This window comes from Chelonoidis abingdonii, chromosome 7 (assembly GCF_003597395.2).
Source record: "Chelonoidis abingdonii isolate Lonesome George chromosome 7, CheloAbing_2.0, whole genome shotgun sequence".
Classification (NCBI taxonomy): domain Eukaryota; kingdom Metazoa; phylum Chordata; order Testudines; family Testudinidae; genus Chelonoidis; species Chelonoidis abingdonii.
In genome coordinates, this window is record NC_133775.1 from 108644961 (window position 1) to 108788025 (window position 143065).

Sequence of the window (143065 nt, forward strand, 5' to 3'; positions counted from 1 at the left end):
CCAGCTGAATAAGTGGGGTGGCAGTGTCCTGGGGCAGGAGATCGGAGCAACCCGCTGAGTCACAGCTGTGAACGGTGAAAGTCAGTGTCCCCCCGACTCTTGCCATGGAGCTGCCAGAGCTCACATTATGTCCTTTGGTTCCCTCAGCACAAGGTGATACAAGACACCGTCTGGCCCTGCCTGCAAGATCCTGGGCTTTTTGTTCCTAATGACCGTGCTTTATACATACTGGGAAGAAGCAGAATTAAAGCAGAATGTATCTGTGACCAGCTTTGATGTTAAACTGGAGGCAACTCCCATGTTAAATGACATTTCAATAACATTTGTACTTAGAGGGAGAATAAAGGAGTTTTATACAAACGCTTGAGGGTTGAGCTGAAATCTTTCTGAGTGGTTCTTTGTTGCCAATTTATTGCTGTGCCGCATGTGGGTATACTGCCGGCATCTGCACCATAGCAAGAAATAGAACCGTGGCAAAGAGATTAGAGCAGCAGCTCCCTCTCCTGGTAAAGAAAAACTGTCCTTGCTGCTCTGCTTGCCATATAATTCCAGTTTCAGTTCACAGCCATGGCTTTGCTTTGTGGGTTGAATTTTGGAGAGACAAGGTGGGTGAGGGCAGGGCCGTCCTTAGGATTTATGGGGCCCTACGCAGTATTATTAAACTGGTGCCCCTATGCCGGATGGCAGCCCAAGCGCACAGCCTGGTGGGGGAGGGGGAGGAGGGACGAGACAGCAAAGGGTAATGAGACGCCCAGCCTGCCTCACTGTGGCGGAGAGTCACAGTTCCCCGCAGAGACCCCCAGACCCTCTCCCTCATGCAGAATGGACATGAAGAAAGTACCTAATGAAAAGCACTAAAACTTGGGAATAAAAAATGTCAGTCACAGGCTTTTTGATATGCCCTGAAGTTTGTCAGAGATTTAGGGTACGTCCAGACTACCCACCGTATCGGCGGTAGCGATCGATTTATCGGATCGATATATCGTATTCTATCTAGATGCGATATATCGATCCCTGAATGCGTCCCCGTTGACTCTGGAACTCCGCCGAGCGAGCAGCAGTAGTGGAGTTGATGGGGAGCCGCGGAGTCGCTCCCCGCCGTGAGGATGGGAGGTAAGTGGGAATAAGATACTTCGTAGCTGAAGTTGCGTATCTTACAGCGCCGCCCTAGTGTAGACCAGGCCTTATCTGCAAAAACTTCGTAGTAAGAGTGAGTCAGCTGTCCTGCGAATACAACATACATATAATGGAACACATGAGCACTCTTCTCTGTTTTACATTTTCTTAATCAGTATTTCTAAGATGAATTTATATTTAAATGTACTCTTAAACCTTAAACCAGCATTCCAATTACTACATTTAACTCACTGAAACAAAGACATTATTTTAAATTAATCAGAGAGGTTTAGTGTGTTCATAACAATGTTAATTGCTTTAGAAAAAGGGAACACATTTACTTTGTCTGTTTCCACAACATAGACATGTTTATGAAATTTCACCAACTTTAAAAAAATATGTTTCCAGATTTTAGAATAACAAGGATTTTATGTCTTACTAAGGTACTGATTTTGCTGGAGGGTTCTCTTAAAACTAGTTCATCAGATAGCCAGATTAAAGAAAGGGAAACTCCTTGTCCACGTATCTGGAAGGGAGGACTGTTGTCCTTAAGGGCTCTCGTCAGTCGGGATGGGGGACAGGCGGTGAAGGGATGGACAGAAAGGCCAGGAAGACTTGGAAGCATTTTTTTTTTAACTATAGTAATTAAAATGTGTATTTAAGATAAGGGAGGTCTCTGAGGATTTATGTTAAAAAACTATATATCTGAAGATCCAAACATTTAAGGCTAAAAATGATTGTGCATCTAATTAGCAAGCATTTTTAGAGATTGTTATAATCTTCACCAGCTCACTAAATGAGAAATATTTTTTAAAGCAAATTTAAACTAAGTCCCTGTAGACTGACATGTTTGTGTAAATAGTTACATTATGTTTTTGTCAGTAAATAGAAACTGACAGTCTAAAAAATTTATTTGGGGCATAAGCTTTCGTGGCATCTGGAAGTGGGTTACTGCATCAAAGCTTATGCCCAATAATTTTTGCTCTAAAGTGGTCACAAGGACGACTCCTTGTTTGCTGATAGCAGACTACAGGACTATACTCTGAAACTGTCAGTATATACCTGGGGGTTGGCAAATGCTGTTTAAACGGCTCATTACCTGAATGGCTCTTACAGTTTCAATGTTGTGCAATAGGTCCTGGCGTGAGGCTTTTTCACTTTTAACTACTAGATTCCCTCCCAAGGAAGACTCACCAGGCTGCAGCAGCCATCTATGGGAGCCTGCAGGAAGGGTCAGAACAGGGATAGGAAAACAAGGTGTGTGGACGCTAAGACCCAGTGGTGCCCCAAATTTTCAGGTGCCCTACGCAGCTGCCTATGTTGCCTATGCCTAAGGACGGCCCTGGGTGAGGGAGTATCTTTTGTTGGACTAACATCTGTTGGAGAAAGAGAGAGAAGCTTTCATGCTAGACAGGGTCTTTGCAGTGCCTGAACTTACCTAAACGTTTAGAAAGGGCCTTTTTCCTGGAATCGCATCACTTCTGAACAGGGCACGTCCCTATTTAAGAGCGTATCAGTCACCAGGCTGAGATAGCGCTGCCTGGCATTGACTCACTTAGCAACACTCCCATGCAACAGGTCAATGACAATTAACAAAAAATTTATTAAATAGAAACTAGGCAAAAGGCACAATGAATTGCATTATTCAAGTATTTGCATAGGTGCAGAGACAGCATTGTTGTAAACAATACATGGACAAAGAGAAAGTGACATGTAGTTTGAATATGTTCTCTCAATATTTTTTTTTTAATCACATTTTAATTTCTTCCCCACCTTCATTCACTCAGCTCACACACATGTGGAAGTGTTATGTGATTTACTGAGCAGTCCCTTTTGGAGGCTTTACAATATCCCAGAACTGCAGGGTTCCCTTCAGGCTTCAGGGCATGTCCAGTTGTTTTCTGAGTATTGTGTTCCCTGGCTCTATCCCCCACCCATTGAAATCAGTGGAAAATATCCTAAGGATTTCAATGGGCCTGGATCAGAATCAGAGGCTGTAGCTGAGGTGTCACTGTCTGAAGGAGTTAATAAGGGTGTGTGTGGTTTTAATATGATGTTGAGCTGTGTTGAAAATGTGCATCTTGTGCTGATAGGAACTGAGGCCTAACTGCATGATGCATCCTTTCCCCCAACCCTGTGTCCATCTAGTCTGTAAGCTCTTTGGGGCAGGGACTGTCTACCACTCCCTGCCCAGTGGGGGCTCACTCTGGGCTGGGGCCTTGGCATTGCTGTAATAAACACGATTTATAACAATAAACAGAGTGGTAAAAAGCCAGCTAAGGTGGCCGTCACAATCACTGGAAGATAAAAAAACCCTCTGAGAAATAACTGGCTGCTGGTGCGATGCCCTTCTTATCACCCTTCTTGCAGGGTCTTTGCAAGGAAACTATTCAATTAAAGAAGGGCCTACAAAAATACTTTGATTTTATCAAACTGCAAATGGCTGCTTTGCATGGAAGCACTGATGCCAGTGGACAGTAATCAGGAGGAGGTGTGGAGAAAAGCATGTCAAGGATAGCGAGAGTCTCTTACAGCCCCGTTTGGGGGGCATTGTTGGTTGGTTTTTAAGGAGTATGAAAACCCTCGACAGAGGGTCCAAACAACCGTTGCAGTGAATAGACGGCTGGATGGTAACAAAGTGTCTGTCTACTTATAGAAATGCTAATGTTGGAAAAAATGGCTCGGTCCATCTTTAGATGCCAGCCAAACCTAATGTGAATGTTCAGAGGTATTTCTTCATGGTCAGGTAGCAATAATGGAATCACAGCCCTAGAACAGGTTTTGCAGCAAATTCGTACGGTTTCTTACACGGTGCAGCCTGGACTATTCATAACAAGTTGGACATGACAGCTTCTGTGTTTCTAGCTCCGGAATTGCTGATGTTCACACATGAAGTAATTTCAAGCAAAACAGAAAATTGCTGGGGGAACAAAATGTTCCAAATCTAAAGTCTTGAGATAAAATGTGTGGAAACTCAAATCAGTTAAAAAAAACCCCCAACAAATTCACCATGTTAAGGCCCTAGGATTAGGACCTTCAGTTTAAAGTGCACATGGACAACTGCCTCCACCAGGTCCATTTAGAGGAGAGTTCGGCTTCAATCAGCTGTCCAACAAAAGCACCATATGTCATATAAATCTTCCATTGCTCTCCTAACTGGGGAGCTTTAAAGTTACGTTTCTTGTTAGTCTGGTGACCAGGTACCCAGTGTTGCTCTGTATTGCTCAACACAGAATGGAGGCTGATGGGCTACATACAGACAGTGTACTGGTCTGGTCAGCTGGGGTACCACATTATGGCAGGAAGGTGCCACCACCTGGCCTTCATTTTAACTTCATTTGACTGTTTTCCCTGTATTTTCTTTGAGAGTATTTCTGTAGTACCTAGTCTAAGTCCAGTGACACTGAGAAGGGCACATAAACCAAGCTGGAAATGCCACTAGATCTTACACTTACATCGATAAGACAAGACAGAGGAATACAACCAACTGGCCATGATGGAAAGGCTCTAGCTAAGGATGGTCTGGCTGGGAGGAAGTTCCAGCCCAAAATCATCAGCAAGCCCAGGTTACTTCAGCATGGCATATTTTCCACTGTTTCCTTCCCGCTGCTGGCCAGTCGGCCAATGCCCAGGGAAACAGAACGGACTGAAGACTTTGATAGCTATGTAGCAGTGACTCCCCTGCAGCTGTGGCTGCTCTGGACAGAGCGAGGGAAGCAGAGTGGCTTGATCCTTAGAGCACCGCCTCTCAAGTCCAGCAGCTGACAAATTCAGATCACTGAGCACCAGAGCACTAACTTACTGATGAAATATAGAGTGTAGGTAAAGCCATGTTCGGCCCAGGATATTAGAGACACAAGGTGGGTGAGGTCACATTTTTTAAAACGTGGAGCATTCTCTCTCCCCAGCCCCACCCTTCTGCATTATAAATTGCACAATAATATGTCACTGCCATTTTAATCAAGTAACTCTTGTATTGCAGGAAGCCAAAGGCACAGTGGGCCAAATTCAGCCTTGGCGTATACTGATGCAATTCCCATTGGTGTCACTAGGTGTTGCATCTGCCTACACTAGGACTGTGATTTAGTTGGGGATTGGTCCTGCTTTGAGCAGCGGATTGGACTAGATACCTCCTCAGGTCCCTTTCAACCCTGATATTCTATGATTCCATGATAGCGACATCCATTTGTGCAGGGCCGGATGTGGCCCAGTGAGCCAGGTGGGAAACATGGGGCCAGGGGAGAGGAGATCAAGCTCTGTACATGACCTGTGTATCTGCTTCCTGGTGACAAAGACATCCAGTTCCTTGTGAGATCCCAAGTCGATATGGAAAGCATCCCTGTTTGGTTGTATGACCCCAGCCCTGTGGCACAGAGTGCCTGGCCATCATTTTTTCAAGGCGTTCACTCCTCCGGCTAGCTTCACGGTTGAATTCTGGTGTGCAGAGTTACAATGGAAAAAAAAAAAAGACACTGAAATAAGTATTTGTGAAAAAGAAAAAGCTTCTCACTTGTTCCTATCCAGCTTATACCACAGAGTGGCAGGCCAGACTGTCTCAGTCCAGCTGACTGATGGAAGAAACGTATGGGAACCCTGGCAGCATCATGCCAGTTCAGACCTGTATCCCACCTCTGGCAGTGGCCCATATCAGACTTTTCACAGGAAGGCTCAAGAATCCCCATAATGGACACTTCTAGAGTAACCCACCCCTAGGGAAAGTTTCTTTCTATCCCCAGGCAGTTAGAGGCTGGGCTCAGACTTTATAGTAAAGTTCCATTTATAAGCTTGAGTCAATGATTAATAGACACTATAAGCACTTTACATAGATGAGTAATGTATTCTAAGCAAGAAACAAAGAATTTTGAATTCACGTTAAGAAAAGGCATCTATATGGACAAGCCTATAGGGTCCCAACCTCAGGGCATAATAAATGTTTGCAGCCAACTGCATATGACGTAAACCTTTCCTTGCAGTTTACATACATGAGTAATGCGTGTTACAGATGGTTATAAGTTAGTCACTGGACAGTGGTGTAGCTGGTTATAAGCCATGGTCTCAAACAATCTCAACAAATGGTTAATCAATTTTTAAACACCTATTAATCGTTTATCAACTCTTTATCAATGGAACCCTAATATAAAGAGTGACAAGATTGGAATTTTCTCCGAAGCAGGAAAGTTTATATCCCTTATCGTTCATTTTTGTTCAATCTAATATATTGGTGGATATTTTCAGTAGTCATATACATGTCTAATTCTTTAAGAATCCTGTGGCAATGAGTTCCACAGGCAATGTGTTGTGTTAAAGCAGGTTTACTCTGATCAGGTCCAAACTGGTTGCCTTTCAGTTTCATTGGATGGCCCCCTTGTTCTGAATTTATGCAAAAGGGTAAATAGGAGTGCCTGAATTACTTTTTCTATAGCCTTCATTATTTTGTACACACCTACGTCATGTCCTGTCTTATTCTTCTCCTTTCAGAATATCTCCTCAGAGGCCGTTCTGAATAATCTTTTACGTCACCCATCCCTGGACCCCAGAACGGAACCCAGGTTTCTGGATGAGGGCCTGCCATCAATTTATGGTTATACACTGCCATCGTAATATTGTCAGTATTTTTTCTAGCCCATTCCTAACATATCCAACATGGCTGCCGCTGTACAATGAGCAGAAGTTTACTCTGAGCTATCTACAGTGACAAATCAAGTCTTTTCCTTGAGCGATAAAGAGCTTATTTAAAAATCAACCTGATGTCTTAATAGCTAGAATTCTTCCTTCCTGTGTGTATTGTCTTGTATTTAGCAACCATTAATTTCATCTGCCATCATGCTGGCCAGTGAGTTGGCTTTGAAATTCCTCAGCACCTCACTAGTCTTGACCAACGTAAATAATTGTCTGTCATTGGCATCTTTTGCCACCTAGGTCGCTGCTCGTGCCCTTCTCTAGACCAATAATTAACATAGAGATTTAATCTCTGGAAAATGCTATGGGAACTAGAGAATTAAAAAGCAACTCAAATGCTGTGGACTATAATCCAGTCAGAGGATTGCCTATATTCAGCAATTCCCATGCCTGATTTTTTGTTTCTATTAAAGACTATTTTGAAACAGCCACTGTCCTCGGTATCCCTGGAGAATTGAATCCATTCAATCATTTAACCCAACAAATACGTAGTGAGAAATGAACTAAAATTAGTGCCACCAACCCTACAACAACAAACAGGTGCGTGCAGCCCAGCACTCATAAACAACCCAGCCACAATAAACCAGCGAAGGAAAATATCTTGGTGATAAAACCTTCTTGTTTCCTTTAACTGCCCTGCACTAGTGGTGTTTGTATTTTAATAGCCAGGTGATTTTATATCTCTGGAACAGCTGTGCTTTGTGGTGGCCAGAGCATGCTGCTGTCCTCTGCTGCATTCTGTAAGCAAGCCCTACCTCTGCCAGTGGTGGGTGTCGTCCTGGGTGCCTTCCAGTAGCAGGTGGCGGTAGCGTTGTGGTGTTAATCATTGGCACAGTCCTGGGTCCAGTAGGGACGGGGTTAGCCGGCAAAGCTTTCTGTGGTGGGCGGGGTCTGGCAGTATCCTAAGCAAGAAACAAAGAGCTTTGAATTCACATTCAGGAAGGGCGCCTCTATGGCCAAGCCTATGAGGTCCCCAACCTCACAGCATAAGAATGGTTTGGAGCCAATGGCTCATGACTTAATCTTTTCTGTGCCATTTCCATGGACGACTGCAGTTACTGAGAGCCTAGAATCCCATGTAGTGCATCAGCACAAGCCCACTGCCGGCCCTGACACTGACCTTTGGCACACATGGCAGCATCCTAGCTCTCTCAAGAGCAGGCATTTGCCGGCTGCAGATTAGGAGCTCTGCAAAGAGCACGGAAGGTGGTTTCGCCCACCCTGCCCTGCGCCCAATTTTTCTCCCTCCTCATTACAAAGCCCAGGAAGTCACTAGTTAAAAGGTCCTGAGCGTCTGCTCGATTTCCTGGCTTGTATTGATTGCCAGCGCTGTTACTGAAAGGCTTCCGAAGGGGCTTCCGAATCCGACATCCACCTGATGCCTCTTAGCCATAATGTATAACTGGCAACCAGTCCATGTCTGGGAGGTGTCTGCTTTAGCCCCCAAGGAGAATATCAAGCATTGCTTTGAAAAGGAAACAACTCCATGTGGGGGGCGAAGGCCAATGACAGAACTAACCTATCACCTCTGGAGACCTGTACTCAGATCTGCCTTAGATCACAACGGAGGGGGACTAGCTGGCTCAGGGCATGGGCAATGGAAGATGGAGCTGTCCATCTCTAGGTCACAGGCTTGGATCTGGTCCAGGTGGCTTCTGACGGTTGTTACAATGACGACTCTTTGGTGACAGGCATGAAATGGGCTGGTGGGCTCAGCTCAGCCCAATAACTATTGGACAGTGGTCCACCTCACAGCACGCCTCCCATGCTGGTGGTCTCAGCATAGAGGCTGAGGGCTGAATGGACATGGGGAGAGGAAGGCTGTCTCCCTCGGAATCAGAGAGGGAGCACAAGTGGCTGCTGCCCATGACTAGCGCACTTCTGCCTCCAGAGCTTTCAATTCGCATGATTTCCTGAGCTCTGATCTGGATTGGAAAGTCTCAGCCCAGTACTGAAACTCAGAGACTTTAAGGTCAGAAGGGAACATCATGACGATCTAGTCTGACCTCCTGCACATTGCCGGCCACCACCCCTCATCCACCTGCTCCTGTAACAGACCCATAACCCCTGGCTGAGTTGCTGACATCCTCGACTCATGGTTTAAAGACTAGAACTTACAGAGAATCCACCATTTATACTAGTTTAAACCTGCAAGTGACCCATGCCCCATGCCGCATACACACAATACACACAGTAATGCACGCACACACATATATAAAATATACATGCAAATGCTCACACACACACATACACACCAGCATCTGATTGCAACTAATTTTTTTAATACAAACAAACAGAATAATGACTCTTGTCTTGCAACAAACAGCTGCCTCTGGGATACTTTCAGCGTTATATTTTCTAGTCTCATAACCACATTCAGTGCAAAACAAATGACTCTTGGGAGCAGTCCACAGAGGACCTACTCACATGGCACTGCTCGGATGCTGTGTGTAGCCATTGTGCTGCAGGTGCTGATGTAATAAACAAGTCTGCCTTTATAGTTTGGAGGACACCCAATACCCCATGTTCATCTGAACCTCAATGGTTCCCATCAGCTAATGCTTGGGTATTTATCACCACTAACTCATGAGTCCTGCTCTTGTGTTCAGGTGGGAATTTCTAACTCCTTCAGTGCAGTCTATCAACAACTGTGTTCAGAGAGTCCTTGTAGGTACACAAGTGCTCACATGCTGTAGATCCTTAGGAAAGACACTGACACGGAGAAATACAGTGAAACCAGTCATTGTCCATCTATCTTCTAATCTCTGTGGCCCTCACCCAATCAAATGACAGGGGATCTTTCTTCCTGAAACCTCCGCAGAAGCGTTCCTCTGCTGTGGGTCTGACTGATACAACTTCAGCAGCATCGCACATCTGGGTGTCACAAAGAAGAAACATGTGTCTGGAGGAAACTTGTCAACAAGCAGCCATGAGGGATATTTTCTCATTATTGATCAGAGGCTGCTTCCTGCTTTTGTTTGCATTCTTTCCTGTGAATAGCCTAATTGCAGAATTGTCCATAGGAACAATGGAGCTAGAAACAAAGCCCATTTACTGAAATCCTGTGTTATTCGGTGTTTTGTTCTCGTTTCTCCTCTACACCCTTTGGAGACGCTATCTGAAGCCAAATTCCTGCTGCCTCCTGTGTTGCAGCTCTCTTACTGGCATGCATCTTTGGAAGGTTTTCCTGTGGTTCTGGCCCTAAGCTAGTAAAAGGGCTTTCAAGGAGTTGCGGGTGGTTTAAAGAGGGTTGTATGCTAACTCAAACGAAATTTAGCAATTTAGCAATTACACGCTGCATGAGGCCTGATAGACAGGGAACAACCTAATGTACAATCCAAGTTTGGCCAATCTGCAGCCACACAGTGCTACACTGCAGCCTGAGGATGTACCTCCAGGGAATGCTCCCAGAGGTGGCCAGATCGAGATGGACTATTGCATGATAGGGCATAGCATTGACTGCTAATTGCATGCTGGAGGTTGTCGTCTCCATAGGCTAAAACGCTATAAAAGTCAAGCGTGACTGCAATCTGCTTCTTTAATACAAAACGGGTGTGGCCCTTAGGCTCCTGGCAAATTGTCAGCAGGTACGTTTACACAGCAAAGACAAACCAGCAGCTGGCCCATGTCAGCTGATTTGGACTCATGGGACTCTGGCTGCAGAGCTGCTGTGTAGACCTCCGAGCTTGGGATGGAGCTTGGGCTCTGGGACCCTGCGAGGCGGAAGGGTCTCAGACCTCAGGCTGCAGCCTGAGCCCTGCGGCATGGACCAGCTGCAGGTGTCTAGTTGCGGCGTAGACATACCCAGTGTGACCTCAGTTACACAAAGACTTGATGCCCCTGCTGAAGGAAATGCTATTGCCTGACACTGGCTAACAGTCTCCTTTGCACGCAGCTGGACTGGCAGCAGAGGCATCAGGAGAACTGACAGAGCTGAATGAAGAATCATCATTGAAAAAGCACACCCAGGGGGGAACATTTCCAACTGCAGTATGAGGCAGCAGGAGCACATGTGCTAACCTCTCCACTGGGAACAAATAGAACTGTTCTGCAGGAAGAGGTAACGCAATGGAATTCATTCATCTGCATCTCATCTCAAGAGATGTGAGTGAAACCTAACGTAAAGCACAAAAGACCTGAGTCCCTGGTGGTTCCATACCACAAACTCCTGTGCCCAGTTCAGCACAGCTCTCAGTCTGTGCTCAGGAGAGGCCCACATCAGAGAGAGCACAGGTGGGGGAAATGCATCGTTTGAGCTGCATTAGGGAAGGTGAGCCACTGATCTCTGCCCCATGCCCAGTGCTAATGACCATCATAACTCTAATGTTGCCATGAGCAGTTAGATTCCAGTACGTTCGCTCAGAGCTGGTGGCATGTTCCGACCATAGTAAAGGACAAACAGATCTATGGCAAATTGTAATGTGATTCCTTTACCTGTGGGACTGAGAGTTTTGGAGCAGGGGGTGCTGGCCTGGTGGGAGGAATTCGTCTTGCAGTGTCCTTCAGAATCCCATCTACTCGATATACCGGACCAGGGGATTTCCTGGTGTCGTTGCTGTGGCCAGCTGGGAAAGCAGGTGGTTGCTGTATATTAATTTTGAGATCTGGGGCTGGTTTGGGGTGAAGCACAGCAGGTTTCGATGGGATTTCTGGGGTGCCGGTAGCCTGCATACAAGTCATACAAACACCAGGCATTATTTCCACATCAGACATGCTGCCTTCTCTACTCATTGTCGCACCTCTCTGCCTCTTCCATGGGCAACACATGCATTGTCGCACCCCCAGCAATACAGCAAAGAGTACTGACTACAGAGTCAAACTGACCAAGAGACTCTGTCTTCAGCCAAGTATATCTAGCAAATGTTGATCATTCTGGATCATTTTGCCTGTGACACAGTCTCCACCAGGAAGTTTACAAGTGTTAGCAACAGGTGCACTGAATAGTGTAGAAAACAATTTGGCTGTGATTTTCAAAGGAGCCCAGAGAAGTGAGTCTAGGGTTGCCAACTTTTTACTCACACAAAACTGAACACTCTTGCCCCGCCCCTCCTCTGAGGCTCCACCCCCTCTCCAAGGCCCAACCCCTGCTCACTTCACCCCCCACCACCATAACTTGCTCTCCTCACCTCATTCACTCGCTCATTTTCACTGGGCTGGCTCAGGGGGCTGGGGTGCAGGAGGAGGTGAGGGCTCCAGCTGGGGGTGTGGACTCTGAGGTGGGGCCAGGGATGAAGGGTTTGGGGTGCAGGAGGGGTCTCCGGGCTTGGGGCTGGAGCTGAGGGGTTTGGAGTATAGGAGGGGGCTCCCGGAGGAGGTACAGGCTCTAGGCTGGGGGTGTGGGTTCTGGGGTGGGCCAGGGATGAGGAGTTTGGGGTGCAGGAGGGGTCTCCGGGCTGGAGCTGAGGGGTTTGGAGTATAGGAGGGGGCTCAGGGATGAGGGAGGAGGTATGGGCTCTAGGCTGGGGGTGCAGGTTCTGGGGTGGGGCCAGAAATGAGGGATTCAGGGTGCATGAGAGGGCCCTGGGCTGGGGCAGAGGGTTGGAGTGCAGGGGGCTGGGGGCTCCAGCTGGAGGTGCAGGTTCTGATGTGGGGCCAGAGATGAGGGTTTGGGGTACAGTAGGATGCTCCGGGCTAGGACGAGGAGTTTGGAGTGCAGGAAGGGACTCTGGGCTGGGGCTGGGGTGCGGGAGGTGTGAGAGCTCTGGCTGGGGGTGCAGACTCTGGGGTGGGGAACCTTTTTTCTGTCACAGGCCATTGACCCACAGAAAAAAAATCAAACACGGGCCACTCAGCCACCTGTGGGGGCATGGAGACACAGGGCTTCCCCTGCAGTGGGAAGAGTTGGTGCTTGTGGCTCCAGCCCCAGGGCTGGGGGGGAGACCGTGCACAGTCTTCTCCCTGCAGCGGAACAAGCTGGCACAGCAACTCCTGCCCCATGGGGGGAGGGGGGGTGCCAAAGCCAGATGAAATTAACCACGGGGCTGGATCTGGCCCACGGACCCTAGGTTCCCCATCGCCGCCCTACCATAGGAGCCAGAGGGGGGGACATGCCGGCTGCTTTTCGGGAGCCATGTGGAGCGGAGGCTAGTGGGGAGCTTGCTGAGCCCCACTGCACCACCAACCGGACAGTCAATGGCCCGGTCTGCTGTGCTGACTGGAGCTGCCAGGATCCCTTTTCAACCAGGTGTTCTGGTCGAAAACCAGACACTTGGTCACCCTAAGTGAGTCATTCAAAATCATAGGACTGGAAGGGACCTCGAGAGGTCATCTAGTCCAGTCCTCTGCCCTCAAGGCAGGACTAAGTATTATCTAGACCATCCCTGACAGGGGTCTGTCCAACCCACTCTTTTAAAAATCTCCAATGGTGGAGATTCCACAACCTCCCTAGGCAATTTATTCCAGTGCTTAACCACCCTGACAGTTAGGAAGTTTTTCCTAATGTCCAACCTAAACCGCCCTTGCTGCAATTTAAGCCCATTGCTTCTTGTCCTACCCTCAGAGGTTAATCAGAACAAATTTTCTCCCTCTTCCTTGTAACAACTTTTTAGGTATTTGAAAACTGTTATCATGTCCCCTCTCGGTCTTCTCTTCTCCAGACTAAACAAACCCAATTTGTTCAATATTCCCTCACAGGTCATGCTCTCTAGATCTTTCATCATTTTTGTTGCTCTTCTCTGGACTCCCTCCAATTTGTCCACATCCTTCCTGAAATGTGGTGCCCAGAACTGGACACAATACTCCAGCTGAGGTCTAATCAGCCCAGTGTAGAGTGGAAAAATGACTCCCTGTGTCTTGCTTACAACACTCCTGCTATTATATCTCAGAATGATGTGGAGACAGAAGCAGACTCAGTTTAGCACTATGGCTGAACAATGCCTCTGAGTAGGTTTCTGGTGTCTTTGTCTCTACCTTTCTGTGTTCCTGTGGGGTTTTCAGCTTGAAGGCTGGATTTGCATGTCCGTTCACACCAGACTGATCTGGAGCAGAGGCGCTGCTGGCAATCAGAGAGAGAAAAGAGAAGAATGGTTAATGAATTTCCTCTCTCTTTTCTTTGCTTAAATTTCAACAAGAAGTTTCATCAAAATTTGAAAACAACATCCACCAGCCCAACCAGCATGTTTAACCATGTCGCCCTCTAGTGACTAAACTTTACTACACAAACTGCTATTGTGACATCCGCAAACATCTGTGTCATTCATTAGTGGCTGCTGGCCAACAGAATCGCCTATGGAGACATTTTCTTGTGCCTATTCTCTAAAGGGAAGTGTCTGAAAGTTCAGTCCATGGAGTGATCTGCATAACATGAACGTTCTTCAGTTCTTGACAGAGAGACGGATAATTAGATACAGGAGTTATCTGTGATTTCTCTTCTCTCGGACGCTGGAAAGGTTTGGGACAGAGGGAGGCAAAGAATAATCCTGAACATTCACCCAAAATGTTGGCTTCTTTTTGAAGGGATGATGGTCTCTTTTAGAGGCCTGAGTCTGTCCCTCCATTTATAGCAGCAAAACGCCACTGCTATTCCGATCAAAAGCAGGATGGAAACCAGGACTCCTGCTATCACTGGAACCAGGCCTGAGAGCAAGAAAACAGAATCAATCACTGTGTAAGGATCTTCCTTCCCCAATCCAATCCACTCCTTTACTAGTGACCAGGAAGATCAAATGAGTCACACCCACTTTCTTGGGGCAAGGGCCCGCTGTCCAGGCTGCCTCCGTTCCCAGGTTTGTTGCAGAACGGGGGCGCCCATCCGTTGTCGCAGTGGCAGTTCTTGTTGCTGTTGCACACCTGTTTCGGGAACAGTTAGGGACTTTATTGGCAGCTGCTCAGCTCTGCTATTATCCACACACAGCCACAAACCAAACACCACTCTCCAGCCCCTCACATGGCCCACATGGTAGAGTCAGTTTTCAAAGGCACAAATTGGGAGTTAGGCGCCCTGTCACTTGAATGGGATTAAGAAGCAGGAGACCAGAGGAGCTCATGTAAATGTGACACCAAACTGAGTTTTTAAGTATAAATAGCTCCGCAAAATACCATGCACAAATGTACAGTGGCTTGTCCCCACCCCAGCCTGAAATGGAGGCGAGACAGAAAGACACTCACTCCCCGCCCATGGCACTTCTTCTGACACCCTTCAGAGTCAAAGATGGATGTGTTCCTGCAGTGTCCCTCGAAGCAGACCTGTGGGAACAGGAACCAAACACCCTGTCAGCTTTCTGGGGGAGGGACTGTCTCATTGTTCCATGTTTGTATAGCACCTGGTACTGGGGCCGGAGGCTGGCTAGGACCCCTGGGGGCTACCAGAGTACAGATAATAATAAATAATAATGTCAGAACTGAAGCCATGGCCAGCAGTGAGGCTTGGCTGGTCTCCAAGCTACTGTCCATCCCCACCCTCGCCCCAGTGAATGGAACTTAAGACACGCGATGGAGAAACTGAGGCTAAGAGGCCAGTTGATTTGCCCAAAGCCACACAGCAGGCCTGTGGGAGAGCTGGTATTAGTTCTTGACTCCCAACCTGGCACTCGTCGCTCTAGACTGCACTGTCTCCGAGCACAAGACTCAGATCTAACATCGTCCCTCTCTTTCACATGGCAAAGATCTAAGGCGTAGCCTTTTGGTATTGGAGTAAAAAGGAGCCTTCTTTTGCTGCTCGAGAGGGGAACTATTAGAAACATAGGGCTGGGAGGGACCTCCTAGGTCATCGTGTCCAGCCCCTATTATAGCAGGTCACCTGCGGTAGGGATGCTGTGGTATCTCCCAACACGTACGCAGAAGCAGCTCATGTGACATATGTAACAATTCCCCAGAGAGGCAGGAAGCCTCAGGTGAGGATTGTTTAATAATTATGGAACATTTTCCAGCTGGCAAAGCCACACCCAGACTTATCCAACAACACCGTGGTACGCAGCTGTACCTACATGATTGTTCCCACACTTTGTTCCCGTCATCACCAGGCCAGGGTCTAGCATATCCCCTTCACTCTCTTCAGCACCATACACATGGGTCCCCCGACACTTGATCGGCCTTCCCTCCACCGTGATGGTTGTGTCTATTGAGACAGCTCTGGACTCCAGCGGCTTGGAAGCTGAGCTCTGGCACTGTATCTTCCCACATTTTGCATCTCTGTTTGAAACGTGGAGACAGGGTGAAGGATTGCATTGTGCCTTCTGGTTAATGTTTCCATTTTATTCCCACAGAATTAAGAAAACTCACATTAAAACCAACAGATAGGAGGGGGCGCTGACCAATTTCTGAATTTACGTCAAGTCGTTAACGTTCATTGGTTCAGTGGCAACAGAAATAATGAGCCATTGAAAGCCAGTTTAAGGAATAATCCTAAAGAGACAGGCTTTGTCACTATTTCACCTACGTACCTGGAGTAAGCCAAATCCAACAGACTCATAAACTGGACACAGACTGCAGGGCCCTTTGCCCCACCATATGTTAAGACTGTTCAGTCTGAGTGGATGGCCATGGAGATGGACATGAATGCGCCTTTTAGATATAAATATTGGGCCTGGCTGAATAACAGGGAACAACACCTAGCAAAACTTTTTCAAAAATTCCCTTCCCTGTTTACTGTTGGGTAGTCTCATCCTTTTTTCTTCAAAATTCAGGAGTTTTTTTGGTGAAATCTTTAAACCTGGAAAAATTTTGAGCAGCCCAAACAAGTATCAATGCTAGTATCATAAAGAACTGCACAGTTCTAATTGGGATAAGGGTGGTCTGATGGCAGGGCGAGGGCATTAATATGAATGGAGGGTAGCTTGCTTTAATCTGGTGGTCCTTATCTTAGGAGGGTATCATAGAATTGGAAGGGACCTCAGGAGGTCATCTAATCCAACCCCCTGGTCATGGCAGGACCAATCACCAGATTTTCACCCCAGTTCCCCAAATGCCCCCCTCAAGGATTGAACTCACAACCCTGGGTTTAGCAGGCCAATGCTCAAACCACTGAGCTATCTCCCACCTTCTCATCACGTCCCTACTAGCAGTTATGAGTGGCCATTCTGCATTCTACCTCATCTCACACTTCCTGTATGTGCCGTAGACTTCCTTCCCGCAGTTCCCATAGGTGTCACCGGCAGCGTTCACCTTCTCAAAGCACAGGTCAGGTGCAGGCCTTGCTCCTGTATGGAAGAGACTCATGTGACTGACTCTCAGGGAAGGTGGTGGCTTCCTAGGGTGACCAGATGTCCCGATTTTATGTGGACAGTCCCAATATTTGGGGGTTTGTCTTTTATAGGTACCTATTAGCCCCCACCACCGTCCCAATTTTTGACACTTGCTGTCTGGTCAAGCTACAGCTTCCTCAAACCCATCTCCCATCACGTGTTCATTCTTTTCCCTGACAAGCTGATGGATGACAACCTATTACTGCTTGCTCCCAGTGAGCAGTGCAGGAGAGGTTTTCCAGCCGAGTGTGGACAGCCTGGGACAAGTCCTCAGGAACACAACACTGCTGGGTGGTAGCCCTCTAGGGATGTAGCAAACAGGTGGAATGCTGGGCACCACTGGGGCTTTCTGGCTGGCTGTCATTGGTCTAATTTGTACAAGCACTTGGGTTTGCATTTGTGCTTCCTCCAACCCCAACTGGTTTCTTCTGGATCCCATGGTGAAGTCATAATTCCATGCTTATGAGGTCATAATCTGTCACCATGGAAATCTACAAGTCCTCTGTTTATCTGAAAACAGATACAACACGGGCAGAGGAAGTAGAAGCTTCTGCATGCTGCCTCTGCAATACACCTCAACCCTCCCTGGCCACTTCTGGAGACAGTTACGGGGAGACAGCATGCTATAGCATACAGAGCACTGGCCGACAAGTCAGGAGACCTAGGTCCAATTCCTGAGGTGGCCAATGACCTGCTGCGTGACCTTGGGCACATCATATTCCTTCTTTGTGCCTGTTTCCCCTCCCACCCTTTGTCCATCTGGTCTATTTGGATTGGAAGATCCTCCAGCTGGGGATTGTCTTTCATTATGTTTGTACCATGCCCAGCACAATGGGACTCGATCTCATTAAGGGGTCCTAGGTGCTACCATAATGAACAATAATAATAATAATCTAAAACAGATGATCAGTCTTGCAAAGACCGTCTCACCAGGGAGCCTATTTCTCTGCAAGACACTTCTCCTTACCAGGCCCCCAGAGCTCCAAGCACTGCTGCTCGTAGGTGAGACACATGCCAACGTAGCAATACGCCCTCCCTCCTGCACATGGCGTACCGTCCATTTGGTAGAAGTTGGCGGGGCAGAATGCTGACTTGCCAGTGCAGTGCTCTGGCAGGTCACAGGGTCTAGACGTCTCCCTGCAGAGAGTTCCTGGAGCCATCAGCTAAAGAGATGGAGGGGGGAGGGGAAATCAATGGGTACTTCTTGCCTGACTGCAATAGGATTTTTTTTCTCTACAGTTAGAAAAACCTACAAGCCGTCTGATCTAGCTGTCCCACAGCTTTTAGTCTTAGCCACCCTCAAACTGCTATCAATTGAACTTTCATTAACCAGCTAGACGTGTTTAAAAGCACGTTAAATCTGCTTAAGCCCTTTCCTGTCTCTGGTTAAAATGAGATGGGCGAAGTACAGTACCTTGACTCGGTGAGTATCTAGGATGGCTGGGAACCCAGACCTAGTCATTGAAACGCTGTTAGCATTTTGCAGCCCCGTGGAGGTGGACATGGGCACATTGTCACTATAAGACAACTACACACACACCTGTGTGAGGATTAATCGCCTAGCGAAACTGAGGGTCTTTGAACGTGGCACGTTGGGCTCCAAAACCAGACTTACGTTCCCGCAAGATCTAACACAACAGCAAAACTGTTTGACGCGAGCAAGGCAGTCAGATCACTCCAGTGGAGGGCCCTGTTTGACATATATTTACACACCGCTCATCACACCCACTGAGTTGGGCATAGTGACATCTGGTTGTAGAGTTTGCAACCACTGGGCCAGGCAGGCATATTGTTTGCAGAACTTAAGACTGCTACATCCAGGCTCGGAAGGAGTTAAAACAACCAGGCTATTTTGACCAGACTTTTCTAGGGAAGCGGAGATGTAAAGTGAGATCCAGACATTCACGGGACACACCCTGCTGCTGGAGTTTCTCTAGTTACCTGCTATGCTAGAGGAATTCAACTGTTCACTAGGAGGCTAAAGACAAAGCTAACATCCAGTCGCACCCCCACAAGGAAAACGCTCCTTCTCATGTGCAGGTTTCTCCTGGGACACAATTTCACTCTTTCACCGACCACTGGGGCAGAACACAAAAACAGTCAATAAACTGGTAACATAATCCAGCAGGGAACCTACACTCCTAGCCCTGCAGTGCAGTGCCAGTTGTCTTTTTGGAAACAGAAGCTTGTCCCTCGATGCAGTTTAACCCCTTGTAATCACAGCACGGCACCAGCGTAAGCCAAAACAGATGGCGCTGGTCTCCCCAGGAGATGGAAGGTGGAAGGGAAGGGGAGAAAACTGACTTCTACACTGTCTAGACTACCCACATTTTTTTAAATTGCAGAAGCCTGCAGAGTTCACGCCACTGATCACAGAAGAGGCTACAGGCAGTAACAAAGTGACAGGAACTGAATCCAACTGGCCACGTGTTTGAAACGACAGGGACTATGACCCACCACTCCTACACACAAGGACAGCATACGCTTCACGCAACACTCCAGTGGAGCAACGAATTAACCTACATTTATGTACTGAAATCTTATTCATATAAACGACAAAGACTTGGAAAAATTGCTAGAAATTTTAGCTGCCTCCGTTGTTGGGGACCTAACTTTAGGTACCTGAAGGGCTGTGCTTTGCAGAAAGTGTGGAGTATCCGTTCTCTGAAATTCTGGCATCTTTAATGGGTCTGAAGTTGGGCACCCAAAACCATGAGTCACTTTTGAAGATCTTGGCCTATACTGCTTCAAGCTGAGGATATCGGGATTCGGGACACAAGGGTCTTTTCTTCCTCCTTCTCTGCAGCATTTCTCTAAGCAATAAGGCCACAGCCTCAAAGGCAGCCTCCACCTTTGTGCCAGAAGCCGATGACGGGCAGCGAGCAAAGTGGGGACGAATGAAGATGTCTCACACCCTGAGTGGTGGATGTGACCAGGGGGCTAGATCTCTGCATTCTACCCTTTGCCCCACTGTTGACTTCAGGTCCAAAATCAGGGGGCTGGGACCTATCTGAAAAGGTCTCCCTGGAGCCTGGCCAGTGCTATGGGGCCTCAGTGAGCTAACAGCAGGAATCTATCGGCTGTAGGGGTCTGTGTTTTTTTTAATATGAAGATACACCTATCTCATAGAACTGGAAGGGACCTTAAAAGGTTGTTGAGTCCAGTCCCCTACCTTCACAGCAGGACCAAGTACCATCCCTGACAGATTTTTGCCACAAATGGCCCCCTTCAAGGATTGAGCTCACAATGCTGGGTATAGCAGGGCAATGTGCAAACCACTGAGCTATCCCTCTCCCTATAGGGTGGTATGTGCCTATCACCATGGTATCTGTTGCCTTTGGACAGAGAGGGAGATACTTGCATAGAAGACTGCAACTGTATTTAAAGGTGCATGTTGTATATGAGCTGTTTCTCAAAATATTTTATAGAGATAAATAATAGCAGAGGGGCAAAGAAACTAGAAGGCACAAGCAAGATACGGCTGCATGATTTGGGGAATCCAAACAGTTCCCAGGACTGTGTTCCATACGTCCTTTCAAATCATTGGCAGGAGGAGCCGTAAATTTGGGGCCACATGCTCCTCGCTCCGTCAGTTTCCCCTCAGCCACTCCCCTGTTCTGACAGCCCCCTGACCAACCTCTCTCTTCTTTGCTAGTAAAGGGAAGATGCAACGGGCCCCACCTTGCACTGGTGACAGCAGGTTCCGTGTGCACATTCGGCGCCAGGCTTCAGGGAGCAATCGATGGCATTGCAGCAGGGATTATTGCACTCCTGAGAGAGAGGAACAAGAGACATGCGGTGTTTATGAGGCAGATGTTCTGAGCCAGAAACACCCATGTGGCCAGTTGCCAGGACAGGGCTTATCCCATGCTTGTCGATGATGCACACAGTGTATCTGCCCTCCTTCCTCTCCCTGCATGTTCAGTGCAACTGGCCCTTCTAGAAAGCCCTGCACTTGTCTTCTAGCTGCAGCACTGCTGCTAAACTGTGTATGTGTCCTGGCAGTAGTATGCTGTTGACACCCTTTCTAATGAATGGAAGGTAAGCTCATGCTGTGTGCATTTCAACTGGTGGCTCCGGGCTGCTAGCCCCAGGAGGGGTCTGTCTCATCCTGCTTAATCACAGAGAGGATAACACAGGGAAGCACAGATTGAAAGAAAGGAGGCAACCTGACGTGTTCAGAGATGAAGCTGCACATAATTCCAGCGAGCCAGGCAAACTGCAGTGCAGATGAGGCTCGTACGGCTGTTGGAAAGGCCAGTGAGTCTTCCACTCACGTTTTTTCTGATTTAGCTCTGGGTCCAAATCGATTGCGGAATCTAGATCCCTGAACTTCAACTCTACTTCTGGCTTTGAATTTTGCAAATGACAACTCTTCTTTGCATCAGGTCAAACCAGAGTTCCCTGGACTGTCTGAAATCTAGAACTCACTGCAAATTTTGTGGTGTGCCCACTCTACCCACCTAGTTTAACTGTATTTTAGAGATGTGTGGTGGAGCGATTGCATTAAGATGGCAACTAGAATACTCATACTTCGCTCTTATGTAGCACTTCTCACTGGTAGATGTCAAGCACTTCACCCCCACTAACATTATCCCCATTTTACAGATTGGGAAACTGAGGCACAGAATGGAGCTGTGATTTGCACAAGGTTAGCCAGCAGGCCAGTGGCAGAGCCAGGAATAGCTAGTGCTCTAACCACTAAGCTAAAGGGCTTCTCTACACTGAACTCCCATCCTTCCGCTCACGCAAACGCTCTTCCCATTTATTGTCTGTTTCTTTTGACCCAGATTAACCCTTCCCTGTGGATTTTTCAAATACTTTCCGTGGTAAGTGCTTTAGCTTAGTATAGCTCCTAAAGCTACAAGCATCCAGCGTGCATGCTCTCTCTATACATGTCTCCTGCCAGCATGCATGCTGGATGTTCCCTGCACTTGCCTGCTGCCAAAAGCAGTGCTGAATTCGTAATCACTCTTGCAAGGGGCCATCAGCAGGGATTAATCCGAAAATCTTCAGCATCAAAAGCACAGACGTCTGTCACCTGAGCTAAAGGAGTCACTTCATTAGCGGATATCAGTAATAGGCTCTTGTCTTCTATGAGCATCAGCCACTAGAGAGGGACATGACCCATTTAGCTAGCAAGTTACAAACGCATGTTACCATTATTGTTTGTATTGTGGTAGCCCCCAGAGGCCCCAGGCAGGATTAGGGATGCATTGTGTTAGGTGCTGTACATACAGTTAGACAAGGTCTCAGCCTTAAAGAGCTTTACAATCTGCACCCATGTTAATTGTACTTTATGTACACGTGTCTCCTGCACCTATAAATGCTGTGCACATATCATGGGTTTGTGTGCCTGTCGGCTGCATCGCATTCGCATCACTTTCTCCCATCTCAGCCTCAAACAATTAGTTACCTCCACTTCTCCACAGTCACATTCCTCCCCATCTTCCAGGTAACCGTTTCCGCACCTTTTCCCTCCGTATAAAGTATTGGGGTCTGGCATGTTGGAGAGACATATCCCTCCGCCGGACTGCAGGTACCTGTCCAGCTCCTTCCTATTGCACGTGTTGAATACCCTGGGGAATGGGTGCCTGCACACAGATCAGGTCAGAAGAGCATCGCATGAGAGGAGGTTTAAGGCATAAAGCACCAGAGCAAATGCACACACAGGTAGACCCGCTCCTCCTCTGAAGGTTGGGCTCCCCCTGGCACTGCAGTGAAGATGCACAGAGGGTGAATTTGGCCTGTGTGTTCATGGGCAGGGTCAGATTCCATCTTGTATCCAGGTTACATCGGACAAGGAGTTTAGATTTCAGCTTTGATGCCTCCATTTCCCATGTGGGGGATTCAAGGTGGGAGAGTCAGGAAAAGGCATAGCTGTCACTCCATCCAAGAGGTTTTCTTAATATAAAGTATTAGACTAAAACCGAGGCTCCAGTAGGACGCCAGATAGCAAATGAGAAAAATCGGGATGGCGGTGGGGGGTAATAGGAGCCTATATAAGAAAAAGATCCAAAAATCGGGACTGTCCCTATAAAATCAGGACATGTGGTCACCCTAGGCTCCACATACACAGCCCCTAAGGAGATACATCCTTGGCCACTCAGTATGGCTTCTTCTGAGCTGTTAGAGTCACTTTTAGAACCTTACACTTGACACTGAATAATTGGTTGTGAATCTGACTGATAAAAAGATTTATTCCCCCCCACACACCTCCTACTCAAGTGGAATGGGTTTAAGTAGGTTTTCTGTTACATGGCTTTTTAATTTCCTCTTGGGGTGTATGTGTGTATATGTACATGTATGTTAGACAATGCACATGTGTGTTGCATTTGTGTGCATGTTGCGTGTGCGCACACATGCCAACGTACCGCCACTTTCCCTCTTGATATTTTTCTTTGTTTGTGAAAACTCAATGACTTCAAAACAAGGGGTTTAAAAGATGGGCTTGTGTTAAACAACTTCAGATGTTCTTGGTTAAAGGACGGGTTTGTTTCGTTTCACATAACAAGGGGATGAGAAGTGGGGGGTGGGTTAGGGTTTTTTTATTAGTACAAAGCCCAGCTCTAGAACTTCTAGAAACTCTTCTGGAGCCCTGAGGAGTGAATTTTTCAGCAATACGAGGGTGTGTGGCTTTAAGGGAGGAGGGCAGAGCTAGGGATTGTGTGTGTCTGAAGAAACACAGAACCCATGAAAAATTAACCCTGAATCCCCCTGGGTTTACACTCTAGCTCTTCCTCCCTCTTCCCCTCAGGACTTGTGGGCCCTTTTCTTGAAAATAAAGACTTGTAACCACTCACCTGAAATAGAAGCAGAAGAGCATGGGCCAAATCCATTTGCTGCACCACCACTCCCAGGGCAAAACTACGCTCTCACACCATTAACCTATTAATTACCCCCAGTTAATTGACATTAAGTGGAACTGAGTTCTCTTAACAGGAAGCTCATAACAGGCAGTGACAACCCCAGGTAACCGACTTAGAAACATGGCTCCGTAGCTGCGCCTTTTGATGGTCTCCCAGGTAATCGCTTTGCCCTTGGTTACACATGCCTGGGAGTACAAACCCTACTGTTATACAGGTAAAAGTCCCTAATACTCGTAGGGGTGTTTTACACACAGAGCACATGCAACTAAATCGCCTAAGCCCTCCAGCTGTAGGATGAACGCTGCACGAATACTTTGGCTGACCCCTTCATTCCACTGGGGTCAGTCATTTGGTAAGGGGCAGTTTAATTTAAACTGGGAATTAAACTAACTGCTCCTGTCGCGTGACCCAAGTTGCCACTGAAGAGGTGTCTCCGTAAACCTGTTACATACAACACCCAGCGCTGGACCCAGCTTCATGCTGCCTTCTCAATGATCCCTGTTCCCCTGGGTTCTCTGGGATGCAGCGGGTTTTGTTTTCCTTAGGGAAGACCACGGAAGAGCGACTCACCCCGTGGCGGCAGCCATGATGCAGCCTCCGTCCTCAGCGCGGGCGGCACAGCAGCCGGCCGAGTCGTGGCTCATGCCCAAGTTGTGGCCCATCTCATGGGCCACGGTGGCAGCGACGCCGATGGGGTTGTCGGAGTGATCCTGGTCAGAATCAAAGAGCAGCGTCAGTGTGTCACCGACACGTCGGCCGAGCGCTCGGGCCAAGAGGTGCATTTTCTGCTGCTGAAGATGGGCCTGCAGTCACGCTCTCAGCCAGAGCAGCCTGCTTGATGGGGCAGTTTGCATCCAGGTCTGGACGCAGCAGCTTGGGCCCATCTCTGTCTGTTTCAGATATCTGGTGCAAAGTGGCCTGCTAGCAACGAGCACCAATCTGTACTGCCTACGGCCTGTCTTGTCTGGGCCATAATGCTGTACAACAGGCCTTTTCGTTTGGTTGAATTGAATATTGCTGATCGTTAGACCCCAGTTGCCTTTTACATAATAGGAGTGGTGGCACCATGTGCTGGATTGCTGGCACCCGAGACTGAAGTCATGAAGTCTTGTTTTCTATGCACAAATGCTCCAGATTCAACTCCCACCTCAATCTTCTCCCCATCAATGTTTTGTCGGGACTGTGTGTGCCTGGGATTAATGAGGTATCCAGAGCCTTTCATGCATGCATGGAGAATTGTTACCTGGGGTTGTCTTTAACCTTTTATGAAAGGGAATGCTGGAGACCAACCTAAAAAAGCATTTTCCCTTTTGGTTTTCTGGGAGGCAGCTATCACACATATTTGCTATGCACAGGAAATGCCTGATTAGTTGTTAGCAATAACTTACCATGTTCACCCCTCCTGATTGGAAATCGGAGCACATGGCCATCAGCGGAGCTAAGCCGATTGTGGTGCCCTGGAACGACATCCCACTGAAAACAATCCGGAGAAATAATGAAATGGGACAAAGATGTAGTCTGAGGTCTTGTAGAAACCAGTGCTGTCTGTAGCGTTATGAACTTACATCAGACCATAAGGAAATGGTCTCTTCATTAATACCTTTCCTGCTATCTTCCCAGTTTAGCTTTTCAGCTCCATCATTCCTCTTCCAGAACTAACAGTTCACCTTACACCATGATCAAGCCATCTGGACTGTGCAGCCAATCTGACTGCTTGTAATGGCCTGGTGATGTTCCTAGCAGATAACTGACTTCCTGGACTTGGAAACAAACACACAAGAGACTGTCCACTGATAATCCACCCCAGGCTGTATCCTAAGCTCAGGGCATGCTGGGGCCTCATGCTGGGAATTTAATGAGTGCTGGGTGAATACCCAGGCAGTGCAGATCTATTCCAGGGCCTACTCTGCTAGCTCAGTGCATTGATTTAAGGAGTCCTCAATCACCTGGAATGCTACACTGCCCTTCTGAGATTTTAGAGTCTCATAAGAAAGCAGTGGCTTGGGGAATCGCATCCGACCAGACACCCAGAACAGTATGAAAAACAGAATGAATCTGTCTGTGACAAACTTCATGGAAAAGGTGTTGCATCTGTGCATTTTCTTTTCACCAGCTCCCACTCCACTTCCCACTACCTGCTAATGGGGAAATTCTCACTGGAGAAAGAGGCAGGACTAGGGAGCTGCTGCAGATTGTTCTTCTAACAGGCCCACCTTGCTGGCCCTGCATCCAGTGGCACTAATCAGATCAACAGGATGAGTCACTCTGATTAGCCAGCTAGCTCCCAGCCCATCCGCCAAGCATGTCAGAGTGCAGAATGATGCACTTGCTAATACTGGCCCCTGTCCCAGAACTGGCTGAGTGCCTCCTGCAACCTGCACCCACTGAAGACTGTACATCTTGCCTTATGGCCCAGATCTTCAGAAAAGTCTGTGCACAATTGTGCATGCAAAGATGCACAAGCATTTGCACATGTATTATGTATGCACAATAATGGGAACGGCAGTCCCCCACTTCAATGTACATGTACTGTGACTGCATACCACTGGAGGGTATGCACCTTTCTAAAGCTCCAGCCCCATGAATGTGTTCCAACTAGAACCTCATCCCTGCTGATTTCAAACCTTGTCCCCAGATCCTTTGGGCAGAGAGTTCATGTTATTCCAGGAAAAGCAACATACGTGATTAACTGGGCATTGTCGTGCTTCTTGCGGCCTAGCAGCTTGCGCCTCCAAGCCAGGAAGGACCAAAGGGTGGAATGTGAATTCTCGGATATATCGCACTTATTTTGGTCTGTCCAGACCTCCAGCCCCACCAGGGCAATCCGAATGTTGAGGGACTTGTAAAACTAGAAGATGCACAGAGAGAAAAGAAAAGAGCCGATCAACTGATTGCTGCTGATTTTTCTCCTCGTTTTAAACCGTGAATATAAACGATGCTAAATATGTGATTTTTGTAAAATGAGACAGAACCGTATGTTCAGGGAAAGTGGGTCTCCCTAGAAGTATGTTCTACCTTCAGCTCTGGGATGGGAAGAGCCCCATTAGCATCCATTACAAAACCCTTCCAAAGCACAGTCTGGGCTGGATGCCATATGTGGCGCTTTCATTGTGTGGCTAATGGCAGCAGGTTGTTGTAAGTGATGAAGGTCACCCACAATAGCACAGCTTTGAGAAGAAACAATTCAAAACACAGAGATTTTCTTGATAACACCCCTGAAAGAGAAGGGGATTCCCTCTCAGCTCCCCGTCTCCAACGCCTCTGCTCAGTGGAACTGTTCTGGGGGTGCCGTCCAGTCTCCACAACGCCAGTCATCGGGGAGAAGGAGCCAGTGGGGAATTCCCTTTGCCAAGAAGGATGCCTTCTTTCTGGCACAAGAAGTTCAGGTGATTGTGTTTCGCTGAGACTTCAGCTCTTTTCCCACCGGTTACACACCTGGCCTCACCTTATCTACGTAATTAGCAACCTCCACTAGTTTATTCTTCGTTAGCTGAAGGTCATAGTTATTCTTCTGAAACTGAATAAAACAAGCACAAATCAGCATGATCCTTTAAAAACAAGCAAGAGCGTAACACACAGTTAACCAGATCATGTTATTCTGAGAATATGGAGGTGACTGACCCAGTCAGTGGTGCCCAGGAGTCCTCCTTCGGTGTATATATCCTATTCGCAACAGGAAGAGCTACACATGTCTAGATCTTGTAACACTGATCTGGCGCTGAGCTGGCGGTATCATACCACTGTGATGCTAGCCATCGAACAGAGCAACACGTGTTTCTCCAAGGTGAGAATCGCCTGCCAGACATTTATGTAAAGAGCTGACTAATTTGCCTTGTTATGCACACAGTAATGTAATTTCATGCCTATAATTAGCACAACCACAGTACTTATCATAGAGGATTTGTTACACAACTTACTTACCGGATAAGAATGGTAGCTGCACTGCTTCATTTAACACACTTTTGGCCCATTGAAACGTGCTAAATAATGATTAAACTTGGCAAATAATGTAACTTGTTTTAAGTATGTGAATCAAACAAAAAGATCTTTTAAAAATCAGACTGGGTGTTCTCACTGGAAAAGCTGGGGTATTTTTTCTTTTAGGAGGGGGCAGTTTGCATTGATCACATCAAGGGTTTGACTAACGAAAGGGTGAAGAACATCTGGCAATCCCTGGATAGGCTGCATTTTCTCACAATCTCCTGGTGCCTAACAGAGGTGAAACACCCAGAATCTGCCTCTCTAGTGTCATTCAGAATAAGTTACAGCCAATAGCCCTGAAGGAGCTGTGCAATTTTAGTATCAGGTTGTAACTTTATGAATGAGGCTGACTTCCCTACGCCACTCTGTGCTGATAAATTAAATGATCAATTAAATGTTGTCAGGTTTGGGATGGTATTGAACTGCTTTGACACACAAAGTTTAGATTTGCAGCATCTGAAACCTCAGCAAGAGCTTTCTTTACGTCCACCACTAAATACCAACTGAGATAGTAGCTAATCACTTGGATTTCTTTAGCGAAGGGACAGAGAGTAGAATTAGGAGACCAGGTTATCCCTGAGAAACCCCACAACCCCAAATCTCAGTCTGTAGAGAGCTGTCTATTCCAGGAGCAACATCATTAAACATGGAGTTGTGTAACTGAATGAATGCTCCTGCAGGCTGACTGCTAATAAGATATGAAGCCTTTTCACATTAGGTCACTGGTTAGTGTTACCCAGGGTTTTCAGAACCCCAGCAGAGGTAACGTAATTGTTTCACTTCACAGGCGGTGCCAGGAATAAATCAATGGGAACACAGCAATTCGGTCTGATAAAAAGATTAATGCAAGTCAGCGTGCTTTACCTAAAACTGCGGTTTATTAGATTTAAGCACACACAGACATAAGCGATAGGTTTTGAACCTCCCAGATATTTACCTGTACTCTGGAACAGTATTGAGTAATTAACAGTGGGTTCGCAGCAGCCCACCCATCGGAGAGAAAAGATGTCAGAAAAAACCTTTTCTCAAGATGGCTTTAGAGGACTGTTCCAAAAGTTCACTCTGTTATCTAGACTTTTTACAACTAACTTCTACAAAACTCATAGGTCATAACGACCCTGCTGGATTATTATTTTTCCTAACTTTCAATAAACTTCTAATATCAGAGGCATCTAGACTTGAGGTTCCCATCCACATATCTTCTTTCTGTCTCAGTTATTTACTTTTCTTTCCCCTCCTCCCACTCTGACTAGCAGAAACTGCCAGCTAAATTTTGACCTTGCATCTAAAAACCGCTTTCCAATTAACTGTTAACTATGTGGGTTTTTTTTTCACTAATGCATGATGGCTGAATGCTTGTAATATGGTTGCAATTGGCTTGATCACATTCTGACGTACATACACCCCTCAAATCCATGGTAACTGTTAGTAGTCAGTGCAGACTGGTAGTGAGAGGCAATAGTTACATCTCTGATGGCTGTGCAGTGACCTACTTGAAATAAGTGGGTGGCCTCAGTCCTAGACACTTGTCCGTATCACAGTTTCCACCTCCTATTGGCAATACGTGGCATCTTTCCTGGGTATTCTTGGAGTGGTCAGGGACTGGGAGGGCAGGGAAGTGGAACCTCATTTTGTACACCCTGCCGGGATCCCTCCACATCAGGGATAACTGGGATGGCAGGGGAAAGCTGCCCCTGCCACTGGCTTCACTCCACCTGTTCCGCAGTGAGAGAGATTTGCCACGGACCCAGATCTCAGCCACTGTAAACATGGCATATTTCTCTTACCTCTGCATAATCAGCCACCAGCAGCAGCTCCACGTACTTTGTAGACTGCAAATCCTCCCGCTTCACCTGTGACAGAGCACCCCGGAGGTTAGTTGTCGTTAATCGTTTTTCTTGTCTGGCAATCACTGCCTTACTGACCATTCCTCTGCCCCTCATTACACACGGACACTTGTTTGCTTCCGTTACATCATTTGAGCGGCCACTAGTTCCTAATCACCATTGTCCTTTTGGAGGAACTGTATCCCCATGGTTTCATCTCCTCAGCCCTGCTCTCGGAGGATGGCAGGCTCACGCTGCTCAGAGGTGATGAGCCACACCCTGCCGCATGTTGCAATGAGTGCCCTCGCTTACGTGATACACACTCACCCTGTGATGATGTGCTGTGGCCCGGCCTCTCAATGTGTTGAGCAAGCGTGTGGTTGTGGGCTCTTCGTGCAGATCTCCGCAGGTCCCCTTGGGAAGCTTCAGATGTTCTGATCTGTAGATCAAGTGTTGATCCTGGCTATCAGGGACTGGCTCTAAGATGTAACTGAGGTTGCTGCTCAGTACTATAAGACCACTGTTGAAATAAGAAGCAGTGAGAGAAAGGACAGTTCAGTGGTTAGTCTAGGGTCCAGAAAACCAGCATTTAATTTTCTGCTCTGCCACTGACTTCCTGTGTGATCTTGGGGAAGTCAATTAGGCTCAATGCCACTAACTTTCACTGAAATCCTTTGACAATCTGGGCCTTAGCTTCTAGGTGTCTCTGTTCCCCATCTGTACTCTGGTGACAATAGGGGTGTTGTGAGGATAAACACATCAGTGACTGTGAGGTGCTCAGATACTGTGGGGAAGGGAGCTAAATAAATACTTCAGACAGGGAAATGATGTTACCAGTTAATAGAAGAGCTTGTTGAGCCTTTTTTGTCTAAAATATTGTGCATCAAGCAGCTTATCAACTGAATCACAAATTGGCCTTTTGACTAAACAAGAAAATGCTTTGTTTTTTTCAATCAATATTTTCCTCCGTTGCCTCATTTCCTCAAAATGGAAGAAAGGGAGGAAAAACCTCTCTCCCTGCCTGCTCCTTCCCCACTCCCCACCCCATTTTCCAGTGAGAAAAAAAGGAAGGGAACCCAAGCCAAAAGCCTGTGCACTTTGAACCAAAACAATGTTTTTCATTTTGTTTCCCTTCATGAAAAAAATTATGTGAAAATTTTCAACTACAAAGTCAATTTTTAAGGTTTTTTTCCCCCATTTCCCTCCTCACAGAAAATACTATTTTCCAACCCGATCTAATCAGTAAATACAGAACTACAGCCTCTCCGGGATGCAATCACATAGGAGCTGGGAATGTCACAGATGTCTGGGAGAAAAAGGCATCCAACTTCCATGGCCTTTCAATGAGAGTTGGGCTGTGGGCACCTAATTTCCTTAGGCTCCTCTGTAAATACCAGCCATGACCAATAATATGTTGTTTGTTATATACCCATGTGCCTTAGATAATCATTCTTGGGGCCTTCCCGGCCATGGGGAAGCGGGTAAGAATTTATTACTCCCTAATACAAATGGAGAAATTGAGGTTAAGGGATGCAGGTGAGGCAAGGGGAGGGCCTTTTGCTGTCCTTCGGCACAGGGATGAATTTCACCCAGGCTGCTTGAAATTATCTTGAAGATTGGAGAGAGACAAACCATAACACCACTGCTGGTATGTAACAAACAGTGTTCCAAGAAGGCTAAGAGCTCCTATTTTTATCTCCTTCATGCAGGTTTAATTTCATTTCAGCCTTTGAGACACTGCAGGGGTTTGCAGTGAGACAAATGGAAGCCAGGAAGCAACAGATCCTTAGCACATCCCATGCAGGAATTCCCTTCCCCTAACTGCCCAGGTCGGGACCCACCTCTGGCTGAGGCTTCTTCTGCCCAGCTCTTTTGTTCTGTGCTTCCGTGCATGGCACAGTGTGTGAAGGGAACTGTCACATCCTATTTAACAAAGTGAGTGGCTGATAGAAATGAGCTATCAAAGAACATAAATAATGTCTATGGCCAAGGAACGCTCTTTTGTTATCGTCTGGGGTCGTATTCAGGATGCTCTCCGGGAGCAGGGCACACGATCCAGATTTCATATATTAGAAGCCTGTTATTTTCATTTATAAGCTACTTGCTAAAGCAAGAGTTGACCCCTTTCAAGCAAACCAGGAAGTCAATGTGTGGCGCTTTGCTGGATTTCTCCTACAGCTCTCCTCCACAAGCCCACGCTGTGCAGTGACTCAGGCACTGCTCTGTATTTCCAGTACTAGCCAGGAGGCAGTGGTCCCTTCTGATAGAAGCTGCATCTTTCCCCAGGCCTCTGAAACATGCATTGCAGCCATAACAGACTTGGCGCAAGATCAAAGCTTTTCCCCAAGCCCTGCAGAAATAGGAATACCTGGACAAGCAGAGCAGGATTTCAAAAGCATTAGAGAAGCCCAGTCTCTCGTATTCCCAGTGCCAGAAACACACCTCATGGCCCAGCGTTATTTTAGGTGCTGCAGGGCAATGCCCAATAAAGCTCACCCGTAAAAAGGAAACGATCCAGGTTAAATTCTGCTCTCGTTTACACTGGTGTTAGCCCACTTTAATCAACAGGGGTTGCCCCTCCGAAAGCAGCATTTGACCCCATTGGCAGGTGCCCAGGAAGAATCCACTGGCGGGTCGCATAGCTGGGTTAAGGGGTCCCACTGAAAGCCTTGCTTCAAGCTTTTGCTTCTGCTGCTTCAATGCAGGCCCCGTCCTCTTCTTTAGTTCCTCAGACACGAGACCACTGACGCCCTGCTGGCACTCATGGCATTGGATCACACAGCGGTTTATTACCACAGAACTAATGAGCTCACTTCTGCATAAGCTTCTGTGGCCCTGGTCCTGCAAACACACCTGCATTGACTAGGGGCTAAAAGTTAAGCATATGCATGAGTATTTGAATGATCGGGGTCTATGTCTGTACAGCACCCAGCACCATGGAGCCCCAGTCCTGATCAGAGACTATTCATTTTCTAGCAGTAACATAGGTCAACAGGAAAACCTTACGGGACAACATCTGAGAATGCAGCAAACCTTACAAGCACCCGCATTTGCTAATCACAAACCCCACCTTTGCAGGGATAAGCAGGCATTCATGTTTGCAAATGGATAACTGCTCCTTTACACGCCCTATTTGCAGACCCCTGCCCCATCCCTCTCTCTCATACATCTCTAGAAATGCACATCCCTCGGAGCGTCCCCCTAGATCTTGAAGGAGCCTCCTTGCTGTCCGCACTGGGAAGCTGCTGAGTTTTGTGAATGAACCTGCAGTTTATCCAATTTGGAGAATCCATTTCAGTCGTTTGCTGTCCACTCAGGCTGGCAGGCTGAGGAGCTGTGCCTGCGACCAAGGCACAAGAGAATCCAAGGGTATCTTCATCCCTAGCTCTCTTTAGTACATGACCGTACTGCAGGGGCCTGTAACAAACTGTACAGAATTACCCTCAGGCCAGGTCGTGCTGTGTTGCTCCAGGGGTGCTTACAGCAGAGTGGGTGTGCAAAGAGGCTCCCCCGTCTTCCTGCACTCCATGCAGCGATGGGACATGATTGAAGGCCTTCCGTTCCACACAATGGGAGCTGTTCTCCCTGTGAATAGTCAGGGCACAGGACATCCCGGAGAAGGCAGGGTCACGCCCTTCCTTCACTCTATTCTTTAATATTTGTACTGCAGAAGCAGCTAGCAGCCCCAGTCACAGACTAAGACCCGATTGTGCTGGGTGCTGTGCAAACACCGAGAGAGAAGATAGTCCCTGCTCCTAAGAGCTTAGCCAATGGAACTGGCCAACTGCCGCATGCTGCACCCCATGAAGAGGAAAAGCAGCGAGGATGCTCACCCACTGGCAGCTTGGCATTACTGACTTCAGCTGGTAAAAGCTGTAATCAAGGGTCACAGGATGGGGCCCGTTCTATGGGCAGCCCTCACACATTTGTCATGCAATATCAAGTTGCTAAAATCACACTAAGACAGTTTCCTGGTGGAAAGTATAGCGACTTCTGGAGGTTTTCCTCTTGCAAGTGCATTTTTAACGATACTTCTAGGTGGCTACATTGCCGTTCTCCCCACATTGTAACAGAAACCTCATTTGTACTATTGTAAACAAGGGCTGATGGAAGTATGGTTCCCATGTGGGTCTGTTTTTCTCAACTGGCCTTTTTCCATGAGTCAGGTTTGGAAAGGCTCTGGGTTTAACGGGGTTCTTTGCCCAGTGGAAGACGTATGGATTTGGGGGAAGAATGGCTCTGCTTGAGAGCTCTGCAGGGAAAGTGAAAACAGATGTGTGTGCTCGGCTTCCATAGATGGTTATTTAGAACAGTGCAGCACAGTGGTTTGGGCACAGGGCAGCAGGACAGCACACGTTACCCGAACTAGAGCCGTTTCCTCTGACACTAAGAATAAAGCACCTGGAAGAATGTGGGATAAAACAGAAGTAGGGTGCACCTGTGATTTCTTCTGCTTTTTTATAGCGAGTGGATTATTTATTGCAAAACACAGGTGGCCACTTTGTCCTGTTTTTACCACCAAATATTTCATCTACATTAAAAGCACTTGAGATTGTTAAGGGTTTTTTTTGGCAAGACCTGTTTCCTGACAGGACTAAATCTCCCCAGCCCGGCTTCCAACCAGCTTTCAGCTGGAGTTGACTGCAAACAGTGTCTTGTTTATAAACAGATGTGAAGTATCTTAACTGAGAGCCTTCAAGTGCATGTGATATTTAGGGTTGCCAACTTTGTAATGTTTAAAAACCGGACACTCCAGCAGGAGAGCCGAAAACGCCCCTGCCCCACCTCCTCCCCCAAGACCCCACTCCTGCCCTGCCCCTTCCTCATGAGGCCCCACCCCCCATTTGCTCCTATTTCCTCATCCCTCCATCACTCACTGCTTTTCCCCTCTCCCCCTTCCTCCCTGCGTGGGTCGGGAGGGACTGTCCTGCAGAGTGGGGGCGGGGAGCTGCAGCCACCTGATGCAGGTAGGAGGTGACCCTGACTGAGTAGGGGCTGACACAGGTGATGTCTTGGCACCTCCCCACCTCCCCCACCCACAGTAACCAGACTTCAGGTGTCCAGTTAGTAGATCTGACCGGAAACCATCAGGTTCCCTTTTCAACTGGACAGCTGGCCACCCTCATTATAGGCCCAGATCCCCAGCTGCTGTAAGTGAATGTAGTTTTGTTGATTTCACTAGAGCTATGCTGAGGATCTGGTCTTTTTTCTGCCCAGGACTAAAACTTGTTGGAAATTTGTCAAACACTTTTTAAGTGTGTCAATTCCAACAAAAATTCCTGTGGATAAAATATTCAGAAGTTATTTATTTTTACTCAGTTTCCTACCAAAGTGTCAGTTCCGACTGGGAAAACAAGGTTTCATCGCGACAATTTCAAAACTTTTCAAAAGTTCAAGTCAAACCATTTGTTGAAGCCAACACTTTCCCACACAAAGCTTCGCTTTTGACCAATCCCACGTTTTCTGGCCAAAAACTTTTAGTTGAAAAATTCTAGACTAGCTCTAATGCTAACAACCTTGCTAGGAAGTCACATGAGAGGATGCCTGGAGGTTTTGGAAAGGACAAGGGGAGGCCAGATGCTTGTTTTGTCAGGGCTTGCTTGAATCTTACCGTAGCCCTTTGCATGAGCTGAGTGTGACGCTGGATTGTTCCAGGCCTCGCACAACACCATGGTAGAAGCAATGGTCCTGGAAAGGAGAAAGGAGATTGTCAAGAGAGGGAACAGTTGGTGAGTTCTTTTATTGTTGGAGGGTGGAACTAACTCCTGGGCAGAAAGGACCAGTACAGGACCTGGGTGCTGCTAAGTCCCACGTAAGCAATGAGAGAGCCTTTAATTCTCTCTAGTACTGTCCCTCCTGCCAGGTGAGACTTTAAGGCAACAACAACCACCACCACCACCAGTGGTCCCCTGATTCAAACCTAGCATCTTAGCTGTCATAACACGGCCTTGTGGATATGCATGAACATGCTCTTCATTGCTAACAAAATCTAAGGTGCTGTAACGTCCTGAGGAAGCTTCACAGAAAAGCAGACCGGGCTTGATCCAAAGCTTGTTGAAATCAACGGAAATCTGTCCAATGACTTCAGCTGGCTTTGGATCAGGCCCTGAAGAATATGCTGACCTCATCCTTTAGTTCTATAAAGGGTTATATGTTGTAGACCGGAAAGTCCATTTAGATGGGCTCATCTCAAGACAAAAGGCAGACTATGGTAGGAACAAGGAAGCTGCTAGGGCCAACATGCTGACAGCATTCCATCCCAGCCCAAACTCCTCACCCAGCTGTGCGCCTCTGGGGGGCGAGGGGGGAGCAAACAGTAGCAGGGGAAAATGATTTCATTGTCTTTATCTTTTAGTTTAAAATTCTAACCAATATATATCTTTGTGCAACTGCAGCCGAGAGTCCTTGTCCGAGATCGGTAATTCATGATGATTTTTCTGACCAGGAGCCAGCTGGCATGGGCTAGTCTTGCAAAAGGCTGGGAACACAGCAAGCATGGAGTTTGCACTTCGCAAAGAGCAGTGTCAATGAACAGCAGCATTGGAAGGCAATGGGGCTGAGTCCCCTAAGTCCTTTCAGTGCTTTGGAAAATTCTCTCTCTGCTCTGGTTTAAATTCATTGGGGTGAGCCCATATTGGGTATTTGGGATCTGGTGAAGACCTTGGCTTACAGAAGTAGAATACTGCCACTGGAATAGGATACTCAGCTGGCATTTTACTAGAGCGCTACAACTCCACTTGCGGGCAGAGGCAAACAATCAAATCTGCTCATACACAGGAGAGTTTTGTTCCTTGTAAAAGGAAAAAGCAGCATTTTCCGCAGGTCTTCGCTTTCAAGATCTCCAAAATTCTGCAGAGACTAAAAAGAAATGGCTAGAGGCAGGCACAGGAGGAGATTTCCCTGCAGATCTCTGCCACTGCCCCGCAGACCTAATCTGTAGCATCCGTCAGACTGTGCCCACCCAAGAACTCGTCTGAGACGGGACCATTGACTGGCCAAAGGTTTGAGGATGCAAACAGTTGCCCACTGGAGACTTCTACAGGCTGAGAATTCCAAACTCAATTCACATTCAACCCAGTCCAGTTGGGAACTCAAGTCTCCAGAAGACGAAGCCCCGTCTCCTCTCTGTATCCTCTCCTTGGATTCGCCTGCACGGTCTGCATACTTACTGTATGGTTGAAAGTGATGGTGTGGGGCATTCCAGTCTGGGTATAGTGGGTTTCAGTGTAGCCTGGTGCAAAGAGATGCCTATCAATAGCAAGGAAAAGACAAAAAAAAGACATTTCTTTAGACTTGGCACATTATTATTGAATCATCTCTGCTGGGATATCTGACAATCACAGTGCGAGAAGGGCCTGATCCAGCTCCCATTTAAATCAATGGAAACACTCTCATTAACTGCAGTGGGTGCTGTGTTGGGTCCTAAGGCATTTAGTGTGGGAGTTCTTTGTTATGAGTCTCATAGACTTCAACGCCAGAAGGGACCATTAGGATCATCTAGTCTGATCTCCTGCGTGTTGCAGGCCACAGAACATCACCCACTCACTGCTGTAATAGACCCCTGATCTCTGGCCGAGTTACTGACACCCTCAATTCATGATTTAAAGACTTCAAGTTACAGAGAATCCACCATTTACACTAAACCTGCAAGAGACCCATGCACCATGCTGCAGAGGAAGGCAAAATAACCCCAAAACCCAGGGTCTCTGCCAATCTGATTTGGGGGAAATTTCCTTCCCAGCCCCCAATATGGCAATCAGTTAAACCCTGAGCACGTGGGCAAGGCCCACCAGCCAGATCCTAGGGAAAGAATTCTTTATAGTAACTCAGAGCCCCCCAATCTCATGTCCCATCAGTGGCCATTGGGGATATTTGCTGCTAGCAGTCACAGATGGGCTACATGCCATTGTAGGCAGCCCAGCATTCCATCCCCTCCATAAACTTATCAGGCTCAGTCTTAAAGCCAATTACATTTTTCAACCCCCACTGCTCCCCTGGGGAGGCTGTTCCCGAATCTCACTCCTCTGCTGGTTAGAAACAGTCTAATTTCAAGCCTAAACTTGTTGATGATCAGTTTATCTCCATTTGTTCTTGTGCCCATATTGGCGATTAACTTAAATAACTCCTCTCCCTCCCTAGAGTTTATTCCTCTGATGTATTTATAGAGAGGAATCATCTCCCCTCAGCCTTGTTTGGTTAGGTTAAACAAGCTATAGCACACACAGAATAAAACTGAACGAAGTGAAAAAACCCATGGCCAATGGAAGATGAGCCTTTTGGGGGCAATCAGTACAGAACTTTTCTCTGGTACATATTCCACATTCTGCCATGTAACATTTACCTCTAACGCAGCACTTTCCATCTGCCAAGCCCTCCACTAACACACTTTCGGAAACAAGAGAGGGGCTAATGGCTTGCACACAACATCAATGCAATCAGAGCATCTGCGAGACCAATATTATATGTCCCCTTTCCCTATCCAGAGGGAACTTGAATGGGGAGAGGCGCGGAAGTTCAAAGGTTAATGGCCATTGACGCAACTGCATTCAGATCATTTTGTCTCCTGAAATACACTCATATGTGTAAGTGCTCAGCTAGTCATCTTCCTAAGTGCTCCTTCAGACCATTTATTAAATGAAATCAGAACAAAAGAAAGCATGCCTGTAAATCCCAAACTCGGCCACTGAATGGTTCCCCACTACGTAGCACTGTGCCCACACGGCCAGGTCCCCCACGGCCACCACTGTATTTTGGTTCATTCAGAAATCCTGCCTCCAGTTTCAACAAACTCGAATGGTAACATTTAAAAAAAAATGGAAATAAATAGATAAAATGGCAAAGAGTAAAAAAGCTGATGCACCAGCCAGGCTTCCATGGGACATGGAACAGCACTAATCATAATTTCCTGTACAATGATGATTTCCAGAGACTTGGGGATGCAATATGAAGAAAACCACAAGATTTCACTTGAGGTTTTTAGTCCCTCTAGAGGACAGGGGCTGCATGTTCTTATGTGTTTGAGCAGTGCCCAGACCAATGGGTTTGCTGATCCTCTGATACTATTGGCACATAGATTCAAAGATTTTTAGCCCAGAAGGGAATGTTTGATCATCTAATCTGACCTGGCCATAGAATTTAAGAACATAAAACCATAGGACTGGAAGGAACCTCCTGGTCTGAGTCCAGTCACAGGCTCCTCTGTTCGTGCAAGTAATTTCATCCAGTTACTCTCATACTGAGCCCAATAACTTGTGTTTGGCTAAAGAATCTCTCCAGAAATTCATCCAGTCTTCAGCCAACGACACCAAGAGATGGAAAACCAATCATCATCACTCCAATGAGAATGGGATTCATGTCCCTTGTGTTTTGACTCTAGGCCATAAAAGATGTGATCCAAATACATCTTAGTTGAAGCCTGGGCCTATTTGGATTCAGGGTTTGGGTTCAGTCCAACATGCATTCTGGGGGAAGCAGACCAGCTGTGAAGTCTGGATCCAGCTTGAGCTACAAATTTTCCCCAAGCTTGTGGGCTGTCCATGGCTGAGTGCTGTTATAAGCCCATCTCTGCTCCTGTTACAATGTAATGGCCCAAGAATAGATTCAGATGGTGCCATTTTACAGCTCGCAAAACCTTCTTTGTCATAGGAACAAGGCACAGTTTGGCACCTTATTTAGGACCTGACCCTGTGCTCCTTATACAGGCAAAACTCCCCCCGAGTTCAAGAAGGAGCCTGGGATCCTGGGAAAGGCAAAGCAAGCTGGATTGCTCTCAGCACTTCCCTAGTAAGCACTTGGATTGGGTGCTGGGGCAATGCTGCTGTGACACCGTCTCCTCCTCCACTTTCGCCCAGATGGCCGAGTTTGCAAAATTAGGAACTAAAGACTGGCTCATGAATGGCAAAACTGAGAAAGTCACAACCCATCTCTATCTCGGCAGCAACAAAACAGGGCAGATCCCGACAGAAAGCAGGCAGCCCATCTCTAAACGCCTGTAAAACCATCTTGTAAAGTGACGATCGCAGATATTTACAAAGCACCCCCTGCTGTGCTATTGACTGTCTAGGCATCACACTTGGCATCACGCGAAGATGCCGTACTTGGGGACTGTGATATTCAGCCTCTGTGCCAGCTGCTCCTCACAAGGGCTTGTTACATTCCAGGCAGTGGATTTCTTAAAGTGCAAAGTGGGGTGGGCAGAATGTGCTTGTGCTCTTTTTATGCTTTATAAAGAAGGCCTGATGGGTTGTGGGTTCCAACCCCCCCAAGTAACAAAATTCAAATGGTTATTTCTTTAAATGGCTTGTTTTTTGACAGGAGGCATACAGGTCTTGTTGCTCCTGCAAGACTCTACAGTTAGAGAATTAGCAGGTTTAGGACATCAGAGATACCAAGAAAGTTAAACCTGACTGAATAAAAATCCCTTCCCCTTTCAGAGCGTTTGAAATTCTCTCTCTTGCCCTATATTTAACTCAAATCCTTGTGAGAAAAGCTAAATCTGGCTTGGTTAAGGATTCAACCTCAAACCCCTTTCGTTAAGGGATGGAAAGACCCAATCCACCTCTCTGAGTCATCCAAGAAGTGCTCCAGAAAAACCAGGAAAGACCTGAATTCCCAATGTTGCTAAGGGGAAAAAGAAGCAAAATAAATAAACAAACTCCAAACTTTTCTAGGGGGAGAATAAACTTTTTACAAATCACAAAGAAGGGATTTTTTTATTCCCCCTTTGCAGGTTGCCTCTAGGCAAGGTGACCACTCTCTCCCCAGCACGCAGCACACTGAGACTTCCATGTAGGTTGCATTTGCCTGAGCTAAATGTAAACAGCACTCTCAACAATGACTTGCAAGTGTCCCATCTCCTGAGATGCCCTTTTCTCCCTCGTCAGGCTGCAGTGGAAAATGTTCTTTCATGCCACAGACAAGACTGCCGCTTGCCTCCATGCAGATGATGATTCTTTTCAAGACGGGGAGAAGTAGAAGTCATGTTTGGCAGCGTTCCGTCTGAGCCCAAATGATGTCTGGAATATGACTGCTTTTATCTCTGCTTTCAAACTTCATTGTGGCCCAGCAAAGCTCATGTGGCTTCTTTCTGATGTGCTAATGCTCATCACTGGATACCTCATTATTGGCCCAGCCTTCGGTTGTGTTGGTATCAGCTATTTCATATCTGTAAACAGCAGATAATCACAGAAACATCATGCTACGGAAAAACATCTCCTGACTATCCTAGCTTGCTCAGCGTGAATCTGCACGAAATGGATGTTTCATCACCAAATTGCATTAACTTCCAGGAAATTGCTTCGAGCAATGTGTTTATGAGAGGCTCTGGATTGTGTGAAAGTCTCTCCTGAGAACCTATGGGGCAGATCCTCAACTGGTGTAAATCGACGTTGCTCTGCTCAAGTCAGGAGGCAGGATCAGGCTCCTAGCCAGCAGATCTTACATCCGTGAGGCTCTGGCCTTCATTGCCCACTTTTCAAACATGCTTTCTCTGGCACTGTGCAGTTGCTTTGTGCCAAACTGCCAGCCCTAAAGCTGGCATCACTGTCCCAGAGGCAATCACCCCACTGCAAGGTGGAGTAAGCCCAGCCAGCACAAGCTCTGTCAAGCTTTCTCCCCCTCCGCTGATGGCATGTCAGGAAAAACAGGGCATGGGTGGAGGAAAGGGTCCATGGGGCTGGGGAGTAACCTTCTCCCATGCTGATTCCTGGCCATGGTTCCAGGTATTGGGGCAATCTGAGGCATGCCTAAGTTAGAGTAGTCCTCAGGCTGCTCTAACCAGCAGAGAGACTGGCTCTCAGCACCCACACTCATCCCTCCCGGACCTGCACACATCAGCGGCACCCCAGAGCATCCGACTTCCCTGTGCTGGAGCTGAGAGGCTGGCTGGAAATAGGCTGCTGCTGCCAGTTTTCATTGAACGGACATCCTGGGGAGCCGGGTCAGCTCTGAGCAAGGCAGCCAAATGAGTGAAGGCCTGGCCCGCTGCCACAATGTACAGATGTCTTAAAGATGCTGTTCTGCTGAAGACCGGCTTGGAGTGATCTTAGCCCAGTGCAGCTCTGTCAATGATGTCATTGTTTTAAACAAAGGGCCCATCTTAATGCCACTGAGCTGCTGCACGAACGGGCCTGCAGGGAAGGTCTGGTGTCCTAACGTAGGGGTGTCTTTGGTTTGCTGTCTCAGAAACAGCGACAGGGCAGGTCAAGTATTCAGTGAATGAGGGTGACAGCGTTTTGTGGGAGAAGGTAGCATTATGTAATGGAGATGGGGCATGGGATGCAGGGAGACCCTGCTGGGAGGCTGGTTCCTGGGATTCCCTGGAGAGTGCTGCCTGCAGCCCAGTCAGCTAAACAGAACAGGAAGGGAATCAGAGGAAAGACAGGGGATGAAAGACCCCTTTCCCTCTTCCTCTTCCTGTCAGATCTCCAAAGAACAGCAGAAAGCAAGATAAACGAATTGCAAATAGATGGCAGGGAAGGAAGCCCCGGGAAGCCCCTAACTGCCTCTGGAGTCAACACTTGGCAGCAATGGAGCTTAGATAAGACCAGGGCTCAATAAGGGCTGAATAAAACATATGGTGGGAGATTTTCCAAGTCACCTAGGAAGTTTAGAGGCACAGTCACATTAATTTACATGGGAATTGGGGTCCAATCCCTAAGTGGCTTTGGAAAAATTTCTGCCAGGGTTTCCACAATAAATTGGTCTTCTGGTGTCTTAGAGCCAGTAAAATATTTACAACAAGCATAATTGACTAGCACAGTCCTGTGCCGTGCTGGGAGCCTTCAGTGACCAATTATCTCAATGGGAGGTGCTCAGAAATGATATACTCAGAGGTCTTCGCTGAGTTTGGCTGGGCTCCAGTGGACGTCCATGATTGTACTTTGAGACGGGCGGGTTCTTCTAATGAACACAGTGGAGCTAACAGCTCGGTTGAGGATTGTGATACAATGCCATCAGTCTGGATGGGTAGATGCCATTTTTAAAATTAATACAAATATCTTGGATGCATGAACACAATTTTTCAAAAACCAAAAACCAACAGGCCACAGACCTCTTGTAGGAAACGTCAGCTGTTTTCATTTTGGTCTAGAGACCGACCCATAGGGAGTCTATAACCAGATTGAGACCTCTAAATTTTTTCCATCCCTCTCTCTTCGCAAATGATAATAAATCTGCCCAAACTGATTGCCAAGAACATTTTGGGGTGGGAGGGATTAATTTCCCTGTCAGGCTTTCTACATCAGATTTGTCTGCATTTGGGGGCTATTCCTCCTTTCACAGAGTGGAGCTACTCCACTGACTGCAGCAGAATCACACTGGTGTACCAGAGGAGACTCTTACCCCTCTTCTCTGGACACTTTGCTAAAATCCCCTGACAGAGTTTTTTGTGAGAAACTCAGCCAACCCTTCCCTCTAACATCCAGCCTGGTAATAATAATTGTCAGGGCTGCTTTTCAACATCCAACTGCAACTGGAGAGGAAAACAAGTAAGCCCTTATGTAAAACCTGACACATTTTCAAATAGAATCATAGAATACCAGGGTTAGAAGGGACCTTAGGAGGTCATCTAGTCCAACCCCCTGCTCAAAGCAGGACCAATCTCCAGCTAAATCATCGCAGCCAGGGCTTTGTCAAGCCTGACCTTAAAAACCTCTAAGGAAGGAGATTCCACCACCTCCCTAGGGAACCCATTCAACTGCTTCACCACCCTCCTAGTGAAGAAGTTTTTCCTAACATCCAACCTAAACCTCCCCCACTGCAACTTGAGATCATTGCTCCTTGTTCTGTCATCTGGTACCACTGAGAACAGTCTAGATCCATCCTCTTTGGAACCCCCTTTCAGGTAGTTGAAAGCAGCTATCAAATCCCCCCTCATTCTTCTCTTCTGCAGACTAAACAATCTCAGTTCCCTCAGCCTCTCCTCATAAGTCACGTGCCCCAACGCTCTAATCTTTTTTGTTGCCCTTCGCTGGACTCTTTCCAATTTGTCCACATCTGTAGGGGGGGGACCAAAACTGGACACGATACTTCAGATGTTCCCTCACCAATGCCGAACAGAGTGGAATAATCACTTCCCACGATCCGCTGGCAATGCTTCTACTAATACAGTCCAATATGCCGTTGGCCTTCTTGGCAACAAGGTCACACTGCTGACTCATATACAGCTTCTCCTCCACTGTAACCCCTAGGTCCTTTTCTGCAGAACTGCTGCTTAGCCACTCGGTTCCCAGCCTGCAGCAGTGTATGGGATTCTGCTGTCCTAAGCGCAGGACAAGTGTAGGACTCTGCACTTGTCCTTGTTGCACCTCATCAGATTTCTTTTGGCCCAATCCTCTAATTTGTCTAGGTCTTTCTGTATCCTATCCCTACCCTCCAGCGTATCTACCACTCCTCCCAGTTTAGTGTCATCTGCAAACTTGCTGAGAGTACAGTCCACGCCATCCTCCAGATCATTAATGAAGATATTGAACAAAATCGGCCCCAGGACCAACCCTTGGGGCACTCCGCTTGATAGCTGGAATCCAAGGCTCTTTGCTGGTGCTGGTGACTCAGATGCACATGAAGCCTGGAACCAGCACATCTCACTTTCTTAAGGCCCTTTCCTCGGGTAACGAGAACATGTTTATTGCTCTGGCAAAATAGGCTTGGAAGGGGAGGCGACTCTCCAGCGCTTAAGGTAAAATGCAGCTGCCTGTTTCAGAGTATTGAAAAGACTCCTCTCAGCCAGGTCAGTGACATTTGGGGTGTAAGAGCCATGCAATTAAGTCATGGCTGCAGCACAAAGTCAGCAACATGTCCTGCTGCACTTAGCAATGGATAATGCAAACATACAAAGAGGAAGAGGAAAGGAAATGGATTTCCTGGCTGGGAAGTCATGCAATCACTGCAGCCAGGGAACAGATAATTTAGAGGGGTATGTTTCTCTCTCTCCTCCCTTGCATTACAAAGAAATCACTAACCAGCCCAAACGAAAGAAGAGGAGGAAGAGCGGCTGCATGTCTCCAGGTGCCAACTCCATTTTCCTAAAGGTAAAAAAGCCCTTCATGAGCCCAGCCGAGCAGATCAAATGCTTCTGCCTCTTGCCTCCATCACATCGCCCCCTCCTATCCCTTCCCCCACTGCAGGAAGCCATTAGATACAGATAGTGTGTGGACACTGCGCGGAAGATCTGAAATATCCTTCCAGCTGGGAGGTGGACAAACCCCTTTTCGTCAGCAGTCACTGAAACAAGTACTGTAGCGGCAGGAAATGACAACCAACCAGTGACCCCCCGCTTCTTTATCTGACAGCTCAGAGCATCAGATACAGGGCTCCCTTGTTATTTCAGACACGGAAGTGGGACCGGTTAGAGGTGGAATGTTTTTGCTTCTGAGGTAAAAGAGTCTAAAATTAGATCTCTCCCTTGGGCTGGGAGCCTGTGAACTCTGTCTATGCTAGGAGAGTAACTGCTCTGAGCCAACCACTGTACATTTTAGCTTCCATGGCATGGAACTGGCCTTGCACATGGTTAAAAAATACCCTTTTGGGGCCTGATGCTGTTTCCCTCATTCAAACAAGATGCCTCCTGAGGTCAGTGGGAGCTTTGTCTGCATTAGGAATACGTGATCCAACCTGCTGTTCCCAGCATGATGCTATATCCGCAGTACAGTCAACCAAGGGGCAGGACAGGGGCAGCCGATCTGACAGAAAGCTACGAGGATAAAGCTACCAAGGGTCTGAAAAGCACTTCAGAGCTGCCATATGCTATTGTGACTGACTCTCTTCATGGCTCAGAGGGACTCAAGCATCCCTGGCTGGCCACTCTCCTGGCAGCTTCTCCCCAGCAGCTGCAGGCTGATGTGTGGTGAGGAAGGGCAGGACCCATCACTGATGGTCCTCAGCTTAGGTGGACATCTAGGCACCAATCAACCCCCTGCAGTGTCTGGAAACCCCTTCTCCTCCCTGTCCTTTCTGCCTGCTGGGTGCCCACTGTTGCAGTTTTCAGGTAACTATGGCTGTCCCAGATCCTCCCCCTTGCCTGGGAGACTGTCACAGGATGGCCTCTGGGTGCGACCCCACCAGTGCTCTGCCAGTCATTCTTTCCTGGTGGGAGAGGGCTTTGAATCTCACTGTTCATATCACATTACCCCATCATGGCAGCCCTCCTGTGGCCAAACTCAGCAGCACAGGCACAACCCAACTCAACTTTCCCTTCAAAGGAATATCATCTCTCCCTCAGGGACTAATTCCACCCCTGTGACTCATAGAAAGTATCACAGTCCACAGGTCTCTTAGGGTAAACACAGGTCCTCCCACAACCTCAGAGTCAGACCAGATGACAATGCAGAAGCTTGCTGATTCCATTCAAGGGTCACCTTTCCCAGTTTGCCCATCCAAGAGTCATTAACCAGTCCCAGGGCTCCATTCCCCAGGCTTTTATCGTTAGAGTTCCACGATCCACGTCTCTCCCTTGAGTCTTCTCCTGGAGCTCCCAGTCAGGTCCCCAGGGAGAGACCTTCTGTAGCGGGGTGGTTACCCCACTCCTGTCCTGAAGGGCTTAAAACAGCCCTGGGAGAGGGCGGTGGCAGGAGAAGAAGCCTGGGCTGATTGGGGAAAGTAGGCTCAGCTGTGGCCATGCCCCAATCAGGCCCAGCTGGCCCCTATAAGAGGCTATGAGCCAGAAGCCCAAACAGTCTCTCTCTGCATTCAGAGAGAGAAGGGCCTGGATGCAGGGAGGGTGACCAGGTATCTGGAGGAGATCAGGGCTGGGGAAAGGCCAAGGGAGCCGGGGAGCTCTGGGCTAGGAAAGCCCCAAGCTGCAGGCCTGGTAAGGCCTATTAGATACTGGGTTGCAGGGGCAGCCCTCATGTAGCCAGATGCAGCAGGTCCAAACCCCTTTGCCTGTGATGAATGGCTGATACTTCAGTCTGCCCCAGTGAGCAGGGGCTAGATGGAGACTGGGCAGTAGCCAAGACTGAGGCGAAGTGGGGATAGTGGGTGGGGGTTCCCCTAGGAGGGGGAGACCCAGAACTGTGGGGGTACTGCCAGGGGGCAGCACCCAGTTAAAGGGGCAGCAGGATCCTGGGGGGGACATAAGGGCCGGCAGTGGTAGCCGATCACCGGCCTGCAAAAGGCGCTCCTGGGTCGAAGAGCTAATTCCCGGAGACGACCAGCAGGAGGTGCCTCAGGGTGAGTCCTGCATCTTTACAGTTCCCCACAGTGCTTCACTCCCCCAGGCCCCTTTGCCCATCAGTCCTATCCCTGATCAGGGGACTCTTGCTCCAGGACAAACCCTTAGTTCCTGGGCTCCTTCCATAGCCTCCATTCAGGTTTTCTGCCAGAGGCTTTCTGCAGCATTCCACTTCCAACCCTCCCAGCCTGTATGTCCTACCCCTGCTCATCAAGGGTCCAGAGCCAACGCCTTGCTTCTCAGTCCAGCTTGCATTGACCAAGCTTGTTCCTCCCTTCATCCCTTGGGGCCTTTGCTCAAGCCTTTCTGCAACTGGGCAGGGGTCCCCAGCTCTAGCCAGTCTGTCTGTGTGTTTACCCCCCACCCCGCCAACAGCTTCCATGAGAACTTGTCAATAGAAGCTCATGGCTACTGCTCTCCTGCAGCTCTGTCCCGCAGGCTATTCTCTGCTCCTTCTGTCTCTCCTCTGTTCTCAGGCAGCTGTTACCTGCCTCTTCGTGCCCCTTCTGCTCAGGTGCCTCCTCTTAAGCCCAACGGGGAGGCAGGTGAACTATTAAAAGGGACAGTCACCCTGTGACAATTACTCTCTGGAAAAAGGACAGGGAGGAGGGTTTTTTTCCCCTACAGCTTTTCCTGTTGCCAGGTGGGAAAACAAATTTGTCTCAGATTTGTACAACAGAAGTATCAGCTCTTCTCCCTGATAGAGAGAAACCTCATGCGATGCAGACCCGCTACGTGACACATTCATAGGCTCCAAGGTCAGAAGAGACCATTGTGATCAACATTCATAGTTTCTCCACTGCACCTCCAGTACATCCCTCTCTTCAGCTCAAAGCTGGTTCTTATTAAACACAAATCCCTTTAAAAAAAACCTCTGTTTTCATCCAAGGTTTAGAATGCAGATTCTTCCATTCCTAAGCCACAGCCAAATGGATGATTAGTCTTATAGGCATCTCTCCATATATTTCTCTCTCCATGCAGTCTTGGACTTTCCAATCCTGCAGCTGCAGGACTTGAGCGTTTCAATGACTTATTAAAAAAAAAAAAAAAAAGAATTAAATGGCACTAGGGGATATTCTCCTGCTATTGCTCAGATTTTATATGCTATGACCTACCTTCCTCTGGAATGAAATCATGGTTCTGCCTTTTCCATACTACAACAACAACAAAATGGTGTTATTAGTTTCTAATGCATGAAGCCTATACTCAGGTGTATGGAGTCCGCAGTCAGATAGGTGCTGAGTTTATTACAAAGTAAATAATAATGCAGCATGTTAACAGGAACAGATGCACTATCCCCTGGTTTACATCTCCTGGGGATAAGCACAATATGCTCTTCATAAATGTGAAATCAAGGACATGGCTTGAACATTTCTGCCATGCAACACAACCATTGCATTCAAAACCAACAGCTCTGTCCTAGGCACACGCCAGGGACAAGAGGAGGCTTCATTCATTAATGCTTGCAAAGGGCTGGAGATTCTCAGATGGAAGGCGTCTTATTAGAGCATCCACAACATTCTTGGAGTCCCCACTTCTTCTGCCTCCATCATTCCTTCTTCGCTGCCCTTGAATTCCCCTATAACTCATTGAAATGACTTTGAAAGTGACATCCAAATAACAGCTCTGTTCTCGAACACTTCTCAGCTGCTCATTGAGCCAGTATCCCAACAGCTATCCCTTAAATGTATGGCTTGTTGCCTGTTCTCCTCTGGGTCTCGGCTTCTGTCTCTGACTATAAGCCTGAGCCTTCACTCCAGAGGAGTTTTTCCGGGGCACGAAGTCAGTGTTAAAGATGATTTCGTATCCTCAGTATTTTCTATGTATGAGTTTTTATAAGATCTGTTCCAATAGTAGGACTTCGTAATGCTGTCTGTGTTTATTAATCCTGGTAAGCCAGCATGCTCCCTGATGGAAGGGTATGTATGTGTATCTTGTTGAATGAAAGCCTTACCTCAGGAAGTAAACACAATAGCAAATGGTGTGTTATCCTCATTCTGTTTACTAACACATGCCGAGAGCCAGACCTCTGATGGAAATAGCACAGCACATTTCCCAGGATGCACCTGGAGGTTGTCATCAGATGCTGAATTAACCTGTTGCTTGGATTTCTGACAGGACTCTGCTTTTGCCAGCTCCTCCTGGACTGTGAATAAATTCACCTCTACAATACTGCCAAGCACAAATGCTGCAATAGGTTTAAGACCTGACAGTCAAAGGAAATAGACTCCAACGGTTCTGTCCTATCTACAATAGCAGTTAGATAACTTACAGCATTGCTTCAGAGATCTCTGTTGCTCACAACTGCCACACCGTTCATGTTGCTTCTGTAGACAGGACTTAGCTAGGAATGGCAGTAGCGTTTGGTCCTCTCTCTATGCTTTGGTACTTTCAAAGGCAGAATATTTATAACATTTTCTGTTAGCACAAGCGCAGAATTGGCTCTGCAGTGTCTTCAGTGCTTGAAGTCCCAGCAGCTCATCCTTCGGATATAACCTTTCACAGAAAACTCTTCCCAGAATCTACTTTCATCTGATTTCAGGTACTGCCTTACACCATACCAAGAGAAGCTGGGCTCCCCTCCAAACTATCCTGCAAATCAGTTATGTTTGTATGTCACCATAAACACTAATTACAGTTGTATATCCATATTGCAGCTTTCCTTGCACTCTTAGGGAAGGAGAAGAGTGATCCTAGGTTTGACTGGTCAAGGCTGTCTGCACCATATACTTAAATATGGTAAGTAGTATTATTCTAAGGTGTAAATACATTAGTGGGTACTAGGAGAAAACACTCGACTGGAACTCAATATATAAATCTGACAGCGAAAGAAATCCAACATCAATGGATTAAGATTGGCAAGGGCCAGCTATATAAGAAAAGTCTTGGGTGCTCTTCCACCACTAGAATCTAATCCACTTGCCATCAAAGGATCTGGTATAAAAAGTAGCAAAGAATCTACATCCAAACTCCAGTAGCAAAATCATCATGCCTATGTATATCCACTGGTAGCTTCATCTGGATACAGTATTCTTCTTTGCTTCCTATCCCAAACTATGTACGTACTGTTCCTGTGTGCTGCCAACCAGCTACTATGTTCTACCCCAGAGGTGGCTGAATTTCTGTAGTCAGTGCAATGAAAACATTTCTTTAGGATGAGCGGCATTAGAGAAATATAAGTTTCACTGTCATTCCTCCTGAGAGATCTGGAGTGGAATCCCTTATGAGTAACATAACATACAAAATCCACATTAGAGCTTTTTACTGATTAAAAAAAACATCGAGCCATTTGGTGAACAATCCAGCTCACTAACATCAGGCAAAGAGTAACAGGAAATCATTGTCTAGTTAACACAGGTACTAACTGTTACATGGCAAGGGGATGGTCAGTTGATATAGTTAATCCACAGCGAGGCTGAAGGAAGAATTTTTCCATGAATCTAACTGTGTCTACAGTGGGGACTTAGGTCGTCGCACAAGGCCTGACATTTTTCACAGCCCTGAGCAATGCTGCTAGGTCAGTCTAAGCTTTCGGTTTAGACCAGCCCTTAGGGTGTGATCCAAACTTCAGTGAAGCCAATAGAAAGAGCCCCACTGGGCTCTGGATCAGCTCCTTATTCATCACCTTTGGGAGCAGACTGCACAGGGCATACAATGGACAAGCACACTTACTCATTCTTCTCAACATCCAGGATGAGTTCTCTCCCCTCGACTGTCAGCTTGACTTCGGCTTTGAATGGGTGCTACATGCAACAGAGAAACTTCCCATTACACATACAGCGCGGTCATGGGGAATACCTAAGTGTTCATCAACACGGCAATTAGTTTGTTCGCAGGTGCAAACCTCCCCTTATCCCACCCTGCAGTGGTGAACACGTCTCCCACCCTAGCTGTGCTTAGTAATGCTCAAGAGGAATGATGTGTTGTTACTTCTTTGGAACTATGGACAGGTCCCAGGCCTCACTCAGAGTCCAGGGAATGTTTGGTCACTGGAAAAACATCCTAGCAGAGCTGTGTTTACACTATTTCTTAGCAGATGGCACTAAAACCAGATGGATATCTCCTACCTGACCCACTCAGACACACATTTATTTTAATGGTGAAATATAACCAGTATCCGTGGCGATCTATTTTCATAGCACCCTAGGAGAGTTTGGTCCCCAAATCCCACTGGCATTCACTGGGAGTATGATGGCTAATTCCCAGGCCTCTTTTGAAAAATCCCAGCCCTGCTTTGGATGGTAGCTCTAGTACTGGGCCCTGTCTACAATGAAATTTGAAACTGTGATAGCAACTTATTAGAGAACGCAAGGACTTTGTTTAATAACACTGTTTTGCAAGCCATTTCAGAATAGAGCCTGAAGCCGCTGTTCTCAAACTGAGGCCCATGGACTTCTTGTGGCTCACGGAGTCCTGCTTCACGGCCTGCAAAATTAAACCCAAGCAGTGGGGAATTGGGTTGCTGGGAGGCGGTGCTGGTCCAGGAAAGACGCTTTCTTCTACAAAGTGAAGTGTTGGAGAACCACTGGTTTATAGCATGCACAATTTGTATAAAGTCTCCTGCCCAGAAAAACTATTCAACATATTCTGAAACTGCAGCCCTGCTGGTCTACAATATATGCTAGACACTCTATAGTCTACCTTTCTAGCATGTACTCAGAGACATGGTTCTCTATGAAGGTCCTAATATCATTTCAAATATCAATATAGACAGGTCCAAAGATCTGGGGGTACATCTATATTTACAGTATATGGATATATAGCTGCATACTGGTAGGGCAAGTTATCTGTATCCCTAGCTTTAAATAAACGATAGGGCTGGAAGAAGACAAACTTGAGGTATGCATTGTACACAGGTGAGGCATATACACCTGCTAGACAGGATGCATTACCTAAAAAGTGTTCCCAGTAACCACTACATTATAATTATTTTCATTATTAGGCAGATACAATTAAAACATAAGGGTGGAGGGGGAGAGAGATCAAGGATATGAACTACAACCAAGCATCTCATTACTAGATGTGTCTGCTATTACTGACTTATTTTTTAGTACAGTATTTTATTTTTATACTAATTCACATAAAGAAACATGGGGCCGTTCAGCGCAGAAACAGAAACAAGTTTTAAATGATCACAGAGCTGATAAAAATTAGCTGCTTCTTAGCAGGAGTGGTTTGAAACGTAAAATGTAAGTTGACTCAGTACAACCGAGAATATTAAAACATTTTCTCAGTACAAATGAGGATATTACAAGATTTTCTATTAAGGGAAGTTGCCTCTTAAGGAGGCACGAAAGGCTGCTCTTACTCTATTAGAATTGTAAGATAAGGAATTATTAAGAAATAAGAGTGTTAGGTTATTTCCTCATCTGCCTTACTCAACGTGCAAGGGGATTTCACACCACAGAAATCAAGTGAAACCATAAGAGTATTCTAAAGACTTGCTTGGCTGAAACATTCTTCCAGCCAATGTGTGTGTTCAGATCCCTTTGTGTGAACCTCAACTGTAGTGTCAATTATAAAATTTTCCTTTCATATCCATGTGGTAGGTCTTCATTCTGCTTTCTGGTCTTCTGCTAATCCTGTGCTTATTGAAGTCAATGGAAGTCTTTCCTTGGCTTCCATGAATCAGGCCCATAGATATTATATGCAGCAGACAACATTGGTTTGTAATGGCAAAGGGCCAAATTCTGGTTTCACTGGATCTAAGCTGCAGGTAGGGTGACCAGATGTCCCAATTTTATCGGAACAGTCCTGATATTTGTTTTTTTTTATATATTGGTTCCTATTACCCCCCACCTCCACCCCGCTTTTCACACTTGCTGTCTGGTCACCCTAGGTGCAGGTGCTCAGCACTGGTCTACCACTGAGCTGCGACGTGAGACACAATACAAACACAGGAAGCTTTGACTGTAGCTCAGAGCCTTTCATGTCACTGAACCTCTCCATACAGTTGATGCTGACAAGATTTTCCCTGCCCCTCCCATCCCATTTTGTTTTTAGGGTCCTGTTAACAGTTGGACCTGAAATATACTAGCTGTAACTGCTCGTGCTTGCTTGTTGCTAGCAGGGTTCTTGACTCCAATGAGAATTTGCCTGAATAATCATTGATGAAGGACCTCAGGTTCTGACAGATTTGTCTAAGGGTAAGTGCTGGTCAGATGTCCGTGTGCTTTTTGTGGACAGGTCTGTGATCAAGAATAACCAAATACCTCCACAATACATTGAGAACATAAGAATGGCCAGAATGGGTCAGACCAATGATGCAAGTAGCCAAGCAGCTGGTCTTCCAACAATTCTGGGTGCTTCAGAGGTAATGAACAGAACAGGGCAACTTATTGAGTGATCTGTCCTCTGCCATCCAGTCCCTGCTTTCGGCAGTCAGAGGTTTAGAGACACCCAGAGGACAGGATAGTGTCCCTGATCATCTTGGCTAATAGCCATTGATGGATCTATCTTTCATCAATTTATCCAATTCTTTTTTGAACCCTGTTATAGTCTTGGCCTTTGCAACATCCTCTGGCAAAGAGTTTCACAGGTTGACTGTGCACTGTGTGAAGCAATACTTCCTTTTGTTTGTTTTAAACTTGCCGCCTATTCATTTCAGTGAGTGATCCCTGGTTCTTGTATCATTGCAATGATGTTATTGAGAGGGAGAATGTTCAGCCTGATCCTGAGAGCAAGTTACCTACCACAGCTCCTCTCCATCACATTACACTATAAAAGCTTCCCAGAAGTTCTCATAGTATTGAGTGATTCATACCCTGGATACGCCAAGGCTGTAACTACTTATATTGTTAAAAAGAGCCAAAGGATAGTGGTGAAGGTTCCTCTCCCTGGCTATTTCCCATTTGCATTTGACCTTGCGCTGTAGTTTTGGTTAGACTGGTTATTAAACTTCTCTTCATAGTAACCAGTGTGTGTGTGTGCTGAGAGAAAGAAGAATGGTTTTGTGGCTAATGCACAGTACTGGGAATCAGAAGATCATGTTCTACCACAGACTGCCTGTGTGACCTTGGTTAAGTCACTGAAACCTTACCTCATGGGGTTACTGGGAGGCACAACCCATCCTGAAAACCATCACTCATGTGAGCAGAATTTATTCTTGAGACGACTCCCAGTGATATCCATGGGACACTGACCTAGGGGTGCAGCATTCAGGCCCTGACTGGGAATGGACCATTCCCCCTAGATCTGAATATGCAGAGGACCATCCTTGTGGAGATGCAAAGTAAGCAGGTGAACCTCCCTCCATTATCCTCCTCTGCCTTGTACCTATGGAGACCTGTCTGAGGCTCTAGGAGAGGGCTCGGGCGTGTTTCTCATCCTTCCTGGCAACCAAGGGCAACTCCACTGAGGAGGCGACACAGCCCCAACCTGTATTACCCTTTTCATGGCCCTCACTCTTTGCAACAGGGTCCTCTTCATGGAACGTCCTGAGATTTGCTGCTGGCAAAATAACCCTGTTAGTGCAATTCTAATGGAGCTGCCCTTCCAGACACTGTGGGAGCCTGCAGAGAGCAGGGTGGAGGCACAGGGCCTTCATGGATGGATTCTAATGGATCCACAGGGATCCAACAGATCACTGGGTGTTGGAGCTGGATGCAGCTTCTTCCATGAGGGAAAACCTGCCTTCCCACACTTGACTAAGATTTGGAGCAAACTCCCAAGGAGACCGGCACTGAGTTATCCTGCCTCTGGGCCTCCCTCCTTAATGTTTTTGCCACTGGAGGCCACGGACAGCCTGTTATTTTTATCATTGATGGGTGTGTTAAATGGCTGCTGGGCTCTTCCCCTGAGGCAGCTGCATTTCAGTGGCGAGTAAGCAATCTTAATACATAGTCTAAAGGGATCCTTCATAATGGAAAGTGATATAGCAGCAAGAGTTATCTGTTATTATTGCTCTGCAAGCCAAAGTCAGGGTACGGACTAGGCTCTGTCTCCAAACCTGGAACACACATCCGCCACAAACGCAGAGCAAGTCTGCCTCCATATTCCGCCCAGCAGTGGCTCTCTGGAGGTCGGATTCCAGCTTGGAGCTGAGATACTGTGCACAGAGAGCAGTGCTTTATCGCATGCCATTGGGTCAGGGGATCTTACTGGCAGGTCATCCTTAGCCCCACTCTGTAGCGCTCCCCTATGGCACCATATGCCAAGCGGGTGCATTGCAGCCTATGAGTTTTGGGGAGAGTTCAGATCACGGCAAACAGCTCCCCTCTATGCTGATGAATATTTTGATATGCTCCTATAGCCTGCATGTGCCTCCAGTGACTGGGATTTGGCCTGAAGTATTTAAGAGACATCACCAGATCCAGTCAACCATTTGCATCTTGGGAGAATCGTTGAAAAAAAAAAAAAAAAAATGTAAGAGCACCTTTCCTGTCAACATGGTCATATGACATACCTTCATACTGATCGGGGGGCTTCCTGTGGCTTTCCAGTGCAGTGTGATTTCCTCCTGGTACAGCTGGGGGCCAACAGTGTTGTTTTCTCCTGGGGAGCACAGACAGTTGCTCAGAATCAAAACGCCACTGCATTTAGGATTTAATCCTGCCCCATCAGAGTCAACAGGAGTTTTGCCCTTGACTTAATGGAACAGGGTCAGATCCTTCAAAAGATAGCATATAAACAGCAAAAAGCAAGAACTGTTTGAATTATTTGACCACTAATGTCTCTACATACATTTAAGTACATTGTTTAATATTAGCAGCAGAAAAGATTTTCCTTATAATTTTTTACATCTACATTTCGGAAAGTGCAGACATATACAAGCGCCGGCATTGATCCAGCAAAGCACTTAAGCACGTGCTTAAATTTAAGCATATGAGCTATTTGATTGATTTAAATGAGGCAGCTCCTATGTTTAAAAACATGTGCTGTGCTGGATTGGGGGCCATGTGCTCAGCTCCTCGCTGGATCAGGCCTGTAGTAAATATACAAACCATGGATAAATTCAGCTGGACAGAGCAATAATTGTTGAAGAGGATTTTTAAATAGGAGTTTTAAAAGGCACATTAATTGCTGGAACAAAGATAGGGAAATTCCCTGAAGCACTTAAATAATTCTCTTAGTTTGAAACTAACAGGCATGGCCCAGGTGTCCAACAACAACATAGCAATGCCCAATGATGCTTTCCCCTCTAAAGCAGGTCTGTCTATTCTTTCCCCTGAGGTAATATCTTTCATTGAACCAATTTCTGTTGGTGAAAGAGACAAACTTTTGTGCTCCGCAGACCTCTTCTTCAGGTCTGGGAAAGAGAATGGGGAAAGAAGTTCTCATGACATCTAAACTCATCGAGTTCTGGAGGGAACCAGTTCTCTTTAGCTACTCTTCCAGACCCCTTCCAGCCGATTTGTATCATGGAATGCTGCCCCAAGCAGAGTGAGATGAAATACATAATTTGCCATCTCTGCCTTTCCTGCATTTGACTTGGGTGTAAAAGCCCCTGGTGTCAAAGCCTTCACAGGACACAGAGGGTAATCCACTGGGGACAGTGAGAGCAAGTGGAAGAGGGAAGAGAATCTTATTCTAATAGCCAGCTTGAAAACGGGCTGAATTCAGTCTGCCCCCAACCCACCAGTCCAAGATATAGGACCCTGTGATTAACTGCCAGTTAAAAATGCTCCTGGGTTTAATGAAACAAGGTGGGCAGGGACTATCTGTTACCGAAAGAAACACGCTTTGGAGCGGCACAGAGCTCTTCCTCCCGGCTAATGTCAATCCCAGCCTGCTGACCTGCAGTTAGGGCTGTCGCCCATCCAAGGCTATCACTGCTTTCCCGCTGAGCTGGGTTTTTGCAGCTGGGAGTGTGTTGCAGCCAGGGATAGGAACCTCTGCCATTCCATGCCGCTAGAAATCCCCAGGGCACATCCTGGGGATGGACCCTGGTCCCAGCAGCAGACAAGACATTGCTTATGGCCAGGTATACCCCAAACCCCACAAATAACAGGATTTGCTGAAGGTGCAGCCTGCAATGCGTATTCTCTGGGCGTTCTTGCTGATTTGCTAGGACGCTGGCTGCGCTCTCCATGCTGCTAAACCTTCTGTTCAGATGGCAGGCGTGGAAGACAGAACCAAAAAAAGGTGGGGGGAGGAGAGGTACAGCATCATGGCCAGGAGCCGGGGTTCGAATAAAGCCCCCCAAGATCACCCGACCCAGCCAGCCCCTGGCTCTGGGTTCCCACAGCTCGGATTGTCTCTTTGTCCTGGCATCGTCCCCCGCGGACTTACTTCTCCAGCCTGCTGGCTCTAGGGCGGGGAGCAGCAGCAGCAGCAGCAGCAAGGCAGCCGAGGAGCCCCAGGCTGGCCCCGCAGCCCCAAGCATGGCTCCGCGGAGCGGCTGGCACCACCGGGGGCCGGCAGAGGCTCCCCGCGAAGGCTCGCTCGGCGGCTCGCTGCAGCCTCGGATTCCGCCGGCGAACTGGCGGCCGCCCAGGCGTAGGCGCCTCTCCCCACGCACAGCCCGGAGCCAGCCCCCAAGTCCGCCCAGCGGGGGCGTCCCTCCGCGAGCCAGATGTGCCGGAGGTGTCAGGGTCAATCCGGCCAGCTGCGCACCCAGCCTCCGCACTGCCTGCACATTGCGAGCTCTTAGAGCGGCCCACAAAACCTCCCACAGGCGAAGGATGCGCGCAAAGGAAGCCAGGGCTGTCTTCCCGAGTCTGCAGGCAGCCTGAAACGCTGGCTGAGAGCTGCTAAGGATCTGGCACATCATCTCAGCTAAGCCTTAGCTCTGATGCCTAATGATAGCGATTTAAATGGCAACACCATGAACTCTTTCCTTTCAAGGAAACATTCTGCTAATGCATTTACCAGCAAGCCCCAAAGCCCCAGCTGTCCCCCACCTCCAGCCTCCTGCCCATCTGCTCCCCCATTGGACTTACAGGTTGGCAATCCAAAAATCTAGACCGCACTGAAAACTTAGGCACAGGGCAAACCAAATAGAATTTACTCTCCAGACAAACAGCAGGAGGGGGCCTGTACTGAGTGTTTCTAGCCATTTTCATAGTTGACCTCCTCAATCCCTCCATAGTTGAAGGTTTGTCTCCAAAGAGACTTTTTAAGTCTCTCACTTCCTGGTGAGTGCACTGCCATCAGAATGAGCGGAGCCAGGCAGAAGTTTAGAGAGAGAGAAACACTGAGGTAAGGAACAGGAAGGACACCTCTGAACTGCAGAACTTCTCTGCTGCCCCCTCTCTGTCCCTAGCACAGCTGGCACAGCTGGCGGGCAGCAGGGGCGGCTCTAGGCATTTCACCGCCCCAAGCACAGCAGGGAGGCTGCCTCCGATGGCTTGCCTGCGGAGGGTCCGCTGGTCCAGCAGCTTCAGAGGACCTCCCACTGCGAGAGGTCCAGAAGCCGCAGGACCAGCGGACCCTCTGCAGGCAAGCCGCCAAAAGCAGCCTGCTTGCCACCCCTGCGGCAACTGGCAGAGATCCCCCCGCGGTTTGCCGCCCCAAGCATGCACTTGGCGTGCTGGGGCCTGGAGCCACCCCTGGTGGGCAGTGAGCTATGGCTAGGACATCCCTAACTGCTGCAATGGCCCACTCAGGGGCATGACCAGGCAATGCAATCTGCAGCAGCCCTCTTCCACCTCTGCAGCAGCAAGTCCACCTTGGGATGGATCCCACAAGGGCTGCACTCCAGGTGCAGAGGTTCTTGGGCAGGGCCAGAGGGATGTATGCATTGTCTCTGTGTTTATCTGATTATCTCTGACATATGCATGACTATAACAGGGTCCAAAAAATAACTAGATAAATTCATGGAGGATAAGTCCATCAATGGCTATTAGCCTCCGTTTGCCAGAAGCTGGGAATGAGCAACAGGGGATGGATCGCTTGATGATTCCCTGTTCTGTTCATTCCCTCTGGGGAACCTGGCATTGGCCACTCTCAGAAGACAGGGTACGGGGATAGATGGATCACTGGTCTGACCCAGTATGGCCATTCTTATGTTTTTATCTCCCCACCAGCCCTGTGGATGTACCCCCAGGAAAATAAATACATCTCCAAGCCAATGGAATTGTGCTTCAGGGGAGTGCAATGGTTGGGGGCAGTGTCCTGGGGCATGGCCATCCCATAGCTCCCCCATCTGCTCAGACACAGCACTACCAGCACCTTCTGCATCAGTTTCCTCCCCCACAGTAGGTGTCCTCAGTTTGCCACACACAAATCAGTTTTGGAGATGTGGTTTGGCCCTCTGTCAAGTCACAAACAAACATAACCCCTTCTGGGGTAGCAAAAGTCCAAGTCAAGAGTCCCAACAAGTCTCAAGCCTTCAGACCACCCGAATCTCAGTCCCCTTTTTGGTTACCTTTGAGTCTTGCCCTCTGCTCTGGTGCAGAGCAGTCAGCCCCTCAGCTGGGTCCCCTAGAGAACCCTTCTTCTGCAGAGCCTGGCTCAGGGTCTTCAAAAGAAACCTACCCTCTCCCTGCGGTTGTACACCCTCAGACTGAACACTCTCAGCATTTTATGAGGCCCAGGTATCCATTAATCTATCATCTGCTGCCTCTTCGGCCCATTCCTTCAGCAAATTAATGATGGCACAGGTGTAATAGATTATACTAACTGGCTTTTAACCCATCCTAGTCAATGATGGAGTCTCACCCCATCACAGGCTGCTAGGGACATTGCTGGCGTAGAAGCACCAGGCTTCTGCATAGACAGACCTGGTGTCCCCCAGTGAAGTTACCCACCCAGTTTCCAGAGCTGAAAACACAATAGAGTTTGAGTTGCTCGAGCAAAGACTAGGCCTTCTAGGGCAAAGAGAAACATTTCCTCATAGTTCAATTCTCCACCAGAAGAAATGAGGACAAGTTATTGGGGTCTATGCAGGGATTACTGGTTACAATTCTGTGGCCTGTGTTTTGCAGGTCAGACTAGCTGATCGTAGAATCATAGACTTTAAGGTCAGAAGGGTCTAGTCCGACCTCCTGCACAATGCAGGCCACAGAATCTCACTCACCCTCTCCTGTAACAAACCCCTAATCTATGTCTGAGTCACTGAAGTCTTCAAATAATGGCTTAAAGACTTCAGGATGCCGAGAATCTGCAGCCCCACACTGCAGAGAAAGACAAAAAACACCCAGAGCCATAATGGTCCCTTCTGCCCTTTTCTACTCATTGATCCAAGGAAACACATCACATTATCTACTTTTGCTTATGTTTTCTAGAGACTCCCAGCATGAATGTCCACACTTTCCCCAAAGATGAGGATGATTAATCATGTTTATTAGGGCAGTGCCTAAGGGCCAACCAAAAATGGGTCTCTATTGTGCTAGGTGCTGTACAAAACTAGAAAGAGACAATCCCTGCCTCGAAGATCCAGCAGTCTAAATGGACAAGATAGACCCAGGTGGAGGAAAAGGTCAGACACACACGCTGTGTGAGCAGTGGGATGGCAGCAAACGTCACATTAGTTCCATAATTTTTTGCTTCCTTTTGGTGGGTTTACTTCGGAGGGGATTTGCTACATGGAAAGGGAAGGGAAGGGAGTTCAGGGGGACAGAGCAGGGTAAGAGGGGAAGCTATGGAGTGGAGCTGAGGTGAAGAGATCTACACCAGCTAAAACTTCATCCACCCCGCAAGATGTGCCCCCACAGATGTGGATTTCTTTATGAATTGTCCTCCAGTGATTCATGATAAATGTAGCTAGAGATCATGACCTGAAGATTTAGGCATGTAATTTTTATTGAGAGGGATCTCTGTTTAAAAATCAGAAGTAAGAATGTAAGAACATAAGAACAGACATACTGGGTCAGACCAAAGGTCCATCTAGCCAATGCCAGGTGCCCTAGAGGGAATGAACAGAACAGGTAATCATCACATGATCCATCCTCTATCTTCCATTCCCAGCTTCTGGCAAACAGAGACTAGGGACACCATCCCTGCCCATCCTGACTAATAGCCATTGATGGGCCTATCCTTCATGAATTTATCTAGTTCTTTTTTGAACCCTGTTATGGTCTTGGCCTTCACAACATCTTCTAGCAAGGAATTCCACAGGTTAATTGCGCATTGTGTGAAATACTTCATTTTGTTTGTTTTAAACCTGCTGCCTATTAATTTCATTTGGTGACTCCTAGTTCCTGTGTTATGAGAAGGAGTAAATAACCCTTCCTTATTTACTTTCTCTACACCAGTCGTGATTTTATAGACCTCTGTCATATCCCTCATTGGTAGTCTTTTTTCCCCAAGCTGAAAAGTCCCAGTCTTATTAATCTTTCCTCATATGGCAGATGTTCCATACCCCTAATCATTTTTGTTTCCCTTTTCTGAACCTTTTCCAATTCCAATATATCTTTTTTGAGATGCGGTGACCAAATCTGCATGCACTATTCCAGATGAGGGCGTACCATGGATTTATATAAAGGCAATACAATGTTTTATGTCTTATTATCTATCCCTTTCTTAATGATTCCCAACATTCTGTTCACTTTTTTGACTGTCGCTGCACATTGAGTGGATGTTTGCAGAGAACTATCCACAATGACTCCAAGATCTCTTTCTTGAGTGGTAACTCAAGTGTTAAACTGCACAGGCAGACAGAGATTGAAGGCATTTGGTTCTGGTGCGTTGAAAGTGATTTGATATTGTGGTGTCTCAGGAGGCCAAATAAACTCATTATTTGCTGTCCAAACTCTTCAGAAGATTATTGATCTGTATGATCCATAAAATCCTCTACTTTCACCTCTCCAGTAAAAATGACTGTAGGAGAGTGATCGGCAAACCCACTTAGAAAGGAGCAGTTTGCAGATGGTTTCTATACGCATGCTGGATCTGTGTTGTCTTCCTGAGTATACCAATAAATCATGATGATGGAAAATTAAGATTCCATTTGGAAGAAAGTTTCACTAGAGGCTGTAATGATTTTCTGTCTTGCCCTAATTCCAGGAGCTTTCCCTATGCTACTGAGATTGTTATAAATGTCTCTGTTAAAAGAACGTTCAGGCCCCTTAATGGTTATTGTCATGGGGGAAATGTCTGTATCGAACTGTGAACTCCGTTTTGTTTTGTAGCCAGTCTCCCATTTTATGTGCCAGCTGTCATTGTGTGTTCTGGGTTGAAAAACCAGCCTGTGCCTTGAGAAGGCAGGTCTATTCCAGACACTGCCCTGCCAGGCAGGGGCAGGGGCAGCTTGGAGGGGACTATCAAAGAGGCAGCCGTGGAGGGCCATCAGCTTTGTGTAAGGTGGATCTGAACGAGTTCACCCCGACATCTAGTGATGAGCTGGGGAGAAAAGACCATATTTACATGAACACACGTACTCTGCTTAGGTATTCAGCAGACAGAGCTGTGTTGCCAAAGCCTAAGGGCTGGTCTACACTGAGGGTGGGGAGAAGGTTTGAACTAAGATATGTAACTTCAGCTATGCTATTTGCGTAGTTGAAGTCAAAGCATCTTAGTTCGACTTAGCTGGCCATCCTCACAGCCGTGAGTCGACTGCTGCAGCTCCCTCATCGACTGCGCTTACTCCTCCTGCCAAGGTGGAGTATGGACATCGATTAGAGGATCAATTTATTGCGTCCAGATGAGTTGCGATAAATCAATCCCCGATACATCAAACACTACCCGCCAATCCAGCAGGTAGTATAGATGTACCCTGAGCCTTAGACATGCTGTGGGGAAAGAGGCTGCCTTGCCTGGACTAGCCATGAGCACTGAGAGCTGAGGTGAATGGCGGGTGTGACGTTGCTGTCTATATAATTTTATGAAAATATGCTAATGAGTGTGAATATAAAGTAACTGGAATATGCTTCATGCAAAAGATCTCTTGTAAGGTATCATTACAAAGCTTATAATCTACGGAGTGTGGTCATCCTATTTGTATAAATGTATCACTCTTGTATCTGAAACGAGAAATATGAAATGTAACTCTGAGGGCCTAAAGTAGTTACGCAAAGGGGCCATTAAGGGTGGTTTGGAATCTTGATGGCTCCCATCAGCCAGGACAATTGACTGTGGATGGCTCTGTTTGCAGGCAGCCTTCCTGTGAGTCCGGCTGGGAGGAATGAAGGCTCGGGGTCTTAGGTGATATGTGCTCATGCCACCTGAACCGGAATCCATCTTTAACCTGGTGCTTTTCCATTTAGAAGGAGGGGTGGGAAGTGGGAACCCAGAGAGGGACAAAGAATTCCTGTCTTGTGCAAAAGATATATAAGTGGGTGGAACAGAACAAAGCGGGAGGGCAATCGTGAGAAATCCCCTAGCTACCACCTAAGCTGGAACAAGGGCTGTACCAGCGGGAAAGGATTGTGCCGCAACTAGGTAGGCATCCAGTCTGTGATAGAAGTGTAATGAAATATCTCTGAGGGTGAGATTTTATCTGTATTCAGTTTTATTACTGTATTAGGTTTAGATTTGCGTGTTGTATTTTATTTTGCTTGGTAATTCACTTTGCTCTGTCTGTTATTACTTGGAATCACTTAAATCCTACTTTTTGTATTTAATAAAATTCACTTTTTACTTATTAATTAACCCAGAGTATGTATTAATACCTGGGGGCGGGGGAAAACAGCTGTGCACATCTCTCTATCAGTGTTATAGAGGGAGAACAATTTATGAGCTTACCCTGTATAAAGTTATACAGGGTATAAACTTTATACAGGGTAAAATGGATTTATTTAGGGTTTGTACCCCACTGGGAACTGGGCATCTGGGTGTTGGAGACAGGAACACTTCTTAAGCTGTTTTCAGTTAAGCCTGCAGCTTTCAAGGGACGTGGTTCAGACCTGGGTCTGGGTTTGTAGCAGGTTAGCTTGTCTGACATGAACCAGGTAGGGCACTGAACCCCCAAGCTGGCAGGGAAAACGAGCTCAGAGGTAGTCTCAGCATATCAGGTGGCAGTTCCCAAGGGGGTTTCTGGGATCCAACCCATCACAGCAGGACCTCGAGATGTGGCACTGCAGATGTTGCAGTAGAGAGGCAGGGGGCAGCACAGAAAGCACCAGTGCAACAGTCAACAGCAGCAGAGTGAACGGCAGTGCAGAGGCGGGCCCCAGGCAGCGACACCGAGCGAACTGTGGGCCAATTGCAGCAGCAATAGCAGCAGAAGCATCACTTGAACTCACACTGACGTACCCTCTGAGCTCTCCGCTGTGAGCGAGGTGCGCTGGAGGGAGAGGGCAGTGGGGTGCGAAAGGAACACTGGTCTGTTGGACTTTCACACCACAGGGTGAAGCGCTGAAGAAAAGGACGCTGCCCAGTGTACACTGGAGTGGGTGGTTTGTTTATGTTTCTGAATGGGGTGGTGGGGATTTCCAAAATCAATGCTTGGTTCCCTTTTCCCTAGTAATAAAACTTCTCATTTGTTTTACCCAGAAGTGGGGAAATATCGCCTCTCAGAAGCGCCCAGTGGTGGTGGTAAGTTTTCCCAGATTACTGTGGGGTAGGTGGCTTGAGCCAGTGCTGTTTTGTAGAGTTAAGACAAACCTCTAGCTAGTGAATCCAGCCCTTGTTGCTGCTAACTTCTCTTGGCAGAAGGGTTAACTGTGAATGACTCTCCGTGATGGGACCACCTCAAGGTATAATGGTTTTTCTTCACCTGGGACATGCATGGTGTCACAAGTAGATAGGTAAGGGTTAATTTTCTTTTACCTGTAAAGGGTGAACAAAGGGGGAACCAAACACCTGACCAGAGGACCAATCAGAGACCTGGATTTTTTTTAAGATCTGGGAGGGAACTTGAAACTCGGGGTTTTTTGGTTTCCTCGGCTGTGAAAACAAGCTTTTCTTCTAATCCATCTTCTTTCGAATTTCTACTAAAATCTGTGAGTAAAAGGAGACAAGAATAGGCTGTTATTTGCTTGTGTTGTATTTACATGTGTGTGATATTTTGCTGGACTACTTTATGGCTATGTTCTTATAAGGCAGAGCCTGTTATTGTCTCTTAATGCAGTATTATTCGTTCTGTATTTTCTTTCTTTTATTATAAGTTTCTCTTTTAAACTTGTGGAGTTTCTTTTCTAGTGAGTAAGGAGGGAGGAATTTCTGTGCCGGAGCTTGTATTTTTTTTTTTTTTTATATCTGTGACAGAGTTGCGGGGGGGGGAGGAAAGCCCAAGCCGTGGTGTCTTCTTTCTATTGTCCCAGGCGGGAAAGGCTACGAGACAAAGGAGGGTGAATCTTCTTGTGTGAGCTGACTGAGGTTTGAATGCTCGCCTCGGGGAAGCTAGATTGCCTCTCTGGTTGTATTCAAAGGGAAGAGGACAGCATCGCACCGGCTAACCCAGGAAAGGGGGGGAAGCTGGGGGATGAGATAGAGGAGACCCAGGGGCTCTGGGTCTTGGAGGGGTCCCCCAAGGAAAGGTTTGGGGAACCCGAGGGGGCTGAAACCCTGGAAAACTTCGGCTGGTGGCAGCGAGATAAGATCCAAGATGGGTATAAGCTTGGGGAGGTTCACAGTAAGCACCCAGATTTTGTACGCTAAAGTCCAGATTTGGGACAGAGTTTACCACACATGGGTGGGGGTTGGAATGCCCCATCTGGGCACAGGGCAAACAGGGTACAGACTGTATTTAAGGGGGGATGCTCTCTGAGAAAGGCAGTCGCCCACTGCCAGGCGCCACAAGATCGGGCTACTGAGCGAGAAAAGGCAGGAGAAATTTTGCCTAGCCTGAAATGCTGACCAGAGCTCAGGCTCACCGAAGGGGTGAGGGCACAGTGAGAGGATGTACAGCTCCAGAGGGCCGAGTCTTTGGTTCTGGTTCTGGGGTGGCCAGGCGGCAGAGCCCTACATCCCAAGGAGTAGGGGGCTGCACGCAGCAGCGGCTCCAGACACCAGCGCTCCAAAAGCGTGCCTGGGGCAGCAAGCCGCGGGGGGCGCCCTGCCAGTCCCTGCGAGGGCAGCAGTCAGGCAGCCTTCGGCGGCATGCCTGCAGGAGGTCTGCTGGTTCCGCAGATTCGGCAGCAATTTGGCGGCAGGTATGACACAGGTGCGGGACGGCGGATCTCCTGCAGACAAGCTGCCACAGGCAGCCTGACAGCCGTGCTTGGGGCAGCAAGAAAGCTACAGCCGCCCTTGGTTGCATGGTGGAGTGTGCCTTAGAGTACGTCTACACTGCAGTTAAAGAGCCGGGCCAGCGTCGGTCAGCTGATTTGAGTGCACAGGGCTTGGACTATGGGGCTATTTAATTGTGATGTCAATGTTCTGGCTCCAGCTGGAGTCTGGGACCCTATGAGGGGGAGGGAAGGTCCCAGAGCCTGGGCTCCAGCCCTGTCTGGAACATCTACACCTCAGTAAAACAGCCCATAGCCCAAACCCTGCGAGCCTGAGTGAGCTGCCACAGGCCAGTCACCAGTATTTAATTGCAGTAGAGATGAGGAGGTGTTAGTACCGTTGTATAAGGCGCTGGTGAGACCCCACCTGGAATATTGTGTGCAGATCTGGTCTCCCATGTCTAAGGATGAATTCAAACTGGGACAGGTTCAGAGACGGGCTACTAGGATGATCCGAGGAATGGAAAACCTGCCTTATGAAAGGAGACTCAAAGAGCTTGGCTTGTTTAGCCTGGCCAAAAGAAGCTGCGGGGGATATGCTTGCTCTTTATAAATATATCAGAGGGATTAATATTAGGGAGGGAGGAATTATTAAGCTAAGTACCAATGTAGACACAAAACTAATGGGTATAAACTGGACACTAGGAAGTTTAGACTTGAAATTAGACGAAGGTTTCTAACCATTAGAGCAGTGAAGTTCTGGAACAGCCTCCGAGGGAGTAGTGGGGGCAATAGACATATCTGGCTTTAAGACTAAGCTTAATAAGTTTATGGAAGGGATGGTATGATAGGATAGTTTAATTTTGGCAATTGATCTTGGATTATCAGTCTGCTCAATGGTCTGCGATGGGATGTTGGATGGGATGGGATCAGAGTTACTGCAGAGAATTCTTTCTTGACTGCTGGCTGGGGAGCCTTGCCCACATGCTCAGGCTTTAGCTGATCGCCATATTTGGGGTCGGGAAGGAACTTTCCTCCAGGGCAGATTGGCTGACGCACTGGAGGTTTTTCGCCTTCCCCTGCAGCGTGGGGCATGGGTCACTTGTTGGTGGATTCTCTGCTTGAGGTCTTCAAACCACAATTTTGAGGACTTCAATAACTCAGTCATGGGTTAGGGGTTGTTATAAAAGTGGATGGGTAGGGTTCTGTGGCCTGCTTTGTGCAGGAGGTCAGACTAGATGATCAGGTTGGTCCCTTCTGACCTATGAGTCTGAGTCTATACCCTTAGAACAGTGCCCTGGCTCTGGCTTAGGAGCAAAGGGGACCCAATGGACTGATGTCCTTCCAGAGAGCCATTGAGCCAGATGGTGACAGTTACCACTTCTGTTAGGAAATATTACAATAGCAGCTGGCCAGTGGTGGTTTTGTGTGTCCTGCCATCTTTCCACAAATCAGGGGGAGAGAGAGAGAGAGAGAGAGAGAACAAAGGTTTGCAGGGGCACACCTTTTCTTCTATGTTTGTGCAGCAGGTAGTATAATGCGGACCTGATCTATGACTGGGACTCCTCGATACTATCACAATAAATAAGACAGATCTTATTTGCCCTCAAAATGGCAGCTGACTTGGGGAAAAAGCAGAGAACAGCCGGTGTTGAGTAAGTTCTGCAGATCCTTGGTCCAAAGAAAGAAAAAGATAGAATTATGTGGCACAGTGTGGTAAACAAACTGTGTTTGAAGAACACCGCAGCTTCACAGGGGCTGGCGCCCAACTGTTTCAAGCACTCATTTAACTAGCTAGTATAGGACCCATCCCTACCTCCTTTACTGACGCAAGCAGTCCCATGATGTCAATGGGGCAAGTAGTCCTTATCTAAGTAGCATCAATATAGGGTCACAACTGGGCCTTCAAACACCCCAGTGGAGTAGAGGAATGTTACCTTTGACAGAATGGTAAACTGAGGCACAGGGCGGTTAAATGATTTTCCCTGCTTCATCCAATGAATGAGTCTCACAGCTCAGAGCAGAAACCAGGAAGCTGTATGTTCTAACCTCACAATGAATCAGTGTCACAGCTGGAACAGAAACTAGGACTCCTAATTTCCAGATCCCCATTCTAACCGCTGGCACGCACTCCCTCCAGTATGCAGTCATCCACACCACCACAGAAGTTGTGTCTGTATCACAGTCTGGAATGATACTCTTACAGAAGACAGTGTGTCAGACAGAGCACCATGGGGCTTTGTCTTCTCAGTACCTACACTGAACTACAAGGAATGCAAATCGAAAAGACACCTATGCAGTGGCTATGTAAATGCCTGGCATATCTTTGAAAACTTCCTGTAACGCAGCAAACCTTCTTCCAAAGTTCCTACATTTACTCTTCAATCAGAAGATCGAGCCAAAAATGTTGTAATCATTGTAGAGTTCAGTGAGGAGGTGTTTGTGATTTTTGGTAGCACTCAAGAATTATAAAAAAAAACATTTAATAATTACACATTATATGACAGTATTTTGATCATTGGATTTTGGATATATGACTTTGACCTCTTAATTTACAGTCATCAGAAACACCCTCTATAAAAATATAACCTCACAGTGTCCAGTTGTGCATTGGTTATTGTTCAGACCTGTTCACATGGAGCGGCCCAGAGTATTTTAGTGTGGTTGCACTGCTAACTGCCTCTGGCAAAGGAATTAGTCACATCCTGTCTAGCACTTCGGAAGCCTCTTCCTGTACCCCTTTCTTCAGAAAAGTCTTACTGAAGTCGAGGGGAATTTTGCTTGATTCACACTTGCACAGTTAGTTGTAGAATATTTAGTAACTTCGTTGATAGCCACACTGAGTTATTGGAACTCCTATGTGTGCTTCCCAGTTCTGCTCTCTAGCTAATGCTGATCTTGTGATTAAAGCACCAGATAGGGACCCAGGAAATCTGGATTCTGTTCCCAGCTCTACCATAGACTTCCCATGGGATGTAGGCAAATTTAGAAGTGTTCCTGCACAGTGACCATAAATGAGCACACAAATCAAGTATGGTTGCACACAAATGATTAGTTAGGTCTAAAAACAAGGACCTCCATCTCCCCTCCTGTAAAATGGGGACAATGACATTTGCCAATGTGATAGTGTTGCTGTGAAGCTAATATGAATTCACTGGTGTTTGTAAAGCACTTGTCCTTGGATCGAAGACACTATATAAGGACAAATAATTCTTCTTCTTCCTTCATCATGAATTAGGAGTCATTCAAACAAGGAAATAGAATTCTTGTTAAAGTAATAAACCTCTTCAGAGACTAGAACTCCAGGCTCTGGGTGTCCCTAAACCTCTGATTGCCAGAAGCTGGGACTGGACGACAGTGATGGATCACTCAATAGTTGCCTTGTTCAGTTCATCTGGCACCAGCTATCACTGGAAGACAGGAGGATACTGGACTAGATGGACCGTTGGCCATGCTTGGTCAGACCGTTCTTATGTTCTAATAGTTTGGATTTGCATCAGATTAAAAGAACCTCAGTGATATTTCAGGGAACTCTTTTCGGGAAAAGGAAAGGCTGCCTGAGGAATCACTGTTAAGAGACTGACTCTGGAGGAAGTATTACCAAAAAATGGTAGTCCCAGATAGAGAAGGGAACATTGCTTTACTGCTGTCAAACCTCAGCATTTGAGACACTTGCCTTGACCAGGGGAGCATCCACATTCTTGACAGACTTGAACAGAATATTAAATCCTTCCATATTAAAACATTTTGTCGCCCAATATTTTTGCCATTATCAAAGGGAGGAGACTGGGATTCAACAGAAGCAACTGACAATTTAACAGCTGACTTCACTATTTCAGGTGGTGACAGTTGGGAAGGGTTTCAGCTCGTCCCAAATCATCTGATTTAGCCTCCGTTTTCCCCTTCCATTCAGAATGGCAGGAAATATTTGCAGAGCCCAGAGCAGCTGTCCTTTCCAAAGCAGGGAGACACACCATACACTGATAGTATACTGGATGTGGGCTTGGTCCTAGTCTGTTTTTAATGGGACTAACACACACACACACACACAAATATCAAGCCACTATCTGTGCTTTTTAAAAGAGGGATCGGTGACATTAAAACAAAAGATGATTAATTATGCTGGATCTTTCTCCATTTACAACTGAATGACCTTGGCTGTGATGAAATTCATGGGTTAAAAACTGTAATGATTTAATTATACTTGTCTAGTTAAAAACGGTGCAATCCCCCCAGTGTGGAAACAGTTATTCTTGTACAAATATGTTTATCTGAATATAACTTATTTCCATAAGAGGAATAGCTATACTGACAAAAGGCACCCTCATATTGCTATGACAGCGTCTGCAAGAGTTATACAGTTATAATTATACTGGGGTGTGCGTGTGCGGGGAAATCACACCTGTGACCTAAGTTGTTATATTGTACCACAGCTGTAAATAGACCAGGTCTTGACTCATCGGGTTAGTGCATAGCGTAGTGGGCATTTCCTCTGATGTGTGTAGATGTCTATAATGCAAACAACAAACCTCCTTTTTAAATGACCCTTTTTAAGGGACCCTTGCCTATAGTGAGCGTATTGATTACAGAATTCTCCTGAAAATTAAAAGAGAATTGAGTGATCAAAATGCTGAGGTAACACTGAAAAACTTAGCCCACACGCTGACCTCTCTGGTTTAGCTAGAGAACCTTCTGAAGGAGCAGAGAATTCTTGGGATCATGACACAATAAGGGACAACAGACTGAAACATGAGGAATTCAAATGGCCAACATACACTGAGGAGAAAAATCTGTTTGTGAAAATCCACCACCACAACACAATCATTCATACTCAGCTTCAGCATCTTCTGCTAGTCCTAGTGCTCTTCAACTGTCCCAGTCTGCTCTTCACCAAACAGCCACTCCCAGTTCTTCCTAGCTGGAGCTCAGCCTTCTTCCACTCACTCACTCTCTGGCCTAGAGAGATTCACAGACAGCACCTCTTCCCCCTGCTGCTGTGTCCCCCTTTATAAGGCCTGGGTGCCTTCCCTTAAGCCCAGTTTGGCAACAGGTAATCAGTCACAGGTGTATTGGACCTCTCTTCCTCCCACACCTGCTCCCTCTTAAAGGGGCCACTCACCCGGTGTCAGTCCTATTGACCACAATTGTGTAGGCGCCGACCCTGAGCAGATGCTGGGTGCTCCCAATTTCCACAGAGGTTCATGGGCATGCATGCCAGATCAGGGCCCCAGTCAGAATGATAGCCAAAGGAGAGCTCATGGGGCAGTTCCCCCCGCAAAAGGCAAAGGACATTTGTTAGTTACCTCAACCTCCCAATAGAACACACAACATTCAGACTATTAATGGGAAGCAGCAGCTCCGGCTTCTGGCACCTTGTAATGGACCAGTCCAGTGTCTCCTTTCACCATCCCTGGAATCTATAAAAGGGAAAGTGGGGGGAGAGGGAGGTCAGATTCAGGGAGTAATCCTGCGAACAGCTGCTTTACACTTTGGAAACATGCTTGTGTGGGAAGTAGTGCATTTGCCCACATGCATTCTCCAGAGCCATTATCAGCTTTCAGTCAGAAGCCAATTTAGGAGCTAACAGGCATTTTCAGCTATTTATAAGACTTTTCTCTTGATGGCCCATCCACACTACAGATATAATAGAATCAGGGGACCTGGTTACAACATAGTCACAATGTGTAGTGTAAATGGAATCTAGCTCTATTCTTTAACTGGGTAAAGCTTTAGACACCTTAAAACCTGGGATATATTATCTATAGGAAATCCAACATGCATCTATGCTACTTACATTCAGAAAACCTGTCCAATGTTCTAGAACACACTATCCCTGGAGACTCCCATTTTAACTCTTCAAAAGTCCAACTGTAGTCAATGGAAAATTTTCCCCTCGATTTCAAATGGAGCAGAATCAGGCCCTCAGTTTGCAACAGGTCTGATTTTCCTAGCTGCTAAACAAGGAACATGGTTAGAATATCTGAGTTACGATCAAACAGGGGTCTGAGTGCAACAGGTCAGGCCCTTATCAGGTCCTCTTCATATACACCATAAAGTCTGTCATTACAACATACAGCACGAACAACATGCAGTTCATGTGACTTTATTTAAATAGAACAGAAGCAGAACAATGGGATTCCCAGTGAAAGAAATGGGAAGAAAGGAAAAAGAAAGAAAAAAATTTTTTAGTGACATGAATTACTAGTTTTGGCAATAAAATTCTGTATCTCATCTGCTCTTACAATTTAGTGGAGACATTTTTCCAACTAACAAATTTAAAATAGGTATTGTATAGATATTAATGTTAACTATACTCAAGGACCAAATCATAGTCCACCAGTATAAGTTATTTCACAGGGCTAGTCTCTATCACCCTGATTCCCACTGAATAGCATCTTACTCTCCAAATGGTCCCCATTTAAATCAATGGGACTCTTGCACAACAAGATACTATTTAATGTGAGCATGGGTGGTAGATTTGGACCCTAAATTTTCAATGTATTACACAACAATTTGTAGCACTAATATAGATTATATAGAAAAACAAACTAAATTATGTTAAATAAATATACCATGGTAGCCAAAGGGCAAATCTGAAAGCATGAGGGAATTATTCCTGACCACAATCCGTAGCCCCCAGTGCATTTTATTGCATCAAGAATTACATTTTATTCAAGAATCTGTGACATATAGACAGAATTATTTCACTTGCTAAAATTCCTAAAGTAAAACTGCCAAAATGAATGCAAGTCCTGGAACACAGAAAGCCAGAGTCCTGATTCAGGCCAGCACATAAGCACATTCTTAAGTCCATTTCCTATTCAGAAATGCACTTAAGCACAGGCCTAAAGCTAAGCACATGCTTAAATGCTTTCCTGAATAGGAATGCCTTCATGATTCTGGGCCCAAACGCAGGCCTAATGTGAGCAGGTGAAAACCCAGAGAAATCAGTGACAGCACCAGGTCTGTATCTGGCCTCCCAAAATGCTAAAGGATGATCAGATTTCTTAAAACAATTTGCACTTATTGCCGAGGTGATTCGGGTTTCTCCTTGAACACACTGACCAAAAAGATATTATAGGACTGAAATGTTTATTTAATATTTTAAAAGACTCCTGTGCATTGTTATCATTTGGTTTAAAAATTACAAATCTCTTAATACTTTCCCCTCCTCCTCCTCATCGCTGTCAGTCACATTGACTTGCTGGATGCTGGAGGGTGTGGACGGGGTTGCTGTGAAAACGTTCTCCAAGGCTCCAATATCCAGCTGTGGCATGGGGGTTAAATATTCCTCCTCGCTATGGCTATGGCTGTTGTAATAAGACACACCCTCTAGGCTCTCACAGCTGCGAGAATCTTCACTCTGTGTGCGCTCATCTGGGTACTCCCTGAAAGGATAGTCTCTGTTCAGAGCAGAAAACATAGCCTCGTGCTTTTGGTACTGGTCTTCGTAAAATCCAAGACATTCGGGCATTGAGCTGGGGAAATTCCCATAGCCAAATGGAGGGCGGCTGTACGGGCACGTGCTGCAGTGAAAGAGACCAAGAGACGATAAATCACGCTTTCTGCCATGGTGCTAAGTTGTACTGCAAAAGGACTACATAAGATTGGCTACATTTCTATTGAGGACTGAAGATGAAAGTTACCCTAATGATCTGCATTAGCCAATTCATACAGTACCTATTGGGTTCCGGGAACTGGGGGGGCGGAAGCCCGCCCATTGTTAACGGATCCCACCCCCAGCCTAAGGGGAGGATCTACAGGACCTCAGAACCCAGCTGATTCCAGGGGACAACTAATAAAAGAACAGGGACAGGAGTGCGGTCAAAGGGTCATAAGAAGGGAGCCTGACGGGGACACCGAGCAGAGAGCCCCGGACAGCGCCCACTGCTCCTCGAAGGCGTCAAGGGAGCCAGTGGATGCCGCCCAGAGGAACTCCGCCCGGACACGTGAACGGACCAAGGATCAGAAACAAGCCCCACAGTCACCAGAGTCTCCATCGGCCAACCTTCTCTCCCTGGTTGCATAGATGGCCATTTTAGCCACGGTGAGGAGGAGGTTGACCAGGAGGTCCTGCGACTTTGTCGGGTCATGGATAGGGAGTGTGTAGAGAAGGAGGTGAGGGGAAAAGTGCAGCCAGAAACGTAACAGGATATTGGTGAGGAGCCGGTATAGGGGCTGCAACCTGCCGCACTCTAAGTAAACGTGCGCCAGGGTCTCCCTCACGCCGCAGAAGGGGCGAGTGTCTGGGACTGGGATAAACCGCGCCAAATACACGCCTGTGCTCACGGCCCCATGAAGGAGCTGCCAACTGATATCCCCGGTGGGCCTCGGGACCAGGTTAGAGTAGAGGCTGGCCCACCGGGGCTCCTCACCCTCCAGAGGTGGCAGGAGGTCCTGCCACTTTGTGTTGGGGCATGACACAAGGGTGAGAAAGTGAAGAGTGTGGAGCACGAGCGTGTAGAGATGCTTCCTTGGCGTGGTTTGGAAGCAGACCGGCTGCAGGTCGTGCAGCCGGCTTGCGGAGAAGGGGCGGGGGGGGGGGGGGGGGGGGGGGGGGGGGGGGGGGGGGGGGGGGGGGGGGGGGGCAGTCGGGTCCACAGGGCAAGGGCCTGATGAAAAGGTCCGGAGGGCTCGGGGTGGTGGGTGCACGGGGCGTGCCCTCTCGCAGGACCCGGTCGAGGTAGGCCCGAGCAGCGGGTGGCAAAGCAGCCTCCACCTCCTGTAGTACACGCCGGGGAGTACAAAGTTTAGAGAGCCCCATACGCTGAGTGAGCGCCAGGGGATCCAGCCAGTCTCTCCGGTCATAGTCCAGGAGGGCTCCGACCCTGGTAGCTTCTGCCAGGACCAACCTCTGGCGCACCACAGGGGACTCCGCCACCTGCATACGGAGCTGGGGATTGTGTAACAGGGGCTCCGCAAGGAGATCTGCTCCCTCGGTGGCCGCCACGGACCTGGTCACAGAGAACAGCTTCCAGGTCTGGAGGAGGTCCTGGTAGAAGACCGGCAGCCCGGAGAGGTCTTGCGGAAGACCCCTCGGATTGAGATAAAGGAACTGCTGGTCGTATCGGAGCCCTCGGAAGCGGTGCAGGAAGGCGTGCGCCAGTACTCCCCATGCCAGACTACCTGCACCATAAAGAAGCCTCTGCAGTGCCTGGAGGTGGAAGACGTGGACCTGAGTGCGCAGGCACTTCAGGCCCTGCCCTCCCTCTTCCAGGAGCAGGTGGAGGACTGCTGCAGGGACCCTGTGCAGTCCCGGCCAAAAGAACTCCAGAACCACCCTCCAGAGGTTGGCCAGGAAGCCCGGGGCCGGGACCAGGGCGTTGAGCCGGTACCAGAGCATGGACAGGACTAGTTGATTGAGCACCAGTGCCCTCCCTCGAAGGGAAAGGCACCGGAGGAGTCCTGTCCGTTTCCAGAGCCGCTCTGCCACCTTGCCCTGCAAACCTTGCCAGTTCTCCGGCGGAGACAGATGCGTGGCCAACCTCTATAAACACTGCAGCCACTCTGTATACAAGGAGAGCCAAACCCCGGATCTATGACAGAGGCTACGTCTACACTACCCGCCGTATCGGCGGGTTACAATCGATTGATCGGGGATCGATATATCGTGTCTCATCTAGACGCAATATATCGATCCCCGAGCGCGCTTATATCGATTCTGGAACTCCAGCAACCCCAACGGAGTTCCGGAATCGACAGGGGAGCCGCGGACATCGATCCCACGTGGTGAGGACGGGTGAGTAATCTGATCTTAGATATTCGACTTCAGCTACGTTATTCACGTAGCTGAAGTTGCGTATCTAAGATCAATTTTTCCCCGTAGTGTAGACCAGCCCAGAGACACCAGCCTATATATGCAGATCTGTTGCTGCTGGATACACCCAAGAAGTTGCTTATTTTATTTATTAGTGTAAATACAACAGAGTCTCAGAGTTACAAATACCTTGGGAATGGAGGTTGTTCGTAACTCTGAAATGTTCGTAACTCTGAACAAAACGTTATGATTGTTCTTTCAAAAGTTTATAACTGAATATTGACTTAATACAGTTTTGAAACTTTACAATGCAGAAGAAAAATGCTGCTTTTACTCATCTTAATGTAAATGAAGAAAGCATAGAAACAGTTACCTTGTCAAATTGCTTTAAATTTTCCCATTTTTTAGTAGTTTATATTTAACACAATACTGTATCATATTTGCTTTGTGTATGTCTGCTGCTGCCTGACTGCGTACTTCCAGTTCTAAGTGAGGTTGATCGGTCAGTTTGTAATTCTGGTGTTCATAACTCTGAGGTTCTACTGTAATGTCACAAAACAGTGTCCTACACTCTATTAAGCATTTTATCAAACATACCCAAAGTAGTAAAACCAAGCATCCGAACCTCAAGGGCGCTATGATAGAGGTCTATAAAATCATGAATGATGTGGGAAAAAAAAGTGTTATTTACTCTGTCACATAACACAAGAGCCAGATATCAACCAATGAAATTAATAGCCAGCAGGTTTAAAACAAACAACAGGAACTATTTCTTCACACAATGCATAGTCAACCTGTGGAACTCGTTGCCAGGGGATGTTGTGAAGGCCAAATGTATAACTGGGTTCAAAAAAGAATGAGATAAATTCATGGAGGATAGATCCATCAATGGCTATTAGCCAAGATGGTCAGGGATGCAACTCCATGCTCTGGGTGTCCCCAGCCTCTGACTGCCAGATTCTGGGACTGGATGACAGGAGATGGATCATTTGATAACTGCCCTATTCTGTTCATTCCTTGTGAAGCACCTGGCATTGGCCACTGTCAGAAGACAGGCTACTGGGCTAGATGGACCATTGGTCTGACTCAATATGGCCGTTCTTATGCTCTAACCCAGTTTATGTGATCTCTGCAGGCCACCATTTATAGTAGCGTTGAAGAAGGCTACAAAATTTCTTTGACTTCTTTTTTAAATCATGTCTTGCAGCTGCTAGACTGTTAGTAAACAAGAAAGATGTCAGGGAATCCTGTCCCGCAGAGTATACTAGGTAAAGAGGACACATCAGTGGTTCACAACCCACAGGCTTCTTGCAGCCCAGTCAGCACACAGCGGTTGTCCATGTAACATCCTCAGGGCCATTCAGGTAGTATATATTGCGTGGCTATGGCCCATATAACACAGACAGCACTGCATATGCGGCCTACAATGGTAAATAGGTTGAGAACCCCACCAGGATACATGGCTGGGCATCATGCAATTGACAGCTGAAAGTGAGAAACTCCAGAAAAAGAATCATACAAGGTGATAAAAAATTGCTTCCCAAAATAACTAATTGATTTTTTATCCTGATTCAGGACCCAGAGGGCCAAAGTGTATAACAATTTATTCAGTAGTATAGACATATATAGATTACTGTAGAGTAACTAAAGTGTGTGAAACAAGTAATAGAGCCCTTCTCTAATGATATTATAGTTTAACGATATGTATCGGTACAATGCAGATCCAGGCTTCAATGGTACTATTCATATCTCTTAAGAGAGCACATGGAGAGGATCCCAAAAGCAGCTGTCAAGAGGTCTTTCCTTAAATTTCTTCAATCCAGCTGCTAATTTTTAGCACACAATTTTGCACACACGTTCATTTCCACAATCAGTGCTACACAAAAAAGATGAATTGTTTTAGAACACCAAACAGACTGTTATGGTCTGAGCAAAAAAACCAACACCCCAAGCTGCTCATGAGCTCTGCGTAACGACAGAGACCAAAGGCCAAAGCTCAGATCATCTTTAATGCCCAGTGTGAAGGCAGGCACCAATGCACCAGTGTGTTGTTCAAATGATGATAACCCTGCTCTATTATTCAAGATTCTTGAACTTAACACATGCCCACAGACGGACTTGTGTTGCAGATATGATCTGTCCATTAAGGTCTTTCAGTTTTCATGGGTCATCTTCTGCCCTGATTTACCGTCAAGGCAACCCCATTGACTTCATGCAGGCACGTTCTGCTGAGATCAATAGGAGAGTGCAGTGTGTAAGTCAAGGCAGAATGTGGCTCCAAATCTTTAAGCATCGCCTCCAGCTGGAGAGTGATCATTGTAATCATTTGTGAGGCTGAGTTCCCTCTAAAATCAAATATAGGAAAATTGGCTATTTATAAAAAAATAAGCTATGAAAATGAACACTGAGCTCACTCATTTTTCCATTCAGAGTGACCCAGAGTTGGTGCAGTGTGAATTCTTTTCATTGATCTCTATGCACTAGCTGGCTTGCAGGTCCGCTTGGGCCTGAACAGCACATTTGGCTGTTGCTCAACTGGCTGCTACAAGGCACTGGAGCCTGCAGGCGGTCGCTGTTGAACCAATAGCACGTAGTCAGTTTAGTCAACAGTGAAATACTGTAACAGGGGTGTACAAACCCAAGAGGGCTTGGTTCAAGTTGCTCTTCTCCAGCTGACTAACCCAAAGGTGCAAAGAATATACTATGGTTTATTTGCAATATCATCCCCAGGGCTCCTTCCATCTGGTAAGACCTCAGTACTATCCCTTTTCGTAGAGCCAACCCCACCAAGGTGCTTGGGGTACTGAGTAGCCAGTTCAAATGCTTGCCCAGTTTTAATTCTGATTTTTTTTATTTCCATAACTTTTACTCAATATATTTTTGTTGAATTCAACTGCAACGCTGGGACTTGGGTGGCACAGAGGGGCAGCAAGCACTTCTGTTAGCTGTTAGCTTGGAACACACAATGGCTTGGCACTATTGGTAGCTGGGTACAACTCAGAGCAGCCTCGGGCTGGCAGGTCCCACAACTGGGGAGCTGTTAAGGTGGCATTAATCCCACTTTCCCGCACAGCCTTGCATTCCTGCGCTGAGAGTCACTTGCCCATTCTGCTGTTCTTTGCACTCTTTCTATAAGAAGTAGGTTTCATTGACGTTTAATACATACAAGCTCTCGCTAAGAATTTAAATGAATGACTTAATTACCTTGATGGGAAGTAGTGGGGTCCAGGTAAGAAGTAAGGGTGATGAAACGAAAATCGAGGAGGAGCTCCAAAGAGAGTGGCTGGATGACCAATGGGAGGAGGTTGACAGAGATGTGAGTGAGGAATGGGGGCAGCCTGGGGAACTGGTGCACTTCTAGGACAAGTAGAAACACCTGAGTACTCCTTAGGGGGTTGACTATTAGAGACAGGAAATCTGGAGTGAGCGGTGCTGGTATTACTTGGGTTCCTGCTGGAACTCTCAATGCAAACTGGGATAGGTCTCTTTACAGAACAACTTGATCCGGAAGGTACATGATGAGCTTCTGTCTGTGCAGGTCCTGCAAAGCGCTGTGGTGGAATTACAGCGTGAAGGGGCAGATTTGGAGCTGGGACAGCCACTGGTGTGGTGCTTCCCACACTCGGCTGGAAAAGTGTAATTGGACCTGGATGTTGAATGGAAGGAGCTGGCAGCTGGATAGTAGAAGGGGCTTCACCTTTTGAAAACAGAAATGATTATTGATCAATCATGAATGGAAGGGTTCCAGTAAGAGCATTTTATAAGTACCACTTTAGCTAACTACACATAGAATAGAAAGAAGACAGACACACTAAGTTCCCAGGCGGAAGCTGTATTGCCCTCCTCCATCTCCGAAACCAAAAACAGAGACAGCTCAACGTTTCTTCTGTCCTTAGAAATCCCCTCCTCAGAAACCAAACACAATGTTCTCACCTCTATTGAGTAACACACCCATCTTTGTCACATTGATATCCAAATCTGAATGTAATTAAGTGTATTAGCAAATTTAAGAAAGATGATGTGATTAACTCCAAAGCTGCTTTATTGAAATGCTGCCATTACAGAGCTCTCTAACCGATCTCTCCAGAGCATCTTCAGCATAACACCCTTATAATTCACAATCATATGCCACTTAGCAAGCCAGTATGGACCTGCAATGTATACATAAAGAATATATGCATACATTTTCAGCTGATGTAAACCTGCTTAGTTCTACTGTGGCCCTAAGGAACAGAATCAAGTGGGAATACCAGATTGCCTCAAAATTGTTAGTTTTCATTTGTTTTGAAAAAGGATATACCCAGACAGTGTTTGTTCACTTTGTCATAATTTAGACATGTTTTGTATCATTTTTATGATAATAAAGTTATTGTTTACAGTGTACCTTTCCTACAGAACGATTCCAAAGCATTTTGGGGGACATTTTCAAAACTGCCTAAGTGACTTCAAAGCCTAAATCTCAAGTCAATGGAATGTAGACACTTTGGAAAATTTTGTCCTTCACAACAATATATTCAGGAATCACTTCAGCTACAACTAAAGTATAGCCACCTCTGGGGTGAAACAGAATAGGTATTCAAGGCAGCATATCAACACTATAGAATAGTTTAAATGTGGGCACAATTTTGCACATGCACTTTTTTGTGCACACTTCTCTCATAACCAGGTTTTAGTGTGCACAGAAACTTGGATTTGTGTACTCAAAACTGTATGTGTGCTTGCAAATTAGAGACAAAGCGAAGGAGGCAACTTTTTTATTGGACTAACTTCTGTCGGTGGGAGAGACAAGCTTTTGAGTTTATAAAGAGCTCTTGTTCAGGACATGAAGAAGAGCTCTGTGTAAGCTTGCAAGCTTGTCTCTCTCAGCAACAGATGTTGTTCCAATAAAAGCTATTATCTCACTCACTTTATGTCTCTGTCTCTAATATCCTGGGACCATCATGGCTACCACAGTTTGCAAATTAGCTAGTTAAATACATAATTATTCCAGTTCTGTATGCAAAGCTGAGTTGCTGTGCATGTAAAACTGTGGCTGTGAAAACACTATACATCTAGAAAAATGTGTGCAAAGTTGCACCTTCAAGTTTAGATGCAGCTTTTAAAAATGCAGCCCTCACACCATTAACATCTTTCCCTGCGACACTTTTTCTGACAAATTTTACCTTGTCCTTTAAAGCAGCTTCACCACTAGACTGTTGCTTTAAACACTCTTATGCTGGCTTATGCTTGACCTTATACAGGATACAATTTTCTTATTATTATTGAATGATTCACAAAACTAATTAAACCAACTCACAGACAGGATGTCCAATACTGTTCTGTACATTGGGAATGACAACGGAGTAAGTGGGTGATCGGAAAGGATAAATTGTGGTTGGGTTTGTAGTGATGATGTTCTGAGAGGTGCCGGAAAATACAGTGGAGACAGTCAATGGGAAGCGCTTTCTTTTGCCAGGTCGTGGTTGATAAACCCAGCCTGTGGGACAGTAAATGAGAAAGTTTAAGGCAGATTTCATAGATGTGTGGGCCAGTTTCTTGCACTGTAACAAGACATGAAAAAATACAACACCCACAATTCTGAACAGTCTGTATGGATCCACAACAAGGGTAAATCCTCTTCCAGTTGAAGTCAACAGCAAAACTCCTATTCACTTCTATAAACTGGCAGACTGAGCATCCTATCAGAGTATGATGAAACTGGTGCATTCTCTCATTCTTTTCATATGAACATGCATTATGATGTGTTTGGTGGAGGAGAGACAGGATCAGAAAACCAGAGGGGCCACTGCAGCACAGATTAACAACACATTATGAAGGGAAGGTACAGGAGAAAATGGCAATGCATCTTGGACTTTATTTTGAAAAAAATATGGTAATGTTAAAAATATGACTCCGGATTTATAATCTCACTGGCTCCCTAATCCTGAACTACACCTGTGCAAATTTCATTTACACCAGTGAGACTGTTGAGATGTAATAGTTAAGGAAGAATTTGTCCCAATGGGAGCTGTGCATGTATTACTGCAGGCAGAGCTACGTTTGCCTCTGATACATACATCAATCAAATAGTAAGAGACTTGTAAAGATGACAGTAGGTCATTTATACCAAATAGGTTTCATTAAGCATCTTAGATTTTTTGTCTCGTTATAATGTTTAAAGAAGGCCTGAATGTTTAGGGGTGTTTAATATTATGTTTTGTCTTCTGTTAGTTTTTGATATAAGAAATTCAGACCTTGTCTACTCTGGAATACTCTGTGGCAGCCTGGAGAACAAGTAGGATTATGACATCACAGATATAAAGGACATAGCACCTTATATTTTAGTGATTTTTATTCAGTTTAAAAACTCTGTTTTTTCCACCTGTTTAAATTACTCAGGAGAAAAATGTTTGTTAAGGATTCACTACCCTGCCCCCTTCAGTTAAAGGCTGAAAAAAGTCTCATTCCACATCTGAGATCTTCAACAAGTTCTCCAGCCAAAACACAGAAAACCAGATTTGAGTCTTAATTCACCTCTGGATTACTTAGAATAGGGTAATATAGACAGCCAAAATCTGGAGTAAGAGGTGAATGAGACACTTGGTATTCCTGCTCTTTCTAAGCCAATATTTCATGAGAGCTTTTCTGTTTCTATTAAAAATAAATGTGTTTTCGGTGAAAATGAGGATTTTTGTTCAGATGTAACATTTGTATTTGGCTATGACATTCCCTTACAGCTTTGCAGCCGAACATTTCCTACAGTTTTGCAGCATTATATTTGTGCATGGGAAACAAAGTGAAACTCACCAAAAATTGTTTATAAAGTGAAACGGACTAGTTTACTTTCTTTACCCAATCTGAGTGAAAATAAAAATATAAAGAAATAGAATAACCGGTGAAAAGTAAATTAGATTTGAAAATCTTTGAATTTTAATAATCTAACTTGTAATTAGGTATAGATTTCCTTATTTTTAATTATATGGGTATTGGACGCTATTATTATTTACATTATTTACATTATAGGCATTTCTATGTCCTTGTCACCATAATATCTGATGACATTAATTTTTAGGAAAATGCCTGAAATGAATATTACAATTTAAGGGACAAATAACTCTAGAAGCACAGGGAATTCAAAGTTCAGAATACTGTGCTCCAAGAACCAAACATTAGAAGTTGCGGACCCTTCTCTTTCCCACCTCCACAAAGGGTTTTCTTCTTCCCATTTAGCATACTGACCCTCATTCCTTATATGGCTTTTCCTTTCCGAATCCTACTGGACTAGATTCATTTGCCTATCACATAGCTCTCTGCCTGCCACTTCCCCAACCCTGGGCATCTGTATCAGTCCATGCAGAATACTGCACTAGGCCATGTGCATTTATAAAGTCAACATTTTTGGGTAACGCAAACTTTTGCAGCATGCAGGTGTAAGGAAGTATATGCATTTTTTACCAGGAAATTCCTCTCTGTGCTTTTCTTTAATCTTTTGAGCTTCATCATAATAGGGCTTCTTTTGCTCTTCAGTGAGTTTGTTCCACTCTAATCCAAGCTGGACACTGATTTCTGCATTATTGGCAGCTGGGTTAGCTTTGGCTAGTGCTGGTCGGTGAATTCTTGCCCACACCATAAATGCATTCATTGGACGTTTTACATGGCCATTTCTGTCTTTGCTAAATGGGGTATCTGGTATCCCTATGTAACAAAAATCAGAAAAGAATATCATTAGGTAGACAGCACATGCAATGTTGCCGTAGATCATATTTAAAGAAAGAATCCAGCTAAACTCAAACAAAAGAAACACACGGATTTTGGAATGCACAAGCCTCCATACATATTTGGATAATTGCCGTGGAAAAAAGGTTTAAATGTTGTCAGCTAAGAGAATACTGGAGTAACAACTAGCCACAAGTGAAATACTCTATAAAGACTAATTTAAATATTTGACATTACAGTATCTGCTATTGTGGCATAGTCTCTCTCTCTCTCTCTCATTTCATACAGATCACAGCTAATTTCACCATAATAAAAAAATGGTAGGGATCTTGTTTTCATTTGACTAATTATTGTGTCATGTAATATGTATGTTTATAAAGGCACCACAGTATCAGTGCAAGTTTATGCAAAGTGCAACAGTAATATACACCTAAACCCTGACCTTGCAGGGACCACATTCAGTGGTAATATGATAGTTCACTTCCACAGGTATTCAATTCTTGGCTTCTCTGCTAAGTCTCCTAGATGGTGCTAGTTTTTTTTGTGATGTGGACACCTTTGCTGGAAGGACTGATGAATCTACTAAATGCTTATCAGATGCAATCAACTTCCAATCACAACAAACAGGGCTGGATTTGAGCTGATGACCTAAAGGCGGAAGGTTTCCACTCCACTACTAATTCACTTAGCAAGCAGTCCCTCAATGAAAGGTATTTCCAAATGCACCCATCACCTAAATCCTGCATTATCAATGAAAGGAGAAGAGTCTATTAGCCATTAGGACACCTCTTAAAAGAAATTATTAATTTTAAAAGTCAAATTTGAGCTCCTGAATCCACTCTTAAAGATTAAGCCCTGCATTTTCAAAATCGGGCTAGTGCCTAAACAAGGACTTTAAAGACTGCTTTTAGGCTCCTATTCTTGAAAATCTTAGGCTTAATAGTTAAGAATCAGACACCTGCTACAGTGGGCTAAAGTCAGAACTGGAGTAAGCAGCTGCACAGAGGTCAACAGAGCTGAACCCTCTAAAACCGAGGTTGAATGTGACTGTACGTTTACACTCTCAGTGCAGGTGGAAATGATATGGATACAGTTTACATAGAAAGGCCAGTACTTCAATAGCATTTCCACTTGTGTTTCCTAACTGCTAAAATTCCAGCTATGGGGCAACATGTGTTGAAGCCTTGGCAATTCTGATGCCACAGAATAATACCTGCATCAGAAGGCAGCACTGTGAGGGGCACATCCTTAGTTTCAATTTTGACTGAAGGCTCCAGCAAGGATTGCATTTTAAGGGGCACTTGGGCCAGGGGCACTTTAGTCACTCGAATCAGCTCAGAAGGCGGAGGTCCCTGAAACTGGATCCTGGTCCCAGAGGGTACTGGATGGAGTGTCAATGGGATCTTCAGGTCTTGAGGATGCTGGGCTCCGAACCCACCAGGCGGCTGAGCCGCAGGGGCATCATTGCCGGCGTGAGCCGGGCTGCTGCGTGATCCAGCTGGTTTGGACGACACAGCTTCTTCCCTCCCCTTGCAGTCCTCACTGGCTACCTCTGCCTGCTCTGCCTTGATTGTTCCTTCTTTCTCAGGCCCCGAGGCCATGCCGTCCCCCCCAGTCTCTTTCACCATCACCTCTTTCTGGCTCTCCTCTGCGTCCCCCCTTTTTTGATCTCCTCCTCTCCTGACAGTGCCGCTGGCCACGAGCTGGGTCCCCTCTTTCCCTGCTCGTCGGGGTGCAGCGGCCTTGAGCTCACCCCTCTTTCTCTTGCTGCAGCCGCTGCACCCCAGCTGGCCCTCTTGCTCCTGCTCCTCTGCTTTTCCCTGCAGGGTCCGGGGGGGCTCACTCCCCCCCTCCTGCTCCCCAGGTCCCAGCGCAGCTGTGGGGGGCAGCAGCTGCTTGCTGGAGGAACTGTGCCCATTCAGGGGGTGCAGCTCCTTGCAGGGGGCACCCTGCCCAGGGAGGGGGGACAGGAGCTGAGGAAGGGGCCCCGGCCTAGGGGGAAGGAGCAGGAGGTACGGCTCCCTGCCCCCCTGCCTGGTGAGGGGGTGCAGGAGCAGGTGCTCCAAGCGGGGTGCCTCCTGCCCGCCCGGGGGGTGCGGTTGCCGGGGGGGCTCCTCCTGCGCCCCCCCCTCCATGGCGCAGGCGGGCCCCGGCGGGGGTCACGCCGTCGCACGGCAGGGAGGGGGGAACAGCGAGGACGTGAAGTGGAAAAAGGGGCCCGGCCGATTGTCTCAACTAGCTTCAGGGGGAAGGAGAATGGAGTAACACGGTCCTGCCCCCTGCCTGCGTGAGGGGGTGCAGGAAGCAGGTGCCTCCAATTGCGGGGTGCCCTCCTGCCCGCCCGGGGGGCTCGCGTTGCCGTCGGGGGCTGCCTCTGCGCCACCCCCCTCCAATGGCGCAGGGGGCCCGGGGGATGGATTGTCGCGGATTGTGGTCAGCGCCTCCACTCTGTCGTCTTAGTCAGCGGCTTTTGCTGTTTACTTTCTCGGTTTTTTCCTTCTAGCTAAAACGTTCAAAGCTGCCATATCAGTTCCGCCTCCTACACCCACTTCGAGCGAGGGCCTGCCCGAACTCTCGCGCACAACGTCTCTCTCTGCGCACGCACGATCTGCCTTCCGCGGCTCCGCGCCCCCCCGGGGCCGCCGCACAAGGGCACGGCAAGGTGGCTCACCGACACTGTGCTCCCGTGCCCCGTGATATGACGTCCATGGAGGATGTCGTCATTTCAAATAGGCCACAGTAGTTTTCCTCACGCGCCGCCCATGGGCAGACGCACGGAGCAACAAGAAGCTCTAAGCGCCCGGGGCCGCCGCAAAGGGCAACGGCAGGGGCGCCACGTGCCTCCCGGCGGTTGCCATGGAGACGCGCAACAATGGCGTTCCCACGGCGACCCCGGGAGGAACAAGGGGCAGCCCGGCGCCAGGCAGAGCGGGGCAGGGGCAGCCCCGCCACCGGTCGCTCGCGCCGCGCCGGCCCTGCACGATGAGAGGTTGCGCCGAGCCCTGGCGCGCCCTAGCCCCGCGTGGCATTTTAATTAACGAGCGTCTCCCCGCAGCGTTCGGCCCCCGCGTTTTGCAGCCAGGCCGGCTCTCTGCCGGGCCCGCTCTGAAATCCACGCGGGACCAGGACACGCGCCTGTTGCACGTGCTGCGGTTGCTAACTTATCCCCTGCCCGGCCAGTCCCGGCCCATTGGAGTCAGGGCTGCATCTGGCCCGATGGCTCTGCTCCTGGGGCGGCTAATCCACCCCCCGCGCGCAGAGCCCTGTGCCGGGGCCAGCACCAGAAGCGCCCCCTCCTCTATAGCTAGCAGCAGTCCTCCAAGGGAGCATCACACCATAGAGGTGGCCTATCCAGTGGCTAGAAGAGGTCGCATCCGGTGGGGGGCTGTTTCCGGTTCAGCGCATGCGGCTGCAGGAAGCTGCTCGGGCGGTTGCTGCTGCCGCGCTTGGGCCTGGGACGGGGGCGAGGCTGAGCGGCGGCCGGGCCCCCATGGCGAAGAGCAAGTTCGAGTACGTGCGGGACTTCGAGGTGGACGACACGTGCCTGCCCAACTGCTGGGTGGTCACCCGGCTGGACGGCCGCAACTTCCACCGGTGCGAGGGGCGGGGCACTTCCGGGAGGGCCCCCCCGGCAGGTGCGGCTGCTGAGGCGACGCTGTACCCAGGGGGAGTGAGGGATGGGGGCGGGGCCCGGAGCGCGCGAAGGGCTCGGGCCTCCGTTCTCCCGCGGGAAGTGGGAGTGGGGCGCCTGCAGCCCCGCGTTCCCATGGAGACAGCGGGTCCCGGCATGCACTGCTCCCGCTGAGGCCGGGGTGCGGGGCAGCCTTGTGGCCGTGTCTAGCCGCCCTGGGGCGCGGGCGGGGGCAGCTAACGGGGCAGCAGTGGGTCCCCGGAGGTGCTTCTGCGAGAGCGGGGGTCATCAGCGGGGTGCTGTCAAGGCCCGGCCGCCGGAGCAATGGCAGGGAGGAGAATACCTGCATCAGAAAGGTGCTGTGGTCCGTTCAGCGGCACCGGGCGGTCTGGCCTTGGCCCACGGACCGCTTATTGACTGCCCCTGCGTCGTGTCGTCATAGGCCTCAGGGCAGCTGCAGGGAAATGTCATGACTGTTACCTTGGGGGGAGGGAGGAGAGAGTGGGACTGGCACATAGGCAACATTTATCTCTGGGTTCAGCAGATGTTTTCCATTCTATAGAGATATCTGTACTGTGCTCATCACCATAGGATCTGGGGCCTGGTCTACAGCTAACACTTAGGTCGGCCTTGCTACATCGCTCAGGGCTGTGAACATTTCATGCCCTGAGCGCTATAGATAGGTTGACTGAAGGATTCTTCCATTGTTGTAGCTACTGTCTCTTAGAGAGATGGAGCGATGGAAGGCAGCACTGTGGTGCTGCAGCAGCACAGGTGCAGCACTTGTAGCTATTCTGCCCTAGTATCTGTAGTACAGATGTACCATGAATGCCTTCCCGTAGAGCATTAAGCAGCATGACTGTTGTTTGTTCTCTCTTCCTCTCCCCAAGGACAGAAGTGTGTGCAGTGGAATGACTTATTTTGGTAGTGTGTGGGTTTGGGAGAGTCTGACCGTCCTCTCCATAAGCGATAAGGCAATGGTTCTCAAACTTTTGTACTGGTGACCCCTTTCGCATGGCAAGCCTCTGAGTGTGACCCCCCCTTTTATAAATTAAAACACCTTTTAATATATTTAACACCATTATAAATGCTGGAGACAGTGGGATTTAGGATGGAGGCTGACAGCTCATGACTCCCCATATAATAACCTTGTGACCCCCAGTTTGAGAACCCCTGCAATAAGGGGACTGTAGTAGGCTGGGCTGTGGGTTGATTTGAAGGGCAGTTAAATAGTTGGTGTCTGATCTTGATGAGGGGAAGAGTGCAGTGTATGGCAGTCAGAAGCAGGAAGATTTTCTCGTAGTGTTTTTGACACCTGGAGGGAGTTCATTGACTTCCAAAAATTCTGTTTATGCCAACATGTTCTGAGGAAATAAATGTGATGAAAACAAGTATTTAGGTTCTTGAATCTCTTTTATAAGGTTCATTTCTGTTGAATCTCTATTCTCTTTGAAGCTTTGCTGAGCAGCATGGCTTCAGTAAGCCTAACGATGACCGTGCCCTCCATCTGATGACTAAGTGTGCCCAGACTGTGATGCAAGAGCTGGAGGATATTGTCATGGCTTATGGACAGAGTGATGAGTACAGCTTTGTTTTTAAAAAGAAAAGTAACTGGTTTAAAAGAAGAGCGAGGTAATTTTTCCTTTTGAGCTTACCAGTTTCCCCATGTTTAATAGTTCTCTCTGAGAACTGGCATGTGCATCTATTGTCCTTACACGTGTACGATGTGGATGGAAACTACATAATTCATTTGTTTGTGGGTGTGATTTTTATATATATATATGAGATTGTGATTAGCTATGGTGTATTTGATGTTATGTTTCTGTGTATGATGTTTTTGAAAAGTAAACTTAATAACTAAGTTAAAAACAAACAGCAAAAGGGTGAATAAAAACCATCTTCTACAAAAGAAGGTTTTTTCAGTAACCTATCTCCTCTTCCAACCTCCACTGCTTGGTTCTTAACATGTTTAATTCCAGCAACCACTCAAAAAGGTTCTACCTGCCATTGGTGGTCCATAGAGTCGCAGTATGAAAAGCACTGCTGTCCACCAGAAGCCTTACCACTGATACCCAAATAATTACAGATAGAAAGGTATAATTGTTTTAATATCTAATGTATTCTCTCTCTCCTCTCTCTGTGTCTGTTGGCTTTGTGTTTGCAAGTAAGTTCATGACTCACGTCGTCTCCCAGTTTGCCTCCAGTTATGTTTTCTACTGGAAGGATTATTTTAAGGACCAGCCACTCCTATATCCACCAGGATTTGATGGACGAGTTGTCTTGTATCCCAGTAACCAGAATTTAAAGGACTATCTCAGCTGGAGACAAGCAGATTGTAAGCATCTTTAGATATCAGGAAAACGAGAACAGTTGATTTTTAGCATAACAATTTATAACTGTTGGGTGTTCTTTTCCTCCTGGGATGAAAACCTTGCACCCCGTTATTGCCAGTGTGTATATGTGCACTCAGCGAAAAAGAAGCTGCTGCATGGCAGAGGGACTCTAGTTTACTTGGTTAAAAACACATCCTTGGAGCTGTTAAGCTGCAGAAGAGTTGGATAACATTCTTAGAAAGCAGATTATTTTACATTCTACAATAATTTTCCAAAAACACCCCAATTTGTATTTTATTCCCCTTTTAACTTCCATTGATCTTGTTTTAGAAAGAGCAATGTGTTATCTGTGATGTTACTTATTTTATGTGTTAATACTCACATTATTTTTACAGGCACACCCATTAATAACATGAGATCCGTAGCAGATACCGGATTGTCATCACTAAAATACTGAAAATGAGCTCAGTACCAGAAGTTTTAGAATCCTCACTTGAATGTTGTTTTTTTTAACTGAGAGGTATAAACATTCAGATTCAGCAATATTGTGTAGCAGAATTACAACAGTCAAATGACGAATATAGGATTTTCCATGCCAGATTAGGTCATTGTTGCAAAGCTAGTATCAAACCTGTGGCAGTGACTAACACCTGTTGTTTCAGAGGAAGGTGAACACCGTTTGCCATAATGCATCTTACTTAACAATTATGAAATACTTTATGTAGCTGTGAGGAATCAATCTTCTGACCATTCCAGAGATCCATTATGCCATAAAGCATGAGATTGAATTGCAATGATATTACATAACGACAATTATTACTAATGGTGTTTTAAAAATCTAGCTGCAGGAATTTGTGGGAATGGAAAACCATTCTCTGACTTGTCATCTAGACTTTGCAAATCGTCCATTTGTCCTTTGACACCATTTCCTATTTCTGCAGGCCACATTAATAACCTCTATAATACAGTGTTTTGGATGCTTGTGCAGCGAAGTGGCTTGACACCAATCCAAGCACAAGACAGATTACAGGTAGGAACCTCTTCTCAATTCATAGGTTATGTTAAAAGACAATGTACAGGGAACATCACAGAACCCAGTTGCCAAGTACTTCCAATTACCCAGCCCTATACAGACATGTCTTGCCCACATTAGGGAAGGCCAGCTGTCTTATATGTTCACCGTATACCAATTCATTTTTCCCAGTATGTGCTTGTTTTTCTCTGGAGATGATGTTGGTTTGGGATTTCTGTTTTGCTGTTGAGTTGAAAAGATCTTAACCTGACTGGCAAAGAATTTACTTTAAGTAGAATCAAACAGGATTTTAACTTCGTAATTAATGGATTCAGATGCCTAAAAATGTGTATATGAAATGTTACTGGCCTCAAAAGAGAGGTGGTATAGGTGTAAAACTGAGAGTCAGCAATTCTTGAAGTCTAGTCCTAGCTCTAACAATGATTCAGTATGTGGTCTTGGGCACGTCACTTTATCCATCTCGTTCTCCTCTTCTTGCCTTTACAGGATGGTGTTTCCCACCTTCTTTCATTGTGTACAAATATAAAAATTAGAGCTGTCAATTAATCATAGTTAACTCCTGTGATTAATTCACCAAAATTAATTACAATTAATAAAATTAATCACGTTTTTAATCGCACTGTTAAACAATAGAATACCAATTGAAATCTATTTAATATTTTGGATGTTTTTCTACATTTTCATATATATTGTATTCCGTGTTGTAAGTGAAATCAAAGTGTATATTACTTTTTATTAAAAATATTTGCACTGTAAAAATGATGAACAAAAGAAACAGTATTTTTAGTTCATATCATACAAGTACTGTAGTGCAATTTCTTTGTCCTGAAAGGGCAAATTACAAATGTAGATTGATTGTTACATAAGTGTTTTGGTTTTGAGTGCAGTGTAAAACTCCAGAGCCTACAAGTCCACTCGGTCCTACTTTTTATTCAGCCAATTGCTAAGACAAACAAGTTTGTTTACATTTAGAGGAGATAATGCTACCTCTTCTTGTTTACAATGTCACCAGAAAGTGAGAACAGGCATTTGCATGGCACTTTTGTAGCTGGCGTTGCAAGGTATTTACATGCCAGATATGCTAAATGTTCGTGAGTCCCTTCATGCTTTGGCCACCATTGCAGAGGACATGCTTCCATGCTGATGACACTTGTCAAAAAAAAATATGTTTATTAAATTAGTGACTGAACTCCTTGGGGGAGAATTGTATATCCCCTGCTCTGTTTTACTCACATTGTGCCATTTATTTCATGTTATAGCAGTATCAGATGGTGACTCAGCACATGTTGTTCTTTTTAAGAACACTTTCACTGCAGATTTGACAAAAAGCAAAGAAGGTACCAATGCGAGATTTCTAAAGATAGCTACAGCTCTTGACCCAAGTTTTAAGAATCTGAAGTGCCTTCCAAAATCTGAGAGGGACAAGATGCGGAGCATGCTTTCAGAAGTCTTAAAAGAGCAATCCTGATGCGGAAACTATAGAACCCAAACCATGAGAAAAGAAGATCAACCTTCTGCTGGCGGTATCTGACTCAGATAATGAAAATGAACTTGCGTCAGTCTGCACTGCTTTGGATTGTTATCGAGCAGAACTCGTCATCAGCATGGATGCATGTCCTCTGGAATGGTGGTTGAAGCATGAAGGGACACATGAATCTTTAGCACATCTGGCACGTAAATATCTTGCAATGGCAGCTACAACAGTGCCATGAGAACGCCTGTTCTCACTTTCAGGTGACATTGTAAAGAAAAAGTGGGCAGCATTATCTCCTGCAAATGTAAACAAACTTGTTTGTCTTAGCGATTGGCTGAATAAAAAGTAGGATTGAGGGGACTTGCAGGCCCTAAAATTTACATTTATTTTTGAATGCAGTTATTTTTATACATAATTCTACATTTGTAAGTTGAACTTTCACGATAAAGAGATCACACTATAGTATTTGTATTAGGTGAATTGAAAAATACTAATTCTTCTGAGTTTTTTTTATAGTGTAAATACTTGTAATAAAAAATAAATATAATGTGAGCACTGTATATTTGGTATTGGGTTGTAATTGAAATCAGTATATTTGAATGTAGATCCAAAAATATTTAAATAATCGCTATTAGTTTAATCTCTTGCGATTAATCACTTGACAGCCCTAATAAAAATCAAAAAGAACACACAGACCTTGCTCTGCTTATCTCTCCCCATTTTACCAAAGGAGATAACGCTTGTTTACTTATGGGGATGCTGTGAGGATAATGAATTAATAAAGTTGTTTGAAGATTAAAAAACCCCTGTATACATGTTGTTGTTGTTGTTGTTGTTATTAATTACTTACACTCAACATTTATCCCATTTGTTTCTGTGCTATAAAAAAGGACGTTTATAAATAAATTGAGGCTATAAGTTGCACTTTTTATTTTCTTTTTCTCAATTTCAGGGAACTTTGGCTGGGGACAAGAATGAGATTTTATTTTCTGAATTCAACATTAACTACAACAATGAGCCCTTGATGTATAGGAAAGGAACTGTACTAATATGGCAGAAGGTATACGCATCTTAACTGCATACCTAGCTCCCACACTGCTTACCATCTCTCATTCATTATAGACAGGTGGACTCCTGCCTCCAGTTGGCCTGTTACAGGGGTGGCCAATCTGAGCCTAAGCAGGAGCCAGAATTTACCAATGTACATTTCCAAAGAGCCACAGTAATACTTCAGCAGCCCCCTCCCCCAGTCAACTCCCCGCCCCACCTCCCAGTGCCTCCCGCCCACCAGCAGCCTTGCGGATCAGCACCTACTCCTCCCTACACCTCCTGATCAGCTGTTTCATGGTGTGCAAGAGGTGCGGGAGAGGAGTGAGGGCACGGCAGGCTAAGGGGAGGAGGCAGGAAGGAGTGGAGTGGGGGCAGAGCCTGTGGCAGAGCCAGGGGTTGATCAGTGAGCACCCCTCAGCACGTTGAAAAGTTGGCACCTTTAGCTCCAGCCCCGGAGTCGGTGCCTATACAGGAAGCCGCATATTAACTTCTGAAGAGCCGCATGTGGCTCCAGAGGCACAGGTTGGCCACCCCTGGCCTATAATGTCAGCTTCCATTGCTCATGTGTTAAATTTTCAAACAAGCATTTTTGTGCTCTCTCCTGCTTGGGAGGAGCCCCCATAAACATTTGTAAACTTACCTCATTCTCCTTCAGATCCCACCTTAAAACTCTACTTTGCTGTGGTGTCTACAAAAATATTGACAACAATTAGGCTGTTCATGAGCTGGTACCACTGCCTGCTATACTGACCAATATTGTCTCGTTGTTTCCTGTACTCTCCCATCTGTCTGTTTAAGCATCTGTTGTCTTTTGTCTTATTCTTAAATTGCAAACTCTTTGGGGGCAGGGGCCGTCTTTTCATTTGCTGTTTGTACAGCATCTAGCACAAGGTCCATGGCTAGTGCTCTTAGGTGTTACAACAATATAAATAACAACAACAAAAAAAAAATTATGTGCAGTTTACAAACCACAGTGTAACCCTGCCCCTGATGTTTCTTACGATTACCTCAGGTTCTGTGGCTATGACTGTCTATATATAGATATATTCTAGATACTAAGGAAATGGGGGTTTTGAACAAAGGGTGTTTTCATTTATTTTGATGAGGTGTTGCTGCATGATACACACACAAAATTAACTTTTGAGGGCGGAACTTAACTATAACTTGCAAATCTCTTCATTTCAGAGCTAGCCAGTAGCATTAGTTGCCCTGCCTCAACGCAAAGTTATGGGCTTGATGCAGGAATGAAATTCTGTGAAATTACGTAGGAGATCATATCAGATGATCATAAATGGTGTCTTCTGGTCTTAAAATTTATGAATTAGTATAGATGTGAAGTAGACGTGTGTGTGTTTCTTGTGATTAGGGCCTAGCTAATGTCAGTTGAGAGTCTGCCACAGTTATTTTCTCACTGTTCTTAACTTTTTGTTACATATAAAAAGAATGACGAATAGCTAACTCAGTTTTCTTTTGTGGCTGGTGATTTCTATGGCACTTTACCAAGAGGACTGATATATTATTAGGAGAGACTCCTTTGTTTGAGATAGTGTTCCACGTGTCTCCTTGTTTCTTGCACAACCCTTTCTTTGACAATATTAGTCCTTCTGGGGGGCTTTTATATCTACTTTTCTCATAAAAACGGATATATTCTTTCCCAGCTTTCCAAGTATTTGTAGGTGCTTTCTTCAGACCATGTGAGAATGACCAACTGTTTCATCTGTTTCTTTATCCAGTGGGTTAACATGCATGAATACCTATCTCTTGATTATATTAATTAATGCCTTTAATGAATGTCTGACCGTATAGTAATATATATACCTGGGGATGCTTGCCTTTATATTGGAACGTAATCTCAGTATTTGGCTTAGAGCGAACAGTTCACCTGCACCTTGCTATCTACCTTTTTTCCTTGCTGAAAGTACTCATGTGATAAGCTAAAGAACTTCAGGTGTAGATATTGAATGAAAAATGAATCCTGAAACAATTATTGTGAAAATCATCAGGATGGCATTAATTAGTGGCACTCTTGTAATCTGATCCATTCACGAGCAAAACTCTGTAAGTATATGACCTGCATGGAATGAGTTTTGACTGGAAAAACTGTTTCAATATGACTTATTTTTGGTACTTGAGTGACACCATATGCCTAGATTTGCAGGTTCTGGTATATGAGGCAGAGGGGTCAAAGTAGTGGCTTATTAATATGTAAACAAGGCAAAACCAACAATTTATGAAACCTTCAAAGTCCTTTTATAAATGCACTGGTGTCAACTATATTTGCAGGTTAACGAAGTCACTACAAAAAGAATAAAACTGCCAAAGGAAACTGAAGAGAAGGAAGTTGAAGTGACACGGACCAGGACTAAAGCTGTCCCACTGCACTGTGACATCATTGGGGACCAGTTCTGGGAGGAGTATCCAGAAATCCTAGCTGATAGCTGACCTTCCCAGTTTGAGTTCTTGTGCAAATAACAGGAAACAACTTATCTGCATGAGCTTCTGGGAAGTGAGGACTCTGGGGTGAGGCTCAGATTATTTAACTTTGTAATTCAGCATCCACATTTTGAGCGATACTGTCTTAGAAACATTGTCCTTGCCTTTCATGCAGATATGTCTGCCTGCAAAAGCTAAAATCATGTTACTTTCAAAGGGCAAGAATTTTTATATAAAATTACAAAATTAACTCTTGTAAATGCATATTTGCATTGATTTATAACAATATCATCATGCATTTATGTGGCATCTTTCACATTAGAGTCACAGGGTGCTTTATAGAGTTACTCACCTAAAGCGATCCACTCTTTGGAACAGTTAAAAGTAGCAGAAAGATTATTTCTGTAGCTTTGTTTTAAACTCTGAAACAGACTAAAGACTTGGACTAGTGCCTTGAATCAAGTTCTATAACCAGGGAGCTTAGTTACATAAACTCTCTAGCAGTCAACATCTCAGGCCCATATCGAGAATACACAAAATAGCCCACAATTTTCTGTAACTAATTTTAAAGGGTTTTTCTCATGTGTAAATTACTTTTGTATTTTTTAAAGATGCAGAAATGTAATTCTCCCCCTTCGACTCCCATGTTTACTCTTCAGACTCTATCGTCACTGTGGCTTTGCTAGTTATTAGTGAAGGTCTCAAATGGCCAAATGTAATAAAGTTCTCATACAGACTTCTATCACAGTAGGAGGTGTGTGTAGGTCATGCTCTCATTTTTCTGCTCACTGGGAAACTCTCTGGCTCCTACTGGCTAGGATTATGGAAAGTAGCGGAGAGGGAGAGGGAGAGAAGATCTTATTGCTTATAGTTGGAAAGGTCTTATGTTATTCTTGTGTTTGATCTATGAAGTGGTATTGATGACAATTCCTGCTACAAGAGGAGGCAGAGATGAATCATGATGGGATGGATGGGGAGAAACTACCTTAGGGAGTGTGTACCTGAAGGAATTTGGTTTTTGTGCTGATTTAACTATTTCGGTTAGAGGAATACTTGTTACAAAAGTACACCTCTACCTCGATATAACGTTGTTCTTGAGAGCCAAAAAAATCTTACTGTGTTATAGGTGAAACCGCATTATATCAAACTTGCTTTGATCCACCGAAGTGCGCAGCCCTCCCCCTGGCCCCAGCACTGCTTTACCGCATTATCTGAATTCATGTTATATCGGGGTAGAGGTGTAGTTAAATCAGTTCAGCCCCTAGTGTGGACACAGTTATACCAGTAGATTTAGGGGGATAAGCTATAAAGGAGCTTATACCGGTATACTGATATACAAGCATCCACACTAGGGACGGTACCATTTTACCTATACTGGTTTCAAAATGATATAGTTTAACCGTCAGATAAGGTGGCGAGGTAATATCTTTTATTGGACCAACTTCTGTTGGTGAAAGAGAAGCTTTTAAGCTTACACAGAACTCTTCTTTAGGTCTAGTTAAACTATGTTGATAAGTACTTGGTAAGGGATTGTTCATGCTTCGCAGGCTGGGCATAGACAATGAAAGCAAGGAGCAACTATGACTAAAGAAGGTTGACACTGGACTTCTGTCTCATTAATTAATTCCAGCCACTTCTCCTTCCTCCTCCCCCTCCGGAAGGGAGCTGATTTACAGCAATATGCATTTTTTTACTATTATTTATTCACAACTTGTTTGAAATGCTCTAATAAAAGTTTACGGAGTCAAGGTGTTTTATTACTGTGGCCATTTCCCTCTCCGCTCCTACTCCTGTTAATGTGATAGGCTGGGTATAAAGAAAATAATACATTCAAGCCAGCTGGATAATAAGCACTTAAATATAAGAGTGTATATAATCTCATTTTCTTAATGTGTAATATGGATATGGGATCATCAAGAAGCTAATAGGAAAAGGCAGACTTGGGGGATTGTGGGGTGGGCAGCACATTATTCATTCCAAATTAATCATGACACCAAAAAGTTATTTAGAGTCTTCCTAGTATCTGTGAGCCCTCTCTACTTTTTTTTGGTTTGAAATATAAACTCCATTGGACTCCAGAATGTCTCATGTCAGTATCCAGTAACTGACTTCTGAAAGTTTCTCTTCATATAATAAATTAATCTTCAACAAAAAGATAGTAAAATTTGGATTTTTCACTGTGGAATAAAGTGGAAAGAATTTTTGAGACCATGGTTCCAGCTGATAAGACTTTAACGGACAGGGGGTTTTATATCTTCAGACCATTTTACAAGCATTAACCAATCCTCAGAATAGTGTATAATAGGTAAATATTCCCCTTTCACAGATAGGTGGAAACTGCAGGCCATTGTTAAGGGTCATATTTTCAAAAACGGCCTTTAATTTTGGGTCACATCGTTTTGAGAGGTGCTGAAAAAATAACTCCAACTGAAGTAAATAGTGCTGAACACCTCCAACAATCAGGCCCTATCTATCTAAACTTTGCTATTCAAAACTAGAGGAAATTGAAACAATTGAAAATGGATCTGCCCAAGACAAAAGAGGAGCTGGATGAGTGTTGGACAAAATTAGAACCAGTGTGTGCCAGCGGCCCAATATTGTATTCACACGGTGCCTCTATAGAGCAGGTAAAATTTCACTGTGACCCACTTAAGAAATGGACACCTCCTTTTGAAGTTGTTCAGAGAACTTTTCTGAGTTATGTTTTACTGCCATAAAATGAAGCATCTGCCCTTTGGGAACTAGTTATGGAGTTTAATAGCAGGGAGTGCAGTCTTTTAACAGTGACTAGAATGGGCTCCAGGGACTGAAACTGTGTCACTTTCCTTCTGAGAAAACACTTCTGCAATATGTACTTTAAGGAAAAAATAACAAAAAGCTTTTCGTACTGATCTTTACCAAGCTCCCTTTCAGTTTGTGCAATGTAAGTGCTCACCTATATGAAAGAGCCAGTGCATGACCTGTGAAAGCTCCTTGGGGGAGGGACGAGATGTTTTACACAGGCAGAGCTGCTGTGATACACAGAGGGGTTTGGGTAGGAGAAATTAATTAAAGGTGCAGCAATTAGAGTAGCCATATTAAAACGAGAGCATCTTTATCTGAGTGCTGGTGAGCTTGATTACCAGTCAGGAGGGCTGGGGCTTGGGGCTGCTGGCCTGACTTCCAGCCAGATGAGGTGATAAGCACTGAGCAAAGCTCACCTGTATTGAAACCATCAGCGCAGTGGCTCTCAGCCTTTCCAGACTACTGTATCCTGTTCAGGAGTCAGATTTGTTTTGTGCACCCCCAAGTTTCACCTTGTTTAAAAACGACTTGCTTACAAAAATCAGACATAAAAATACAAAAAAGGGTCAAAGCCATACTTGTGCTGAACAATTGCTGACTTTCTCATCTTTACCAACAAACTATAAAATAAAATCATTGGACTATAAGTATTGTACATATAGTTCAGTGTACAGAGCAGTAGAAACAAGTCATCTGTATCAATTTTAGTCCATGGTGACCAGGAGCTGCGCCAGGGTTTTTGGCGCCCTAGGCACAGGGCCGGCTTTAGCCTTTTTGCTGCCCCAAGCACGGCAGCATGCTGTGGGGGGGCGCTCTGCTGCTCGCCGGTCCCGTGGCTCCGGTGGACCTGCCACAGGCGTGCCTGCTGATGCTTCACCACAGCCGCAGGACCAGCGGACCCTCCGTAGACATGCCTGCAGGAGGCCCACTGAAGCCACCTGCCACCCCCCCCCCGTGCTCCCGGTTGGAGCTGGCCCTGCCTAGGCGGGGGTCCTTCCCGCGCTCCCGGTCGGCAGCAATTCGGCGGCGGGGGGGAGGGTCCTTCCGCACTCCCGGTCTTTGGAGCACTTAAGCGGCGGGTCCCGGATCGAGTGAAGGACCCCCCGCAGAATTGCCGCCGAAGACCCAGAGCGTGGAAGGACCCCCTGCCACCGAATTGCCGCTGAGGGTGGCAAAAGGCCGCCCCTCCCCCCCGCCAAATCCTGGCACGCTAGGTGACCACCTAGGTCGCCTAAATGGAAGTGTCGGCCCTGGTGGTGACATAAGTCTAGTTCACGTAGCCTGCTGTAAAACTAGGCAAATCTCTAGAGGCGTATGCGCTAGAAGATCTTTGCTCGGTGTACCCCGGGGGTACCTCTGTCTCTGGCTAATAACCACAGCACTGAGGCACGAGCAGGCAACGTATTGCCAGCCGCCTGACTCCGGCCATGTGCGCTACGTGTCCTCCAGCTGGGGCGACCACACAGCAAAAACGGGGTGGGGGGTAACAGGCGCCTATATACGAATAAGGCTCAACTATCGGGACACGTGGTCACCCTCCTGCAGCCGGGCGCGCTCCGCTCCCATCCCATCCCATCCCAGCGCGGCGCGGTGCGGTGCGGTGCGGTGCGGCCGGACCCTGCTCAGCTCGGGGGCGGTGCCGGGCTGCGGGGCGGGGGCCCCTAGGGGGGGGGCTCACGGAGGGGCCGCGGGCGGCCCCCCGAGCCCGCCCCCCGGCCGGGCCCGCGGGCCCCCCGGGCCCCCCGGCCCGCGGGCCGCGGCGCGGCGGGCGCGGCGGCCCCGGGGCCCCGCCGCCCAGCCGGCGCGGCGGCGGGCCGCCCCCCCGGGCGGCCGGCCCGGCCCCCCCGGACCGCGCGCCCGCGCGGCGCGGCCGGGCCGCGCCGGGCGCGCCCCAGCGCGCGCGGGCCGCCGGGCGGACGGCGCGGCCCCGCCGCCGGGGCCCGGACCCGCTCGGCGGCGGCGCCGTACCCGGCCCCGCGCGCCGGCCGGAGCCGCTTGCCGCCGGCCCGCCCGCCCCCCCCGCCCGGGGCCGCGCCCGCCGGGGCTTCCAGCCGGGGCGGGGCCGCGGCGCCGCCGCCCCCGGCGGGGCGCCCGCGCCCGGGGGGAGGCGCGCGCCCCGCGCGCGGGCGGCGCGGGGCCACGCCCGCCTCATGGCCACCGGCCGGCGGCCCCCGGGGCGCCGGGCCGGGCCGGGCCCGCGGCGCCGCGGGCTGGGCCCCGCCGGGCCCTGCCGCACGTCCTCACTCAGATGCCGCGTAAGGGCGGGCTGGGCTGCTGTGACGATGGGTCTTGGGTGGAGGGTATTGGGGACTGGCTGTGGGGGGAGGGGAAGGGTTATTTGGGGTTGTTGGTTGTGGGGGGAGCCAGTGCTGGCTCTGAGGGGATGGGGAGCCAGGGGGGGCATGGGGGTGCTGGCTTGAGGGGATGGGGGAGCAGGGGGGAGGGATGGGGGTGCTGGCTCTGAGGGATGGGGGAGCAGTGGGGAAGGGATGGGGTGCTGGCTCTGAGGGATGGGGGAAGCCAGTGGGGTGGGGGGAAGGGATGGGGGTGCTGGCTCTGAGGGATGGGGAAGCAGTGGGGGGTGGGGGGAAAGGGATGGGTGGCTGGCTCTGGGAGGGGAAGCGGGAGCAGTGGGGTGGGGGGAAGGAGGATGGGGTGGCTGGTTCTGAGGGGTGGGGGAGCAGGGGGGGAAAGGGATGAGTGCTGGCTCTGAGGGGATGGGAGCAGTGGGGTGGGGAGCGGGATGGGGGTGCTTTGGCTCTGAAGGGGATTGGGGAGTAGGGGGGAAAGGGATGGGGGTGTGGCTCTGAGGGGATGGGGAACAGGGGGAAGGGATGGAGGTGCTGGCTCTGAGGGGATGGGGCAGTGGGGTGGGGGAAGGATGGGTGCTGGCTCTGAAGGGGATGGGGGAGCAGTGGGGTGGGGGAAGGGGATGGGGTGCCTGGCTCTGATGGGTGGGGGAGCATGGCGTGGGGGAAGGGATGGGGTGCTGGCTCCTGATGGGATGGGGAGCAGTGGGGGAAGGGATGGGTGCTGGCTCTGATGGGATGGGGGAGGACAGTGGGTGGGGAAGGGATGGGGGTGCTGGCTTCTGAGGGGATGGGGGAGCAAGTGGGAGGAAGGGATGGGGTGCTAGTCTGAGGGATGGGGAGCATGGGGGGAAGGGATGGGGGTGCTGGCTCTGAGGGGATGGGGGAGCAGTGGGGGAAGGGATGGGGTGCTGGCTCTGAAGGGATGGGGGAGCAGTGGGGTGGGGGAAGGGATGGGGAAGCAGTAGGGGAAGGGATGGGGGTGCTGGCTGTGGAGGGGGGTGAGGAGGAATTGTGAGGTATTGGATGGTGTGGAGGAAAGGTTTGTGGGTATTGGCTGGGATAAGGGCTGTGGGGATTGTAGCCTGGGAATGCTGGTGTGATTGGGTGGGGGGATGTGGATATTGCTTGGGGTAGCAGGACAGGGTAAGGCAGTGGGGTGGTGGTGAATGGGGTGTGGAGAGAAGGGACTGGGGGGGGATACTGGGTGGAGGGATGAGGGGAAGGCATATGCAGATAATGGTTGGGGGCATTGGATAGGGCAGGATGTGATGGACAGAGAATGGCTGGGGTGGATAGTGAGGTGGATATGGGAATGGAGGGATGGGGTGAGGAGAAGGTGTGAAGTGTTGGATGGGGTAGGGGACTGTGGGGTGATACTGGCTGGGTGAGGGGCAGTTGGGGGAAGGTTGAGGGGTTATGACGTGTGAGGGGAAGGTAAGTTGGGGAGATACAGACTGGGATGGGGAAGCAATGAGGAGGAGCTGTGGGGGATTGGATAGGGAAGGGGATCTGGGGGCCTACTGGCAGGGGTAGGGAAATAGGTTGGAGAGGCAGGGAATTGGTTGGGGGGCAAAGGAACATGCTGGGGTACTGGAGAGCTTTGAGTATTGAGTGGGGCAGCAACTGGGGAACTGGGTGGCGGAACTGACTAGGTAAGATTCAAGTGCGGAGTTTGCTAGGGAGGGGAAGCTGGTGAAGTTTGGGGGTGGGGAACTGGTTGGTGATTGGATGCTGTGGGGAAACTTGGACAAGTTGCTTGATATGGAAAACCGCATAATTCAAACACATTGCTAACTAAAAGGTCTCTGCACTCTCATTACTTTCTCCCCTTTGATTTTAAGGTAACTAATTTGTGAAAAGCAGCTGCTGTGCCTTTGAAAAATACTACTTGTATGCCAGGCGTCAGATTTCATCCTGTGCAGCTAGTTGTTAAATTATAACTACAGCATGTGTTTGTTACACACTGCTATATCTTGGTCAGTAACTGTACATTCCAGGGGCATAAATACAGTGCTGAGGTGCCTAGTGACATGATGATAGAACTATAGATCAAAGCTAGAGGGAGCTATGATATGATCAGATTCATGAACTATAATTATTGTTGTTCAGAAGCTTTTTTTATAAATTTACACATGCAGTCAGGGTAACAGCATTGTAGTTTCACCTGTACCAAAACCCAAATCACATGCCTATCAAATGAAGTGTAAGTTCAGGTGTGTGCATTTAACTTAAATTGTACATGTTAGACTAAAATGTTCCCAATATTGGGATCAGGTTTTATAAGAAGCTACATGATTGGGTACATTTCCTAAGTAGTATTGTTATTAATAAATATGCAGTCTTGTGAGGTTTTAAGTTGTGCAGTTTCCCTCTGAATGTTAATGGAAATTGCATGGCTACATCTTGACAGCTGTAATTCACCATTGGTACAGCTTCACCCACAGTAGTGCAGGTGACAGCTGTATGTAGACTGTTGTATTGTCATGGAGCTGCACCCCCAGTGAATTACTGTGCCATTGTGTAGACAAACTGCATGTTAGGTATGTTACATGGTTTCCCCTGACTCTGCTCCCTCCCTAATGGCTGTTCACTAAGACTAAAACAAGTGCTGTTCTGCAGTTGAACAAATTCTCATTTGGGGCTGGAGTTTAGTCTTTTCTCTTCTACCTCAAGGAATTAAGTAAACCTTTGTTAGACAAATACTGTGCAGCATGGTCTACTCAAGTAACCCACTGTGAAATACACTGAGGGATGTATGGTGCTGGGGAGAGTACTGCATTAGTGGTTGCTAGCCACTAAGTCTCAGCTGAACCAAGAAGCTCTTAGTAAATTACACACTGATTCAACTTAGTCAAAGATCTTCTCATGATCCATTGTTTCAAAGTTTCCTTGTAAAGAGAAGCAGTACTCTCATAAGATGGCTACCTTCTTGGGACTCACATCATCATTACACTTGTTTCTACATGGAACGTGTACCCCGAGCATTCTAGGCAGGGATGGGGTTCTTGTCCTATGCATTGTTCCTTGTAAACTCCTTTTATCTGAGCATTCAGATTAAGTGGGTGTTTTTCAAATGTAGCAAAATTGTTTCCTGTCCTCACTATGGGCTAGTCTACACTGGCAATATTAAAGCACTGCCGTGGGAGCACTTTAACGTGGCTTGTGTAGTCGTGGCACAGCACTGGGAGAGAGCTCTCTCAGTGCTCTAAAAAAAACCACCTCCATGAGAGATGTAGTTCCCAGCACTGTCTGGCAGTGCCCTGTCTACACTAGCGTTTTACAGCGCTGAAATTTGCTGTGCTTGGGGGGGGGGGGGGGGGTTTTTTCACACTCCTGAGCAGAGAAAGTTACAGCCCTGTCAAGTGCCAGTGTAGACAAGCCCATAGTCAGGCCATTTTGACTCATTTGTGTTCATTGAGACCGTCATATACCACAATCTGTTATCCCACTGTAAGTAGAGGTCTGCTCCACTGGGAATTATAGTTGGCTTAATGCAATACATTGTAACAATTCTGGATTTCCATTTTGTTTTGTTATAAAATAGTATCCTCCAAGCAGGTTCTCTTGTACTACTAGAAAGAATGGAGTATTTTTTGTTGTGTATAAAATATACACTTTACTGATGGTGTTTCATATCTGTTCTAGTTCATGAAGGCAGCCCTCTTGGTGAGCTACATCGTTGTGTCAGAGATGGTGTAAAAGTCAATGTCCACATCCGAACTTTCAAGGGGCTGCGTGGAGTCTGCACAGGGTTTCTGGTTGCATTCGACAAATTCTGGAATATGGTAATTTATTGTACTACTCCTTAACTTACAACCTCTGCACTGGAAACGCCTAAACACCCACTGGGAGAGGGACTAAACTGGCAAACTTGGAGGAGGTGCGAGTGTAGTATCGTCAATCATGAACCCATTTTGCCCTTGTGCTGAATGCTAGGATGTATTTCACAATTTCCAGAGTTTCTGTAACCAAACACAGGGAGTAGAATATAAGGGATAGCAGACATTTCTAAAGTCGTCTCTGCAAGATCTAGGCATGGTGTGTTAGAAACTACTCCTCTGTCTTTCCTCAAAACAATTTTTCTTGCTCTTTTTGCCCCCCTGATTATTTTCCTTACCTTGACCTTCTGAACCTCTCATTGTTTTTGTTTTTTCTTCAGGAGACTGTTTTTCTTTCATTTGAGGTCACTCCTTAAACTGCTGTCTTTTCCACATGTTAAGTTCTTCTTCCACATATTCCATGGAGCTGGGGTAGTGCTTCATGCAGTCCCTCTGTCTCTCCTTAAGGCAAGAGTCCCCCAGTTCTCCTCTTGGAACTGTTTGTATCTTAGGTCAGCTGTAGGGCCTTAGCCACTTCTCCTTCAGCTGGGCCCTCTTCCCCAGTTAGTTCTCAGGGTCAAAGAGTTCAGCAAGCAGGTCTACTCCTGCTATGAGGGAAGAGGCAGCATATATGCATGTCTGCTTCTTAAAGCTCATCTCAGTTGGCTGGGAGAAAAGGGAGCCTTGATTTGTCCATCTCCTTGTTCCAGGTCCTTAAAGAAACAGTAATGGGTTTTCCTCCCAAACACTACCTATTCCTGTGACCACTTCCTCTCTACCAAAATCTCTTACAACTTTGTTATATCAGACCCCTCAAAATCTTAAAGGGCCACACCAGGTGATGGAGAATGAGCTGACCCCAAGACCCCATTTCCTTAAAGGGGACAGACTACCATGTTTCAGTGCTACAAAAGCTGAGCAAGGCAAGACTGTGAGAGGGGAGATTGGATGGAGGGAAGGCAGCCATCAAAGGGTTTTGAGCCCTGAAGGAGAAGAAGGTTGGAAAAAATCAGTGTTATCTTGGGATAGAAAACAAAACTGTGTGTGTGAGGATGATGGGGAGGATGTGGGAGTAATGTAGAAGCAGCTGCTGAGCACTACAGGTCCTCTGTTTTTATACCTAAAGAAACAGATTCCTATGTAGTGCTTGTTCCTAGATTGTCCTTGAGACAAGACGCTTTTTTTGATGGCTTTATAAGGTACAATACAAAGCTGTCAGAGTGTTTAGAACTATCTTGAACTTTTTTGCTTTCTGTCTTCTTCCAGGCCTTGACAGATGTAGATGAGACATACAGAAAGCCTGTACTGGGCAAAGCGTTCTACAGTGAACCTCAGCTGACTCTTACCAGGGTAAATAGCTTTCTAATAGCTTAACAACTGACTTTCTATGCCTTATTTTTGTAGTCGTTAAAAAGGTAGCATTTCCATCTGAAATTGTAGTAACTTTTACAGGTAACCCTAGAAGATTACTAAACTGAAAGAGTTCAGAGCAAAAATTCCCCTCCCATACACTTTTATTAGTCCTGTTTATTTTGTCCATTTGACAACACTTTGTCTATAGTCAGTTTCACTGTTAATCTGTTAGTCATTTTAATGTCAGTCTGTTGAATATCATGAAGCTGTCCCTCTCATGTCCTGTGCTGGAGCTCACATGCTTGCTGTTTTCCCAGGCACCATGAGAGGGCATTTACCAGTTACAGCAAAGCTGAAACTGAGGAGGCAATAGACAGACAGACACACATGAACAGCAAGGAAGAGGGTGAGGGGGGATGGGAGATGCATGTTTAATGTTGTTGCTTTGGGCCTGCTCAAAAGACCTTTCTAAATCTCAGCAGAGGAGCTGAGAAATCCTTGAACAAATTTATTATAAGGAATTTGTTTTTAAATTGGGGACGTACTATTTAAATCTGTCTGGATAGATTCCCCTTCTCTCTCTCCTCCCCCTCCCTGCTTTTTTTAAATCTATCTGTTAAATATTCAAGGTGCCAGTGTTCTGCTTAAGCCCATTCATACTGGGGTGGCTTTCCATTAAGAAACCCTGTGGTTGGACATGCCAAGCAATCCAGTGTCTGTTTCACATGTCAGCATTACACATAATGCCAGCATAATAATTTCTTTTCCAACTTCAGCACCTTTACATTTTCAGAGTAATTAACTCATTATTTATCAGTTCTGCTATCCTAGGCATTTTTATGAATAGCAACTTGGTTTTGGCCGCTCACCTCCCGAAACGGCTCTCTTCTGGGGCTCCTTTAATGAGACAATGGGGCACCAAGGATCTATTTTTCTCCCTGAATAAAGTCCTGACATAGCTGTGATGTGAAACTTCGATGTTTGTCTCCTGGCTGAGGCAGAGAGGATAGGGATTCTTTTAGAACTGATTGTTTTGGGGGTAGAGGGTGGTTTAGAGGTCATTGAACAACATGCTGACTCCTGTCTTTCCTGCCATACTGTTGGGTACTGCCTCCACGGCAGTATTGCCCCTGCAAACTAAACTCCCTATTAGTCATGAGATGCTAAAGGCACTCTTGCATAGTCAGTCTGGCAGATCTGTATGCGTGAGACACCCATTCACGTTGCTTCTTGGTCTAACTCTGGCAAAAATCTAATATTGGTTGATGATAAAATACTCCCCAATCATCATGTGTCCTGGCTGCTGTTTCTGGGCCAGGTGCTCAGTGCTTCATTTAGGAGGGGAGAATGAAAACCTCTGTTTATGAATGTGATTGTTTACCTGAATGTTCCCTTGCAGCTGTTTGACAGACTCAAACTGCAGGAGTCCTTGATAAAGAAGGGAGCTGACTCAAGGACTGCAACAGAGGAGCCAGCCCTGACAAATGAATCAAAGACCCTTGGACGGAAAGCTGGGTCGGGATGGGGGAGAGCAGAGGACGAGTGTGGGATGCAGAAATTTTTGGGTGGAGCTGGAGAAAAGACAACAAATGACAACTTGCATCTGGCAGTCAGGAATAAGGCTGACCTGCCGAGCAGGACTCCCCAGACAGAGGGCACTAGTGCAGGGGGTGCTAATGCAAAAGGCCAGCCATGGAAAAAGCGGAGGCCCAAAGTGGATTATCAGCAGGTGTTTACACGTCATATAAACCAGATATTTATCCGAGGAGAGAATGTCTTGCTTGTTCATTTAGCACATTGACTTGGCTGAGCCTTAATCAGTATATTTAATGCACAGCATGAATTGCAGCTACAGCTCTGGGCTACTTAGTTATGATACCATGGTACTTCACAACAATGGTGTTTCCCTTCCTTCAGCCATAACAGGACAAGGGAAATAGTTGCAAGTTTGTTGGAGGCTGCTGCATCTTGAGCCAGCTGCCAGATCAGCCTCGCTAGACCTCTTCCATTCAAGGGGTTGAAGGCAAGTTCAGCAAGAGTTTGCTTCTGCAAGATGAGGAAATGAGAAGAATCCTCAAGGCAGGACAAGAGGCTTCTTAACAGGATAAATTAAGAGGGTTGAGGAGTGACATCAGTGTGCTTGGTTATGGAACAAAATAGTCACCCCACATTTAAAGACCCTGTGACTCAGCATACAAGTCTAAAATGAGTGACCACTGCTAAATACGCTCTCATAATTGCAAGAGAAATTGGTTTCTAATGAAACCAACAACTTATGTAATATTAGTTAATAATAATTTAAAGTCTGGCAAAGAATAACTCTTGTATCTTAATGTATAAGGGAATTAACAGCCTATGCAAAAGAGGGACAACCACAATGGCATTAACCATTAGTGTCCTGCTGTGGCAGGCACAGCTCTGTAAATGCACCCCAATCCTGAGCTGCAGCACGCCTGCCTTTTGAACAAAGACTGAATGTTGAGGTGGTCTGATGTGTCTAAATAAGGAGGGGGTGGGGGAACCCTCTTTGTCAGGATTTGAACTTGTCTCCATTGGGATAGCTTGTGCTGTTACCCACCTGCCATGCTTTCTGCTTGCACCGCCAGCCAGCAGTCAAAGTAGTCAATCCAATAACTTTCTTACTGGGAATTTCTGTATGAAACACAAGAAATCATACTCCAGTCTTTTGTATTTCTTATCATCCATTTGCCACACAGTCTCACATTTCACCGTTATACTATGTACTTTTCTTGTCAAATTTGAAAAATAGCTTGCACTCAGCACAGTCGTACTGTATCGAAGCGCCTTTGAAGTTCCCTCTATTGAAATGTGAGATGCTGTCTCTCCAGCAGTTCTGATGGGAACACAAATCTTACTGATTCTTTCCAGATAGTATATCTATATGAATGTGCTCCCTCTAATTCCAGTTGAATTGAATTTCAGAGGTTTACTTAATGTTTCTATGAAACATAAAAATTAATTCCAAGCCCCAGCAAATCAGTGGTTTAATTTCAGTAGTGTTCCCTCTTTGTATCTAAATCACTGAAGAATAGCCTCAAACCACTGCAGTATATAAACTGTTCAACAGCTATTGGTCCCTTCTAGCCTTAGGCTCTAGGAATTTATCATTAGGTCATCTAGTCTGACCTCTTGGCATATGACACACAGATTGAATCTGTGACTGTCCTCTTCATTATTTACCACTCTCCCAAAGTGATTTGGATCGCTTGATAAACTGGGTTCAAGCAAACAAGCATTTACACTTAGCCATCTTAAAATGCATACATCTAGGAACAAAGAATATAAGTCATACAGGATAAGGAGACTATCCTGGGAAGCAGTGACATTGAAAAAGATTTTGGGGTCATGACGGATAATCACCTGAACGTGAGCTCCCAATGTGATGCTGTGGGCAAGAGAGTAATGCAATCGTGGGATGCATAAATGGGTATCTTTAGTAGGACTAGAGAGATTCTTTTTACCTCTGTACACCTCTACCTTGATATAAAAGTTTCACCTATAATACGGTAAGATTTTTTGGCTCCTGGGGACAGCGTTATATTGAACTTGCTTTGATCCACCAGAGTGTGCAGCCCTGCCCCCCCGGAGCACTGCTTTACTACATTATATCCAAATTCGTGTTATATCAGGTCACATTACATCGGGGTAGAGGTGTATTTGGCATTGGTGCAACTGCTGCTGGAATACTTTGTTTTCCAGTGCCAACAATTCAAGAAGGATGCTGATAAATTGGAGAGAGTTCAGAAAAGAGCCACGAGAATGATTAAAGATTAGAAAACCTGCCTTCTAGTGATAGACTCCAAGAGCTTGATCTATTTAGCTTAACAAAGAGAAGGTTAAGAAGTGACTTGATTACAGTCTTAGTAACATATTTAATAATGGGCTTTTCAGTTTATCAGAATGAGGTACAACATGATCCAATGGCTGGAAGTTGAAGCTAGACAAATTCAGATTGGAAATAAGGTTTAAATTTTTAACAGTGAGAGTAATTAACCACTGGAACAATTTATCATGGTTTGTGGTGGATTCCCTATCATTAACCATTTTAAAATCAAGAATAGGTGTCCTTCTAGAGCAGATCTTTAGCCATTATTTTGAGGCAGTTCTCTGGTCTGTGTTCTACAGGAGGTCAGACTAGATGACCACAATGGTACCTTCTGGCTTTGGAATTTATATCCATAGGCTATTACATTTCTCCTGTATTGATCTCTTATCTGATGCTGCATAGCAACTCCCCCACTAAAAATGAGGATTAAGACCATCCAGCATTCTGATGCGAGAACAACTTAATGCTTTATAACCTGAGTCATAATGCAATAAAGTGTCAGTCCTAGAATTTACTGGTTATATAAAACCTTAGGAGTAGAATTTTGCTGTTAAGTGATGTATAAATTATTTATAATTAGGAATACATCTGATACACAGGAGTTTCTGGACATTCAAAACAGCCTTTTGTCTGGGGGGTTGTTTGAAACTTCTATAAACATTTCAAATAAAGCATCTATGGGGACTTGGATGACTGATGGGATAAGTCTCTGAGTTGCCAGTTCAAATCCAGTCTGCGATAATAAGGACTGAAAATGAAATGGAATTAATCACTGTCACTGAAGACTGTAGTGGGAATAAAACAAATTTAATAAGATTCTGAAAACTTGCTATGAAAAAAGTGAATTACTGTAACTTCTTATAATTAAGGATAGCTTTGTTACCAAACCACTGCCTAATCTCAGACTTTGGCCACTGAAAAGGCTTCTCTGGTCATAGGCTCTGTCCATCCCTCTTTTGAGCTATTTTCCCTAGTTTTAAAAAGCCTTCTATTGATTTCTTCCTTCTCCCTGCGGTCCTTTCTAAAATCTTGGAGCCGAAATCTTAATTTTATATATGCCCGTAATTCACTCAGCCTTTCCAGTTTGGCTTTCTATCAGATCACTTTATTGTTGCTTGAGGTTGCAGCCAAAGATTTTACTTCTGTTCTTGACTTCTCAACATCTTCTATCACTGAGAGTCACTGACTTCTTTTTTTCATTGCCTCACTTGTTTTTCTGACTGTAATCCAGTGATTTTCTTCTCTCATTTTGTTATTTAGGGTATTGTGGGATGACCATTTCTCTGTCCCAGCCAATGGGCTCTGTTCTTGGTCCCCTCGCTGGGTGTGATTATCTCTGTTCAGGCCCAATCATAGGGTAACATTTAGTTGTTCTTTCCTTTCCTTTTTCTCATATACCCATAATTCTTGCTTGATTTCATTTCCACTTAGACTAAAGCCACTTGCCTTATATGACCAAGATGAATGTTTTCTCTTCATCTCCATGCTTACTTGTTGTTGATAATACTCCCATCAATCTGGTTGCTGCTGCTTCTATGAGTCTTGATGTTATCTTCAACTAACAACTTTTTTCCACCCTTTTCTCTTGTTAAACCTTGCAGATATCACCTTCTAAACATCTCTCTGTAGGCTTCCTATTTACATTACAGTAAATCCTGATCCTTGAGCTGCTTGTTTTGTGCCTTGCTTTTCCAAAATCTTCTCTTCAGCCACCTCAGTTGACTAACCACCCAACACATGTACTTTTTTGCTCTTTCACCATTCATGTTACTCCTGCTTTCATTTCAATGTCTTGCTGTCCATCTGTGCTGTCAATTTAAAAATTCTTTCTTACAGTACAGTGCTTGATCTGGTCCTTCTTCCTTTTATTGCCTCTTTCATATCTCCACATATTTCTAAATAGTCCTCTTCTTTATATAGCCCTAGAGCTGGTGCTTTCTTCCCCTCCCCCACCTTTTTCTGATATTCTGTGATTTTTAAAATCCATCTGCAAAATTGTTTATTATGAACTTTGTCTCTTTGTGAGTGGAAGGTATTGTCACTCAGCCACAAACAAGTCAATAGTGATCCTGTGTTTCTTTTATGCATATGCAGTACTTTGGATAAAAGTTACTATACAAGGGCTTGTCTACTTGGGCAGTCATTCTGGAATAGCTATTCCTAATTAACTCCATGTGTGGACATGGTTAATCTGAACTTAAAATACTAACTGGAATAGATAATATGCTCTAAATTCATACTCTTCCTTATTCTGGTAACTTTTATATGTCAACAAGCCCTGAATAAAAATCTGTGATCTTCTGGAATGAATTCTTCTACATCATCTAAATCTTCATTAATATTTGCAAAACAGTGTTTAAAAATAGTTTGTTTGTTTATATTTTTTTATTTGATTTTTTTTTTTCCCCCTCCTGGGTTGTTTTTGCCTAAAAAAAAGGGTCTTTGTTTCATACATATACTGTTTGCTCCTACTATGCATTTGCCACAGTTAACTGTGGTGTCACAAATAAGATAACTTCAGGTGAAGAACAAACATCAGGAGCAGACGGGGAAACAAAGAACTACATGGACAGAATATCTGTGGTACACTGGAAAGGGATGGACATGCTGCTTGCGTTCTGTCTAGCCTTGTTTTATTGTTCTGCAAGATGGTTGGATAACAATCATTCATTCACAAGGTATGTGTTTTGATGTGCCAAATTTTATTACATGAAACAAAGTGCTCGAAACTGCCTTTGACGAAGGGTCATGAAACCCTGGTAAATATTAGAAATGGTTCTAAAAAATACTAAGAAAATACAGAATCTGTGGAATCATTTGATGTTAGCTGTTACAATGTGAAAGGTCCTTGAATCAAACTGTGCTTTCACACTATCAAATATGCTGTAGTCTCTTTATTGCCAACCCACTACAATGGAAAAAAAATCTATTACTACTTTACTTTTTTAAAGAAGTGATCTTTAAATCAGAGCCTTATCCCCACTGGGATCAGAACTGTGTCAGTTAGTTATATTGATGCATGGAAGCTGCTAAGGAGAGTTATAGCATATTTGGCTCAAGTGTTTTAAGTATAGGTGAAGGTGCTGTGCTTCTGGTTCTCTTTGTGGACAGGAACGGTTTCCACCATTTTCCTGCCATGATATCAGCTGTCGCTTAAATGTGGCTCTTGCATTAGAATAAATGGATCCAAAGAAATGGAACCAGCTTTAATAGAAAGTGTAAAATGTTTGTTCCTGTTCTAAACTGATTTGCCTATCTGTAGGTGGCTGACTAAAGGTTTTCATTATCTCCTGCCAGGTATTTTTTACAGGGTGTCTAATCTATTCATTCTCCTTCATGATCATGTTCAATAGTTCTAGGTATGGGTTTCCCTTGTGCAGGTTTTGGAGTTAGGTTTTGACAGTCAGCAGACATTGGGCACCAGACAGACACAGGCTGCTGCTGTTGGATCTTCTACCCCCTTCTTACAGAGGAATTGGGCAAAACTTCTTAACTGCATCTTTGGGCAGAACCCTTAGTTGGGATTGCTCAGTGAACTGCAGGGTGTTTTGTTTTTCCCCCCTCCCACCGAGAAATGTCCTAGTTTGTTAGAAAAGAGCTGTACATCACGTTTCCTGCATACTTTCCAGGGTCAACCCTACCATGGAGAGACTGTCTCCAAAAATAAACTCAAATGAAAGAGAGACCTGAAATCAGTGCTACATGAAGTGTTTTTAGCCACCAAACTGAGCTTCATTTCATGTTTGGGCTCCCTGAGATTTGCCTCTGAGTCCTTGGCATACATTGCAGTTGCTAAGAGACCGCTATGGTAACTTATGATCCTGAGAAGGAGAGGGCTAAGCCAAACATCTAGCATTCTCAGAATGTGCAGGTGGAAAATTCTTTAGGAAACTACTGGGGAACTATAACTGAAATAAGAAATATTTCCTTTCTGTAGCCAGTAGAAAAGAGACTTCAGACCATCCTACCAAAGGGAAATACTCCCTTCAAGGCTTCAGTTCTTCTCAGATTTCTAGGGCTTGATGGCAGCTATTGTAGAGAAGTCTAGAAGCAAAGCCAGTTCCACAAGTAAGCAAACAAAAATCCCACCTGACTCTCTGCTCCACTTGCCCACGGACCAGAGCCCTCATTCAGTTTGCAGAATCTACACCTTCACATCAGACAGATGAGTTCTAGCTAGAGCCTGGCTTAAACCTACCTCCTGTCACTATCCTACAGATGAGCAGTTGACTAATCTTGCATCAGAAGATTCTTGAAAGGAGCAGCACAGCTGCTTAATCTTCAGAGATCCACCAAGTAGCATTGTGGAGGCTTAACTTGGTATTTTGAGGCCTGCAAAAAGGTGGTAGATTCTAAGACCTGTGCAGCCATCATCCTTTTATCAGGTGCTCTGCAGAAAGTGCTGTGTAATTATTGCGGAGTCACTCTGAGGTCAGATCAGGTGTGACCAATTAACTCCAGTGTAGAAGCATGTGGCTCTGGAGTGCCTCACTTGAAGGCAGAGGGAAGCAGGGACAGAAGCACTGCAGGGAAATCTTCAAACTGCCAAACTCAAGGAAACTCACTTAAGGTTAGGTGCACGTTCCTTTTTGTTACCAAAAATGTCAAACCGGGGGGGGAGGGAGGTTTAAGTCTGGGCTTTAGGGAACATGTGTGTATGCTCTGTTCAGAACAGTTAGTTAGTTACAATGCCATAATGAAAATGGCACTCAAACTGCTTCAGCCACTATCTTTGTCTTGCCATCAAAGTAACATTTCATCAGCGTGACATTCTGTCTATGAAGCTAGTGCTGTGCGTTGCATGCCTACAAAATTGTCTTAAGATTAGACCATCCTTGAAGTAAATACTTCTTCATAGGTCACAAGATTGCATTTGTTTCCTTCTGTCCTAACTCTGTACCTTAAGAGGAAAATAGCATCAGCTGGATGTAAGGAAAATTAATTCATTCCAAGTAAATTTCAAAAGTGCCTTCAGAAAGTCCACAGCTGTCTGTGCCATATATCGCTATTGGGGAAAAAGGTCCTTTGAATCATCAGTTGTCTTATGGCTGAAATTATGTGGTGAAGAAATTTATCATTCTAAGCACCCTTTCTTTCTGTAATCTATTATTGTCCATCATACCCGAGCCACATCAGCATTCTGGGCAGGAAAATCTCAGGCCAACTATGAAAAAATTGGCAAGGGAGGAAACTGGTCCTCCAGCCATATGGACACTGCACAATTAATGCACAGACTGCAGTGACGGATGCTGCTTTTGTTGGACAGGTACTGCATGCAGTAATATGCTCTCCACCCACACCCCAAATTCCGTCCTGTACATCTAGATCTGCTGCTTCCCTTAGCGCATCCTTTGGATTTCACCACTATTAAAATTCCATACTAAGAAATGGTAAAGCCAGATATGAGTACAGCAGAGAGAGACTTCCCTACCTGACATGTTTTTCTTCCCTTCACCTCCTCAGATTTTAATGTAATTTGGCCAACATTGGGTGGTTTATGCTCTGCAGACACAGTGGGAAATGTTAAGGGAAAGCATTCTCAACTACAAGACTTCCATGACATTAGTTCTCTGCATATTTTATAGCACATGAAACACGTGCTCTGGCAGTGATTCTAGGGGACACAGCCAAGCCCTATTTCTGCTAACTGACATGTTTGATTCTGCCTCCAAAATTTTGCAGAGGAAACCCATTGGAAAAAGAAAAATCAGGTAAGCAAATTTGTCTTTTTTTTTTTTTTTTTTTTTTTTTGCACTAGATAGACTGGTGTCTTGGTGATTCTTGTTTATTTCTTAGCGATGGAGGAGAAAGGACTACTTCAGTGGGGGAATATCAGAGATGGCTTGTCTCATGATGTTTACAGGCCCCTTTAGATGTCATTGTAAATGCTCTTGCTCTCAGCTGACAGAACTGAAAGCCTGTCAAGGAAGGAGAAATGGCTTCTGATGTTCCCGGATAGCTACTTTATTAGCTTCTAGCTTCCTAGCATACAGTAGGATGACATAGCTGAAGAAAATTAGTACACCTGAGACTGTCAGCCTTGTATTCATTGAAAATGAAAAGTAGTTTGATCAGTTTGTGTAAAAACATATCCATCCTTCTTTCCTCTCAAAAGATTGGAGCTCTCCCTCAGGAAAGAAATGAAAACTGCTTCTGCTCTTTTAGCAATTGCTTCTGATTTTCCCTGCTTCAGAGCAAAGTGCAGCTGTATCATTGTATCTTCTACTTGATAGATCACTTGAAGTTTAGAAACTGAGAGAAATGTTCCACTTATTTAACACCTAAAATGGACATTTTTAGGGGAGTTGACAGGCTGACCTTGGTTCTGCTAGTGCTTGTATCCAGTGTAGCTGAATGGCTTGGGACTTGCTTATCAGCTACCACAGTGTTAAGCTATATACGTGAAGAACAGCATGATCTAATGGATTGAATTCAAGCCTAAGAGTTAAGAGCTGCCTAGTTCTAATCCTACTGCTGTTACTAACCTGCTGCATGGCTGTGGCAAGTTTACTTTCACTCTCTCACTTTCCACATCTGCTTATCTCACAGGTATGCGCTGTATAAATGCCAAGTATTCTTAAAGCCATAATACAACAGGGGAAGCAGATATACAGGTCACTTGTTCTCTTCAGCCACTAGAAGGTGCTTGACCTTTTAGCCTTGTGTCGTGGCACACTAGAGATGTTCAGCTATCGGCTGTAACACTTCAGTCTTGAAATTACTCGTGTCTACAAGGCTACACATGGAGTGACTGCAGATTTTTATTTCACAACCAGAATACCAGGCTCTGGTAAAATGGTTATAAACAAGTGTATAACTTGCTCATAATTATCTTTCTCGGTCTTCCTAAACATTTAGTTTCTAGGAGGGAATTGTTGCTATGAATCTGACAAGGAATTTGCTCTCCAGATACAAATATTTGTATAAAAATGCTGAAATTGCAAAGCAATAAATGTCTGCGTAACACTGGTCGTTCCAAGGGGATTTTTTTTTTTATGTTCTGTTAATTTATGTATCAAGTGGCTCCTACCCTAGTGGCTAGAGCAAAAGACTGGTGGTAGAGACCACTTGCACATAGACAGCTGGCAGTTTGGGGGGAGGGTGATGTAAAAAAATAGGGATTGCATCAATAAATAGACTGTTCCAAACTAGTTCATCTCATTTGAATAAAAGTGGACCAATTTAGGTGTGGTACAGGGTACTCACTAAAGTGATATTCAGCAGCTATTTTATTATTTAATTCTAGCTCATAACCACCCCCCCCCCCCAAATAAAAAAGTTGTTTATGCCCAGGCCCCTGGATTCACTTCCCAGCAGGGTAGGTGACCTGTACGATATTGGGCAAGATGTCTAACCTGTCTGTCCCAGTTACCCGTCTGTGCAATAGGGATAATGCCTGCACACCTCTAAGAGATGCTGAGAATTAATGTTTGTAAAGCAGTCGGAGACCCTTGAATGGGAGCTGCTCACTATCTGAGGTAGTATTATTGGAGTGGTACCTAGTGATGGACCAGGACCCTATGGTGCTAGGCACTGTGCAGACACAGCAAAAAGATGGGTCCTGCCCCCAAAGAGCCTCTTCAAGGGAAAGTCCACGTTCCACTTGGCCAGCCTCTGAAAATGAGGATTCCCATCCTATGACACTTGTGGAAGAGATTGGGCAAGAATCCCTCATCTGTGCCAGTTTTCCCTGCCATCAGTCACCTTGCTTATAAGGCTCAAGACAGTAGGCAAGAGAGAGGTGAGGGATAGCTCGGTGGTTTGAGCATTGGCCTGTTAAACCCAGGGTTGGGAGCTCAGTCCTTGAGGGTGGCCATTTAGGGAACTGTGATTTAAAAAAAAAAAAATGGGAATTTGCCCTGCTTTGAGCAGGGGGTTGGACTAGATGACCTCCTGAGGTCCCTTCCAACCCTGATATTCTATGATATTGTTGAGCATGATCATGGTGTGCCATTTACCTAGCTAGGCCCTAATTTAGCAAAGTACTTAAGTACATGGCAGACTTTAAGGATGTAAGTACTGTACCTTGTGGCAGTTCTGTTTGCCATGTAAATCCTTTGTGGCTGGAGTAGCTTGGTGTGTTTGGGTAGCTGTGCTCTTAGGCTCTTTAATCCAGGCACATGTATAATTATTAAAAGCATTAATCTATTGTCATAATCCAGGTCCTGTTAAAAAAAGAAAAACAGAAAACCTAATAAAAAGACAATGAGTGACAGCACTAAGATGTATATAGGAAGTGGGAAGAGGGGCCTGGCCTGGGGTTACCAGTTATGACTCATTTACTTTCACTGGGAATCTAACCCATTACCCAACTCCAAAACACTTTTTTTTTTTTTTTGCTAGGAGTCAGCTCTTTCTTCCCTGTCCCTCTAACCTTTTCCTTGACTATAAATCATTTAATGAGCTGTCAACAACTGATTGTTGCCCCGTGGAGATAGGGCTAGCTTAGACTCCATCCAGATCCGCACAACACTTAAGTCAGGTGCCTAACTTAAAGCACAGGGGTAGTCTGCATTAACTTCAAATGCTTGAAGTGAAGCATGTGCTTAAATACCTTCCTGATTTGGGGCTTCAAAGAAGTTGCATTAGTTGTGCCCCCAAAGGGTTGGAAAGACAGGTGCTATACTGCTGCAAATACCTGATGTGAGCATCTCTCGCCTTGGTTTATCACTCCCAAGTGCACTTGAATTAAACTCACTTAATTCCTGTACTATTGTTAATGGAGAGGTGATGTGCATCTAATGCTAGTTAAGCAGCTCTTAGCCCAAACTCTTTAATTGCTTCAGATGAATAAAATGGGATCAGTGCTAGTTCAGATGGTAAAACTACAGCTTTTGAGACAGGATTACAGGTTCTTGCCCCAATGAGATGCTGCACAATGTCCCCAGAGCCCTATAAGTAGTGGCCTCTTGTTTTGTGGTGTTGCTCTGTTCCGATTTTTGGGAAGGAGTTGATATTGTAACAAGGAGAGAGGAAAAAAATGTTTGTTTGTTTGTTTACCACTTTGAGAACTAAAACCTACTTGTTGTGGAATTTCTGGAAAACAGGCCTCTTTGGGTTTTATGGGAACATTGCTTTGGTGCTTCACACTCACAGTTTTCTCAGCCCTTGAAGGAGCAGTTGACTCCCTAACAGACAGAGTACGAGTTAAGCAGATGGTGAAGTTTTGACCAGTCTCAATAAGTCACTTCCCCTCTGTTCAGGTTTTGCTTCCAGGATCTCTGTGATGACACAAGAATAAAAACCTTTCAGGCCTTCTTTGCAGCTCATGGTGGAGGAGCAGAACCCCAGTGTTAGTTTCTTTATCCCCTTTAAGGGCTTTTGGGAACTCCCTCAGAGCCTTTCCCTCCAGAGAAGAAAAATCACATTGCTTTAGGGCAGCTGAAGCCTGAAAAGTATTAACTCTCCAGTCTTCAGCAAACTGTTGTAAGCCTGCTCCACTTGGAGGTGTCTATGGAGAGCTAAAACCTAATTTTATAAATGTGGGAAGCGTGCCTTGCTGGAGGAAGGATTATTGTCTGCCAAGATGGGGACCTGGTAGATCTGGGCTCTGGAGCTTTACAACAGATTTTGTGCATTACCTTGGGCAGGTTACATGTACATTTGGGGCCTGGTTTTCAATGCTGAAAACCCTCTACTCCCAGTTGAAATCATTGAGAGTTGTGGGTGGGTGCTCAGAAGCTCTGGAAACCAGTCCTAAGTGGCTCAAGTTGGCAGCACCAAAACTGAGGCTTAGCAGCTACTCTTGGAAACACTGGGCTGTGATCTCTGCATGTCCATTTTTTATCTCTAAAACTGGGACAGTAACACTGCTGAACCTCTAAAGTGGCATGCTTAGGAGACTGATTGCTGTGAAGAGTCTGTTACTATGCTGATGAGCACCAGCAAAAAGCCTGTGCAAATAAATATATGGCCCAACCTTGAGCTGGTGTTCTAGGTTTTTCTCTCTTTGCCTTGCCTCATCCCATCATTAGAGACTGCCCTGCCAGGGGTGTAGGAAGAACTCTCCTGAAGCAGCACCAGGCAGTGTTAAGAAGCTCAGCAGTGAGCCTGGAGAAGAGGTCTAGAGAGAGATGCAGATACACAGTGAGCTGAGAAGAGGCTGGGGGAAGGGCTTAAGATATGTAGGAAGTGGGCCAGGTAGACAATCCTTGGCTGCTTATTAAAGGGGCCCTGGGCTGGAGCCCAGAAGAGAGCAAAGGCTGAGGTTCCCCAACCAGCCCACCAAGGAAGGTAGAACACAAAACCCCCTGATATTAGGGGTCAGGACTAGTGAGTCTGGAGTTGGGCTGAAGCCTCAACTCAAGGGTGGAGACAATTGTTTGTTGGACTACTAATTTACTGCAGAGGAGGTGAGATTATAAATTTCCCAGCTGGAGGGCCGAGTCAGAGTGGACGTCAGCAGCGGGTGCCAAAGCAGGAGCGCTTGACATGGTATGCCATGCCTAGTCACAAGGGGGCACCCTAGCTGGTGAGTGACACTGCTAACGGTGTTATCGGAAAAGCATACTGCTGGTTTTCAGCCCATGTTCATGAGTCAAAGTGGGTAAAAGAGGTGGTACACAGAGCCCTCTCTTAATCATGGAGATGCTTCTGCTAAAAGCAATCAGCAGCAAAATATTTAATAACGATATTTTAATGTGCCATCATTGGGTTTCAGAGTTAATACCCAGTGGCTAAAGCACTTGGGCTGGAACCTCTGTCAGTGTCAATAGGCATAGCTCCATGCTAGTCAGTGGATGCCTGGTTTTTCTGACTGTAGACTTAGGCCAGGTCTACACTGCGACTTTAAATCAGTTTAATGGCCAATATACCGATTTAACGCTGTATCCGTTCACACGACGTCGTCATTAATATCGAGTTAAACGGCTCCTTAAATCGATTTCGGAACTCCTCCCAAACGAGAGGAGTAGCGCTAAATTCGATAGTGATAACTCGGATTAGGGTTCATGTGGACGGAAATCGACGTTATTGGCCTCCGGGCGGCATCCCAGAGTGCAGCACTGACCGCTCTGGACAGCAATCTGAACTCGGATGCAGCGGGCAGGTAAACAGGAAAAGCCCCGCGAACTTTTGAATTACATTTCCTGCTTGCCCAGCGTGGAGCTCTGATCAGCACGGCTGGCGATGCAGTCTGAAATCGAAAAAGAGCTCCAGCATAGACCGTACGGGAGATACTAGGTCTGATCGCTGTATGGGGAGACAAATCTGTTGTATCCAGCTCCGTTACAGAACACGAAATGCCAAAGCGTTTGAATAAAAAACTCCAGGATACACAGCGCTGCGTGACAAGCGTAACGGGAAGCCAGAGACTCAAATGGACGCTCATGGATGGTCGGGGTACTGAGGACTCCAGCTATCTCACAGTCCACAGCAGTCTCTGAAAATTATTTGCATTCTTGGCTGAGCTCCCAATGTCTGTAGGTTCAAACACAGTGTCTGGCGTGGTTCAGGGAACAGCTCCTCAGTTTATTTCCCCCCACCACCACGTGAAAAAAAAAAGGGAAAGATTGCTGTGCTATGGCGTTTGCTCAATGCACTCCGCGAAAAAGGCGCCAAAGGGTTGTCTGCTGCCTTCACAAAGGGAGGGGTGAGGCTGTACCCAGCACCACCCGGGGCAGTGTTTTCTGCCCCATCAGGCACTGTGCTCTCAACACGGAAGTGGGAACTATGGGATAGCTGAGGAACAGCTACCCACAGTGCACCGCTCCTGAAATCGATGGTAGCTTTGGACCATGGACGCAAACAATCGATTTCGGGATCCCACTGTGGACGCGCTAAACCGATTTTATTAGATCTGTTTTGTAATATCGGTTTAAGCTAATTCGAAATAATCGTGCAGTGTAGACGTACCCTTAGTAAGACAACAGCAGATCAGGTCATGTTCAGGAGGTTTTCTTCATAACAAAGGCTGGAAACTTAAGCTTTCATTAAAAAACCAAAGTAATAAGTCTTCCGAAGCTGATGGGCACCCCTGGGAGGGGCTGCTTTGAGGAACCAGCTCCATCTGACCCTGTCTGTGCCTCAGGACCTTTATCGCCTTCCCTTTCGCTTTGTACAATGTCTGGCAGATTTTATAACAGATGGTTTTAATATAACTGCCCAAATGGCCCCTAAATCTCTTCCCTGGGCTAGTCATCGCTGCTGCTCTCTGCTCTCCAGCTCACAAGCTGAACAGATTGAGATCACATTTAATTTGCTTGCCTCTGTTTCACTCTAGCCAGTGCCACAGCCACGACTCTTCCCTTGTTTTATTGTATCATTAGAAACGGTAGCTGTTTCTGGACACTTAATGCAGGTCAGCAGCGGTGCTGCTTCTCATATATAAAGCTCAAGTCCCGGGGCAGGGCTGGGCCTGCGTGTATTATACATCACCTACTGTAACAGTCCCATACCTCACAGCGCAACTGACTCACAGGTCTCGCTGCAGAACAACTGCCCCTGCACGTGGCTAGTTATTCCCTTGGAAGGCAGATTGAGACCGGAGGGCTCAGATGCAGTTCAAACCCAGCCCAGGTTGATAGCAAACAAACTCGGCTAGCTGTTCAGCCTGACATCTTCCGTAAGTGCCAAATGCCCAAAGACATGGTTTGAACCAAAGCCTCCTTTGAAACACAGACCCTTAGACTGCTCTTTCTTCACTTAAAAGTTCCTGGAGCAAGCTGCTTCTTCAGAGTTCAGCTAGCATGGGGATGGGAGTGGTATAGGAGATGGCATCGGATAGAATAGCCTGGACTTTATGGGCACTGCAAGCAGGAGCTGCTGGAGGAATAAATCCCTGATGGGGCCAAGCTCCGACAGGAGGAGTTACTACATTCAAGGTGATTGTAATAGGAGGGGAAAGGCTTGAGGATGCTTTGCTTTCTTACCTTTTCACACCAGTACAAGGCCTGACTTCAGCTGACCCTTAAATCGCCCTGTGCACTTAGCTTCAACTGCAAAATCCCAGTTGGCTCATCTCCCTTCCCACCCACTCCCGGAGGTGAAAACCCTGAAATGTTGCTATAGACTAATTATAAGAAATCCTCTTTTCAGCTTTTTTCATTCCACCACGAGGTGGCAGTCGGTTAAAGAGAAACCCCTACGCGAGGCTGGCCGGGGAGTTCTCCAGTCGCAGTAGCCACTTAGTGCTGAATACTTACAAGTCCAGACCGAGGCCATAGAAGTTACACACAGTACAGCTGGGCCAAGTGGCAACACTGACATTTCTTATCAGCACTGAGTTTATTTCGTGCAAGGCTCTGGGAAGCTGGGTCGAGGACAGCGTGGGCTTCAGCAGAAGCGGGTTACAGACAGTTAAATACGTTACTGTGACAAACTTTACATACCTCCGTCGAACTGGAAAGAGCTGGGCTGGGCACTGTGCCTCATTCAGGGTGAATTTTTCTCAGTCTGCTGTTAAGTTAATCAAGCCCTCACGCATAGAGCTGCTATCCTTTGCCGTATACCCTACGAGCTCGGCACTCATGCTAGTGGGAGTTGGAACCAGTCACAACCTAGGCCAGATCAAACCAGAGATCATGAATAAAGACGTTCATTTAGACTGTTCTGATGGCCAACCCATACCAGATACCACCCTTCAACTCGGTTGGACAGAGCATCACTTTCTCCATGGAGTACAACCTGCTTGGGAGCGTATCACTCCGCAATTCTGTGACCATGTTCTGGATGGGTCAGGAGCTTGGTAAGGGGATATAGAGCTTTTCACCTTCAGGTCACAGGGTCACATTCAATCCAGCTTGGTGCTGACCAAAAATTGCTGCTCACTTATGTAGTGGCCTGTGCAAATTGAGTGGGGGCTCGATTCCAGAGCCCAGTGTGGTGTCCATGCTAAGAAAATGTCACTGCCATTGGCCCTGGAAATCCCAACACTGAATGGAGCTGAGGCTGAACCACCCATTCCTTCTTGGAGGTGATTCTTGCCCAGCAGAAAAGACAGTGGTTGGAAGGGCAGGGTGGGGAAGCCAGCAGTGCTGCTGCCCTGTGCTATACCTGTTCTGTAAATGAGGATCAGCCTTCAGCTCCCAGCCTGTCAAGCTGGTACCTTCCATGACACTGAATGGCACACGCATGTTTCTCTCCTGCACAGTCATAGCATGGAAGGGTGTGACTCATGGTCATGCAATGACAAAAACAGCCAGGGAAAGTACAATTGCCTTCTGCTGTTCAGCCACCTACGGGTTTCAGATGTGATGTTACAGGAGAACATGGCCACAAGCAGTAGCTGTTCGGGAATGCCTTTTAACCTGGGAAGTAATTAGGAATTGGGTTACCTTAAGTGTCAGCTTCAGGGTCATTGGGTGTAGTATCTCATAACTGAGATAGGGTGTTATCAACATCTCTGTGAGTCCAGGCGTTATGATGGCTAGAGGTAGAGCAGATAATGAGGAATGATGCATTTGGATATCAGAAAGTTCACATCACTTTGATGGCTGGACAAATAGAGCTGCCTGTAAACAGAATAATTTAAGTAGGAATAAGCTAACAATCTCTAACATGTCCTCTATTGGGACACTATTCTACTCACCTATCAGTGGGTCCTTCCCTGAGTTACTAGCCCCCCTTTGGATTATGACCTAACGAGGTCACCCTGAGTTCGGTAGGCAGCCTATCTTCAGTTACCTTGAAAAGTCCACCCATCCACACTAGTTTCCTGATTGGTACTCTCTCCCATTATGTGTACGGATTGTTGTTATCTTAGGTCCTTGACGGGATTTTTAAAAAGACTATATGAGTATCAACTAATTGCTTCTCCTTCGCTGCTTCTGGCACCTGTGCCTGCCACTGCATGACTATAGCCACGCAACAACTCCACCCTCACCCAACAGACCAGCTACAGCAGGCTGCCATGCACACAGCTTTCTCCAGACGCTGCCCATGCGCCCAGCCTGCACTCCCTACGCCAAACCTGACATGCAACTGCCTCCCACGGTGTCAAAGGGAGCAGACGTGTGCACTTTCCTGGCCTGCTAAACAGACCTAGGATTTCCCGATGCTCTGCTGACTTCCAAGGAAGGCCAACGAGCTGACTTGCAACATCAGGAGCACAGAAGGGTCAAGCTGCTAATTAGCTTTGAAATGTCCCATTTCTTTTAACCACAACCTAAACATTCCTTGCCTGGAAGATTAGGAAATGTATAGCAATCCCTCCGGGGCTCTCTTTGGGGTGAGTTCATAATTAAACCTACCTGGACTAGATGTTTGGATCAACGAATGTGTTTAGAAGCACATTCTCTCTTTGTGTGCCCACAATTGTCTGTACATTCACTGTTTTTCCACTCATGTTAATACCTTTACACACACATTTGGATGGAAGGAGGCACATTGGCTGAGTGAACAGATTCTGGGCACACTAGACAGTATTACAACCTACTGTGTAAATCGCAGATTCAGTACTTTAACAATGGATTTTTGACTATCAAACTGCAGCAGTGCCTTAGAAGTTGTCCTGGTCAGTTGGCTGTTGCAATGTTCTAGTGACTTTCCCTGGTGTTAATGCATAGCTCACATGAAGTACAGAGATAGATCTATTCTGCAGAGAAGGTAGTGCTGTGAGTTCTAGAAGCAAGTGTCCTGGTTCTATCCTTGAGTCTGCATCACATGGTACAACGGATGAGTCTGTGGAAGAACAGAGCATGGGGCCTGGTGCACTAGAAACTGTGTGCGCACGTGGGTGTGTGCACATATGCGTGCACACACACTCCTCCCTGGCAAAGAGATTATACCATCTTTTGTTTAATTTGGGTGTCAGTACTTGGAATATGCTTCTAAAATGCAGTTCTAATATTTGTGGTCTCTCAGAGCTTGTCTACACTACCCACCAGATCGGCGGGCAGTGATCGATCCAGCAGGGATCGATTTATCGTGTCTAATATAGATGCGATAAATCGACCACCGTCGACTCCAGTACTCCACCAGAATGAGGTGCGCAAGCAGAGTCGACGGGAGAGCGTCAGCTGTCGACTTACTGCAGTGAAGGCATCGCAGTAAGTAGATTTAAGTACGTCGACTTCAGCTACGCTATTCACGTAGCTGAAGTTTCATATCTTAGATTGACTCCACGCAGTAGTGTAGACAAGTGATTCCATAGAAAAAATGCAGGACTTGCAAGTAAAACGATGTTTATTCTAAGTGCCAGTTAAACAACCTCAACATAGGATCTGAAGATTAAGCTGGGTTTATTCCACTACCTGCATCATCATCAGCAGAATAGGTATACCCTCAGCTCCACCTCTTCAACCTCACTGCCCTCTGCAGAAGGGAATGGCCCTCCCATTGAAAGCTAGTAGAGAATTTTGTTGAAGATACACAAGAATGCAGTCCAAGACACCCTCTCCTAGCTGGGATGGCTCCTGAAATGCTAGGATGAGTAAAAGGGTACTGAACGTACTGGATTATAAATTACGTTTAATGCAGTAGGGCTAGTCAATGGAGGTATAACCAGCAGAGGATCTGGCCCTAGATCCATTGGGCCCACACCTAAACGTGCATTAGAAGGAGCTCCATTGCAGTCAGTGGAACTGCAGCAACGTAAATAAGAATAAAGGGTATTCGGATGGTAAACCATTGTCAGCCCACAATATTATTTGTGAGGCAGTGAAATTCATACACACAGACATTGCTATTAGAAAACCACAGCCAGGCTGGGTTAAGAAATTCAAAGCAGAAACAGAAATCTCATCTTTAAAATCCACCCCCTCATCCCTAGCTGTGATTTCAAAGGACAAGGAAGGGGTTCAGAGCAGAGGCTGAGCCTGCAGAACAAAGGAGAGACTGTATACAATCCAGTTTCTGGGCCTTGTGGAGTTTAACCCTTTACGTTCTCCCACCATGAGTGGTGTGTGCAAATCAAAAATTAGTGAAAGATTTTGGTAACGCCCTGGCATCACCAACATTTTGTAAAAAGACTAATTGCCAAGAAGCATATGCATGTGGGACCATTAGTAATTCTGTAGCTATGCAAATTAAAACAGTGATGTATGATTTATAGCTTTAATAATGGTCTGAAGGCTCTTAAATTTTAATCACTTGCAACATCCTTTTTAATATTCAATTACTTTATTAACTAATTAGGTCACTTGCTGAAAAAGCACATAAGGCGGGTGCTATTTTAATATCAGCTGTGCATCACAAAATCTTGGAAATGGTGTAAATGGTTTATTTATTTTAAACAGATCATTAAGATTCCATCAATAAACCAATTATGACAAAAGGCAAGAAACTGATAGATGCCAAAAACGACACCAGCAGTGTCCATAGGCTGACTCAGTTTCTGAACAGTTAGCGAGGTGCTGAACTCAGATGGTGATTCATATTCAGCTGAGGGATAAGCTTCAAGGTACATTTGGTTCATTATAGATACACCTAGTACTTTTCGTACAAATTTAGATTCAGCTGCTGAAAGCTCCACAGGTTAGTGATTCTGCTGCATCTGAAACCTTGAAAAGTAAAAGTTTTCGAGGGGCCCCCTGACTGCTTTACAGCCCTTCTTTGGTATCCTTTATCAATAGCGAATGCAGGGCATCTTACTTGCATGGTGCATCTTAGTTCTGTTGATCTGAGACTTTAATTTTAAAGTAAAAACATTCCAAATGGACAAAGGGGGCTTAAGCAGCACTTTTGAGAACAGGACGTTGTCAAGATATAAACATCTAGTATCCTGTGTCATTAAAGTCAACAGGATTTTGACTCCTTTAGTGCCTAAGTCACTTTTGAAAATTGGACTTGGGCTTCAGAGTCACTTATGTGCTTTTGAAAATGTTGCCTACAGCCTTTCATTAAAGCTTGAGACACCCAAGCCCACGTCAATCGTGACCAAAGTTGTCACCAACTTGATGGTTGTTTGGTGTTCTCTGTCCAATCCTCAGTAGCAAAGTCTGCATTCAGCGCAAAGTTCCCCATTTGGCATCTTTGCTGACAGTCTCAGCTGAAGAGAGAGAGGCTCAATGGATGTGGTGAATAAACCACCTTCACCTTTAGAAGTGGCCCCTCATAGTCCAGTAAGGCAATGGACAATAGCTTACTCTTTCACTGAGGATGGTAAAACTATTCTGTAGCTAGAAAGGGGGTTTCAGGCTCCTGGGGGTTATCAGTCTGACCAGCAGGCTTCACTCTCTTTGCACAGTGTACATTTGCACATCTATTCACCTTTTCCAGGGAAGTTTGGACTAGGCTCTCTCACAAAACACAATTACATTCCCTGAGCTCCGGGGCTAAGATAAAAACAGTGTGTTCTTCACCTTCGCATATTGCATTGCACCAATTTTCACTAAAATCACAGGTATTTGCTGCCAGTGGAATTTACTCTCTGACATCCTTTGACTCACATGACCTCTGGCCCTGGCTGTAAACCAATCGTCTTCAGTTGCTGATGAGCAAATAGCAAAATGTCTTTTTTTGCTTTCAGTCTGCATCACACCACTCACTAGCTTCTAGTGATGGAACTGTGGGCCTGTCTCCGGCTGGCATGGCTGCTTGTACCCTGCCATTGGAAAGTGACCTAATGAAAGGCAGTGATCCAGTTCTGGTTTTCAGACTGTAGGATAAGTAAGTGGTGGGGGAAAAACTGGAATTGAAATTCTAGCAGTAACCATGGTTTAAATAATCTTGTCAGTAATAAGAGGGTTCCTCTCACCTATGGGCAGACTGATAGTCTTTCAGTGCTTATGTAGACTGGGTAGCAGTCCCCATTGCCAAAGAAGCTTGAGGTGTATAATGAACACAGGATGCTGTAGGATGGGAAAAGTTTATCAGCATTCATTAGGGATGACCTGCAACACTCACTCATGGACTTGGTAACTAGAAAAGTTTCACTATGAACGGCTTTGAGAGCCAGAAATGGGAGCGACCTGGGGGCCAGAGATGTCTGTGTTCTAATGCCAGCCCCAGTGCAGACTCAGGCAAGCCACGCACTACCTCAGTTTCCCTCACCAGCAAAATATGAAAAATACACACCTATCTCACGAGGTGCATGAAGATTAGTTAGCACTTGAAGGAAAGTGCTGATCAATATAAACTCTCTATCACTAATGGGAACTAGACTGTATTGCAATCTTCTCCAGTACAGAACTGCACCTGTTTATCGCTTTGCATCCAAAATCCAGAGCAATTACCAGTACTTCTTGCATGGCTTATAGACCCATTTAGTCACGCACAAGAAACGGGCACTGAATCACTCTGGGAGACTCTATACAAGACAGCGCCCTGGGTGCCTGGCAATGCCAATCCTGCTTAGAATCCCACAAAAGCATGTTAGGATGCAAAGGTGGGGGACAACCTCATAGGAGGATGTCCACCATTCACCTTCTCCTGCCATGGATTGGTACAACACATGCTGCTACCTATGCCGGATGCAGCTCTTGAGGTCAGGGATTTTAGGAATACAGCCACTGACACCTCTCAATTCCTGCAGCCTTCTTTTCACAGGAAAAGCAGCTTAGTCTCTGAAACCTGCTGTGTTGATTTCAGCCTATGAACACACTGTTGTGTCAGAACAGCTCCCAGAGTGTGATCATTCCACTTTGAGACCTGCAGTTCTCTGTCAAATAGGTATGTTTTATCGCAGTTCCTGTAATTCCTGCCCAGTCATTTATTCATATGCTGGATTCCTAGGTCTCCTAACTCATTTGTGCTGAAAAACAACTCCCAGCTTTGTAGAACACACTCAGACAAAGCAGAGCGTGGCGTTTAAACTAAAAGGTCACCAGTGCCCAGCATACAACTGGCACCAGGAGAAATAAGGAAAACGACGTGCAATAGAAACCACCACCAATGCTTTGTGACTTCTGCCACCATTCCCTTGCCTTCTCATGAAAGGAAGCCGAAGTCCTGTTCTCAGGCACAAAGACACTGGTACCAAAGAGCTGATTGTTACCCTCGCCAATTCAATTCAATGTGACAGTGACACTTCACAGCACATTGCATCCAATCTCATTTGAAGCTGACAAAGATTGTTTCTGCTTTATATCTAGTGGTTTATTAATGGACTACAGCCTCTTAAGCAGATGCATATTCATTAGCTAGCCAGCTGTTAGGAGGTTCCCAGATGTTGAATGTAGCGCTGTCTTGGAATGTAATTTTTTTTCCTTATCATGAAGCAAAGCAATTGAAGCCCTATTAAAGAACCAGTTAATTACTAAACCGCTACCTTATGGTACAAGGCTATATTTTTTCTTTTATAATTTAAATCTGCAAACTCTTGGGGACTGCTCAAAATTGTTTAAAAAGAACCAGTAAATAGTCCTATACCTGTTTATATATAGCATATACCCAGAATCGGCAAAGAGTCCTGGCAGCTGTCAGTATTTATTGCTACTGTAAGTGTAAAAAAATTCAGATTGACATTCGTCTGGAAGGCTCTCGAACCTTAGTTAAAGGCTCCTCGCTAATAAACATTTCCATTCAGTATACAGTAGTTTCTGGTATGGTTTTCCTCCTATCGGTGTGTACAGGAACAATACAGAAATGGAGACTTTTCTTCTACGTCTTTGAAGCTTTTAGATGTCTGAAGAGAAGCAAATCCCTTGCATCACATACGCATAGCCACACCCCTCTCTGTCCAAAATAGCCTACAAACTCTTTAGGACAGGAAGTCCTATGTACATTAGCTGCACTCAATAAAGGATTGTCTCCATAACAGCCGTATTCTTCCCAGTCCCTTTCAAGGCTATTCACTTTAATATATATATATATTTACGCTGTAAAGCTCTATGAATGACTGAAAACATCAGCTCCAAAATACAAGCCTTCAAATTGTTTTTGAAATGTTACAGGAAAAACAAAACACACACTCTTATTAATACGTTTGCTCAAAACATTAGGTCAGCTCTGACTAACGTTAAGGGAAAATTGTGCACATCAATTCTGGATAATATGGTGGAAACAGAATTGAAGTTTACAAACAGCTGGGTGTCATACCATTCCGCAGCCGGAGACTCCGATGAACATCTAGCACAGTGGTTCTCACCCAGTTGCATACAGGGACCTCTCTCCCATTTAGCAGTGAGGGAAGGATATGGTGGTCACATTCCCCTTATGCCAATCTGCAACCTCCAGGGATAATAGATAGTTTATAGCTATCTATAAATATTGGACTTCCATTTCTTTATCTTGTACTTTCATTTCTTACTCTTTCATAGTAAAAAACCAGAGCATACGGAGATTGCTTTTCCTTCTTTCTACTCCATCTGATGTCAACCCTCAGACAATGGAAACTTTAATTCAGTGCTCAGCAATACAATACAAATTCATCAGAAGTCCAAAAATATTCACATCTGGCCATCTCTCCCTATCAGTGCAAACTGACATTATTAGATCTGTGATATCTAAAAGAGAAAAGCATTAACCTGACCATATTGTAAAGCAACTTTCTTTTCCTCTGGTCCGAACTCCTTCGTTTTATTAGACTGAAGAAAATTCTTACATTTATTTTTCACTGTTTTTGCAATGAAGTCCTTTGGTGTATAGTTAATTCCACTTCCAGATTCTCAGAATTGCAAGGCTGAAGTTGCCAAAGCTTTTAAGTAAGTGCTATTTAAGAATTTTCCACTGGAATGTTAAAAAAAACCAGAAATGAATATTGGCCTTTTGGTTTCACAGAGGCTTATTTTTGGACCAATTTTGAGAGAGGTGTCCCTTTAAAACATTCCCCTCTCCTCCACAAATACATTAAAACTATTAATCAACACCAGGTATGCAGCTAGTTTAGTAGTAATTATAAATACTTATATAATAGACACACTAACAGAGGAAGGCAGAGCCTGCAGAAACAAGTTCTTGGAGTAAGTGCCCCCAGTAACAAAGACCTAGGAGAATAAAAAAGTCTTCAGATGTTTGTTATACTGCTATTGTTGGGATCACCATGTGTATAGGATGCCTGCCTGCATTATGTAAACGCTTCATTGATAAATCCCTCCCCTACCTCCCTCAGCAAGCTGCATCAGACAGTTCCTAGATGAAACTGATGCTGCTCTAAATACTCTTGTTTTGAATGTAATTTTTTCTTTTGTAGAACATACTGAATGCTCTGGTTCTCCCTGAACCTGCACCTGTGCTGCAGTTTCACTTTGCAAGGCGCTGGGTGCACACAACAGGAAGATGTGTGTGTTTTTAAATGATCTCCTACACAAAGAGACAAATATACAGGGACAGAGTCTACTGCCCACCAGCCTTTAAAATCATGGAACCTCTGGCAATGGAACTACCTGTAGATTGAGCAGCTATTCATTGTGAGGGTGGTGGAAGCTGGATGTCACTGAGTGGTGAACAAAGCAGCAGGCAGAAGTTAACTCAATTTGAAAATTCCATGTGGGGACCCTGGTAGGGCCTGCCAGTGCAGCCTTTCCTAGAGGATTGAAATGAACACGACTGCACAGCTGTATTGACACTGGTTGGGACAGCCTAGGGAATGCTCCATGGCTGTAGTTATTTATTTTTTAGCACCCATCCCAACTGGTGGGCACTTTATCACGATTAGTAGGTCATACAAAAGTTAGGACACTTGTAGCACAATTACTGGACTGGATGTAAGCAGCAAAAAAGCCAGCCCCTCCTTACCAGTAATAATTCACCATCAGATTCCCCATCTCAGCAGCATATATAGCCACATGTATGCTTTGGTGATACAATTCAAATCCAATTGCAAAGTTAATAGAAAACTGTTGTACAGGTTCTAGAATGTGTCAGGATCATTTGGGTTGTGTATTCAAAACCTCAGGTGAGTGTACTAAAGAACAGGTGAATCAGTTTTTACAAGTTCCAGCTGTAATTTTTTTTATAGGATTGATTTAATCATGATCGTTTCCAAGAATATTTTATCTTTACCTGTGTGAGCAAGGTAAAGAGTATTAAATAACAGTCTTTAGATATTTCATATCCTGAAAATTGGCTGGTGAGACTTCTGAAATATATGGTCAATACCTTTGCTAAAAGCTTACAAGATGCGTTTGTGGATCTGATATTTCAGTTTTTCATGATACAGATCCCTTTAAAGAGAAGTAGAAACTGCTATAATTTCCCTGCCTAATACTTATACATTCATCCTCTGTAGTGTCTCTTCAACACCGAGAGTTTTTGTTGTGCATCCTTTATATTGACAAGGAAGTAAACCTCCTTGTCAAGTTGTGTCCAAGCTCTACCTTTGACCACTGTCTAAATGTGTTCCCTTAACCTGCCTCTACACTTTGCCTGCTCCTTGGGCTGGAACAACACTGCCTTTGGAAAATCCTAGATTATTTTGGACATTACCCAACCAAGTAATCCCCTCCATCCACTGCTTTGGGTTAAATATGAGTTGTCATAAGTAGATAGGTAAGGTAAGGGTTAAGTTTCTTTTACCTGGAAAGGGTAACCAAACACCTGACCAGAGGACCAATCAGAGAACTGGATTGTTTAAAGTCAGGGGCGGAATTTGCGTATGACTCGGGTCTTTCTTGTTTTCTCGGCTGTGAGTAAACAAGGTTTCCGTCCTAACTCCGTCTTCTCAAATTCTACTAAAAGTCTGGAAGACAAAAGGAAAAGCAAAGTAATTCGGCTATGAAGAGCTTTGTGTTGTATTAACGGATGTGGTTGCGTGTTTTTGTTGTTTTCTCGCGCGTGAGTCAACAAGGTTTCCCTCCTAACTCATCTTCTCTAAAGTTCTTCTAAACATCTGTAAGTACAAAGGAAACAAAGTAATTTGGCTATGATGAGCTTTGTGTTGTATTCACATTATGTGATTGTTGACTGGTTTAATTGGGCTATCTTTTAAATCAGACTGTTTCTTCATATTTCCGTATAGCAAGAGCTGTATTGAGTTCTTATATGCAAGATTATTGTTTATTATTCTCTTTTTTATATAAACTTTTTTTTAAAACTTGTGAAAGTTTCTTTTCTAGGAGGCAAAGGGAAGGAAAAGCCAGGCTGTGGGCTATTTTCCTATTGTTTTCAGGGAAAGAGCAGGCGACGGGGAAAGAGACAAAGAATCATCTCTGTTCTCTGTGGTTGAAGTTTTTCTCTAGTTACTGCTACGAGATCAGAGGGGATTTCCTTGTGTGCTAGCTGTGATTAGCTGTGAATGCATAGCCTCGCGGGACCTAGATTGCTCTCCGGGGCATTCAAAGAGTGAAGTCCAGTCTCGCACCAGCTAACCCAGAAAGGGGGGGAACTGGGAGAGAAGAGAGGGAGACCAGGCTCTGGTCTTGGGGTCCCCCAGGGACAGTTGGGGGACTCGGGGGGGCATACTAGGACCCCCAATAGTCCTAGTTGGTGGCAGCGAGAATATCCAAGCTGGTAGTGAGCTTGGGGGAGTTTCAGGTAAGCCCCCAGATTTTGGACACAAAAGTCCAGGTTTGGGACAGGACCAGATTTTGGACGCTAAAGTCCAGATCTGGGACAGGAGGCTATTACCACATGAGTCACCTGCAGATTAGGCTCATCCTTAAAAGCACTGTCAGCTTTATATTTTTGCAGGATGGCAGGTGCTGCAACTCTGGGCCTGATCCCAGTGAATTAAATGGAAAGATTCCCATCAACTTCAAACAGTTTTGAACTAGGCCCTCATTTGGCAATTTATGGCAAATATATTGATTTGTGTCATTTTTTTCTGTTAAAATGGCTTCAATGGACTTTGGCTGGCATGAGGACTGCGGATGCATGCGTAGATCAGTTATGTGAGTTACCATGCGATGAAGCACACTGAGAAACAGCACAGGAAAAACCATACAACAGAGCATAGCAATAAGATTGAAAGATTCTCTCCTCTCCCAGCACTGCTGGATCTAACAGCTGAGTAGCTTGTAACAAAAAGCAGTCTGCAGAATTCTGCTGATTCCTCCATTTGCACATGTTCACTAGGGCGTCTCAGGAGTGCTGTGTTGTCATCATAAACCAACTCATGAAATGGAAAGAAGTGCAGTTTCCATGAAAAAATAGGTTGAACTGTGGGCTTCCAGTCTTCGACCATGTCTCTAAGGTAAACACTTAGGCCCTTCATATTTTGCCAATACTTCTAAGGAGCTGGAAGAGGAAAACCCAGTAAAAGCTACCGCGAGCCTATTTCAAGGGATTGATAGAGATCTTGAGTTTTGTTCCTATATTCCTGTAGGCTGTTGCCACAACAGGAAGATCCTGGTCAGCAAAGCTGCTCCACACAGGGAGAGAGCTAACACAGCGGTCCATTCATGAGTTGTTCACCCAGCCAGTCACAATGAAGGCTGAAGAACCAACTTTTCTACCTCAGTGATCCTTGGACAGAGGCTCGGGAGCCGCAAGTTGCTCTTTAATGTGTCTCCTGCCATTCTTTGCAGCACATATTAAAACACTGATGTAATTATTAACCAATCCAATCAGGATGCTTTTACTACATTATTAACCAAATGTAGAATACTTGGTCAGTCGTTTTAATACTGTGACTCTTCTGGGTAATGTTGATTGCTAATTTGGCTCCTGAACCACTGAGGTCTGAGTATCACCACTGTACATTAACATTTGTATTGCTGTGACGCTGCACTCTATATGACTTTATAAGCTTTGTAATGATACCTTCTATAATCTACTGAGGGTGGTCATCCTATTTGTATAAACGTATCACTCTTGTATCTGAAACTAGAAATGTGAAGTGTAACTCTGAGGGCCTATTGTAATTATGCAAAGGGTGGGCCATTAATGGTGGTTTGGAATCTTGATGGCTCCCATCAGCCAGGACAATTGACTGTGGATGGCTCTGTTTGCAGGCAGCCTTCCTGTGAGTCAGGCTGGGAGAAATGAAGGCTTGGGGTCTTACAGTGACATGGGATCGTGTCACCTGAACTGAAATCCAACTTTAACCTGGTGCTTTTCCATTTAGGAGGGGTGGGAACCCAGAGGGACAAAGAATTCCCGTCTTATGCAAAAGATATACAAGTGGGTGGAACAAAACAAAGGGGGCAGCCATCAAGAGAAATCCCCTAGCCACCATCTGAGCTGGAACAAAGGCTGCACCAGGGGAAAGGATTATGCCCAGACTAGGAAGGCATCCAGTCTGTGATAGAAGCGTACTGAAACATCTGAGGGTGAGGTTTTATCTGTACTCAGTTTTCTTACTGTACTAGGCTTAGACTTGCGTGTTTTATTTTATTTTGCTTGGTAGTTCACTTTGTTCTCTCTGTTACTACTTGGAACCACATAACTCCTACTTTTTGTATTTAATAAAATCACTTTTACCTTATTAACCCCCGAGTATGTATTAATACCTGAGGGGGGGGGAACAGTGGTGCATCTTTCTCTATCAGTGTTATAAAGAGTGAACAATTGATGAGTTTATCCTGTATAAGCTTTATACAGGGTAAAACGGATTTATTTGGGGTTTGGACCCCATTGGGAGTTGGGCACCTCAGTGTTAAAGACAGGAACACTTCTTAAGTTGCTTTCAGTTAAGTCTGCAGCTTTGGGGCATGTGGTTCAGACCCTGGGTCTGTGCTGGAGCAGACTGGTGTGTCTGGCACAACAGGACAGGGTGCTGAAGTCCCAAGCTGGCAGAGAAAGCAGGGCAGTAGTTGTCTTGGTACATCAGATGACTGTTTCCAAGAGGGGGTTCCGTGATGCAAACCGTCACTCTCTCCCATAGGTGAAATATCACCAGCTGAAGTGCTAGACTGTATTGGTCACAAGCATTTTTACCCCCGTTGACTAACCCTGCAGATTTAGATGACATGGTGGCTAAATCACAGCTGGTCAGTCCACATCAGTGCTCCCAACGGGACATGCACTGAAGAGAGATTGAGAAATCTTAGTCTAGGACCTGAACAAGAAGCTCTCTCACTGAAAGACTTTTGGGAAGTTTCTCCTGTCCTTCCACACGTGCATGTGTCACCCTAACATTTGCAATATGTGGTCATAAGAAATTAGTCAACTTGGTCATGTAACTGTCCACAAACCAGTCTTGCTATTTTTAGAAGAAATTAGCAGAGTGGAATTAGACTTATGGCAGGGTTGAGAAACACTATTAAAAAACAAAAACAAACAATTAAGTTAGTACTAAATACATCAACCCAATAGCTTCTAGGCTGCAGGTAGGGCAAACTACTGGATTATTCTTGTGTTTATTAATCCTGGGAGTGCAATGTCCCTAGAATTGCTTTTCATTAAGGGGAAGCACCAAGGGTCATACCTCCCAGCATCTTCCTATATTTGCTGAGCATCTACTTTGCACTATGAGCAAAATGCCTTGTATGGTCCTCTCTCTCTTTACATACATATCTTGGGCTGAAGTTTGCAGAGAAGTGCCCAGCCTGAGCACATATATATGATTCACTTTTTCCTTGGGCAGAACCTTTAAGGATGGAAAAACCTCTTTGAGGTGTTCCAATGAACGTCAGGGAGCCATGATATTAGCCCATGCCTCACCTTTTTCATAATTCTTTATGAACCAATAGCCTACTGTTGTGTTGGTCTATGCTAAGACTCAGTTCAATATTAAAACTATGGTCTAAGGACAGAGGTATTATATCTATGAAATGAATAGGGTGGGTCTGTATAAACCATTGACCAAGATTACTTCATTTGGAGCTATTCCAATCCATTGGCTACAAAAGATACCTTAGGGGAAAAAAAGAGGATTTATAATAGGGACTAGAGTAACCCCAATGAGTTAACTTCTAAAAATATCTGAGAAACCAAGCAGGGACATAGATTCTATGTTCAGATAAAAGACTGTCAGGCCCCATCCATAACAACCAGTCAAACTGAGTTTCAAGCACATCAGTCTAAACAGCTTACTGTAGCTTCCAATTGTTTACTCAGAAGACGTTCGCTTTGACTGTGTCTGACAGTCTCAAGTTGTGACACAATCTAACAGTTTATCCTATTCGTTTGGCTTTCTGTGCTTCTCCGCCATACTCTCCAAAAATAATCTGTTCCTCCATCTTGCAATTCTGTTTTCCAAACTAGCTTGAATCGTACCATCTGTCACAAGGTAAATTCTGAAGACGATTATTCCAACAAAGTTTAAAGGTTTCAAAATGGCAACGGGAGAGAAGATCTTGCTCATCCACTAAAGTCTGCCTTGATTACTTTGATGTAACAACACTTGAAAGCTCCTATTCTTTGAAACTAATTTAAACACATTGAATTGTTGAAAGATTAAAAACCACAGTCAGCTAATTACACTCACTCTCATCTCTTATTCAGCAAATGAATCACTTTTCATTACCACTTAGCTGAAGTACATGAATTTCTGCCTAATTAGAAATGTTGTAGATGGAGCATTAGCAAGGCTGGAGCAGGTCAGGATATCTTGCTGCTTCATTTTTAATTCCTAACAGTAGAGCCAGATAGGAAAGGCTGGAGATAAGAAGTCATTAAACAAATTTAAATTATTTATAAAAATTACTTTGCCCAAATTATAATTATTTTTTTTTCCAAACGCTCTTATAAACGTCAAATGGAATGAAAGGAAAAGCGGCCCAACATTGATTTTAATGACCATTTTAATGTTATGTATAACAGAACATTGTGAATACAATGGAAACAAAGTTTTATCAATTTAATAATAAAAAAGAAATCCAACATAAGAAAGAGGAGGTAATAAATTTCATACCTATAATATAGTGCTTATTCTTAATAATACTCCCAGCTTGTGAGTATAACCATGTCTTTATATTCCAGACTCTAGAATCATGATTTGTATGTGAACTTAAAATGCAGAATTACAGCAGGAAAACAAAACCTTAATTAATTTCCTTTATTTTCATTAAATCAATAAAATCTTTGACTGCTACAGGTTTCCTTTAATAATAATAATAATAATATATATATGTATTATATATATTTTACTCCTTTCTATTGGATTCCACTGCTGCTAATGCCATATTTACATCAAAGTCACCAAGTGTTGTATAAAATCTAAAATCCAATGCTGTTGGATTGACAAGGGTTTAGAGATTTAAAAGACAATGTAGTTACCTTTTCACTTTTCTTTTTGTAAAGATGATTTTTTTTTCCTTTTGACTGCTGCTGACACTGTAACCCAGTGGTCCCTAGGGGTACATGTGGCATAAAGTTGCCACTGAAGTAGAACTGCAAAAAGTGTTTACATGCTGGAGTTTTCTGAAAGGAAACCATAAAGCAGCTCTGGATGAAATTTCTCCCAATTCAGCACTGGGTATTAATTATAGCAGTAAAGGTGTGAAAAGCCCCTAAACCTATTAATGACCAAATTGCTTAAAGAGGTTTTTACAATAAAAATTTGGATATTATAGCAGTGTTGCTGGAACATCAGCAAAAGTATATATACACACACATTTCAGGTCCCTTTGAATTAGCCATAAGCACATATGTAAGCCTTTTTTTTTTTTTGGACAAAAATATATATTCTTATAAAAAACTGATCATTGTACTTGAGTGACTTCAAATATGGACTCAGAGTGGTAGTAAAAGGAATGGCTTCAATTATGACAAAGTGATTCAGGGAGAAAAAAATCAAGGTCGTCAAGAAAAAAAAAGAAAAGTATAAAATTAGATTCAAACAGATTTACCCAACCCCCATTCCAGTCTCCCCACAAGTTTCAATGATAAAATTGGTTCTTCCATCTAGAAAGGCTTTTGATGGTCTTGCTACAAAACAATGGCCTCTTAATTGCAAAGTCATCCAATTGATTCATCAGAAGAACCTTTTGTCTCCCCAGAGCTTGAACGCTAGGTGTTTCAGCATTTACAAAACAGCCTTTTGGTTCTTTATGCAGGTTCATTTTAATTAACTGATAAAAGGAAAGGTATTGATCAGTGTTCTCCATCCCTCCCCCAGCAATATTTGTGCAGCTAAAAATCCTTCATTCACCCTGACCAATCCTTTACAATCTTTATTTGCTAAAACTGGCAAAATTTGCAAAGGCATCTTGCTTGGGTTGCACAGTTCCAGGGGTCATCGCAGAGGTCATAGCTATATTGGGTACCCCTAAGCCCATTGTGCCTGTCAAACCCATTCCAGCAGCTGGCACCCCCATGTTCACATTCATTCCCATAATTCCCTGGTTCATCACAGGCGTGTTTCCCAAGGAGGTCATACCCATTGTACCCGTCATAACACTGGGCATCCCCATTCCCACAGGAATGGGCCCTCCCATCAATGAACTTGTTGGGGGTCGAACAGGCATCACGTTGGACTGGGAGTTGAGGCTCACGGCTGCAAAATTTTGAGTCATAACATTCACAGGTTGTTGCATATCTGCAGGAAAATGAAATACAACAGCCCTTAATTTAATCAATATCCTAGGGTTGAACATGGTGAATTACAATCTACTTTTAGAAGTTATGTAACTATATTGTGACTTTACAGTGAACAAAGACAAAGTTAGATTTATGTTCACTAGCCAGTTAGCCTACCAAAAAAGAAGACTAATTTCCACATCTCTTCCTTCTTCAGTTAAAATTCAGAAAAGTCTAACAAAGTTTTACAATATGTCTTACACCCAAGTTAACTATTGCTAACAAATTGAGCTCCGAGGACAGACAGCTGATACCACCGATAGGAAGAGCTTAAGAGATGAGGGAATCCTAACGCGAAGATATGAGAATGATGCAAGCCTCTGCAGTTAGAGACTTGGCTTCACACCCCTGAAACATTCCCAGGCTCATTCTTCTGGATCACGTTACAGTAACAGAGCTGCCAATGGTAAGAGGCAACATAGCAAATGAAAAATAGGATTATGATTAAAATTAAGAGAAAAGGTGATCTAGCAAAGGGGTCAGTTTTTTTTTTTAAAGACACATTGATAACATCTGTATAAGAGGTCATGCTAGTGAAGTATTATTAAATCAATGGATCACTTACTCTGTTGCTGAATCATTGTATTAAGCGATGGCTGCTGGGGTTTGGAAGGCTGCATACCAGGTACTAAATTGTCCAAACTGATATTTACACTGGGGTCTGACCAAGTGGATGGTAGCGTTTTGCTGGCATTTTTGGGGACCATCTCTGCACATGGATTATAAAGAGGACTGGGCTTCTGCAGCATACTGTTAACATTCTGCAAAGGCTAGAAACAAAAGAAAAAAGTTTTTTGAAATCATGCCATTCACTCCGTACCATTTACTACTGCTGTGTTTAAGAAATAAACAGTTCCATCGTGTCATTAAAGTACAACAAATGGTTGTTTATGTTTGGCTTTTTAACCTTCTCATTTGCAAAGAGAAATGTCAACAGTTTTTATGAGACATGGACGTTCATCTCTTTCAAAGTAGTTTCCCCATCAGTTGGTATCTTCTTGGAAATGATCAGGATGGTATTTCATACGTTAGCACTAAGCATTTTGCATCAGTGGATTGTGTCACCGAATCAGAGTTGCCTGGCATCTCCCAGACAAGGAATCCATTCTATTCTGGGCTTTTTGAAATGCATTTGTAGGTTTTTGCAGAAGAGTCAATGTGCTTTGGTTTCAACAGCCAATTACTTTCCACTGGAGTAACCCTTCTGTGCATCAGGGCAGCACACAGCTGAGGGTGAGGACTGGTCCATCAGTTGCCTGATGATGTAGGCTGCACACATATTCTATCGGTTTTTTTCAGGTTCTAACTTTAAAACCTTCCCTCCCCAAAAAAGGATGACAGAACATTTCAGATAGAGCGACCGAGTGACAAAGACTGCACCTGAGAGCTAGGGGTAACAAGAAGGTTTAAGCTAAAATAGGACAAAAGCATCCTAGAACCTTTTCTTCACAGAGGAACCAGTCATTAAGGGATTGAGTAACAACAGCATACCTGTGACCTTGACATGGGTAGACCGATGCCCACCGCACTAGAGCTCATCATAGCAAAATTCATGCTTTGTGAAGAAGCCATGGTTGCCTGAGAGGAGCCCATCAAATCAAAGAGGTCAGTAGAATTTGAGGCAGCTGGAGGATGGCCAAGAGCTGGCTGCGAGCTACCAAAGAGCTCTACAGTTGGCTGTGCAGTGCCTCCGAAGAGCTCTCCTGCTGAAGCACTGGGACATGGAGAGGCTTGGTTGAAGGCACTCCAGTCGCCGAAGTCTCCGTTCCCACTTGCTGCTGTACCTGGGGGTGAGGGAAAGAAGGTAAAAGATTTTGAAAGGCACAGAAAAACGCCACATTCTGTGAACTGAAACAAATGAGACCTGATTTGTGTCCGTCCAGATTAACATCTGCAGGTAGAATCTCCATCTGGACATCATTCCTTCTCATAAATATTCCAACAGTTTTAACAAGGTAGCAAAGGAAATATGAAACACCCACGCACAGACAAAAAACTACATCTGATAATGTGTCACCTATGGACCTGGACAAGTGGGACACAGGTTTCCTTCAACTAAGTTTGCAGCATCCAAATGCTTCCAAACAGACACTGGAAAAGTAGATTTGAGGTTCTGTCAAAAGCAGGGCTATAAGTTTAAGAATCAAACTTGCCAGTACTTTAATCCAGTACTCTGATATTCTCAGAGCCATGATCCCAGCTAATGGGTATTATGCAGTCACTGTACATGAGAGGCACAATTCCACTATCATAATAAAGCATATAAGAAAACAGCCATTTATTAAAAACTTTCTGATTACGTATAATTAATAGCTTTTGCACAACATAGGAATACAGTGACACTAAGTGGGATAGCAATAAAACCAAGAGCTTTCAAAACAGATTACCAGAGGGTCCCTCTCTTACTTTGTTGCCTGCTAACATCATAAGTACTATTTCCCCTGGGCTATGAGAGTACAGAATGCTTTGATATGTACCTGTTTCAGATCACATGCCCCAATCCTTACATACAGACCAGCAAGCCCAGGATGTGACAGGATCCTTACTTCCTTCTATTTCCTTACCTTTATAAGGATCAGACAAACCACTGACATTAAAATAAGTTTCCTTCACTTACAGGAAAAAAAGTAAGTTACAAGAAACATTATGGGTAACATTTCATAGTGAAAGTTATTTAAAATATCCCAAAAGCTGTCGTGGTTTGTGTTGTTTTGTTTCTAAAGGGCCATAATCTTCCAGAGGGTTTTTTGGGGGGTGGGGAGGCATTGCACAGGTCAGCTTTTTGGTGATGTGGCTAATGTTTTATGGGTCTGGATGTAGTCGATTAATATCATTCTTCTGGCATATGAAATGCACAGGACTGCTTTATTTGCTACATGGATGCACAGCTTAAAGGGAACATTTCCACCATGCATAAGAATTATGATATTCCCCTGTAGGTTGGATCTCATGATGAAGTGCTCATTCCCAGTTAGGCTGTAAGCAATATCCCTGCAGTAGGGAAAGAGCTCTGAACTCTAATGAATGATTAAATCATCTCCACTTCCTCCTGCATGAGCAAAGGAAGAGGCTCTGACTGAGATTTCACTGATTTGAAAGTTACCAGACCCAGGCACCTGGCTAAGAGTACAACCCACACACCTGGCTATTTCCTAGAGCTGAATTTTGTCTAGCCCAAAGCAACTGCAATAATATTTGACACTCATTGTAAGTGCTTGAACACCTGTGTGTTCAAACCTGGGTTTAGTTACCCTTACCTTCACTAGTCTGTTCATTTTAAGTAATGGAAAAGGGGCAGGAGGAAAGAAGCGATTCATTTACAAAATCCAAGCACTACCAGTAGTTTTAATGCAAGTAATGGACTAATGTTCATTAGCTCAGGGCTTTACTAGAACATTTGGCTTTCATTTCCCTTACAAAAGGGACTGTATCGGAGGATTTCAATTAGTACTGCATATTAAAGATTTAAACCCACTTTAAGTATTCCTGATGGACAAGTAAATGCTGAATGTGCTGATTCCATGTGTACTGGATGCACAGATCTGAACACACAACAAGAAAAAAGTGGGGTAAAA

General features: G+C 45.7%; 5 protein-coding genes across 14 annotated transcripts in view; 2 read left to right on the top strand and 3 right to left on the bottom strand.

Annotated features, from left to right (window-relative positions):
- Positions 1 to 2699: 2699 nt before the first annotated feature.
- ADAM19 (ADAM metallopeptidase domain 19) lies at positions 2700 to 57280 on the bottom strand. Of its 3 annotated transcripts, none has more exons than XM_032800452.2 (23): positions 57053 to 57280; positions 55227 to 55315; positions 50495 to 50565; positions 36822 to 36900; positions 35264 to 35340; positions 29980 to 30172; positions 29614 to 29679; positions 27291 to 27362; positions 26527 to 26693; positions 25234 to 25318; positions 24416 to 24555; positions 22393 to 22570; positions 20658 to 20747; positions 17944 to 18139; positions 16823 to 16931; positions 15720 to 15924; positions 14902 to 14979; positions 14475 to 14583; positions 14226 to 14370; positions 13705 to 13789; positions 11230 to 11460; positions 7551 to 7697; positions 2700 to 5550 (listed from the first exon to the last, which is right to left on the bottom strand). In XM_032800452.2, the coding sequence occupies exons 1-23, from the start codon at positions 57144 to 57146 to the stop codon at positions 5503 to 5505; spliced, it is 2754 nt and encodes a 917-aa protein (XP_032656343.1). In that variant the 5' UTR covers positions 57147 to 57280; the 3' UTR covers positions 2700 to 5502. The 3 variants fall into 3 exon arrangements, with proteins under 3 accessions (XP_032656343.1, XP_032656344.1, XP_074924302.1); XM_032800453.2 differs by having other exon boundaries at positions 13705 to 13786; positions 57053 to 57251; XM_075068201.1 differs by lacking the exons at positions 50495 to 50565; positions 57053 to 57280 and having other exon boundaries at positions 5403 to 5550; positions 55227 to 55303.
- Positions 57281 to 71838: 14558 nt separating this feature from the next.
- On the bottom strand, positions 71839 to 85338 carry SOX30 (SRY-box transcription factor 30). Its single transcript, XM_032800455.2, has 5 exons — positions 84417 to 85338; positions 82943 to 83182; positions 80805 to 80984; positions 78713 to 79205; positions 71839 to 73277 (listed from the first exon to the last, which is right to left on the bottom strand). Exons 1-5 carry the CDS (start codon positions 85336 to 85338, stop codon positions 72896 to 72898), a joined length of 2217 nt encoding a protein of 738 aa, XP_032656346.2. The 3' UTR covers positions 71839 to 72895.
- Positions 85339 to 86584: 1246 nt separating this feature from the next.
- Positions 86585 to 96905, top strand: THG1L (tRNA-histidine guanylyltransferase 1 like). 7 transcript variants are annotated; one of them, XM_032800458.2, is made up of 6 exons: positions 86592 to 86797; positions 88290 to 88466; positions 89000 to 89169; positions 90109 to 90197; positions 92627 to 92734; positions 95008 to 96905. In XM_032800458.2, the coding sequence occupies exons 1-6, from the start codon at positions 86607 to 86609 to the stop codon at positions 95164 to 95166; spliced, it is 894 nt and encodes a 297-aa protein (XP_032656349.1). In that variant the 5' UTR covers positions 86592 to 86606; the 3' UTR covers positions 95167 to 96905. The 7 variants fall into 7 exon arrangements, with proteins under 7 accessions (XP_074924303.1, XP_032656349.1, XP_032656354.1 ...); XM_032800463.2 differs by lacking the exon at positions 86592 to 86797 and adding an exon at positions 86821 to 86838; XM_032800460.2 differs by lacking the exon at positions 86592 to 86797 and adding an exon at positions 87135 to 87190.
- Positions 96906 to 100153: 3248 nt separating this feature from the next.
- LSM11 (LSM11, U7 small nuclear RNA associated) lies at positions 100154 to 116240 on the top strand. Its single transcript, XM_075068203.1, has 5 exons — positions 100154 to 100196; positions 103899 to 104038; positions 105338 to 105421; positions 106824 to 114982; positions 115068 to 116240. The coding sequence occupies exons 1-4, from the start codon at positions 100190 to 100192 to the stop codon at positions 107223 to 107225; spliced, it is 633 nt and encodes a 210-aa protein (XP_074924304.1). The 5' UTR covers positions 100154 to 100189; the 3' UTR covers positions 107226 to 114982; positions 115068 to 116240.
- Positions 116241 to 137695: 21455 nt separating this feature from the next.
- Positions 137696 to 143065, bottom strand: part of CLINT1 (clathrin interactor 1) — an 80677-nt gene continuing 75307 nt past the window's right edge. For both annotated transcript variants that reach the window (XM_032800474.2, XM_032800476.2), the window contains 3 exons: positions 140982 to 141274; positions 140056 to 140260; positions 137696 to 139449 (listed from right to left, as the gene is read on the bottom strand). In XM_032800474.2, the coding sequence (XP_032656365.1) occupies positions 139085 to 139449; positions 140056 to 140260; positions 140982 to 141274 (863 nt within the window). In that variant the 3' untranslated portion in view covers positions 137696 to 139084. The remainder of the gene's footprint in view (positions 139450 to 140055; positions 140261 to 140981; positions 141275 to 143065) is intronic.

Excerpts from the sequence above, each read along its gene's own strand:
- THG1L (XM_032800458.2), top strand. The coding sequence starts at position 86,607 with ATGCGGCTGCAGGAAGCTGCTCGGGCGGTTGCTGCTGCCGCGCTTGGG. Across the intron at positions 90,198-92,626 it reads AAGCACAAGACAGATTACAG|GGAACTTTGGCTGGGGACAA; the intron begins GTAGGAACCTCT and ends TCTCAATTTCAG. Across the intron at positions 92,735-95,007 it reads CTGTACTAATATGGCAGAAG|GTTAACGAAGTCACTACAAA; the intron begins GTATACGCATCT and ends CTATATTTGCAG.
- LSM11 (XM_075068203.1), top strand. Across the intron at positions 104,039-105,337 it reads TCGACAAATTCTGGAATATG|GCCTTGACAGATGTAGATGA; the intron begins GTAATTTATTGT and ends GTCTTCTTCCAG. Across the intron at positions 105,422-106,823 it reads CTCAGCTGACTCTTACCAGG|CTGTTTGACAGACTCAAACT; the intron begins GTAAATAGCTTT and ends GTTCCCTTGCAG.
- SOX30 (XM_032800455.2), bottom strand. The coding sequence starts at position 85,338 with ATGGAGGGGGGGGCGCAGGAGGAGCCCCCCCGGCAACCGCACCCCCCG. Across the intron at positions 80,985-82,942 it reads GCACAGAGAGGAATTTCCTG|GCTGGGTTTATCAACCACGA; the intron begins GTAAAAAATGCA and ends ACTGTCCCACAG. Across the intron at positions 79,206-80,804 it reads CAGTATTGGACATCCTGTCT|GTGAAGCCCCTTCTACTATC; the intron begins GTGAGTTGGTTT and ends TGTTTTCAAAAG.
- ADAM19 (XM_032800452.2), bottom strand. The coding sequence starts at position 57,146 with ATGCTTGGGGCTGCGGGGCCAGCCTGGGGCTCCTCGGCTGCCTTGCTG. Across the intron at positions 25,319-26,526 it reads GACAATGCCCAGTTAATCAC|TGGGATGTCGTTCCAGGGCA; the intron begins GTATGTTGCTTT and ends GATTGTTTTCAG. Across the intron at positions 14,584-14,901 it reads AGAAGTGCCATGGGCGGGGA|GTGTGCAACAGCAACAAGAA; the intron begins GTGAGTGTCTTT and ends TTCCCGAAACAG.